This window comes from Vipera ursinii (assembly GCF_947247035.1).
Source record: "Vipera ursinii genome assembly, chromosome: 2".
NCBI classification, from domain to species: domain Eukaryota; kingdom Metazoa; phylum Chordata; class Lepidosauria; order Squamata; family Viperidae; genus Vipera; species Vipera ursinii.
In genome coordinates, this window is record NC_139513.1 from 188400644 (window position 1) to 188515850 (window position 115207).

The window sequence follows — 115207 nt, forward strand, 5'->3', positions numbered from 1 at the left end:
GGACATATACTCGCTTAGAGGAGTGGTGAGTCTTACACAGCTAATGGGGAGAAATTGGGTGGTATTGACTTGTTGAAAGTTTGGGGAGTCGCTACCAGACCAGCTTTCCAAATAGGTTTTTTAACAAGTCTAATCAAGCAGTGTCTAAAGTTTATTTGTAATTGAGCAATAAAGCTTCTGTGTCACTTAGATCAATGTTTCTCAATCTTGGCATGTTTTAAGATGTGTGCAGTTCAGCTTCAAGAATTCCCCAGTCACCTATCTTAAAGTCACCAAGGTTGAGAAACACTGAATAAGATCACATGCCTTAGTAACAACCTTAGAAATAACAATAGAGGAACACCGTTTTTTATTTGGAAAGAACCAGTTGATGGAGATGGATGGGATCAATGCAATTACTTGGAGTAGTTATGGGACAAGCTATGAATTTTTATCAAAGATGGTTGCTAGGAGTTAAGTCTAACCACATTCCACCTAATTAGTTAACATATGTAGATCTGTATTTGGGTGTCTACAGGAAACCTCATGGGAGCAGAACAAGTCACACAAAGGAGATGGGGCTTATAGCATAGGACCACAGCCTTTTTTAATGCATCAACCCATATAATCTAAGTGATGGCAACTCACCAGTTATGATATTGAGATCATGCTTTTTAAGCTATAGATGGAGTCCTTGAATTACAAAAGTTCATTTAGTGACCATTCAAAGTTACAACAGCACTTAAAAAAGGGACTTATAACTGTTTTTCACACTTATGACCATTGCAGCATCCCCATGGTCAATGATCAAAATTCAGATGCTTGGCAACTGACTCATATTTATGACAGTTGCAGTGTCCCAGGGTAACGTGGTCATCTTTTGCGATCATCTGATAAGCAAAGTCAATGAAAAAGCCAGGTTCGCTTAACAACTGTGTTACTAACCTAGCAACTTCAGTGATTCACTTAACAACTGTGGCAAAAAGATTGTAAAATGGGGCAAAACTCACTTAACAAACATCTTGCTTAGCAACAGAAAATTTTGGGTCAGTTGTAGTCATATGTTGAGGACTACCTGTAGTTACAAGCATTTATTACCAAAGTTGCTGAGCTCCACAGAATAGAGTACATTCTGTACAGATCAGAGACTGTTAATATGTGCAAAGTATCCTAAGGGGTATGACTTGACTTGAAATATTTTAAAGTACTTAGCATTGTTATCTGGCTAGAGTAACTGGCTAAATAATGGTTAACAAGTTGCAATGGATATGAACCTGAAAGGAACTGTGAGCAAGGCTGTCAATCAGGTTTTGAATGACCTAGGGAGAAAATGGGAGGAACTAAAATGAAACTTTAAGAATCTACTGGTACTTCTGGCGTTGCTGGGTGGTGCACACTAACTTTGCTCGACTGCTACTTAAGAGATTCCCAGTTCTACAGCAGAGGCCCAGCCTCTTCTAAGCATATCTATGACTCAGATAGACTCGTATTTCACAGTATCCTTTTGGGTTGCCTGTGTGGCTTGGGACTGCATGGAGCAATACTGCAGTGCTTTGGCACTGGTTTCTCCAAGGCCAGTCCCAATCAGTGTTTATAGAGAGCGAGAGGTCCAGCCCACGGCCATTCCCTTGTGGGATGCCATAGGGCTCAATACTCACTTCTTTTTAACATTTACATGAAACCACTGCGCAAGATTGTTTAACACCATTGGATGAATTATTATCAGTCTGCATTACATCTCCATCCCTGGTGATCCAAGTGATGCTGTGGCTGCCCATTCTCAGGCTCAGTGTCTGGAGGCTGTATTGATCTGGATATGGGACAACTGGACCCTGGCAACATAGAACGGCTGTGGGTGCAGGGCACCTCGTGAACTGTTTATCATCTTTAGTTTTGGATGGGGCTGCACTCCAGACTTGGTGTGCAGCCTGGGAGTCTCCCGGACTCACAACTCCTGTTCAAAAAGTAGGTGGCAGTTGTGGCTAGGAGGGTCTTTGTGCAACTTCATGTACACCAATTGCACCCTTATTTAGATCATGAGGCTCTGCACATGATTGCTCATGTTCTAGTCATCTCTCAGTTGGATTACTGCAATGTGCTCTACATGAGGCTACCCTTGAAGAGTATTCGAAAGCTATAGCTAGGGCAGAATGCAGCAGTGTGTGCAGTTCTGGGAAGGCCCTAGGATGGCACATATAATACCACTGCTGCATGATCTGTATTGATTATCAGTCTGCTTCTGGTCCAATTATTGTTGATTATTGTTAATACTTCTAAAGCCCTGTATGGCATGGGCCTAGGATATTTGAAGAGTTGTCTCCACCCAATGGACCTAGCCTGCCCCACTCATGCCAGCAGAAGAGGCCTGCTATGGACTCTATCTGCTAAGGAATTGCAGCAGGTGGGGTCACAGGGAAGAGCCTTTTCTGCTGTGGCCCCAACCATGTGGAACACTCTACGACCAGAGGTCAGAATTGCTCGCACCCTTTAGCCTTCCAGAAGGGCATTAAAACTTGGTTTTGCTGGTTGGCTTGGGGTCATGAGAGGAGTGCTCACCGCTGGAGGTTGTTGATAGGATAAGAAAACTTAACCCATTCCATCCATCTCCTTAGTCCTGATTTTCTGCATAGTTTTAAATTTTAAATATGCAACTTTAAATTTTTAATTGCTTTTCTATTTATCTTTTTCTGTTCTCTAAGCAGCCCAGAGTCACGTTATTGGGGAGATGGGTGGCATGTAAATTTAATAAATAAAAAGTCCAAATGTGGTTAGTTTGGTTTTGGCTTAGCATGTGAGAATGAGTCAGTGTGTTACAGCAGTTGAAGTGATAACCAATAAGACTCAGGTTCAAGTCTCTCCTCAATTTTAGAACTCACTCACTGAGGTGTTTTTATGGAGATAAAATGGAGATTCCAAGTAAGTTGAAGGAAAGACAGATATAAATCTTAATTATAACAATGGAGCTCCGGAATTATAAACCATGGTGTCTGGCTTAATATATTGTATGAAACTAAGCAAATTGGGTTTCTTTAGCAAATCATGGTTATCAGTTGCAGAAAGGCTACAACAATGTTTGACAAACATGTTATAAGTGACTGAAGGTAACAAAGCAAAGTGCTATGAGTAACTAAAGGTGCTGCAACAGCCCCTCCTAATCACTGGATTTTTTTTACTATGATATGTTATGTAGCCACCAACACCAGCAGAGATAAAAACCAATTGTTTTGCAAATAAAAATGCATCAGTATCTATTTCCTAAACGTCTGTCTAGGAATGTGGATCATTTTAGCTGGAAGCTATGATGTCCAGTTGAAAGAAAAGAGTGCAACTCTCTGATCTCACAGAGCTAAAATTAAATATCATACAATGGGTTTTGACAGTCTCAATTTTATATAAATTACAGGTGGGAACTCATTTGGTGTTCTCATGGCACGCTGACATTTCAGCACCTCTAAAATATCTGGAAGAGCAGTTACCACAAAGGAGAACAGAGCAACAGACACCCAACCTTGCATCTTCGTGATCTATGGGCTTTTCTACAGCCTTGACATGGTGACTGACTCAGTCATGAAATACTGTTTTATTTTTTAAAAAAGGGAACATGTATAAATTAACTCAGAAAAAAAAACCAAGGGATACGGTAGCAGGTCCTCAGATAAGAAGAAAAAAGGAATAATCAATAACCAGCAAGAAGGCGACTCAAGAAGAGTTAGTAAAGATACTGGAAGATCACTAGAAGAAAGAGACAAGTTAATATGTTTGTTTTAGAGAAGAATTTATCTGAAAGATAGAAGTTGCAAGCAGAGCAAACAAATGTTATAAATGAGAGAGATGGATATTTTGGGTAAACGCTATAAGAAACTTCCTACCAGCAAGGCGCTAGCGGAATACAGACTGTTAAATCAGATAAACCTAACTCAGAATCTGAGGAATTTCCTACAATGTCATCAATAGGACTACGGTATGTAGGTAATCTTCATTTAATTATCCATGGGGACATTCAGACCTGATAATTCTTTTCATCACTGGCTTTGTTTGAAAAGTCTCCAAACTAGTCTGAGCTTCCCTTAACACTGAAATAATTTTCTTCATTCGTATCTTGTGATCTTGTGATCTTCATATATTGCACCATTCTAGAAAAAATTGAAAGCTCTTTATTGATGAGCAGAATTCATATTGACACTATTGTCACAACCATGTGATTTTACTGATAACAGCATGGAGGGCGTTTGTCGGTCTTTGCTCAGGAGGTTTTCCATTTTCCCATTTTGGCTCATAGCCCCAATAGGCTCCCATCAACATACTAATGAGGCCCCACCAACCTTGCTCAGTTTGTGAGCTCAAGGGCAGCAAGCACTATCAACCAGCTGAGCTGCAATAAATGTTGTACAAGTGTTTGGAAACGTAATAATATAGAAAGAGCTCCATCAAGACATCTAAAGGTTTGATCAATGTTAAATATGCCTATTAAAGTAGTGTTTCTATGCAAAAACACTAGAAGCAATCTCACTTTTATGTAGAATTTTCAATGGTTCTCAAGTCATACATATTCCTCCTGCTATTTATTTTGAGGATAAATGTTATGTAGAGCCCAGAAAAGAGGAATAAAAACTAAATACGTGATATGGGGAAAAGAGAAGGAAGTATAACTGAAACCAACATATACTAACACTGTTTATCTCCATGCCTTTTCATCTTTGTAAATCATCCTAGCTCCCACCATATTCATCATTTGATACAATTTTTGCAGCTTCTCACCTTTTTCTTGCAGAGGATTCAACAACTCTTTCAGTTGTAATTTTTTCAATCTTCCTCTTGACCCTTATAATCTTCCTTCATACATTTGTTTTACAATTGATTCTCTCTATACCAGACATGTCAAACTTGCGACGTCATGTGACGTTGTGCGACGTATCAGAGCTTTTTCCCCATTGCTGGCAATGGGGTGGGCACGGTTTCTTGGTGACATGTCCGGCCCGCAGGCTGGCAGTTTGACACCCCTGCTCTATATCATCAATTCTCCATAAAATACTTCCCTTTTATAATCTTGCTTTGGAGTACTAATGTTGTAATGGTGTACTAATGGTGTAATACTAATAGAGCAATATACTAATAGCGTAATCTCAGGTTTCGGAAGGAATTGGCAGATGTGATCTCAGAAACCTGAACAAAATCCTTCAAAGCTTCTAGAGCACTGGGGAAATACCAGAGGACTGGAAAAGAGCTGATGGGTTTCCCATCTTCAAAAAGGGGGGAAAAGTGAATCCAGGAAACTACACACCTATCAGCCTGACATTAAGATCTCGGAAGATTCTGGAATCTTCAGTGCATTTGTTACTTCCGGTAAAAAGATGGCCGATTGATTACATCCCCAGGGAGGGATCCCTGAAAGGTTTTTCCCTGGAATGTAGCTTTTTCAACTATCAACAGAAGAAACCAGAATTCCTTTAGTTTATATGACTGTCCTGGGTTAGGGAAAATCCTAGAATTATCCCTCAAGATCCTCTGATACATCAAAGGTATGCAAGTAGCTTCAGGAACTGTGCTTCTAAGCAACTTGTGTGCCAAAAATTGGGAGGCAGGGCTGCAATCAGTTGGTTGTTGAAGAACCAGCCATTTTGGAGTTTATTTTTCAAACAGACAGTAAGTAATGCCTTTCATTTCTTAATCATTTTTAAGGACTATTAATCTTCATTAAGCTACAATCTATTAACTTTTTTTTGAAGATCTGTGCCATTTTGGGGATTTCTTCAGTATTACACAAGGAAGAAGGCTGCTAAGGCAAGCCAAACTAAGGAAGTGTGGAGTATCTTTTTTAATATAAATTTGATGGAGAAATATAAAGGGCAGAAAATTGTGGTTTTAGTTTATTACTTTTAATAATTTGTAGCTTGGTCTGCTTTGTTGTGGGTGGCTAAAACATTCTGGTTTTTATGATTCCTGATTGGCCAGCAATTCTTGACTTACAAAAAAGCTACTCTTTGAATAAAAGAGGGAGTTAAAGGAGATGAAGGAGCAAATTATTAGATGTATTTGAAAAATCTTTAAATAAAATCCATCGGGTTCATAGATCAGCTATACTCTAAGGATGTTTAAAAAAACTTCTCAAACTACCGTACTTCAGAGATTCAAATATGTGTAGAAAGTTACCAAACCTCTGAGGCAATTTCCACCAATTTTTCTTCTAATTTCTTTATAACTGTAGCCTTGTTCACTTAATAATACTATTTTACATCGCTTTCTGGGCGACCAGTCAACTCTTTGCACCATTACTTTAATTTCATTACGTTTTACAAGCTCACTAAATGAAATAAGAAAAAAAACACAACCAACTTCATAGCAATCACATAACACACTGACAAATGTCCTCCTCTCAGCTTCAATACATGACATCAGTAACTGAATTCTACTGTGATCTGATTGGCTCATTGTCAAAACAAGATGACACCTGATTGGCTCTCTAAACAGTCATGCTCATTGGCTACAATCAGATGAAGGAAAGCTACCTGATATCAACCTAAGCAAGTTGTGCTTCCTTTTTTTGGTTATTTGGCTATAACTTTTCGTAGAATACAGATAATTGAACAAACTTTGTTGCACTACATTCTTGATTAAATTATCTTTCCATTGATATATAATTTTAGGGTGCTACTCCAAAAAAGTGGTGTTATTAGCCATCAAACTCAAATGTACACTTTTCCCAAAATGTTTCCACAATTTTGGCCACCACTGTACATGGAGCGGAATATCTCAAGGTTCTATCAAGCTATTTAACATCTTCATAAATGATTTAGATAAGGAGACAGAAGGGGAACTCATCATATTTGCAAATGTCAGGCTGAGGGAAATAGCAAATACTTTAGAAGATTGTCTTAATATACCAAAGGATCTTGACAGACTTGAACACTGGACCTATCCAACAAAATGCAATTCAGAGCTGAGAAAAGTAAAGTCATAGATTTAAGCAAGAAAAATCAAATACACAGGTATAAATTAAGTGGTACCTGGCTTAATAATTAGTGATTGTGAGAGGGATCTAGGTGTCCTAATGGATAAACCCTTAAGTATGAGCTGGCAGTGTAGTGCAGCTGCCAAAAAAATCATTCAAGCAAGATGTGGAAATATGAACGATGAAAATATAGTTGGATTGTATAGTTTAGAAAACCAAAATGAAGCAAGAGATTGGCTTATCTATTTCTGTAACTAGCAACAGCAATAGCAATAGCATTTAGACTAATATACCACCCCATAATGCTTTATAGCATTCTCTTGGCTATTTACAATATAGAAGCATTATTTGCATAATGCCCCCAACATTTTGGGTCCTCATTTTACCAACCTCAGAAGGATAAAAAGCTGAATGAACCTTGAGCCCGTCTGGATTGAACTCCTGGCTGAAGGCAGTTTTCCCGCAATACTGCACTTTAACCACCACACCACCAGGGATCCAATGATTTCTTCATAGCTAACACTGTCTTCAAACAACCAAAATGATGCTTCTATAAATTAGCATACACTACTATCACATTCAGAAATCAAACCTTGAAGTCCATATTCATACAGAACATTCCAAAATTCAACCTTACTAATTTCATGTGTATGCTTTATTAAACAAAAATTTCTAAAGGTGCTAGGGACTGGTTCCATGGGGGGCAGTTTTTCCACTGACTGGGGAGGCTTGATTTTGGATGCTGCCTGGATCCCATGCACGTGCAGATGGGGCTTTGCTCAACTTGCGCGGCTCGGTTCCTGGAGGGCTATGGACTGATGCTGGGGGTTGGGAACCCCTGCAGTATAAGACTCTCACATCTCTGAAACATGCCATCACTCTGTGATGTAATTACACTCGGATTATACATTGTTGGTAATTAGAAAAACGTTTTGTTTACCCTCAATATTTCTTGGAGTGTAAAAAGATCCTACACAATTAGCAGAGTATAATGCTGTTTTATATGTAAAAATCTCCAGGTACATGAGCATGAATAAAAGTAAAGTACATTTGCTGCTATATCAAAAGAGGCCAAATATGTGACATAACATTCCATCTGAATATTTTTAATGTTTTTTTTTCTCATATGTCTTGTACAAATTAACAGTTGGTTTATCTTTATTAGCAAAATCACTCATTGCACTAGATCTTGTGGGTATCATTTTTCAAGAGGTCCCATGCATTTTGTTCCATGTTTCTTTTCCAGTTTATTTGCATGACTGAAGACCACTTTCAGGGAAATCTTTCCCCCTCATTTGCATTATTGTGTCTTTGGGGGCTTATAATGAGTTCTGCAGCGTTCATTAAATATCTAAAATAGCAAAACAGAAAGTTGATTGATACAAATGTGAATGGATCCAAGTATCTAAAAACTTAATTAGCTACTGTGCTGTAAAGCAGTAAAGGGAGCCAAATGTAGGTGCTCAGAAAAACAAAACAAGTGATATCTAATTGTCCAGGTTTGTAGCTTTCAGAATAAAAGGGTTGAAATAACTGGCTGAAATATTTCCACACATGGCGGGCAGAGGTTTTTATCACAGAACCATTCCAAAGTTCTGATGTTAGTAGCCCTGTCGTCACATTATTGCAGCCACATGATCTTTATGGCCAGTTGCAGTTCTGTGGTCATGTGACAGGATTTGCAACTTTTTTTTGGTTAGAAATCAACCTTTTCAGATGGTTCCTGGCAAGTAATGCCCGTAGGAATGCATTGACTTGCTTAATGAATGTGGTGTTCGCTTAACAATTGCAGTGTTCACTTAAGGACTGTTGCAAAAAGGGCTGTAAAATCAGGTTGGTCACATGGGGTCTTGAGTTATGATTTATGATGGAAGTTCTAGGCTCCATTACAGTTGAAGACTACTTGTATATTTTGTATAGCCACACTGAAGAGAGTATGTGTCTATGTAAGATATTTCTATCTGATTTTCATATTTGGATTTAACTTCTCTGTCTAGTCTTCTTCCCCCATCAATCAGAGCCTTAATATGGTATGACAAAAATTCACAAATTAGGACTGTTCCTTACCTTCCAGCTTCTGTCATTTACCACTTCTTCAACATTTAACTCTGACTGCATTAATTTCAACTATGAGAAAGAGAAAAGAAGAAAGGATTTAGAGACTTAGCATAACAGCTGGGACTGACCATGAGCAGACAGATTGTATTTTTTGGATAAAAATATTAAAAATATACTTACAACAGATTAAAATAAAATATTTAATCAGGTTTCCTCACCATTCAAGAAATAAATCTTCCTATGAAAAACTTGAATTTCATTGTAGAATATTGGGGAATTAAATATCAAAAGTGTAAGCATTTTCTAGATATTTAGAAGAGAACAAAGCTAAAGCTAAAATTCATACTGGTGAGAAATTAGAAAATCTTTTGTCTTTTCACCCCAGCTGAAAAATTGCAAAAACAGAGAATATACTTTTGAATGGGCTATTGTAATGCAGTGAAAATTTGATTTACCAAACTTTAATGCAACAGAGTTTATCTAATTTGGCCATGATCTGCAATATTTGCATGGTGATGTCATCAAGCAAATGATGCAAACTACATTATTTAAATCAATTTATTTCGGAGGCATAATGATGCAATGACACAAATAATTACATCACCTGGGTGATGATGTTATCATATAGATCAGGGGTGTCAAACTGCCGGCTTGTGGGCTGGATGCATCATGGCAAAACCACACCCACCCCATTGCCGGCAATGGAAAAAAAGTCACAATATGTTGCGACACGTCATGTAATGTTGAGAGTTTGACACCTCTGTTATAGATGATTTAAATCCCTACAATGACAAATTCTTTCTTCAACATATGTCCTTGAATATGTCCTAATTAGCTGTTAAAACAACCAAGACTTTTTTTAGTAATAATAGCAGTTAATTTTAATTTGATCTTGGTGAGTCAAGACAACAAAGTGCGTCCAATTACATGGACATAAATATAGCAATGTATTATTAAATCCCATCATTTCACATTTGCCTTATAAAAATTTGCAGATTCTGATGTCTGAAATTACCTTCATATGGCAAGGATCTAGACAGTAGAGCCTTATTTTTTATCCAGTGGACCCCTTTGCAACTCTTTAGGAAGAAACTGAGGGCTCCAGCTAACTGTTGGAGTTGCAGTGCTCAAAGTATGTTAGTCGCCTTGCTCTGTACTGCTCTCTTCTGGACAAAAAATAATTTCATAATTCGTTCTGTTTCAGGAAACCTTTTTTCTATTGTCAATACTCAGCATCTTTAATAATAAATACTATACCAAAGGTTTTGGAAGCCACCAGAGGGCAGCTGAAATGAATACAGTATATTTTAAGATCACAAAAATTGTAAAAAATTGATAGAGCATGGAAGTTTCCAGTCTTTACTATCATTATAGAAGAGACTGAACCATTTACATGTCTTTCTACATCTAAATGAGCATCACAAGGACTGCTCAGAAATGTAGATGCATGATTTATAGGTTAAATTTTATGTTTGCTTTCCTTTCAAACTGTGTTTGACTTCAGCTAGCAAACATTGTCTCTTGAGAAACCTATATGCGGGTCAAGAAGCAACAGTGAGAACTGGACACGGAACCACTGACTGGTTCAAAATTGGGAAAGGAGTCCGGCAAGGCTGTATACTGTCGCCCTGCCTATTCAACTTATATGCAGAGCACATCATGAGAAAGGCAGGGCTAGATGAATCAAAAGTTGGAATTAAAATTGCCGGGAGAAATATCAACAACCTAAGATATGCAGATAATACCACTCTAATGGCAGAAAGTGAAGAGGAACTAAAGAGCCTCTTGTTGCGGGTGAAGAAGGAGAGTGCAAAAGTTGGCTTGAAACTTAACATTAAGAAAACCAAGATCATGGCATCCGGCCCTCTCAATTCCTGGCAAATAGATGGGGAAGAAATGGAGGTAGTGACAGATTTTATTTTCCTGGGCTCCAAGATCACCACAGATGGGGACTGCAGCCAAGAAAATTAAAAGACGCTTGCTCCTGGGGAGGAAAGCCATGGCAAATCTACACAGCACACTAAAAAGCAGAGACATCACCCTGTCAACAAAAGTGCGTATAGTCAAGGCTATGGTCTTCCCAGTTGCAATGTATGGCAGTGAAAGTTGGACCATAAGAAAGGCTGAGTGCCAAAAAATTGAGGCCTTTGAACTATGGTGCTGGAGAAGACTCCTGCGAGTCCCTTGGATTGCAAGGCGATCAAACCGGTCAGTCCTAGAGGAGATCAACCCTGACTGCTCTTTAGAAGGCCAGATCCTGAAGCTAAAACTCAAATACTTTGGCCACCTAATGAGAAGGAAGGACTCACTGGAGAAGAGCCTAATGCTGGGAAAGATCGAGGGCAAGAGAAGAAGGGGACGACAGAGAATGAGGTGGCTGGATGGAGTCACTGAAGCAGTAGGCGTGAGCTTAAATGGACTCCAGAAGATGGTAGAGGACAGGAAGACCTGGACGAATGTTGTGCATGGGGTTGCGAGGGGTCGGACACGACTTCGCAGCTAACAACAACAAGCAAACATTAATAATAATTTAATTATTAATTTATATTACCAGAACATCTTTTGTAGACATTTTCACAAACAAGACTTAATTATGTATGTTTAACAAGACATATTTATATATGTAACACAATATCAAATTGTGTATATGTGTGTGCGTTTGTGTCTGTGCGTATATATATTTTGCTTAGTACATGAGAAAATTATAATAATGGTAGATTCCTAATTTTTTTTCTCTCTGTATGTGTATGTCTTCAAGACAGTTTTAACTCCTTCAACTAGTTGAATCAGTCCCTACATTTTTGGAAATAGTTTGCTGTAGCCTGTTTCCTATGGCTGAGAGAGGGCGATTGGCTTTGTACCTAAGATAGGGCTAGAACACAGGGTCAATTCCGCCCCCCCCGAGTAATACTGTTGTATTAACAAGCTGATCTTGGCTGAACAGGATCAGGCTTGATCAGTACTTAGAATGAATCCCCAGGGCTCAAAGCAAAACTCGGATGTTGAATTAACATCCTGGAATATGACAAGGCAAGTCCATATTGCGGCTGAGATAACTGCACCAATATGAAGACGCCAGGAGTCGAGCTTCAACTGAAAAAGATGTTGCCTTATCTAATAATACAATCTCTGCAACAGCCAGTTTGTCAATTCATGATTTCTATTTCTATGTGTTTTCTCCAGTGAAGCATGGGCATAGAGAAATATTTAATGACAGATACATCATTAAGAGAGAACTGGTCCTTTTCTAGCATTAGAATGATTATGTCAAACTACAGATATTATTTTTGTAATTTTAAATGTTTTATTTTCCTGTGACACTGCTGGAAATCAATTTTCAGTCATATTTTATACCATGTTTCCCTGAAAATAAGAACCAGTCTTATATTTTTGTCTCCGAAAGAGGCATCAGGTCTTATTTTTTTTGATGTCTCACCCGGTTACCTTAGGACCGCCGCAGCCAGGCCTCCCATACCCCAACTCCTGTCATGCCGTTGCTAGAGTTCTTCTGCAGCCACTTGCAGCCGCACACCATGTGGCGCATCGCACTGTTGCTGCCACTCTCAGGAGGCTGCATGGCTCGTCGTGCTGATGCCACCGTTCATGACAGGAGGCTGTGTGGCTCATCGTGTTAGTGCTGCGAACAGCTGCAGTGAAATTGGTGCGACAAGCCACATGGTCTCCTGCCACGAGTGGCAGCACCAGCGCGCCAAGCCGTGCAGCCTCCTGCAAGCGGCAACAGTGAAATGCGCCATGTGGCATGCGGCCGCAGAACTCAGGTAGCAGTGCAACAGGTGTCGGGGCATGGGAGGCCTGGCTGCAGCGGTCCTAAGGTAAGCAGGTGCGGGGCACATGGAGCAGCTCCACCCAAGCTTGATTTTTACTTGTGTGCCTCACCCCAAAACTAGGGCTTATTTTGGGCATAGAGTTTATATTAGGTGCACACGTAAATTTCAAGCTAGGGCTTATTTTCAGGGAAACGTCGTATGATAGAACTCAAAGTAACCAAATTCTGCTACTTACTTTTGTCTGCTCTTTCCTGAGTTGTTTTAGTAAAGTTATGTCATCCGGAGATTTCTTCCTCTCTTCCTGCAGACGTTTTACTACATTAGAAGTTTGAGCAATACAGCTTTTGATTATTCTCTCCCTACTTTCATGAGCTTCTTTCAACTAAATAGACAGTAAATAAAAACAAAGAAAACCAGATAAGCAAGCAGTCCAATAATGCATTAAATGTTAAAAGCAGAAATTAATGAGGTTTTTATCAAATTACCACTTTCCATGCACATGTAATGGACATGGCAGAAGAGCTTCTTATTATTCTTAGCGCTTTTTGTTCATAGCTCGCCCAGATACTGTAGCTATTAAATAAGTGGTTAGCAGCAATCCTTGTCATTTAAAAATACAGAAATTGGCAACCACTTACACTCACTTTCTTTAAAAAAGGGGGTGTGGCAAGGGTTCTAAAAGGAGTTTTAATTAAACTTTCCTTCAGTTGTATGCACATTCAATTGCAATGCTCTCTGTTCAAACTTTTCCCTATTTCGTAGTCTATGAAATAGATCGTATTTTTATTTATGTAGATCTACTTGAGAAATAACCAATGCTGTGTTTAGCTACCTTAAATAGGCAGGCATTCTGAAATCAAGAGGAAATCTCCATTCTCTTGGTCATCATTTTTCCTTCTTTTATCTACCAATGGAGATGATGAAACTGTCACTCTTATACAAGTAAATAAAATGCGACTCATGAATTTAAAGCAATTGAAAATTTGATGTTATCTTCCAAGCATTTTTCAATATAATGACAACCAATTATCTTCCATTTAGATTCCAGAAAAACAATTTCTGAATACTGCTATAACAATTTAATAGCAAGCTTACCAAATCTCACCAATCAATTAAGCAGGACAAAACAAAAATATTTTCCATGGAGTGTAACATACAATTGCAGTAAGAGTATACATCCCAGTTCCTCTGGAGTAAGAATATAGACATTTTGCTGGTTTACAATAATTACAAAAATTTCAAAGAGGAAACAGATATTTTGCTTTAAAAAATACTTTGAGATGAACAAAGGTTTAGTGCTGTCAAATTATTAGAATGTGATTGACTCTGGTATTGTGCCAGTCTCTCTTAAGGAAGCTTATACTGGCATACTGTACTTAAAGAAAGTCAACATGATGCCCATTGTCCTGATTAGCAGGATGGTGCCAACCTCTTAGTTGCTACCCAATCCAGGGAAAAGAAAGAGAGTTTTAAAGGGTTGAAGAAAGTTGCTAGGTTTGTACACTCATAACTTTTAAAGCACCTTTTTGTAACTAAATTAGAAACTACTGATTGTAGGCCTATTTACTGATAAATGTTGGTGTTAAAATATATTGTTTTCAATGTTTAATATTCAGCTGTAATCTGTACGGGCTGATGGCAGTCTACAACAATAAAACAATATAATAACAAAGCAATATACTAACCTCTTCATTCCCCCAAGTACTCCCTGGGAAAGCTACTTTTCCTGCTTACAGAGCGCTATTAGGATATGTGCCGATTTGATCTCAGGAACTATTCCGTAACATTGGGGTTGCAACAAAAAAACATCTTTGTGAGCCTGTGCCTCTTTTAATGTTTTCAGTAATGGAGAACTGTTAATAGGTTTTGTTGGGGAGCAAGCGCCATAATGCAGATTCCTCTTGGAGGCAGTGGCCCCAAAGATATACTTAGGAGCCAAGCCATCTAAGGTGTTAGACAGCACTTTGAATTGTATTCAGAATCGATGGGCAACTAATGCAGGGCTCACAGCACAGGCATTATGTGGATGTGATAACTGCGAGCTCCACATTTTGCACAAACTGCAGTTTCCGGTAGTCTTCAAAGCAGCCTTTTATATGACATTGTAGAGCAATATGTGCATGAATGGGCCTCTCTGGTCACGACCTCCACCTGCCTACCTAGATGTAGCGAGGTATCCAGGAGAAAAAAACCCGTCCCCATCGTATAATTGGTCCTTCAAGAAGTGGAACACCCCAATCTTTTTTTCCCTGCAAGAAGTTGGAAGGTCTGACTGAACTTTTTTTTAGTCCCATGAACTCTGTTTCAGCAGGAGAGAAATGCGCTAGAGTTGGAAAGCAGTGTTGAAATTTTTTGCTTTTGGGAGAGAAGTGGCAGGAAACGACTGCCATTTTGAGAATGGAGAAGGGAGATGCAGGGAGGCAAGCAAGTGCTCTGCTCTGCATCGCTGCACAGAGCTGCTCCGCTCCCTGTTCTCTGCAGTGGTGGCGATGGAGGGCTGGCGGACGGAGGCAGCAGGGGAGGCTTGTGCTGCCCAGTCCCAGCGCAAGCCATGTGAGTGTTGGCAGAGGAGGTGGCGGCTGCCGCCCAGCAGGTAATCTGTGGAGCGAAGTGTGAATAAAGCCCCTCCAGAGGCGAACAGTGGCAGCGGAGTCTTTTGCAGTTACTCCCTCCCCCCCCGACTCCAAAACAGCACAGGGGGACCAGGCCTACCCCACCCATCCATCCTCAGTATGGTAGCATGGCAGTCTGGCTTGGGAGGGGAGTGAAAGAGATCAAGGAATGGCCTGGCTGGGGTGGGGAGGGGGGCTAAAGGAAGCGGGTATGGGGCACATGGGGCAGCTCCAGCCCCCTCCCCCACCTGCCTCACCTTGTTGTGGCACCAGCAGTGCGATGTTCTGTGCAGCCTCCTGCCCCATTGCAGCAGCCAGGTGGGACAGTGGGCGGGGTCCTAATTAGGATTTATTTTTGGAGTAGGGCTTATATTAGGCCCACCCCAAAAAATCAGGGTAGGTTTTATTTTTGGGAAAACATGGTAGATGACAGCAAAGAACTATAGAAAAATTCTCAACCTTTGTTGTCATCTAGTGGTCACCTAGATGTTGGTACTCCCAGATTTACAGCACTATAAAATGCCAATAATTATATACACTTGGTGAAAGCAAAATCAGGTTTAAAACGAAAGAAGCTAAATGAAGAGGAAGGACAAATATATTTACCGAATGATGAAGTTCTTCACAAGTTTGCCTAGCATCAACTTTTCCTGCGAAAGAAGCTGTTGGAACTGTAGTGTTTAATTCATGGACTATTCTGTCATCAATTGTTCTTGTTACCCTGAGCATTTCCTGGGTGGGAGGGGGCAGGGGAGGAAAAACTTAGACTTAATGTTGCAAAATTTGAATTAAAAAAATAAACAGTATATTAGCAACCAGATCATTTTTGAACCATATATTTAAATTTCCTGGAAACCTGCAAAGTACTATACATGTTGGTTGTGCCAGATTCCTAAAATAGATCATAAGATTGAAAGGGAATCTAAAGTCTTTTAGTTCAAACTTTGCCCAGGGCAGGAATCCCCAGATCAAAGCCATGGTCAACAAAAATGATTTTGTTTGAAAATTTTGTGATGCTTTTTACTGGACAGGTCATTTGATTCATTCTATGAAAAGAATAGCAAAGCAAGTTGTGGGAGTATGCTTTAACGCCTACAATAACTTCGTATCTTAAATATATATTTGACCTGGAATTCAACAAGCTGGAATACATTTGTAGGCTACAACTTAATTCCTGAATTCATACTATATCAAACATTTGGTTTCTGCATGTGTAGAGTTCATATTTCAATTTTATGGGAAAATGTTATGGGATACCTAAACCAGAACAGATTCTTCATAGCATGGATGAAATATAGCCTATAATTGTACTTCATGATTTATACTCTGTTGACCATGGCTTTTGATATTCATTCTTAGCTTAAAGTTTAATACTGGTTTTTGGTTTTTCAAAGCAATTTTCAAAGTAAAATAGGCTATCTATAACTAATTAATTATATTTTGAAAAACCATAACTTCCAAGAATTTTTTTACAAAAATCTGTAAATTGAAATGTAAAGCTTCTACCCAACTGGCTCTTGTTCCACCCTTCTTCCATAATACAAGAAAGATGCTGAGGAATTGGAAAAAAAATCCATAAACAAGTGACAAATATTATGAGGGGCTTGTGGCTAAATTCTGTGAAGAATGGTTAAAGAAATTGAGCACATTTAGCTTAAAAGAGAAGTGGAGACACAATAGCAGTCTTACAACTGAAGGACCACCTCCTGAGGTTATGGGTGCTCCATCACCATTGGACAGCCATTTTTTTCTGGGATGGTCTGAGGATTCTTGTCCTGAGTTGGGACTTGCACTAGACCACGGGTCGGCAACCCGCGGCTCCGGAGCCGCATGCGGCTCTTTGAGCCCTCTCCTGCGGCTCCCAGCTGCCCGGTGCGCGCGCACCTCTTCGAACGGGCAGTGGTGCGCGCGCACCTCCCCAAACCTTTGGAGAGGTGCGCGCGCACCTCCGTGCGAACGGGCAGCGGCACCACTCTTTGAGAAAGCTGCCGCGGCACGTTTGCAGGCTGCCGAACGCGGCAGCTCTGCAGACGGGCCGCGGCAGCTTTCCCAAGAAGTGGCGCCGCTGCCCATTCCGAGAGGTGCGCACGCACCTCTCTGAACGACCGTAGGTGCGCGCGTACCTCCGTGCGAACCGGCAGCAGCGCCGCTCTTTGAGAAAGCTGCCGCGGCCCGTCTGCAAAGCTGCCGCTTTCGGCAGCCTGGAGACGGGCTGCGGCAGCTTTCTCAAAGAGCGGCGCCGCTGCCCATTCGCGCGGAGGTACGCGCGCACCTCTCCAAAGGTTTGGGGAGGTGCGTGCGCACCTACGGTCGTTCGGAGAGGTGCACGCGTACCTCCGCGCGAATGGGCAGCGGCGCCGCTCTTTGAGAAAGCTGCCGCGGCACGTTTCCAGGCTGCTGAAAGCGGCAGCTCTGCAGACGGGCCACGGCAGCTTTCCCAAGAAACGGCGCCGCTGCCCATTCTGAGAGGTGCGCACACACCTCTCTGAACGACCGTAGGTGCGCGCGTACCTCCGCGCGAACGGGTAGCAGCGCCGCTCTTTGAGAAAGCTGCCGTGGCCCGTCTGCAAAGCTGCCGCTTTCGGCAGCCTGCAGACGGGCTGCGGCAGCTTTCTCAAAGAGCGGCGCTGCTGCCCGTTCGCGCGGAGGTACGCGCGCACCTCTCCAAAGGTTTGGGGAGGTGCGCGCGCACCTACGGTCGTCTGGAGAGGTGCGCGTGTACCTCCGCGCGAACGGGCAGCGGCGCCGCTCTTTGAGAAAGCTGCCGCGGCACGTTTGCAGGCTGCCAAAAGCGGCAGCTTTGCAGACGGGCCGTCACCGTTGCGCAACCAGGAACCAGAGAAATGATTATTTTTGAATTGTGGCCTTCCTCCCTAGCAGCAGTTTCTTCCAGGGGAAACATTTTAGGAAGCATGAATCTGGTTGAAAAGGATCTAGATAATCGGCTTTCTCCAGGGTACTTTGAAGATGAATCAGCACCACCTAGTTGACATTTCCTAAAAAGGGAAGTTTGGAAAATGGGTGACAGTTCTCAAATAGTTGATTCCAAAGATGACCTCTTAAGGAAAGGCACATTACAACCCCTTTCATGCCCCAATCTTTTCTCCAAAGGAGCCAGAAGAGGCATGGATGAAGTGATAGGGACCATGCTACAAAATCTGACTTGCACTGGTCAAAAAGAGTCCTAGACAACTGTATTGGTCAATACTGTGAATTCTGCCTATATGGAGTGAAAATCTCACCAATTCCATTTTTCCAACACTAGCAGTGGAGGTGGCAGTGAGAGAGACACTGGAGTTCTGCCGCATCTCTGTGAGCCTCTGCCTCCCACGCAGAAACAAATTTCCATGACGGCCCCCATGGAAGCGGGCCTCAAGGGCCGGGCAATCGCTCCACCGGTGGCAGCTGCTGTTGGGGCGGCCCCCATGTGCTCCCTGAGGGACGCTGGAGGTGCTCCAGGCCCGGTGTGGTAGCCGCTGAGCTCACCGTCTTTGGCGGCTGTGGCAGCACCGCCTGCCTGCCAGGCGTAAGCAACAGGAAAGTGGTGGCAGCGGCAGCAGTGTTGCAGCAGCCTAGTGTGCTCACCGAGAGAAGCTGGAGGTGCCCCCTTTTCTCTGTTGCCTGGCCCGAAGGAAGAGGAGCAGAAGGCAGCAGCTCTGCCAGCCTCTACTGCCCCCTTCTCTCCTCTGCCTGGCCTGAATGAAGAGGAGGCAAAGGCAGCAGCTCTGCCAGCCTCCACCGCCCCGTTTTCTCCGCTGCCTGGCCCGAAGTGGCTTGGATTTGTTGCCAAGGTCAGCAGGCCTGGCAGGCACCGCGGGGTATCTGCCGCCTGCGGGACGGCCAAAAGGCAGGGGCCGACAGGGGAAGCGTCCGAGACCCCCAGCGGACCCCTAGGCTAGCAGAGGCAGCGGCAGAGCAGGGCGAGGGGAGACAGGCAGGGAAGGGGCAGGCCCAGGGCACCCCGAGACTGGCCGCCCCCACCCGCGCAGCTGGTAGAAAAAAGGCCCACTCACCTTTCCAGTCCTCCCGTCTCTTCCTCTGCTGCCACCACGTACAGTCCAAAGAAGCAAAGAGGTTGTGGGCAGTCCCACAAACCAAAGAAGTTCAACCAATCAATTCAAACTTCGCGAAGTTTTTTTTTGTGTGAGAAGTTTGAATTGATTGATTGAACTTTTTTAGTCCCACTTTTTTTTCTGGAACTGCACATGGCGGAGGAGGACTGGGAGCCGCAGGAGACGGCTTAAAGAGTCGCATGCGGCTCTGGAGCCGCGGGTTGGTGACCCGTGGTCTAGGGAATGGAGAGGTAAATTCCCCAACCCTCAAAGTGATTCCAACTCCAGCTGAGATACAAGATCAAGGAGACTGGAGAAGGATCCAACTAAACAGCAGGATCATCAGGAAGACACACAGCTTATCTTTTTAATACACTATAATGCTGTGCTTCCCAAGCTTTTTCCTTTATTACCCGAAACTATTTATCAGAAAGTCCTTTTTACCCCATATAGATAAAACACTTTAAATCATGGGTTTCAAACTACCGGCCCACAGGCCGGACGGGTCATGAGGAAACCACGCCCACCGCATTACCGGCAATGGGGAAAAAGCTCTGATATGTCACATGACGGACATGTCTGCTTTAAGTCAATCTAAATATCCCTGTTGTGATTAGGTTTATATGTCATTATCCAAAAAAACCCACTTTTATTCAACCTAAGTTTGGGATGCACTGGTGTAATATCTAGGCATTCCCATTCTATAAACACAGAAGTGAGTCTCTGGTTACAAATAAGATCAGTAACACCTCTCCTGGGTTCATGGAGGTTGCTTTTTTATGTGGCTGTATCCATATTTTTTTAAAAAATGTACTCTTTTAAAAATTGTAAGCTACATTTTAAGTCAGGTGCCTTGAAATTCAAGAAAAAAAATCTGGAAGGAAATTCCCCAGAAAGATGATAATACCTCATCCAGTCAATTTTGGTAATGCAAATCAGTAATAGAAAAAATAATTACAATGCAGCTATACAAATAGTACTCCTGAAGGGATACATTTCTTTGCTACTGCCACTAGACTGAGTGTTATCTCTCATGATGGGCTGTCCCTTGGTTGACTGCTGAAAACAACCAAAGACAAGAGGGTCTCAAAGCAACTCACAACTGGTTCTGGGATCAAGTCTGAATTTGTAATTAATGCAGTATTTTGCCATTACAGTAACTGTGGACCCAACTATGGCTTAACAGTTGTTGTTCTGCTATACTTCATACAATTAACTTTTAGACCACAAAATAAAGTAATAGAACCTTGTCATTCTGGTTTCAACAGTCATAATTCCCATTTTTGTCCTGACTAGCCCTTTTATCCATTACACTAAACAGATAGTTTAGTGACCATTGTTTAGTGACCATTCAGTTACAACAGTGATGAAAAAGTTTGCAATTGATCCTCACATTTACAACCTGTAAAGCTGAAATAAGATTGTAAGGACGTTCATAGTTTACTTATTGTTCACTTTTATTAACAACTTAGTTGCTGGTTCCATTTATGGTCACTAAACCAAGGATTGCCTGTATTTATTTCTAAGGACAATGGTTTCAATCCCATGCCTACTTTAATCTAAAGAGGCCAACATTCCAGGTCTTGTGCTAATATTTCTGGTTATTCTGTTACTCCAAGCAACAGCAGCTACCAGCAAAATGGAGGGAACATAATGGAACACCAGCAATGACATGTTCCTCTCCAGCAATGATGTCTGTGGTGCTGTGTTGAAGCAGCATCGGAATGCTATGAAGACTTCTTTATACTAAAGAAAAGGATGTCTGCTCCCTCGTGTTGTTATTATACCTCAAGACACCACTATTCCTGGTGAAGCCCAACCTTTTCATTCTGGGGAAGCTATTCTAACCCTAACCCTAACCTCCTATATTCAAGAGTAACAATCTGAGTCCTGTCTCTACTGGGCAAGTCTTCCATGTTCCACAACTATAATGAGAGGCTGCAGTTCCAACTGCAGAAGCCAAAATGTTTCTTCTGTACATTTTTTCTTCTTTTCAACATGATTAAAATAACAGAATGAAAGAATATGCCTTTGCAAACATTTTAAAATCATACTGAAGCTCCCGTAAGAATTATTACATAAATTAATATAACAGAAAAAATGTGTAGAACCAAAGAATATGCCTTTGCAAATATTTTAAAATCATATTGAAGCTCGCGTAAGAATTATTACATAAATTAATATAACAGAAAAAAATGTGTAAATTAACTTTTTTCCTCTTTGGTTTGTTCTATTTTGATTCAGAATTTTTCCATACTTTTATTTTGATGCTCACTGGACTCGATAATCTCTCAGCTCCCTCAGATAGCTCCTATTATCTGCCATTCGCCCCTTTTCTTTTCGCGAGACAAAGGAAGGCTCCGGTTTTGACATTCACCTTTCTATTACGGTAGGGATCCCCCCAAGGTCGTCCGGAGAGGCAAACCATTCACCCTCCTCTCATCTCTTCCTTCCTGCAATGCAGGACAGTAATACTGATCTACTGGAGAAAACTACAAGGAAGAGCGTTTCTAAAACCTCGAACACAATACACCCAGGCAGGCATCCCTCCACGCGCGTGCGTGGCTCTCGGGTGTGCTGGGCAACGGGAGCCTTTCTCAGCCTCCAGGAACGCAGGCGGGCTCTCCTTCAAGCAGCCCAGGTCCAGCCCCTCCGCCGCCCCCCAAACGAGCCTCCTCTGCTCCGCTTCACGGGTGGGAGAATCTCTCGCCGTCTGCTCCACGTTGTGCTGTTCCCGCCCGTCCCGCTCCCCCTCTACGGCGCGAGTAAAGGTACCCGTCCGGTTGCCCAGAGCGAGGCGGCGAATCAGTGCGTGCCAGCCGACCGCGGGGAGGGAGACGTCCCGCGCGCTTCTCCCCGCCGGCCGCCACCCAGCCTCGTGTTCATCTCCGTACCTGAAACTCAGCGAAGTCCTCGCAATTTAGAGCAGAGCCGGGCGCTGCCATGTTGGAAAGTCTCAAGGCAGCCAATGAGAAGGCGTGACGGGGGCAGGCCCGCCCCTCCTTGCTCCTTCGCCGCCCCAAGAGCCAGGCTTCCGCGGAATCCCGAGCCGGGCCGGAAGTCTTGGGCCGTCTGTTGCCAGTGGCCGCCGTGCTTTTTGGCTGCGCCTGGGTGCTGATGGCCAAGGGCGCCGGGATGCAGGTGGTTAGAGGTCTTGGAAGTCGTCACGTAGTTACTGAGACCGATTTTCAAAGCAACAGCAGCCGCGTTGGAGGTGAAAAGCAATACGTGCAGCCGGTTCTTTTCGTGGGGCAGTTTTCTTGGGATACAGAGTTATTTTGAAGCTTTAAGGCAGGGGTCTTCAAACTTGGCCCTTTTATGACTTGTGGACTTCAACTCCCAGAATTCCTCAGCCAGCCCTCAGGGCTGGCTGAGGAATTCTGGGAGTTGAAGTCCACAAGTCATAAAAGGGCCAAGTTTGAAGACCCCCTGCTTTAAGGTTCTCGTTCAAGGCAAGCCGTTTAGGAAAAAAAATGCTCATTTAGCACGCTCTTGAAGCCACGTGTGAACCAGGGCATGCCACAAAGGAGACTGAACAGAGGTCGAAATGCATTATTCCAAACGGCTATAGGAAATCGACTTTTAGGGATAATTTTTTTGTTTAAAAGAAACCTTGTCAGAAGTTAAGCTTCTTAAAAGCTGTTGTAAAATGGAATTATTTGGGCACTGGGTACAGCGGGGTACTCCCTTCCCCCTCCTCCCTCCCCGACTTCCCAGAGCTAAATACAAGGTATAAAAATAGAAACAATCATAATCTACCATATGCAAACAACAATAAACTATTAAATCTATCGCACTTTAACTCTTATAAAATGACTACAAGCTATATAAATATCACATCAATACTTATTCAAATGCTAAATGAAACTTTTTAGTCCCATATTTATTCTGGATGTAATCAATCCATTTTTTCCACTCCACAATATATCTCTGTTGCGAATGGTCTTTCAAATACGCTGAGATCTTTGCCATTTCCGCCAGGTTAGAAACTTTTAAAGTCCATTCTTCTATAGTCGGCAGTTCTTCCTTCTTCCAATATTGCCCTACTAAAAGTTTTGCTGCCGTAATTAAATTCAACATCAATTTAGTGTCCACAACAGTAGTGTCAGTAATAATACCCAGTAAAAACAATTGCGGACAAAACTTTATCCTTTTCTTAAATATCTTCTGCATATTCCACCTGATTTTAATCCAAAATGCTTTAACCTTCTTACAGGTCCACCATATATGAAAATACGTTGCATCTTCACCACCACACCTCCAACATTTAGGCTGGCAGTTCGGATACATACTTGCTAATTTTTTAGGATCTAAATGCCACCTATAAAACATTTTATAAAAGTTCTCTCTTAAATTTTGGGCTTGCGTAAATTTTACATTTCTCACCCAAATCTTTTCCCAAGTATCCATTGTAATGACCTTGAAAATTCTGAGCCCACTTTATCATACAATCTTTAACAAGTTCTGTCTCTGAATCAATTTCTATCAGTGCAAGATATATCCGTTTGATATGTGCTTAACCTTGATTTCTAATTTGCTTTACCAAATTTTCATCAGTCATTGAAAAACCAATTTTCTGATCTTCTTTCCACCTGGCCTGTAATTGCCCATACGGAAGATATCAATCATTCCTGTACACTCCTTATTCCCTCTTTCAGTACATCCTATCCCTATATATCGGGTGTCAAACTCGCAATGTAAATGTAGTTAATTGTTGAAAAAATTGTCACTAGTAAGAATATTTAGAATTTGGGGGGAGAAATAAGCTGAAATGAGCACTGTAACAGGATTTACGATAAGGCAACTAAAATGACAAATAGGATTATTGGAAAAACTACATACTTAATTGTTGTTAATCAAAATAATGAGAATTGTCTTAATCTAATGTTTTGCAGTAGAAAGATACTTTGGGGAAAGGGGAAATCTACTGAAATTAACATATGGAATATAGATTATAGAAATCAATTGTTAAAGATTGTCTTATAAATGTTACCCAGACAACATACTGTTTACAAATTACTGAATGATTTATGTTTTGTTAAAAATACCAGTAAAATCTATACAAAAAAATTAATAATAAAGTTGGAAGGGATCTTGGAGGTCATCTAATCCAACCCCCTGTTTAGGCAGGAAACCCTATACCAGTGATGGCAAACCTTTTAGAGACCGAGTGCCCAAACTGCAACCCAAAATCCACTTATTTATCGCAAAGTGCCAACACGGCAATTTAATATGAATACTGAGGTTTTAGTTTAGAAAAAACAACTCATACATTAACTTCTTTTGTCTTATCTTCTGGAGTATTGGTTTTTCCTGCCAACTTTATGTTGTCTGCAAATTTGATGAGTTCCACATCTATCCCCTCATCCAAATTGTTGATGAAGATGTTGAAGAGCATTGGACACAGAACAGAGCCCTGGAGCACCTCCACTACCCACTTCCCTCCATATAGATGCAGTTCCATTGAGGACCACATGCTGAGTACAGCCAGTCAGCCAGCTACGAATCCATCTGGTGGTAATGCCACATTTTTCTATCTATCAGGTTGTAGGTTTTGGTCTACTTTATCAAATGCCTTACTGAAGTCCAAGTAAATTATATCCACAGCATTCCTCTGGTCCTCTAATTTTGTCACCTGGTCAAAGAATGCAGTAAGATTTGTCTGGCATGATCTGTTTTTGACAAACCCATGTTGGCTTTTGATAATGACTTTGTTTGCCTCTAGGTGTTCGCTGATTCATTGCTTGATTATCTTTTCCAGAAGCTTCTCAGGTATTGAGATCAGGCTGATAGGTCTGTAGTTTCCTGGATCCATTTTTTCCCTTTCTTGAAGATGGGAACTATATCGGCTCTTTTCCAGTCCTCTGGTAGTCCCCCAGTGCTCCAGGATCTTTGAAAGATATAGCTCAATGATTCTGAGATTACATCTGCCAGTTCCTTCAGAATCTTGGGGTGGAATTCATCTGGTCCTGGTGATTTGAACTCATCTACAGTGGACAGGTGCTCATTTACCATTTTCTTGCCTATCTTAACTTGTGTTTCTAATCTGTTTTTATAGTACTGTTTTTGATAGGTTGGACTGTTTTTTCCTTTTGTGTAAATACGGATAGAAAAAACAAGTTGAGTAGTTCTGCTTTCTCCCTTTTGCTTGTCACCTTCCTGCCACTTTCTCCCACTAATGGACCAATCATTTCCTTAACTTTTTTCTTGTTTTTTACATGTTGAAAGAAGCTTTTTTGTGTTAGTTTTGACTTTTGTTGCAAGCCTTAGTTCATTTTGAGCCTTAGCTTTCCTCACCATCTATGCAGGCTTGGGCTATTTGCGTTGCACTGGGAAGTGCTGACTTCTTTAGGGTTACCTCTGCATACCACTTTGCAGTGCTCCAGCTCAGACACGGCATAAGATTGTAGCTAAGGTAAGATGTACAAACATATTTGGTGTTAAATGAGTAGGCCTGTCTCCACATTTAGTTCATTTACCTTGATTTTAGTCAATAGCTTTACACACATTAACGGAAACTCTGGCACTATCCATAAGTCATTCTTTCCCAAGAGGTATTGTCTGTGCGTCCCTCCATATGTCCAGATTTGAAGTTGTTGGTAGGGCACTACTGTATTGACTGGATCATAACAAGTGACCCTATCCCCCACTTTGCAAATGGAATACATAGTCTTGTTATAAACATAACTCCCTTTTGTTCCTTTAAGTATTGGACCCATGGTCTGAAGATGTGAGGGAAACAGCAGCAACAATGTAAAAAAATGTAGCAATACACAGTCTAGATACTACAAACCCAAGTTCCAGGGTAGTCCAGTCCATTGAAGTTTTCTTCTAGTTAGATGGAAACAGTTCAACAGGTGAGGCAGGTTGATGTTAGGCTGTCCAGCGGCTGAGCTTGCCACTAGAGAAGATAAGATGGATCTTATCCTGGACCCGCCTTGATTCCTTCCACTTTTCACTGCAGTTGAGGTGCTCAGGAGGACTTGACGGGGCTGGGACCACTTAAGGCTGGTATAGGTGACAGTTCTTTCACTTGAACCCACTCTCCAGGAACAAGGATTGGAGTCAGGTGGTAGGGCAGCCTGGGCCTGTAATGAGATACAAGACAAAACCTGTGCCAGATTATGCAAATACTGAGTAACATTCTTTTCTTCTTCATTGACGTTCTTGAACCTTCGTGCAACTCCCATACATCATTTCAAAGCAGGTTTTCCAGAGATGAGGCCTGTATTGAAATGGCCTCACCACTGGATGTCACAACCTGTCCAACCACTGTGTACTTCCCACAACATAAGCCAAAAACAAAACTCATTCTCTAACTCCTCCTTGCAGCTGCGTGCCATTCTCCTCAACTTCCCATGTGTCTATCAACTTTATTTGAGTAACTTTTTATTACTATTATTATTAATCAATCTTCTTTCTTTCCACTTTTTTCCAAAAGTATCCATCTCTTTTGACATTCTGGAACTATATTTTATATAGTATATATTTTTATATCTGTTGTTTTATATTATTTTTATCCAGTTGTGCACTGCCCAAAGAGTTGCTAATGGCGGAGTTGCTAATGGCGAGATGAGAAGCTATACAAATTTGATAAATAATAGATATATACATATCCCCCCCCCATTCCACTCACAATCAGGTGGAATTATGCATTAGTTTTCCCAGCCTTATTTTTCCTCTTAAGTGTACAGCCACCAATTATCCAACTGCAAGTCTTTCAAAAATGAAACCCTTACAGCTGGTGAAGAATAACTTCTAGGTATCAACTTCCAGAATCTTTTGATCTCTGTTTACAAAATAATGGAGAGAAGTCTCATAAGCCCATGGTTCCATTTCAGTTTTGCACTAAACAGGCAAAAGTTATAGGGCTGCAGCTGGGGTAGACCAGTGTCTTAGAGCTACTGAATCCAACTTTGTAAGGAAACAACAGTATTATGAGAACAAATGAAGTTGATCAGGACTCAGAGGAGAGGAGATATATCAGCTGAAATAACCAATAAATGCTGCTTGGTCCTGGTCACCTGACTTTCCTTCTGATGTAAAAGGGAGTGAAAGGTATCTTACACAAATAAACCTTATAGTTGTTGTTGGATCCCATTGGCTTGAAGGAGGGAGTGGTGACAAAGGACTTTTAAGCTTGTCTTGCTCATGGGGATGGGGAGAAGATGTTACCAGTGGTATTATTTTCATGGGTATGGCAGAAATAAGATGCTGCCAGGGCATATTTGTATTTTATTTAGGTGCAAATGAGGATGGGCTCTGTGATTCTCTATAATGGAAAAATGAGAAAAATGTTTACTTACAATGCAGGCATTTAAGGTATTCATCAGATTCTTATAGTAACATAGAGGGTGGGTAAGGGGACTTGTCCAATCTAGGAATGCTGTGTCATTATAAACTGTTAATTCTGGGTGATGACCAACTTGAATGGACTATTATGTTGAAAGAAAAATCTTCATCAGGGTCCAGTCCAAGCTGGGAATAAACAAAATGGAGACTGCTTTAGAAAGAAGGTTGTACTTTATTGAAGAGCAGAACCACAAAACATGTGGCTCTGGAGCAGCTGACCACATGTTGCTGGGAGTGGTGGGTTTTTATACTTTCTTGGGCTTTTGTGTTTGGAGTTGTTGCTGTGGCATGAACCAGCTCACTCGCTCACCCTTCACCTGAAAACACAATGCTCGTCAAACGGGCCGCTCACCAAATAGGCCGCTTGGTAACTCACCCTTCGCCCAAAAACAGGCCACTCACCAAACAGGCCGCTCGCCTGAAAACACATCGCTGCCAAACAGACCGTTCGCTGGCTCACCCTTTGCCTGAAACCATGGAGGGATGGCATTTGGGGATGGTTGGCAAAGCAAATCCTGAACACCTTGGATTTCTGTCTAGTAGGAGGAAAAATTATCCAGGATGTTGTATTGCCTGTCTTGTAGAAGTAGCTGCATGCGCACACACATGCACACACACACCCATTCAGAATCACACTGAGGCTATTCCCTTCACCTACCTCCATGTAAAGCTGCTTCTTGCTCTATACCACTAAGGCCTTTGCATGCATATTTTCCTGAAAATTCCAAGGGGGAGGGAACCAGGCCCCCTCAGATGATTTGCAATTCATATGCCTTCACTGAGGAGGTAGCAGGTAAGAGATCTCCAGACCCAAGCCCTGAATATGTTGCACTGGTGGATTCATAGTGGGAGTCTTAGGGCTCACTGTGTGCAATTTAAGAAATATTAATAGCCTGGCTTGCACACCGGTTAACCTTAACTGGACATCACAAACCTGGACGCACTAAACTAAGAGCTAAGGCAGGAAATAACCCTTGAAAATGGGCAGCCAGTAATTATGTACTGAGGCAAAACATGGCTGTGAAGAATTTTGGGAGGCATGTGCAAACCTGACTGGAAGCTCAAAGTGAGATCCAACATGTAAAAATAATTGTCACAGAATATTAGACACTATAAATTTCTTTTCCACCTAACAGAACTTTTGCCCTGACTTTTAGACCTTTTTGGGTTGAAAGGCTCCCCTTTTGGAAGCCACTGCAGGGATCTTTGTCTGCTGCCTCTATTAGTGTCTTCCCCTTTCTGCATTAACAGTTTAAAAACTTGTTTCCCCACATCCTGGAGCCCCAATAGAAACACCCATCAAGTCTCCGTGACAGCTCAAATTTTAACCATGTGCCAATAAAAGTGTGTCATCCACACTTATATGGCACAAAGGGGGGATTGTAGAAAGACAATCCCCACCCCCCTGAGAAATAAATATTTTGGGGAATAGTAAAAGGCAGAAACCTCTCACTCTCCCCCAGCCAGAAACTCAGGAAGTCAAGTCTGTAGAAATGTAGATTTGATAATCCTTTCAGAAAGACTGAAAGAACACTTCCAACATTTGGGAGATGCTGTTGTGTACATTTTTGCTAAGCGGGCTGGGGGAAGATGCCATCGGTAAAACATTTTAAATAAATTTTCTTTATACGATGAGGCCAGTGTTATCCTATTATTCCTATCCCAAATTGTTTGCCAAGTATCTAGGTCGATGTTATGTCCTAAATTGTTAGCCCAGATCAACATGGGGTCTTTCACTTGCTCTTCAAACAGCTTATATCCCAAAAGTAATTTATAAAAATTCCTTATTTGTTTAGAGTCCGGTCCCAATAATATTTTGTCCAATGCTGTTTCAGAGGTATATATCCCCCATTCATTTTTATCCTTCCTAAATCTCGATTGGATTTGTAAGTAGGCCCACCAATCGAGTTTTATACCTTGTAATTCTAGTTCATTCCTAAGTTTCAATTCCCCCTCCTCATTCAGAATATCCTTGTATGAGATTATGTTACCCAAATCAAACAGATTTGGGTAAACTATCGCTTCAAGGGTGGATAGCCAGACCGGTATTTTGGTGTAATTGTGAGATCTAATTTTTTTCCAAGTATTGAGTAGCGCTTGCCTGATCCGGTGTCTTTGAAAATGCGAGAAAAGACCTTGTTTCTCCGTCCATAGGAAGGCATGCCAGCCATATTGCAAATCGTGACCCTCTAAAGTTAATAGTCTTCTATTTCTCAAGATTACCCATTCTCTAATCCAGCTCAGGGCCGCGGCGTGGTAATATAATTCCCAGTCTGGCAATCCAAAACCCCCATTTTCCTTCGTGTCTTGTAAATATTTCAATTTAATTCTTGGTTTTTTCCCCTGCCAAATAAAATTTAGTGATAATTTATCCAAATTTCGAAAAAATTTAGAGTCGAGTTGAATTGGGATATTCTGAAACAGAAACAGGATTTTAGGCAGAATATTCATCTTAATGACAGCGATTCTTCCCAATAATGAGAGTTTTAGGTTTCCCCATCTTTCCAGGTCACCTTTTATTTGATTCACTACACTATCATAATTATCCTTTTTGAGTGAAGTGCATCTAGCCGTAATGTTAATCCCTAAATATTTTATTTTCTTGACTATTTCTATATCCGTGATTTCGGCCAGATTACCTTTTTGTTTATTGGTCATATTTTTAACAATCATCTTGGTCTTATTTCTATTTATTCGCAGTCCGGCAACCTCACCATATTTAGATAATTCTTCCAATAGCTTTGGTCCCGTCTGACATGGATCCTCCATAATAAAAACTAGATCGTCCGCGAAAGCTTGCAATTTAAAGGTTTCCTTTTTAATGGTTAATCCTTTTATCTTTGGGTCGTTTCTTATAGTTCTCGTTAATACTTCAAGAGTCAATATAAACAGCAACGGTGATAAGGGGCAGCCTTGCCGTGTTCCCTTTTGAATTTGAAACTTGCTAGATGCTTCCCCATTAATAATTATTTTTGCTTCCTGATTGTCATAAATTGCCCTAATTATATTTATAAATTTTTCTCCCATATTCATAAAGCTAAGCTGTTGGCACAAAAAAGACCATTTAACATTGTCAAATGCCTTTTGGGCGTCTAAGAAAAGTAATGCCATCTGTTGTTCGCTATGTAATTCATAGTACTCCAATGTATCTAATATTATTCTAATGTTGTGCTTAGTGTGTCTCTTAGCGAGAAAACCATTTTGATCTGCGTGTATGAAATCATTCAGAAATCGTTTCAATCGTTCCGCTATAATTGATGTAAATATCTTGTAGTCCGAGTTAAGAAGTGATATGGGTCTGTAATTTTGGATTAATGTATGGTCTGTGTTATCTTTCGGAATAAGGGTTATGTTTGCCTCTAGCCAGGATTTAGGCGTCCTTGCGCCTTCTAATACTGCGTTAAATACCTCCACTAGGGGTTGAGCTAGGATATTTTGTAATTCTTTATAAATCTCTGATGGAAGACCGTCGGGTCCCGATGCTTTATTATTCTTTTGTGCATTAATAGCTTTTATCACCTCAGATAGTCGAATTTCCTCGTTTAACATATTTCTGGTATCTTCTGTGACCTTAGGTAGTTTGGCTCTTTGAAAATATTCCTCCATTTTCTCCACACTTGCCTGGCTATCTTCTTTATATAAACGTTCATAAAATTCCTGGGCTATAATTTTTTTTTTTTCCTCCTGGTGGAATATTCTCCCTTCCTCATCTCGTAGTTCGTGAATCCAGTTTTTCCCCTTTTGTTTTCCCAATTTGTATGCGAGCCACCGGCCCGGTTTATTTGCATTTTCAAAAAAATTTTGTTTCGTGTTTCTCAATTGTTGTGCCAATTTCTCTTTGTCTAGAATGTTAAGTTTGTGTTTAATCAGATCCATAGATTGCTTGATATTCTCTTTTTGTGGATCTTGTTGGAGTGTAACTTCTAAGCTCTTATATTCCTCTTCTAATCTTTCCCGTTGTTGTCTTTTCCCCTTATTTTTATATACCATATATGCCCTCGCTACCCCTCTCATCACTGCCTTAGCTGTATCCCAATTGTTTTGTACTGAGGTGTCTATAGCTTTATTTTCCTTAAAGAAAAAACTTAGTTCTCTCTCCATCTTAGATTTGAATTCGTCTTCTTTTAAAATTGCTCTTTGAAGCGTCCATCTGGATATTTTTTTGGAACCTTTCCAGATAAGTTTAATAGGATTGTGATCTGCCCAAGTACCTGTCGCTATATGTACCTCATCTATTTCTGAACTAATTTCTTTCGTCATCCACACCATGTCTATTCTAGACCATGAGTTATGTCGGTTGGAGTAATATGTATATTGTCTAGCCTTACGATTTCTTTCCCTCCAGACATCTTGGATATTTAGTTCCTCAGCCAAGTTAAGAAAAGATCTCGGTAGAGTTCTTCTCTTCTTTTTCCTAAGCGTCTTTCCCATATAATCCAAATTTATATCTAGGATAGCATTAAAATCTCCTATTAAACAAATCTCCTCATAATCAATGCTACATATCTTATTGTGAAGTGTTTTGAAAAATTGTTCTTGGTTATGGTTTGGGGCATATATCTCTACCATCATGACCTTCCTGTGATTTATTATAACCTCGACTATCAGTATTCTACCCTCTTTATCGTTATAAATTTGTTTTGCAGTCAATTTTGGGTTTACATATAGTGCCACTCCTCTCTTTTTCTTGTGTCGGTCTAAGGAAACGAATAGGTTCCCTATTCTTGGTTGTACTAACAAATATTTTTGTTGTTCCTTTATATGGACTTCTTGTATTGCCACGATATCCAATTGTTGGTGAATAAGCCTATTAAAAAATTTCCGCCTTTTCACTGGCGAATTCAATCCATTAATATTCACAGACATAATACTACACTCACCTCCCTTCATCTTACTTATTTCTGGTTTTTGTGGATCTCGTGATTCGGGGCTCTCTCTCTTCCTTGTCTCTAGTTCCATGTTTCTCTGTTAACTCACCGGATTTGTTCCTTCTATCCTCTGTAGCTAAGATCTTCCCATCCATTGCCACACATATTGTATCTCTTTCTCTTACCTCCCTTCCATCTTGATCTTCTAAATCTACTTCCTCTTGGCTATGGAAGTGGCGTTTGTAAAAATCTTCTGCCTTCTCTATCGTGTCCAGTCTATGCCTTCTATCCTGCCACGTAACAAGAATACCCTCTGGAGTTAGCCATCTAAAGTTTACATTTTCTCTTATTAGTTTGGATGTTAAGAATTGATAGCCGCGTCTCAGATCCCTCATCCTTTTAGGTATCTGTTTAAGGATGGTGATTGGTTGGCCCCGAAATTCTAATGGTTCCTCTCTAGATCTATGCAGAAGCTCATCCCGAATTGATTTTTTAACTAACCTTACATGTACTTCTTTTGGGAGGTTGTGCCTTCTCGCATAATTAGTTTGGACCCTGTATGTTTCATCAATTTCCGCCAGCATTTCCTCCTTCCCTACACCGAGTGCCTTTGCCATCAGTTCTGCCATCATGACCAACAGATCTTCCCCTCTTTTTTCTTGAACATTCTGGAAGCGTAGATAATGAGCAGCCTTTTCTGCTTCCAGAAAAATGACTGTTGTTTCTAATTCCTTATTAGCCTGAAGGAGTGTTTCATTTAAATCATCTACTCTCTTTTCCTCTTTTTCCATTCTAGCTTCCATATCTTGAAGTCTTTGTTCATTTTTGACTAATTGCTGTTGAATCCCTTCAAATTTATCATCTATCGCTTGGATTTTCCCCTTTAATTCACCAGTGTCGTTTCTTATTTGGCCTATTTCTCTCTTCATCTCCTCGTGGTTTTTGGCCATTGCCTCGTGTAGGTTTTGCAAAAGGGCATGTAAATCTTTAAAGGAATTCGAGTTAGATCTTTCCCTTTGCAGCATATCCTCTATAGATTTCTGATTGGAGGGACTTGAGGCCATCCCCTGTCCCTGTGCTGCTGCCTTTTTGCCAGCGCTAGGCTTAGTTGCTCCCGAGATACTTGTCATGTTTCCCCAATTTTAACAGCGTTTTATCAATGTATAATACCCTGAGTCTTATATAAACCTTTTAACTCTATGACAAAAGATATATAAAACAGTTACCACCAGATACTTATTACCAACTAAGCAATTTATATAATAGAATTCTATAGTATGAATATAATCAAAGTCACGTTCTTCTTCTTTTTCCCCCCCCCCCCCCGTTTCCGGCGCAGAAATTGGCACCTTTTCCGTCTTCCTCTGCTGTCAAAGACCAGTAGGTGTCCCACTAAACAAACCTCCAGTTACTAAATTGCTATATCAAATGGCCGCCCGTGACAAGTAGAGTAGAATTTCAAAAGTTTCAAAAGTTCACAAATTCAAAATTTACCAGGATAGACCAGACTAGACCAAGCTGATCGCTTTCCACGCCCGACAATCCAGAGTTCAGTCTCTAAGGCTCCAAAGCTCAGACTTTGACTTGTTGTAGCTTTTCTCCAGCTAGAATACAGTCATATAGTCTTCGGCTTTCTTTCCCTTGCTGTTTTTGCCAAACGCCTCCCTCCAGACTTCTATCGCCGCTTATTCCCTCTCCGTGAGGCTCCCACTTCGAACCAGTACCTCTTTCACAAGCGCTTCCTATTTAATATTCGGATACACTCTCCGTCAGCTCCGCTCTACCGTTGTCCCGCTGCTTACGTGCTAGCTCCGTCCCTCTGTCAGATCTTCATGTCGGCCATTACTGGCCTCCTTCTCCCCGGTTCGCTCGCATCAGACTTTCTCCGGATCTTCAACACGAACTGCCGCTCATGAAGGTTCTCCGGGCTGCCTGCAACTTCGGATGTCCCTACAGGACCTCCTGAAGCTCCGAAAAGCCCCCGCGAACACTGGGTGAGAGGTTGTGCGAGGAGAGAGCTCCGTTCACACAGCCGCCCGCTCTGACAGTTGGCTCCGTTTATTTGTTCTGAAGAGATAGGCACATACTTCCACACGTGATGGTCTTGCAGTAAAACACAAAAATTTTGGAGAATGATTTGGATTTGGCTGAAAGAAATATTGAAACAAGATCTGGAGTTTAGTCCAGAACTTTTCTTGTTGGGAATCACGAAAGAGAAATATCCTAAAGATGTGCTATACTTAACGATCCATATTATCACAGCAGCTAGAATATCATTTGCGCAAAAATGGAAAAAGAATGAGATCCCAGGACAAAAAGAGGTTATTAGGAAAATTTGGGATTGCGCTGAAATGGACAAATTAACTTTGGAATTAAAGAATAAAGATCAATCAGACTATTATAGAATTTGGAACAAATTGTATCTTTGGATGGATAAAAAGAAAGGTCTCTATTAGGTTTTACAGACTAGCTCACTGTTTTAAATATTGTGGTATTTCACCGATTTGTAATCTAAGTGTATTTAAGTGTATTTTTGATGTACATATATACATGTATATATATATATTTAAACATTGTAGACAAAAAGGTTTGTCAGCTCGCTGGTACTGTGTCCAATGTTTTTAAATAATAAATTTAATAAAAAAAAAAAAAAAGAAAGACTGAAAGAAAGAAAGACTGGAGCCAGAAATCTTAAGAGCTGATGGGATTAGAAAGACAAAGATCCTTAGAACCAGCAACCCTCACCCATCCAACACAGGACATAGTCATTAGCCCCAGCCCCAGGGAAACAGGACATGACCTTGAGGATATAATAGGATTAACCCACCACCATCAGAATACCAAAAGGGCACACTGAACCTCAGGTCCAAAGTTCATGCCACAGGAACCACTCCAGACACAAACGCCCAAGAAGGTATAAAAAGCCACCACTCCCAGCAATATGTGGTCAGTTTCTCCAGAGCCACATGTTTTGTGGTTCTGCTCTTCAATAAACTACAACCTTCTTTCTAAAGCAGTCTCCATTTTGTTTATTCCTGGCTTGGACTGGATCCTGATGAAGATTTTCCTTTCAACAATTACAATCCCAGTTTTATTATTGGTCCCTTCTGTCCAGGCTAGATCCATCATTCTAGCCTCAGTAAAAGCAAGGCTATATTTTAGGGCCATTTTTCTCGCATTCCACTGTTATTCAGCATATAGTTTACCTTTTCCAGTGAAAGAACTAATGTAAACGTGTTGATATTTTTATCAGAACACATTGGCATATTAAGGAAAACTATGAATTAACCGTAGGAAAGCATCAGAAGGGCAATGAAAATTATTTCCACCCCTGCAATAGAACACATTTCATCACATTCAAGTTAAGATAAAAATAGTGTCTAGACTAGAGGCGAGCAGCAGAAATCCGTATTATTCTAAGAAGCAGTCATTCTCCCCGCACTCCGCTCTCGCTTTTATTTGCAGTTCGCGCTGGTCCCGCTAGTCGGCCTCAGCCAGCCAACCTCTCCCGCTCGGCAAGAGGCAAGCGAGGGCCATCGAGCCAGTGCGCGAAGAAGCTGGCTCGAAGGGCTGGACCAGGAGAGCGGAAGGGCCGGAAACGGAGAGTCGGGCCGCGGAAATCCAAGGGCGAAGCGTGATCATGTCGCTGGCTGTCGGTGGGTGCTTCTGCTGGCTGCCAGGCAGCTTTTAGGTTTTCTCGCCTTCCTAAACGGAGCGCCTTCTTTTCCGCTCGGTCTCGTGAACTGTCCCCGATCTGTCCGTTCTCTTTCCAGCTAGAGCAGGGGTCGGCAACCTCGGCTCTTTTATGACTCGTGGACTTCAACTCCCAGAATTCCTGAGCCAGCTATGCTGGCTCAGGAATTCTGGGAGTTGAAGTCCACGAGTCATAAAAGAGCCGAGGTTGCCGACCCCTGAAGCCAAGCGATGGGTTACTTATTGTTTTCTCGTTGTTAATTTAATAAGGCTGTTTCTTTTTCGTCCAGGCAAAATTGTCAGGAGGCTGGACAAACGCATTTTGTCGGTCGCACGTCCTGCTAAAACACCGTATCCGATAACCGGCAGACTGTATTGCAAAAGTGGGAAGGCCGATGGGAAAAATCCACATTTCAAAGAAGCAGGTAAAGTGGAGCCTTCATAATTTCTTGACGAATCCTTTGTATGCTTCGTTGGGAAGCAATCCACATGGTGTAGATTGATGCCCCAAAATGCAGTCGGGTGCTTTATTCAAAGAGTTGGAGAGTTTGATTTATTTGTGAGATCAATAGCCTGCGTTTCCAGGAACTCGGGCCCTCTATTTCTACTAAGAATCTGTGTTGTAATTAAATTTGGGTTCGATCAGGCTTTTAACTTGGAAGAAATGAGAAAATATTAAGGGCGTAAAGAGTATGAATGGAAGTTGACACATCTGTGGGTTCACGCAGTATGGTGAACCAAAATGTGATTGCTTGTTTTTCTTTCTTAGTACGTTATGTGAACTCAACCGCTGATAGCAAACCATGATTTTTAAAGCTTGATGGTCTGTCAATCCATATAACTGTGGTTTGTTCTGGTTAGATGGACCATGGATTATGTTTTTGGATGAACACAGCCAGTAGATGACTACCTTGTGTGCTCTATTCCCTCAGTTTCAAAGCTGTTAAATGCAGATAGAAAAACTCCAATTTAGGAAGTTGTATATATGTACCAAACTCCCACACCCAAACCATTCAGAGCAAATTTTTAATTTGCCCCCTAGGAAAAAAAAACATAGTTTGGTGTAGTGGTTAAGGTATCAGGCTAAAAACTTGGAGATCATGAGTTCTAGTCCCACATTGGAGACAAAGCCAGCTAAGTGCCCTTGAGCCAGTCCCTCTCTCAGTTGCAGGAAGCAGACAAGGGCAAGCCATTTCTGAAATCTTGGCCTTCTCCAGGAAGTCAGAGGGAGGTTTCAAAATTGACTTGGTCTTTTTGCTCCTTTTTTGTGTTACAAGGAATTCACGCTCAAGAAATATATGGAGCTAAGACTTAAATATTGTACAAATGTTGACATGGGGATGTCAAAACAAGATATTAAACATACTTAAAATTTACTAGAACAGAGTGGACCAATAATATACAGTCATCCCTGTATATAGATTCTGGGATGGCAGGGAAGGGTCTGGTGTCACTCTTTTTGGAAAAGAGGATATATTAAATTAGAAAAAAGGCACTTTCCTGTGTTGGATTTCTACATCATTCCCTTGACTGAAGCATTTGAGAATATCAAGGAAGAGTAAATATTCTATTAATAGCTGATAAGAAGGGGCCACTTAGGCATACAGTCCAACTCTTTACTCAGTGTGTGAATTCAAATTAAACATTCCAAATAGATAAATACGTCTCTGCTTGAACAATCCAGTAAGGGGAAACCACTATATCAATGGGTAATTGATTTCAATATTGAATTGTCTATTAGCAGATAGGAGGAGGAAGAATATTGGGCATGTGCGCTGGCCTGAGTTATTTATAAAAATAAAGACAGGCTATAAATATATAAATAAATAAAAGTTAGAAAGCAATCAGAATCTTCCTTTTGATAGCCTAAATCCATTAATTTGTCTCACTTGATCTAGTTCAATAAAGAACAGATGTAGCCTTCTCTATATTACATCATTTCAAGTATTTGAAAGATTCTTATGCAATTTTTTCTTCTGAAAATTAAAACTTTTCCAGTTTCTACCATCTTTTTGTAAATTTTTGTTTTTAGTCTCTCGTCATCCTTTTTACTCTTTGAATATCTGTCTTGAATGACTTTTGAATGACTGTTTTGTTTGAATTCTTTTTAAAGTGTAATATACAAAACTAAAAATAATAATCCAAATGAGATCAAACTAATAAGGAATAAATGAAAAATATTACTTTTTGCGTTTTGCAATCTGTACTTCTCCCAATGAAGTCTAAAATTTCACTTACTTTTTGGAAGTCACAAACCATTATTGACTCATGCTCAGTTTGTAATTAACACACTTCCAATAACTCCCTCACAAGATAATTCTTCATTATCTATAGTATCTGTGCATTTTTCCTTCCTGAATGCATAACTTTGCATTTAGTGGTCTATGTTTCATTCTGTTATCCTCAGGTTTGTTTCTCAAGAGGTTAATTATTTGAAATTTCTCTCACAATCCATCCACTTATGTGTCATTTGCAAGTTTGATAAGCATTCTTTTCAACTCTTCAGCCAGCTCATTAATAAAAATGTTGAATACAGTAGAGTGCTTAAAACTAAAGTCTGACAAGGAATCTTCAACAAGAAATTGAGTTATGGCTTTGGAGCCATACATATTTCTTTAATTGTCATGCCATTCCACCATTGTCTAATTAGTTGAATAATCAGAATGTCATGATGTACAATATTTCCACAACTTATTAAGGAAGTTACTCAATCAAAATATGAGATAAGGTTAATCTGACTTTTTGACAAATCCGAACTGACCTATGGATGATAATTGTTTCAAGTTGTTTTCATATTGATCACTTTATGTTTGATCTAGAATCTTATTCATTGATAGCAGATTGACAGGTGTGTAGTTACATACCACTTAGTTGGGATAGGTACCTGTTTTGATCATGATCAGTTTCTGGATACTATCATATTTAAGCAAGCCACAATTAGCATGTGAAGCTTCCTGAATCTAGACTCTCTGCTTTAAAAGGGGATAGCCACTGAGAACACTTGAGACATTGATTATTAAATGAACAATTAAAGCTTCTCAATTAAATTAATAACTGAGCTACTTGTAAAGGCTTAGAGTTGCATTGAGCTACCTGTGACACAGCAAAATCCAATTGAGTCCAGCCCTTTGTTTGCTTATACTTAACGGAGAAAAACTTTAACCCTCTATCCTACTAATTTCCTAAGAGATTCTAGGGTGTGACTACCCTGAACTTCTTCCTCCCTCCCTCATCCAGCTCAGGACTGTGCAGTTGTTTAATCTGAGCCTCTCTCTGAGAAAGCTCTCTATTCTCCCAATTGTTCCTGGAAACACACATTCTATTGCAGTTTATGAGTATACAGAAGCACGGAATTGCATACTTGGCCAGTAGTGGCACATTTGTCAGTTCCACTATTGTATCAAATGAAACTGCATAGGAATCATGTGCTATTTTTTGGTTCACAAGAATCAAAACAACAGACATGGCTGAATATTCAGATATAATGATGAGAGCAGTCATTCTCAACCTTGGCAAGTTTAAGCTTGGTGGGGAATTCTGGGAGTTGGCCCATATAGCTTAAAGTTACCAAGTTTGAGAAAGAGTGACTTGTTAGAGTTAGAGTGACTTGCAGAGTTTTTCCAAGGAATTATCCACTGCTGATGATAGAACAGTGCTGGCTGCATTCTCCTTCTGGGAGATCTGTCTGCTATTTTGAAAAACTACCTGCTTGTGATCGCAGTACTGAATACTGATTTTCCAGCATATACAAGTCATCCTTGACTTACAACCATTTGTTTAGCAATTGTTTGAAGTTACAATGGCAGTGAAAAAAGTGACTTGTAACTGCTCCCCACAGTTAAAACTATTGCAGTATTCCCACAGGAGCATAATCCAAATTTGGGCACTTGACAGCCAACATGTCTTTGCAAGGGTTGCAGCATCCCAGGGTCATGTGATCTCCATTTGTGACTTTCCTACCAGGCTTCTCACAAGCAAAGTCAATGCGGAAAGCTGGTTCAGTTAAGAACTGCAAGATTCACTTAACTGCAGTGATTCACTTAGTGACCATGGCAAAAAAAAAAAAGATTGTAAATGAGCTTAATTAGTGCCAAGCCATGATATTTCCTGTGACACTATATGGAAGTGAAAATTGGACTGAAGCAGGAGAGGCAGATTGTAGATGCTTTTGATCTTTGGTGTTGGTCGTGAGTACCATGGACAGCAAGAAAACTAGAAGTCAACCCAGAGTTCGCACTTGAAGCACAAATGATGAGTTCAAATTATCCTACTTCAGATATATTACATCCAGCTCTCTAGAAAAGGCTGCTATGAAAATATCCATTTGACCTGAATATCAGGAGAGAACAATGAAGGAAGGAATAAAGAGGAAATCTGGGGGTCACAGAAGTGAAATATCTGCTTCTGCTATCACATCGGAGTGGAGAATGAATGCTAACTGTACAGTTGCTTCTCTTCATGGTGGGCTAAAGCTGTCTTCATTGTTGAAACTGGACAGCCATTAGTGCAGAATAGTATGGGATCTTTGGCTTGAACGGGTTGGACTACAACAGGGGTGTCAAACTGCTGGCCCGCAGGCCGGATGCATCATGGCGAAACCGCGCCCACCCCATTGCTGGCCATGGAAAAAAGTCGATACATTGCAACATGTCACGTGATGTTGCGAGTTTAACACCTCTGGACTGCAAGATCTCTCAAGGTCTTTTCCAACCCTGTGTTCTGTACCAGCCTACTACCGGCCCTGCAGAAAAGGCAGGGACAACCCCTTTACAAAAAGGCAAGAGGCTGGAACTAAGCCTGCCAAATTTATTGACACAAAACAGAGCAAACAGAGCAAAACAAAACACGAACCATGAAACAGGAGCTATTCAAACGGTTGCCTTCAGCAAACCAGCCCTCCCACACGTTCCCCTTTTAAACAGTTCAAGGCGTGGCTTCTCTCTGCCTCCTTCTGAGGTGCCCCATTGCCTTCCTCTGTTTACTCCTGATTGACTGCCTCCTGCGTTGGGCGTCCTTGAACAGGGCCAGCTGTGGGTCATCTTCATCCACGCTGTCAGGCTCATACAGCTGGGTCTGCGTAGTGACCAGATGAGAGGGGCCTGGCTGAGGGCTCTGCAAAGCCTCAGGGCTGTCCTCTGCAGGCTCTCCAACACCCCCCTCCTCCTCTTCTGAATTGTCCGACCCAACTGCCAAACCCACAGGCTGACCCTGAATCACAACACCCTGTTATTCTGTACTCTATGTCTATAAAGTATGTTACCCTTAGGAAAACTGTTACCAAGGGACTCCTTGGCTGTGATGCTGGAGTTCAGTTCTGATGCTGCCTTTTGTCCTTGGTGTTTCAGGTGGGTGCATTTTCTCTTTTGTTTCTCCTGCAGCCCCCTCCTCTCCATTCAACCACAAAGTTTCTGAATGGGATAGGAAACTGTTGATGTGGTCAGGCCGCTTCAAGAAAGAAGACGACATACCTCAGCACATCTCGTATGTTCGGTTTTCTTTATCCATTAAAAATGATTGTTGCTGACACCAAGTAGATACCTATTTTTCATGTGTTGAAAAGGCAGATGGTCAGGGGCGGGTGGGGGAGTGATGGTATGTTAATGCAAGAGCAGCAATCTGAAGCCAACATGCTGCTTTCTTGGAAGCCCTGGTGCAGCTTTTAGTCTGAAGTTGACTTTGGAATTGCTGTCATTTGAGCCAATTTGCTCTGTCTATAATGTAGTTTGCAAAGTGCAAGGTCATCCCTTAAAAGTTGTACGAAATGCTTTATAGCAGGGAAGCCTTAAAATCTCACTTAAGATCATAAGTGATTAGGAATTAACCCAGTTACAGAAAGTTGCTTATGTTTCTTTCAATAAGCACATACTACAGAAGACTTTCAAAGTTTCTGCAATTGTGGACCACTAAGTAATGTTTGGAGAATGTGGAGACTGCTAATTCCTTCCTTTGAGGGGAATATCACTACTTTTTTAAAATGAAAACTCTGTTTTATGCTTTAATAATATGCAGTGTTTAGCATATTCAGTGTTAACTCTTATATGTATTTATGAAATGTACGAAACAATCCTCTTAAGACATGGATGTCACACTGCCTGCCCACGGGCCAGACACGTCATCCGGAAGCTGCGCCCATCCCATTGCCGGCAATGACAAAACTCTCCCGATACGTTGCACGATGTCACGTGATGTCACAAGTTTGACATGTCTGCTCCAAGAGTTCTACTCAGAAATAATAAGGTGTAAAGTATACCTATTAAAATCTGATGTACTGCCACTTTTCATTTCAGTAACTCTTCTCTAAGCACAGCTAAATGTAAACCCATCTGTTTAGTTCAAGGTAGAAGCTGATAAGATTACAGGTGCAGAATGCTTGCAAACAACATAAGAATATACCCAACACCAGCAAGAACAAGTAGTTTCCCAGTTGCTGAATCTTGTTAGCTAAGCAACAAAATTGTTTTCTTTGGGCAAAAATGATCTCACATGATCAGGTGTTAAGGATTTGCAGCATATATATTCAACAAATTAAACTTTAAATGATGAAAATATTTTGAATATCAAATATATGTACACCAGCCATTCCTGCACTGATGTTTTTCTGTTTAGTTAGGATTACAGCTTCCATAATTTGCATCCAGGTCCAATTTTAAAATTATAGAATATCTGTAATACAGATATCCAAATGAAAATATCTCCAAACAAATATTGATTAGTTGCTGCTTAAATGCGTCCATCAAGGGAAAATCCATTACCTCCACAGGCAATCCGTCTTAAATCTATTTATCATTAGATTTCCCCTAGCATTCAAACATAATCTGCTTTAAGATTATTTTTCTTTAAACTGCAGTCTGGATAGTAGATAATGATTTTGTCTACAAAATACTTCCATCAAGAACTAGAAGAATATTATCATATCCTCACAAAATTCTCAAGATTAAACCCGTTTCTCCAATCTCTCTTTCTAGGACCACTTTTCCTGTTCCAATTTGTTTGAATCTTGAAGTACTGTTTGTCCAAAGCTTGACACAGAACTCTAGGTATAGTCTGACAAATATAGAGTAGAACAGAATTGCTGCCTGTGATTTGGAAACTCACACCAAATACTTAAGTCATTTCTTTATGAGGAACTACCCAAAAAGTTTGTCTGTTTAGTTCAGATACAGAGGCTTATAAAACATAACAGACTTATAAATCATGACCTCTGGGATATCCAGTCAAGTGGATTGTCATCTGTTTCAGGCCAAATAAGGCTGAATACCTTTGTGAAATTATGATATTGAAAGTTAGTGGTAGACCACCGGCTTAAATAATGGTTTTTTTAAAAAGAAAAAATATAATTTTGTATATAAAATTTATAAATTTGATAAATAAAAAATTATTAGGGGACTGGAGGCCAATGTGAATGGTGAACAATTGCAAGAACTAGTCTAACAAAGTGGACTAGAGATGACATGATAGCAGTCTTCTAATATTTGAGAGGCTGTCACAGAGAAGAGGGGGTCAATAGAGTATAGGTATAATCTCCTGCTTGAGCAGGGGGTTGGAATAAAATTCCAAGCTCCTTTCCAGCTGTTATTCTATATTCTGTAAATTTGATGAGAATGTCTGTTGGCAGCTAAATGGAATGTCTTGTTCAGAGGACATATTTTGTCTGCAGAAAAGCTCTTGTAAAACTGTGGATGCTGAACTAAAGAGTAATTGTAGGTTTGATTCAGTAAGCTCTGTTAGCTTTTCTCAGGCTCCTCTCACTCCAGATGTTTAGTTTTCCTTAGTTCATATGAGCAATGGAAATTCTGGAATTTGAAGCTCATACATCTGAATCACATTGAGATTGGAGAAAGTTGTCCACTGTTCCTAACTTTCTTAGTACAAGCCTATCCCTTATGTTTCACTGTCATTGCTGTTGTCATGCAAATTTGCTATTTCATCTTTTCTCATAAGTCTGTATAGAAAATTGCAAACATCCTATTGTACTTAACAGGAAGTATGATTGCTTTTCAATCACTCATCTTTGTAGTCTCTTCAAATGTATTGTTTTAGCCAGCTATCAGTATGCAAAAAAGACAACTAGAATTGCAAGATATGATCCAGTAGATAGATATATTTTTTCTTGTTGAAAATTGGCAATGTGTAAGCATCTAGGTTCTTATCATTCTAATTTAAATGGCCATGCAGTTCATGAAAGCGACTCTGGGTAAAGCACAATAAAAACAGAGCAAATGTTTTAAACTATTAAACAAGTAAAAATTAAGTGTAAGCTAAAACCATGGGAGAGTTGCCTTCAAGATCTTACGTGCAATACAGCTATTTCCCTGGCTCCCTATTTCCATGAGATAACATTATGATTGCTTTTTAAAGGGCAAAGACAATGAGTGCATCAAGAAGCAAGCTTCGTGTGAAGGTAGCCTACTTCGGAATGGCTATCCTGCTTATTGGTTTTGTATCTGCAGTTTTGATAGGGAAACAGGTTAGTATAAAATTGTTACAGGGTTGAAAGTGGAAACAAAAGTATTAATGGATTGCCCATTATTCAATTATATTTCAAAGCTCATTGAAAATAGTGTGGAGAAGACCCTCTGTAGTGCTTGACACAAAAATGTGACTCCTAGCTCCTGCCAATCAATCTGCAACTGTCCTATAGGATTGCATTATTTTCTGACTTTTGTTTAAACATCTTCCATGCAGTAGGAAACACTTTGTGTGAGCCAATGAATCAAATCAGTCAGTCAATCATCTATCCTAAACAATACCCAATGAGCCCCTTGGGTGCCTTCTTCCTTATATATGTAACAGCTTGATTAATGTTATTGTATCCGTCATTTGTCCAAAGAACTCCAGACCACATACTTTACATCTCCACCCCTGGTGACCCAAGTGATGCTGCTGCTGCCCTCCAGTGGGGAGGGGCCCAGATGGGGATCAACAGTTTCAGCAGAACCCTGGCAAGACCAAATGACGTTGGGTGCATGGTAACACATTTAGTTCTGAATGGGGTTGCATTACCCCAGACCCAGTGCACAACTTGGGGGTTCTCCTGGACTCTCGAATTCTGCTCCAAGTCATGGCCAGGAGTGTCTTTGCCCAACTTCGCATTGTGCACCAGTTGCACCTCTTCCTGGATCTGGAGTCCCTGCACTCAGTGACTCAAGCCCTAGTGATCTCACACCTGGACTATTGCAATGCACTCTAATGGGGTTACCCTTGAAGAGTATTCAGAAGCTATAAGTGGTGCAGCATGTAACAGTGCAGGCAGTTCTTGGGAACCTCAGTTGGCCCATGTTATACTGCCACTCCACAAGCTTCATTGGTTGCTGGTTTGCTTCTGGCTGCAATTCAAGGTGTTGATTATTACTTTTAAAGCCCTGTATGGCTTGGGTCCCAGCTGAGGAACTGCCTCACCCCAATTAAATTGGCTCGCCCCAACCATGCCAGCAGAGGGCATACTATGGATCCTGTCATCCAAAGAATTCCAACAGGTGGGATCCTGAAGACACTGCTCTGTTGTGGACCCTTCCCTTTGGAACTTCATACCTCCCCCAAGGTGAGATCTGCACTGACCCTCCTGACCTTCCCAAGGGCCTGAAGACCTCGCTCTAGTAGCATGCCTGGGTCCTCAGCACAGGGGCACTGTGGAAGTGGTTAAAGACCAACTCCCCCCCCCCATAGTTATGCTTTCAACCCCCCCTTTAATCAATTTTTAGTATGATTGCTATTATACTATTGTTCTTAATGTTTCTGGTTTTAATGTTTGTAAGCTGCCCAGTCACCTCCAGAAGAGATACAAACTTGAACATGAAGGACTAACCCAGTAGAACATAGGATACTCTCCTCTCTTTTGTTGCAGATTTCAGGCTTGTAGAATTATAGACATGTATATCCTTAGAAAAGGACTTTTCAACCAGTGGTACGGGTACCACCTGTGGTATACTGACACCTGGCAGGTGGTACATAACCATCCTAGAAAAGTGGTAGGGGGGGAGGGGAATGAGCTGAACCGGTGGCAGCACTGCACAAGGCTGAGCGAGAGATGGCTGGAGCTGCAGGGCTGTCAGGGCTTAGTGGAAACGCCAAGATCAGCACCAGGCTCCACCTGGAGCTCAGCGCTGATTCTGGCGCTTCTGAGTCCAGAACAAGTGCCGATCAGCTGGAATGTTGCAGCATCTCCAGGGTCTTGTGATTTACATTCAGATGCTTGGCAACTGATTCATATTTATGATGGTCACAGCGTCCCAGGGTCATGTGAAGTGACCAAAACCTTCTGCAACCACCCAGCAGACGGGGGGAATAAAAATCAAACACCCCCACTGCCAATCCTCAACAGAAATGCTCACAACAATGAAAACCTTGGGACAGGAGGAAGAGCGCCGCTGGGCAGGCAGGCAGGTGTCTTGCTCAGCTGTGGCTCCGGGAGCACTTTTTTCAGTGCCATTGTAACTTCGAATAGTCACTAAGCGAACTGTTGTAAGTCGAGTACTACCTGTACTTCATCACTTTTTTTTTCTTTTGGTCATCAAGTTTTTGACACCTTGCTAGGCAACTGGTGGTACTCGGATGTTGTCCTATCCTAAAAGCGGTACAATGGGTGAAAAGGTTGAAAAGCCCTGTTTTAGGAAGCAGTTATTTTTTGCTCTTAATAGGAGATGGAAGGGACCTTGAAGGTCTTCTAGTCCAACCCCCTGCTCGAGCAGGAGAACCTATACCATTTCAGACAAGTCACTTCTTAAAAACGTTCAGTGATGGAGTGCCCACAATTTCTGAAGACAAGCTGTTCCACTGGTTAATTGTTCCCCGTGTTAGGAAGTTTCTCCTTAATTCCAGGTTGCTTCTCTCTTTGGTCAGTTTCCAACCATTGTTTCTTGTCTTGCCCTCTGGTGCTTTGGAGAATTCTGAAATGTTTGCTGATTTACTCTTGTTATCCAGTAATCTAACTATATATCCAGATCTATCTTCTGTCCACTCCAGTTTTAGAGATGTTTTAAGAATTACAGATAAGTGAACATTAAAGCATCTATTTGTCATGCTGTAGAAATAAGGGCAGAATTAACTGTCTCTTACTTTCCATGTTATGGTCATTCTGCAGGATGTTCAAAAATATAGATCACTACGGTATATGACCACGAGTGTTGAGCAGATAGAAGAGGCTGCTGAAAGTGCTTCTGCCAAGCCATGATCAAAAAGGTGGTTAGAACTGTCGGTGTGCAAAGCTGGTTTTCATCATGAATTGGAAGAGCAACTTGAGAAACATTTACTTCATTTTTCACATTTCAAAAAGAGAATTTATAGTTCAATACTTCTAAAATTTTCATCCTTTCTCATGAAGACTCCCATTTCCAACTAAAACAAAAGCACCTTTTGTTTTTGAAAGGCTGAATCTTGTATTAGAATGCTTCTTTAAATCCTGGATGCTGGATATGTATTAAAAATCTATGTAACCTGTGAAATACACCCTGCTCTAACAATAAAAGGATCTATCCAGGATACTGAATTCATCTGAACTGGGTAACATACGCATGAATGGTAAAATAATTCATAACGTATTCCCACTTATCTGATTTTAAATATAAATTTAAAGAAGCATTAAATGGTACTTACCTTGTTATTATATTCCCAAGTTGTGTCCCTTTAGTATGTCTTATTAATTGTGGCTGACTGATGTAGCAATTGTATCCAAAGTTCTTTCTACTCTTGGGCATTTTTTCCACTTCATGAAATAAGTGTGATGTATGATTTAATTTCAAACCAGAATACTGAACTGACATAAGCCTAAGAAATGAGGAATCATTTCCTGACATTTGAAGAAATGCATGGTATTTAATAAACAATAATCTAACAGCAGCTATCCAAAAGCTACCTAGAATATGAAAACCTTAAGAAATCGTACAGCACACTTTTACTTGCTTCCCAATATTGCTCATGCCAATATTTATTTCAAATGGGAACTCATTTTTCTTATTAAATGAACATTTGAAAAGATGCAAAAGGCTGGAATTTAAAAAAATAGATCCATTCCAAAAGTTGCTACTAAAGTTTGAGTTTTTCATCTAAGTATTAAATTGGATATTACTTTGGATATTACTGTGTATCTTACTTGGCTGGTAATAGCATTGAATCTTAACCTTGTAGTTACAGCATGTGCAGAGTTGGTGTTGAACCAGCTTTGCCCAATAGTTATGGAAGTATAGCTGACAGTATTAAAAGCAAAGCAGGTAGCATCAGTTGGAAAGGTCATATTTCTTTTTTTTTTTTGTAATGTAAGGTCAATGGATCGGGAGATGAACTATGGTAAGAACAGAGTTGAGAAAAGCCTGTTTTGAACATTGGTTTTAATATTAATCTTGACTGAGGAAAGTTGGTCATACCCAATACAGTTTCTAATACAGGTAGTCCTTGACTTACAACAATTGAGCCCAAATTTTCTGTTAAGTGAGACATTTAAATGAGTTTTGCCCTATTTTACGACCTTTCTTGCCACAGTTGTAAAGTAAATCGCTGCAGTTTATAAGTTAGTAACTCAGTTGTTAAATGAATCCGGCTTCCCCATTGACTTTGCTTGTGAGAAGGTTGCAAAAGGTGACCACGTGACCCTGGGGACAGTGCAATGGTCATAAATATGAACCAGTTGCCAAGCATCTGAATTTTGACAACATGATCATGAAGATGCCGCAAAAGGTTGTAACTTTGAAAAACATTTTTCAGTGGTGGTGGTGTAACTTTGAACAGTCATTAAATGAACTGCTGTAAGTTGAGGACTACCTGTACCATGGAATGTCTTGTGGAATAGTACAAAAAAAATCACACCCAAATGCCAAAGAATGAACACCCATGAAGATGAATTCCTATCTGAGATTCAGGACAAATACATTTCAGAATTATGCAGTAGCAGAACAAATGGGGGAGGAAGCATGTTGGAAGCATTCTCACAAAATGACTTCCATGATGGGTATGGCCAATCACAAAGGATAAAGTGGAAGGGCATGATATCATCCATTGTTTACTTCATCTTTTTTAAATGGACAATTGGGGATACACCCCAAAAAGCCCTCAATTGAAGCCACTTGCCTTTTTCCATTGCAAAAAGTGTCTATGGATCTTAGGTGGGCTGAAGCATGCCAATTTCAAAATTACTTAAATTAAGATTCTTTAAAAATGAAGTCAGATTGTCAGAGAACATGGCTGACAATCAGCTGTCTAATGATACCTTAATAGCAGGTTGCCTACCTTGCTGTTTCAGTGACATACAACTCAGATGGGATCCAAAGTACAATGCATAGAAGATATGTTTAAAAGTTTGAAAATTAAAGCATTAAATTTAAATTAAATGCAGGAAAAAAACTGAGAAAAGAAATATAAATTAAAAATAAGATGCAGCTCAACTTTTCATAAATGATCAAAGGAGAACTGGAGTCCTTTGTGCATTGTTAATGGAACCATACATTACTAAATGTACTAAATGTACATTACTAAAATCTCTTCTGTGCTTTATTCAGCACAGAATCTGTATCTGGGGCACAAAAAGGATTCTCTATAATAACCAGATCACTGTTGGATACTCTTGGCAACCTGTGCTCAAATTGTTACTGTATTGTGCTTAATAAGAATGGTACCATATTTTTCCATCTATAAGACGCACCCTTGTATAAGATGCTCTGGCATGCAAATTTCTCCACGCTAATCAGCTGTTCGGTGGAGCACCAAACAGTTGAGCTGGCAAATCCAGAAGTTCGGCCGGCCAACGATCTTGCCCCCTCCCATTAGTGGCAAGCCCACAGGGGCTTGACACCTACACCAGGCAGCATGGCAACCCACACAGGCATGCCCTGGGCTGCAGAGGTTACCATTATTTTTCTGTGTATAACATGCTGCACTTGTATAAGACGCACCTGATTTTTGAACAGGGTGTTTGCAGGAAAAAATAGCATCTTATACATGGAAAAATACGGTATAGAGATAATGCATTTCATAAGGCAACATCCAAAGTGCTAAACTGCAGGTTAGTAACTGTTTTCACTTAGGATTTAGTTCAGCAGTTACGTTAACCATAGTGCTGCCCATACATACTTAGCAATGACATTCTAGTAACTGGATAGCAACTTGAAATTCAAATTCTCATCATTTTACTTGACATTTCCCCCCAAAATATGACAAAGATAATCTCATCTGCCTTAATGCTAAATTAATCTGCTGTTGTATTTTGGGGATTTGTCAGTGATGTGTAATTTTTTCTTTAAAAATTTACACATTTTTCTTAAAAAGAAAACATTTTATGAAATTTAATTCCTCACTTGAATAATACTATGTTCTGTAGTATTGGCCAAGCTTACTTGCAGAACCAGATTCTTCTGTTGAAAATGTCTACTGCAATTCAGGTTCAAGCTACAGGTAGTCCTCTACTAAGGATCAGTTGTTTAACAACCAAAGTTACAACATTCTCAGAAAGGGTGCTTTATGATCTGTACAGCACTTCCGGCCATTGCAAAACATCACCCCGATGGTCACAAGACTGAATTTCCAGCAAAAAATACCTTTTCTGCACAATGGATTCAGACTTAAAACTATGATTCACTAAATGATTACTGTAAAAATGTTCTAAAAATTTGGCCCAGTGATGTGGTATCTTGACATATAACTGCAATTATTAAAATTCAGGTCCCAACTGTGGTTGTAAGTTGAGGACTGTAGAATAATAGAAGAAAAATAGCCTTAACTTTTGAAATTGGCCCTGAATTCATGAAGTGATGGCAAAGTACAGGCTATCATGGAAGGAAAAGAACAGTTCTGCCTTCCACACTCATCTTCCTTCACTCTTCTGACCTACCTTGGAACTATTAAGAGCAGGGGTCCCCAACTCTCAGGCCACAGCCCATTTGGAACTGGGCCACAAAAGTGACAGGCGAGCATGCGGAACTCCACTTGTGAGCAGTGGGCACTCGTGCAAGCAGTAGACACTTGTGTGAGCGCAAAAAGTTCCACTTGCACAAATGGAGCTGTGCATGAACATGCACCTGCCACTCTTACAGAACCATGCCATCTCCCCTCCCCCAGGCAGCCAAGCCAGAAAGGTATTAGAGGAATCTTTGTTACTGCCAAAAATCTTGTGACTACAACTGGATATGTAAATAAGATACTAAATCCAGTGTTGGCTTTCCCTGTTACCTACACAAAAGGTTTACAAGCAAGCACTTCAAAAAAAGATCTTTCCAAGCTCCCCCACCCATTTTCTGAATCACTTTAAGACAGACATGTCAAACACAAGGCCCGGGGGCTGGATGCGGCCCGCGAAGTGGTTTCATGCGGCCCGCGAAGCCATCCTGGAAACAGTGAGGGAACGGCCCCCACTGCCTTGACCCTGGCCCAGAGACCCTCCTTCTGCCAGAAACCCCCAGATCTGTCCCACTCCTGCCCAGGCCCCCATAGGCACCCTTGATGCGAATGATGTAGAGCTGGCCACGCCCACCCAGTAGGCCATACACACTCTAGCCATGCCCACCCAGTAGGCCACGCCCACCCAGGCCACACCCACCCAGCCCCCTTAGGGCAACCGCAATGCTGATGCGGCCCTCAATGAAATTGAGTTTGACACCCCTGCTTTAAGACAACATAATAATTACAGTCCTCTCGCATTCCATTCAATCCACCCAGTGCACACCTGAAACGTATTGACATTTGTTTCAGGAGTTTATCTCCTCACCTTGCTCCACATAAAAAACCCCCAAAGAACTACCTTCAACAGGTTACATAACTAGTAACATTTTGCAGCCTCGGCTATCTAAAATACTTCAATTATACAACTCTGGACTGTACAGTCTACTTCTACATTTCACCTATATTAAAAAATCTAATTAGCTCTTCTATAAACACATACACAGTCCATTCATTTGAATATATGATTTAATTCACCCTTTTAAAGAGAGAACTGTCATTATTTACTAGAAGAAACACCAATGCACCATTATTGTTCTAGGAGCTTCAGAGAAAAACTTCCACTGTGAAGTTTGTGTAAATATACATATATACATACACATTAGCAACTGTCCCAGAAGTGTATGTAGGTGCATGTACAAGCTAAATATGCACACACTTATTAGTACTGGTGTATGTGATATGTTTCAGTATCACATACACACTTCATCGAAGCTAATTTACAAAATATGTAGTTCCTCTCTCTAGAACAACTATGCAATAAAGTACATGATTTAAAGCATATTATATAGAAATGACATGTAGTCAGTAATTTACCCTTTAAAAACCTAGCCACAAAAAAAAATCCTTGTGGAAATGAAATGGCCTTTTCATCAGTGTTTCTACCATTCTTTAAGAAAAAATTATATAAAATTAAAAATATTGTTAAAGATTGCTCATTTAATTTTGAACTGCATATCAGGGGTCTTCAAACTTGGCGGACCTCAACTCCCAGAATTCCTCAGCCAGTCCTCCTGGCTGAGGAATTCTGGGAGTTGACGTCCACAAGTCATAAAAGGGCCAAGTTTGAAGACCCCTTCTGCATATTGTTTGCTTTCCTATGTGTAACAGATTATTTTACCCATCTGATTTCTGGTGTTAAAAATGGGGATCTCTTCCCAAACCAATCCTAGCCAATCAGGAAACATGATTGTCACATCATCTGGAGTCAAACATGTTACGTAGACAAAAATTAGCATGAGCCCATAATTTTTTTCTCTCACTTGGGGTCCAACAATCTGGACAATCAACAAAATGGACAATTAGTTTATTGCAAAATGTACCATCCTAGCCATCTTAGCTCTATTTTTAAAATCCTAAGATCAAACAATATGGAAATTCAACTGGCATTGTAACCCATGGTGCACCTTCAGCATAAGAGAATACAGTAATTTGGATTGAGGTGGCTACTGAACAGATATCAATAGAAGCTATGTGGGATACAGGTTACGGATCAGACTTTGACATAGTATGTTGTAGGTGGTGCTACTTTTCTTTTGTGAATTGTAAACAAAGGTATGTTTGGAAAAGTTAAACTGAATGAAAATGCCACTTAATTCATTCATAGGACAACACCCCTGAAATAATTATATTATGCTATCAAGATCAGTGGACATGAATGTAGAAGATCAAAGCAACTGGTATTCATTTCCAAGGCCTTAAATCCAAGCTTATTAGAGACCCCATCATCATCTTACCCAAAGGGTATTCTTCAAGAAATGGAATCTCTTAGCTGCTGCAGAGGCTGAAGTACAACTTTTTCATTGGAGACAGTTGTGTTGAAAATTAGATGAAAGGTGCGAGAGTGTTAAAACAGCTGAAGTGCTTATAGTTTAATGTGAAACATTATTATTTGGGTGTGCTGGCATCTATTATACAGAGCAGATTGTTTCTGCTATTTGTAACGAAACTACTAATAACCAATCTGTCTGATTTGATTTAGAAACTGCAGTTTGTGAAAGCAGATGCAAATCAGGGATCAAGTATCCTACCATAGCATCAATAATTTAGAATATTAACCACTTAGATACAGCCTTGTGTGATGGAGCTGTACAAAAAATTAAGTTGGAAGTTTTCATTATTGTGCTAGTGAGGATGTGTAAGTATGCTTTAGGAGACAGCGCTAATTTAGACTGGTAGATTTTCTCTATCAATGGCACAATTTAGGACATGTCAAAGAAAGTGCTATATTTTTAATAGAAGGATGAGCTGATTCTGTCTGCATTGAAGAAAGTGAGCAACTCCAAATCCTATGCAGTCAAAATGGGAGCAATGAAATCAGCTTGCTGACAATTAACAATATTCCTAGAACCTGGAGAAAAGTATTCATAGGTTGCAGGGAATAGGATAATTCTAACCATATATGCTTATAAATTAACAGGAATCCAGGCTGTCGCACAGAAGAATGCCACTCAAATTCTGAGTGTGCATTAAATATTTCTCTTAAATTCATTGAACAAGGCAGGCACCTAAAGGAATGCATGGGAAGGAAGAGTCTCTCAAAAGTCTCAGTAGACTGTGAAGAATGCTCCACATGGAAACGCTGTCCTTGTTTGAGATTCTAGGGTTACCTTTTCAGTGTATTAGGAAAATAGGAAAAATCAGGAAAAACGGTATCTTTACAGAAGTGCGCCAGTTCTGAACGATGGGCTCAGTATTTAAGATAAGCCCTTACCAAAGTGGCATCCTACAACTAAGAGGCAAATATTTTTCCAGTTGTGTTTAAGGTAGTGTATGTGCAAAGCAAGCAAATCAGCTCACACATTTATAGTAAATGAGACCACTCAGAGCTCTACATTAATGGCAGACAGGAGCACTTCAGAGCTGGAAACCTTCCATGGGAGCCTCACACTGCTGGAAGATGTATTGTTGCTGGCCAATATCTACTTGTGGGGCAATGTTGCTGTCTTCTTCTTCTGTCCCAAAGTAGTGCTCAATCAGGTCAAAGGCCTTTTGATATATTTCTTGGTTCTCGTGGCTTTGCAGGAATTCAATCTTATCCAGGCCTGCAAAAAAATACAAGAACTTCCATCAAATTTTGAACTGGAAGATACAGTTGCTCTGCTTTAGCCTTTTCCTAAACCTAGAAACTGAACTAACAGACAGCCTGAACTCACTTATTCTTATGCAAATTGTAAAGAAGACTAGCTCTGTGCTATTCAAGATGCTATAGGTCCCTTTGGCACTAAAGTTGGTTGAGGCTTATTAATTAATGTTCTCTTTACTATCTTAGAACCTGCAGATGCCAGTTAGACAAATAATTAAATATTCTCCAAATCTCTTAATGTTACAGTTCAAACAAATATGATTTGTTTTACCCAATGTAGCCAAGTACATCTTAAAGTCAAGATACGGCTCTCACAACCTTTTGTTGGGTTATACAATAGAATAGAGTTTTCAAATCTTGTTTTTATTTTGAGAATAAAAGGCGCATTTACATTTGTACTAAACCTTTTCTATGGCAATACACAAATGTTATTTGAAATGGAATATAGGAGGCAAGAAAAAGGAAGAATATAGCAAAGATGAAGGCAAAGAAGTTTATAATAACTGCTTTAGATAAGGACTGAAAGAATAGGCACACTGTAATAAAATTCAGATTAAAATAAACAATGGGAAGTAAGTGAAGTCTAATCTACTGGATAGTATTATATTTTCATCCCACCTATTTTAATTTTAATTTAATTTAATTTAATAATATTTCTATACCGCCCTTCTCCCTGAGGACTCAGGGCGGTTCACAGGGCAAAAGTGAAATACAAAATAAAAACATTAAAAAGAAATTAAATGATTGCCCAAGTTAAAACAATTAATATACAATTATAAAACCCCAAAGATAAAATTAAGAATGCAAAAAATAAAAAACCCCACCAATCCCCATCAGGCTAGGCCAGCTTGTACAAACAAAAACGTCTTGAGATCGCGACGAAAGGAGCGAAGATCGGGCGCCATCCGGAGCTCTATTTTAATGCATGTCTGTATGTCAACTCAAGGCAGCAAGCATAAATAGTCCTGCCAATGTTCCCCATAGGAACCCTATGAGGCAGGCTGAGCTGAGAGAGAGGGGCTGATCCAACTAGCTTTCATGCCAAGGAAGGCTTAGAGCAAAGTCCATCTCCTGGTTTCTAGCCATCATCCTTACCATAGGCTTCCTCGATGAGCGCACAGTATGGATTAATGCCAGTGCCACTTCTTCTTGCTTCTTGCTCACCCAACCTCAGGATGTTTTCCAGTCCATTAAGTGCTACCTGCACAATTTTTGAATCCATCACGGTAAGGAGATCACAGAGTGGTTTGATGCAACCAAGTTCTACTAGATATCTGCAAACCATACCAATTGGAAGTTACTCAGAAGTTTTTGTTGGTCAAGATGCACATCACGGTTACATCACTTAAAAGCACAGATAACTTTGTAATGTAAAATTAATATGGCTCAAATGTTCTAAATACGCTGTACATAAGGAAGACTATTACTGAAAAATTAATCAATTTTCTCTGGGAAAGTATTTAGTCAGTAGCAAAATAATGAATTGGAAAAATGCTAAAAAGTATTAAAAGGCCAACCTAAAGCATTAATGAAGATATATCAAATAAAATTATCAAATAAAGATGGAATAAAATTAACTAATAAAATTAGCAAAATTTTGGTTGCAGGCAAGACAAAATAAAACATGGAATCAGCTCCTACCACAATTCCTCTATTTTAAAGTATCTTTGGGAGCAAATACAAAACAGACAGGCAATAGCTGTGCAATGGAGATAGGGATGGGTTGATGCTCAGTTTTGGAGGGGAAGGGGGTCTGTTTCTCAAAGAATAGAAGAAAGTTGGCAGCGATGTCATTGGAAGATGGAACCAAAATTGGTTATTTTCATTTTTTGAAAAATCTGGGAGATTTAAAATGTAAAATAATGCATTAAGCACTATAGAAGCTTATTATTTTCCTTCTGCACTTTTAATCACAATAATATAAATATATGCATTGCCAAAAATTGCACTTTGATGAATTTCAACAAGATTTTTGGGGGTGTTTTAAGGGCATCACTGCAGCTCCTGGATCATCATCCTTAATGTTTTGTAATGGTTTTCATCAATCAGCTATGAGCAATTCACTACTACTTACTTAATTTGTTCAGCAGAGCCACCTGATGTTGCATTAGTGATTGCCCAAGCAGCTTCTTTTCTTGTCCGAAACTCAGCAGTTTGCAAAATACTTATTAGAGCTGGAAAAATACTGGCATCTATGACAGTCTGAAAGAGAGGATTAAATAACAAATAAAATTGTAGACAAACCCCCCTTTTCCTAGAGTTAATTTGGTGACACTCACGGCAATATGCATTTCTCTCTATTTATGTCTACACTATATTATTTGGCACCAGTTAATTGGTAGTCCTTGTTTAGCGACTGCCTTGTCCAGAAACCATTCAGTTACAGTGGTGAAGAAACTACCTTTGCAACTAACCTCACTTTTATAAGCTTTGTGGGTCTGTAAAGCAAATGAAGCTGAAGTAAAGATTATAACCCCAATTGTGGTTTCACTTAATGACTGCTTCACTTAACAGCCAAGTTGCCAGTCCCAACTGTGGTTGCTGAATGAGGACTACCTATATTTCCAAACTGTCAATATAGCTGGAATTCACTTCTCTTAAGTTTCTGCTTAGAAATACAATATAACATTTCTTGGATTATCAGGAGAAAGATAAGTCCTTTTCAAAAGCTTTATAAAAATGTCTCACTTTGTCCTTGCAAATATGTCTTTTTCTCTCCCCCGCCCCCAGCAAATGATTAATTACTTGAATCTGTGCTCTGTTTCCGGCTGTAATGTTTGATATTGTCCAACATGCCTCCTTTTTGATTGATTCTTTAGGACTACTTAGCAAGTGTAATAAACTTTGCAGGGCTGCACAGTTCAGTATTACCTAGAAAGAGGGAGAATAGATTTTAGACTATACTCGGACGATGTAATAAGAACAATTAACCGAAGCACAAAGACAACAACCTCAGAAATAATGGTCCTAAAACTTCAACAAATAATTAAAAAAGAACTTTAAGAAAAGCTTGCAGAGAGAAGCATGACAGCAGATGGCTTATCCAGTGAGATAGGACTGGAGGGATGGTCAGTGGAAACAACATGAGTAATTATTACCAAAGGCTGAAGGGTAAAGGCAAACTCTCCCTTGAGTGGAGCTCATGGCAAAAATATGGGCCATTCCCAAGTTCTGGGATGCTTTTTCAACTATAGCCCTGGGATCCTCTTACAGTCCCCCAATTCAAGTACTAACTAGGTCCATCCCTAACTAGGCTTTTGAGATTAACCAAGAATGACTGAGGGCTATTATTCTGTGGCATCAGAAGCAACACTCTATGCTGATGTGGCTTTTTTTCCTTTTTGCTGTTTAATAGGTTTTTTGGGGGAGGGATTTTTAAGTGAAGATTTTGAAATGTGAATTTCAAAACAAGAACTAGAATAATAAAAGAGTATTAAAGGGAGATACTAGCCAAGCTGCATGGATTCCATGTAGTTCCCTGGTTTTCCTGGATCCTGGATGGAGATCTCATGTAGTTCACTTTGAGGGACCCATCTGCATTCACACATGGCTAGTGGGGAGCATTCACATATGGCTATGCAACAGTCCCTGACCAAGGCAGGTCTGAAATTATACACTTGCTTTGTAGCCCACCAGGCACGTGCATCACGGAGCCAACACGCTGGCAGCAGACCAGAGCCTAGACTGAAAAAGCCTGTTCTACTCATAGCATCATGAAGCAACTCTGTGGATGTACATGCCTGTGACTTTCTGCCTTAGAGAAAAGCTACTGCTATTTAAAAAAAAGATTTTTAAGTATAAAAATATATTTTTTTTTGCTGAGCAATTGAGTGTTGTAAGCACATAGCTGCTCATTTTATGCTGCTCTGTTTATGCTAAACAGAAAGGTTTAGGAGGCAAAAAGCTCTGCAGACAGGATTTCTACACCCAGGCAGAACTTTCTGGGTTTTTTTTAATGGAGCTTGGGCAGGGGCAGCAATCTTGCCTTTTTTAAAAAAAAATCCAGCTTTTGCCAGTGTGTATGTAACGATAAAAATATTGGGTTAGGATTATAGAGGCATTTGGGGATGTAACTTGCACAGAAGCTCACTAGGTTATTTTGAATCTCTCAGATCAATCAATCTCAGATGTTTTGTTGTGAAGATAAAATTAAAGCTGAGTATGCCACGTAAGCCATTCTGAGCTCCTGGAGAAAAAAAAATCTAACCAATATATTTTTTTAAAAATTCTCATGGAAGTATAACATAAGCAGCAGTTGAATACAGAGTTTTATTTTCTAACAGACAGACAGCCACCACCAGGCTACCAACAATTCTCTCAACATGCTGGATCTCCTGTTTGAACTTGAACTGCAGATCAATGGCAGGTTATGCTGACTGGCATCTGCCACACAAGTTATATTACAATAGAGGGCTGTGGACTAGGATTTTGAGCTTAACTGATTTTTAGGTAGCTTACAAATTTTTTAAAAAAATGTTTGTATATATAGTTTTGAATGGCACTCATATTCCTAAGGGAATGGAAGCACATATACCGGTACTTGCAGATAGGTAGTCTTTGCTACATCTGCCTAAATAATAACAGAATAGGAAAGAATCTGAAAGCAAAATCATTCGGTAAAACCAATTTACATATCAGACACGATAGGAGAGCCACACATTTGACTGGCTATCTGACAGCTGTACTGAGCTATACAGAACTTTTTTATCTTGCCCTGACTCTAACACGAATTAAGGGATTACAGGGTCATAAAAACAGAGTAGCCATATTTTTAAAAGGACTTTGACAAGGTCTGGGAAACTGAAGAGCCCTTAGCTTAAACTCCTTCCAGGCAAAGAAAAGAAAATGCATTTATGGATACAGATCGCTACATTACTTGATACTCAACCACTCATCTTTTTAAACACCACTAAGATCAAATTATTTAGATTTGTAGATTTATTTTGAGGAAGGAGAACATGTTCAGAACATAACTGGGTTCATTTCAACAGTTCTGTCCAATAACTTTCTATTATTTCAGCAAGTTTTTGAAGTCAGAACCCAGTTACTGGGTGGGGTGTGATTTCTTTATTCTATCTTTCTGCGGGTTCTGCCTTACTCCTGGGGGAGGGGGAAGCAATAGGCACTACAATGTATCCTCTCTGCTTTGCTATGGCCACTACAATGTATCCTCTCAGCTTTCCTCTATCTGCCTGCTCTTTGGTCTATTCCCCTTATTGCTAGCCTGGGGTGAGAATGGAATGTGTCTCTGGCCATCTGCCTTATCTCTAGCTGCAGAAGAACAAGCGCAAAGACCTAACAGCCTAACAACGTTGGGAATGGTGTCTTATCAACCCCGTTTCCACAGCAGGTTCACACCTGGAGATTGGCTCGTTTGAACTGACTGGATGGACTATTGGGGTGGGGTTTGTCAGTTGCTCCTTAAACCTATTTGCACGGGAAACTCTCAGATCCTGCCTTTTATGCCTGCTGTCAACTTCTCCTAATAAAAGTTCCTTTTGGAATGAAGCTGTTCCACGAGTTCTGCTTTCTTGGGAAGAGGGATTGAGTCAGGTCCTTACAGTTAGGAGCTTATTCCAATATTTTCATTTATGTTTAAATATTTCTGCACCATTTATAATATATGATGAATCTCCAGGCATTGCAGAAAATTCAAACATATATAGATCTGGTTAAAACATCTGCTCAACCACTCAGCAAGCTTATTAATATACTAAGCAACAATACAGTTGCAAGAAAAAGTATGTGAACCCTTTGGGATTACGTGGAGTTTTGCATGAATTGGCCATAAAATGCGCTCTAAACGTCATGTAAGTCACAACAATAGAAAAACATAGTCTGCTTAAAATAATACTACACAAACATTAGCTGTTGTCATGTTTTAATTGAAGATAAGATGGAAACATTCACAGTGCAGGGTGGAAAAAGTATGTGAACCTTTGGACTTAATAACTGGTTGACCCTCCTTTGGCAGCAATAACCTCAACCAAACGTTTCCTGTAGTTGCAGATCAGACCTGCACAACGATCTGGAGTAATTTTGGACCACTCCTCTTCACAAAACTGTTTCAGTATAGCAATATTCTTGGGATGTCTGGTGTGAATCACTCTCTTAAGGTCATGCCACAGCATTTCAATCGGGTTGAGGTCAGGACTCTGACTGGGCCACTCCAAAAGGCGTATTCTGTTCTGTTGAAGTCATTGTTTTGTTGAATTACTTGTATGCTTTGGGTCATTGTCCTGTTGCATCACCCATCCTCTGCGGAGCTTCAGTTGGCGGACAGATGGTCGTACATTTTCCTGCAAAATGTCCTGATAAACTCTGGAATTCATTTTCCCATCAATGACAACAATCCGTCCAGGCCCTGAGGCAGCAAAGCAGCCCCAAACCATGATGCTCCCTCTGCCATGTTTTACAGTGGGGATGAGGTTTTGATGTTGGTGTGCTGTGCTTTTCTCCACATATAGTGTTGTGTGTTTTTCCCAAACAACTCAATTTTGGTTTCATCTGTCCACAGTATATTTTGCCAGTAGTGCTGTGGAACATCCAGGTGCTCTTTTGCAAACTTCAAACGTGCTGCAATATTTTTTTTGGACAGCAATGGCTTCCTCCGTGGTGTCCTCCCATGTACTCCATTCTTGTTTAATGTTTTCCTTATTGTAGATGTGTCAACAAAAATGTTAACATGTGCCAGAGATTTCTGTAGGTCTTTAGCTGACACTCTAGGATTCTTCTTTACCTCATTAAGCATTATGTGCTGTGCTCTTGCAGTCATTTTTACAGGACGACCACGCCTAGGAAGAGTAGTAACAGTGGTAAACTTTCTCCATTTGTAGACAGTCTGTCTTACCGTGGACACATGAACATCAAGGCTTTTGGAGATACTTTTGTAACCCTTTCCAGCTTCATGCAAGTCAACAATTCTTGATCGTAGGTCTTCTGACAGCTCTTTTCTGCGAGGCACGGTTCACATCAGACAGTGCTTCTTGAGACCAGTAAACCCAAAACAGGTGTGTGTTTTTAAAGGGCAGGACAGCTGTCAGCAACACATCCAATATCATCACACTGATTGGAGTCAAGGTTGGCTCACTCCTGGCTCCAATTAGCTCTTGGAGAAGTCATTAGGCTAGGGGTTCACATACTTTTTCCACCCTGCACTGTGAATGTTTCCATCTTATGTTTAATTAAAACATGACAACAGCTAATGTTTGTGTAGTATTATTTTAAGCAGACTGTGTTTTTCTATTGTTGTGACTTACATGACGTTTAGAGCGCATTTTATGGCCAATTCATGCAAAACTTCACGTAATCCCAAAGGGTTCACATACTTTTTCTTGCAACTGTATGTATGCCCTTCACAAAAAGAAAAGTGTGAGGAAGGAGCACGACCCTCCCTCCACCATTTCACATTTTATACCAGTTTTTATTCAAATTCTATGTAAAAATAACATTCATTCATTCATTCATTTAATGGGACTTATATGCCGCCCTATCTCCCAAAGGACTCAGGGCGGCTAACAACAATAAAATACAAAAAATACAAATATTAAAATTAAAATTAAACTATCAGTAGCCCCAATCCTATAAAACCTTAAAATCCAGATTAAAACCCCATCATCATCAGTCCAGGTCAGCCTGTTGGAAAAGAAATGTCTTAAGGTCACGACGAAAGGACCGCAGGTCTGGGGTCATCCGGAGCTCCAGGGGAAGCTGATTCCACAGGGCAGGTGCCCCCACAGAGAAGGCCCTCCCCCTGGGGGTTGCCAGCCGACATTGTTCAGGGTTAAGTACTAATTCAATAATTTTGTATTTTGTGTTACCAAGAGTTGAACAATAAGAATGAAAAGGTAATGTATATTTACAGATGAATCCTATTTCTAAATCTTTAAGGAATGTAGGAGATCATGTGAAATTATTTATGATCTAAAGATTTAACTGCACTTCAAATAAATAAAATTAATAGGCAGAGACATACCTATTCAGCAAGCTATATGTCTCAGACCCTGTAAAATAACTGAAGTAACTTTCATTGAACCTCCAAGCACTAAAATCTAAAACACAGTAAGGAAACCATGTTGTCTTTCACAAAAAAACCTTGTGTTTTTATGATGTTCCTCAGATGGGCAAATTTACTTCTGTCCAATGACTTGATTGAAATGCATACATTAAGTTCCAATATAAAAAATTAATACCTGGGTCTGGATATCATCTCCTGTAACAATATTCCCAACTGCTCGCAAGGCAGGTGATATTACTTTGTAGTCATTGTGCCTAAAACAAGAGAAGGATGCAGTTTAACAGATATAATGCTCTCTTATAATCAAGCACAGTAACACTCCAAAAAAATCCAAATCTGATTAAAAAAATACCACACAGGAAATTATTACTAAACTGTAAAATATAGACAAATATTTATTCAAATGTAGATATTTTGTGATGATTACTATGTGGTGTCATTCTTTTTATACTACCTTTTTCAATGAATACTCATGAACATATGACACTGTAACATTTCTGGGTATGTTTTGCTTTGGGGTTGAATATAATAATAATACTAAATATTGTTTATTATAATATTGCTGTACAATTGTTGTCAAAGGCTGAAACCAAATTTGTCACATTCCTTGAAAATGAGTCATGAATGGTTAAACAAAAACTGCATATCAAAAGTAGACAGAGCTACATCACAGTCTGAGAAGAGACTGTGTGAATCCATATATGAAAACTATGCACAGATTTAAATTGTCAATAATTAAAAAATACAAAATGGAGAATGAATAAGGATCTATCTTCTACTGTCAAATGGGTAAACCATGTATAAAAGAAGTAACATCTCTGAATTCAGTACTTTTTTTAAAAAATAACTATTTTGTATTTTGGGGGGGAAAAAATCATTGAATGAAAGAAAAATTTTACCCTAAGGGGAGTCCAGAGTAAACTGAATAAAAATGTTAATAAACAAATTCCTGTTCTTTGAATCGGATTTTCACTACTTAGAAATTATAGCGAATTATTAAAAATATAAACACTGTTCTATACTTTCCTAATTTACCAGTTTATTGCGGGCAAAGTAGGATTTTCCTGTAATGTATAAAAATATTCAACTCAGTATCTTTGTACACCTCCTGCAATGCAAGTATAGTTTATACTTGTTTAGTATTGCATTGCAGAATGTTAAGGTATGTGATCCAGCATTAATTACACATTATGAATATAATATCCGTAATTGTTCATATTACATTTTGTAATTTTGAGAGACCAGAGGAAGCAATCGGATGAGGGGAGGGAAACCATATATGTAGACAATCCATATGAAGCTGTAATTTATTGCTTCCATTCCTCCTTGGCCAGTTGGTGGGTATCTGCTGTTTGTGTGTGGGAGTGAAAGGTGTGCAGATATGAACCAGCTTAAGCAAAATGTGACTACCGGTATATTGTCCTCATTAAAGCTACAGGGTTAACAAAGGATTCTTTCCATGCTATTCTGTCATTTAGTGTAGATAACCCAGTAGTCATCTGTAATCCCTCAGAGTTTATTATCTCAGTGAGATGTGTGCAGTTCCCCACAAAAGCCTCCAACTGTTAATCTTGGTTACATGTCCAGCAATGTCAAGATGTCATTTCCCAGTTGTTCATGAACTCTGAAGCATAGAAGGAAGAGTTGGTAGGCCTAAATGAGTGGCAAAAGGAAGACTGGGCAACTACAAGAGATATTGCATATCGGCAAATTTTACTTTCAAATAAAGACCTTACTTAATCTTCCATCAAGATCATAGCTAGTTATTTTGTAGTATTCTAAGAAAACAGATATTGGAAAGATGTGCTGTAAAGCCAAGATGACTGCTTGTTTAAATGCTATTCTAAAAGGAGGCACTGGAACCAGATGAATCAGTCAATGAATGTGAAACAAACATTGATTCAATCTTACACTGATACTGGAAAAAATTATTTAATAATTTAATTTATTTATAAATTATTTAGATCATTTATTTGATCTAAAATCCTTACATCAACAGTTCTACGAGTCTCCTACACACTCCAGCATCAATCACAGCCTGAATTTTATCATTGGGTCCATCAGACAGGTAGGAGAGAGCCCAACATGCATCTGCTAGAACATCTGTGTCATTAACAAACAGCAGCCATGAGAGTACACTCAGACAGGGTGACACCTGCAAAGGAAGAAAAAGGGAAATAATTAATCAAATGGTTTCTATTAAAATGACACATGAACTGCTTCTTACTTTGAAGGTTGCCAAAACTGAATTCTTATGTATAAAAAGAACGCTTCACTATACATCAAGTGAAGACTGTAAACCTGAACCAGTCCAACAATAAATAATTGGAGTGAAAAAATGTAATAACAATTGGACTATCACTGTTCATTTTAATATTTTGAAATTAAGAAGAATTTCACATAGTTTCCACTGAAAACCAAAATATAGAAACCAATTCTCCTTTCAGATTTTATCCAAATGAAATATGTATTGCTAATGACAAATTGCTGGTCTTTTAAATGCCTCTCCATTTGCGTTTTGTGTTTGATTTTGCACAACACTTGGAATCTTAGAGAGATAAAGAAACATTTATAGAGAAAGGACTCCTGCTTTCAATGCACATAGTAATTACTGACTTACTAACCTAATTCCTAAAGTACAACTGTGGCTTTAAAACAAGTCACAGATATAATTACCAGTACATGTTGTTGAAAAAGAAAAAAATAGTTATCAAGATTTTCTATTTTTGAGTCTCTTGGGGAACATTTTTTAAACAGTGAGAATGGTGGCGATTTGAATGCTTACTCTGGAGTAAGCCATCAGAAAACAAGCAGGAGAAAATGGGACATTCTGACTCTCACACTACAACAGCAATACAGCTTCTAAACCAGGGGTGTCAAACTGACGGCCTACCAGCTGGATGTCTCACATGCAGACCATACCCAACCCAGCTCCGCAAAGGCAAAAAAGTCATGATACATCTAAATTCTTTTTGACACTGTATAAATACACTATTTTTAAAAATAATGCAACTATTCAGACAGTTCCTCTTATCCCTTGACCATTAGGTTTATTCAAAAAATTTGATGAATAATTCTGTCAAATAATTTTTGAAAATCCAAACGTACAATGTTGCTGAGGCCATCTCCAGCCACGTTCCTCTTGACGCTCTCAAATGATTTGCTGATGAAATCAAGATATATTACATTTACAGTATTCCCACAATGGGTTTTCCCCTTCCCCAGTGCTATATAGCAGCTTATTGTAATATTTTATCTATAATATTTTCCTCAGGTAGACAAGTTACTATATGTTCTGTACCCAACACGAACTCATCCTGTCATCAAATCATCTGCAACTGAAAGCCTTCAACTCTATGGGGGAGTACTCTTGGTATGAAAGAATATGCAATCAACATCCCAGGATTAGGAATCTTCTTTGGGAATATTTCAGTCTTCTATGAAATTATTGTCCTGCTCCAGCTCACATGCTCACACACCTCAGAGAATTCAAGGGATTTATTGATGCTTTCCAAGCCCTTCCAAGAATCTTCCCCAGAAAATCCCCAATCAAGCAACAGGGCAACCCCCCAACATGTTCACAGCTCAGTTCCGGAATGACTCCATCCATGAAGCTGGAGAACTCCACAAGGCAAGACAAAATAGAAGCCAGGCAAGGTATAAATACTGGGTCTGGAGATAGTTTGGGTTCAAGGCAAAGGCAGATCAAAGAGGCAGATCAAAGAGTCAAGACACAAATCCAGGATCTAAAATCCACGGTCATGGTCAGGAAGCTCAACTAAGAAGCTGGCAAATGCTAGGCATCAAAACAGATGCATTGTTCCCAGTGTCATTTCCCTGCTCCCATTGGGCTAAATTGCTGGCACCTAATGCAGCCTATCCAGAGGAACAAGGCTGCCGCTTCACAAGTAGCTGGGGTGACCTCCTGTCCCTTCTTCATCCTGTGTGCTCTTGGACTGGTGGAGGAGGCAGTTCCTCCTTCTCCTTGCTGTCCAGCTGCAGCTGCACTCTCTCCACCTGAAGGCTCAGGGCAGTCCTGCTTCATCTGTGGTTCAACTGACCCATGCTCAGCTGGCTGCTCATCTGATTGCTCTCCCCATGATTGCTCCACTGTGCTTGGTCTCATTGCTCCCTGCTCAGAGCCACCAGCAACCTCCAGACATGTTGTCACCTCTGCCCATCACATGGCTGGGACCAGCTCAACCTCCTTTGAGCTAGCGTCCGAAGAGGTGTCCAGGGAAGTGTCTGAGGAGGCCATCACAATTATGTCCTTCCCCAAGTTCCTTATTCTTCTTGACAGCAAGGGAGTTATTTTTTTGAAGACTGAAATAAAGTTAATACATCCCAAATTATCTCCCCTCTCCATCTCTCTAGCTCAACTATCTCGTGTTCAAGAAAACAAACTTATTCCCTGAGCACAGGAGATCAGTGCACCAAGCACAAGCCTATGTTTTAGGCAAATGATCACGAAAACTGACATCCTGTGCAATATACCAAAAATAAAGTAAGTGTTGTTGGCAAGTCTGGCTTACTGTTTCTTTAGAAATTTTTTATTTAACCATAGGAGCTATGTTTTACCTCCTATGATATATTTCTATAGAGTTTAGACCCCTGTCTTCTTCCATGTAGATCTCTTTGTTTTTCACTCTGAAAAAAAATCAATGGTTTTCAATAAGTTTGCAAAAAGGGAAAGAAACTTCCCTTTGTTTCTCAATTACTGTACTTGAGGTACTTTGTCCCCTCTATTATTAATAATGAGAAATTAGCCACTTCTTCTCTGTGCAGGAGTTGATTGCTATTCCAAAGAAATATTCCAGAAAGATTACAGCTTACAGAAAAATTGCAATAATTGATACAGCTGAGAATGAGAAAGTAATTGCGAACAAGGCATTCTGAGAAAATAAACCTAGTGTGAACAACTTTTAGAAAAAGTAACAGGAAAAACCAGAACTGAAGAAGCTTCTTGGATGAGAAGTGAAATGTTTTCACAGAACCCCCCCCCCCCCCAAGAAAATCCAGTTGCCTTTTGGAGAAAACACCTTTGGGACATTAACTCCTCTTGAATTTTATTCTGTACCTTAACAAAATCTGGAGGAGGGTTCTTCCCTCTGCAAAGATTAGATAGTGCCCATACTGCATTCCGAGTCATGGTAAGACGATTCTGTTTGGAAAGCAATCTGAAAATAGAAATAGAGGTTTGCAATGTCATCTTCTTGCATAGTGGATTGACAATACATTTATTATTATATTTATATTTATTATTCAGGCTTATGAGATGCTCTCCCTATGAACCAACTGTAAGGATGTTTTTATTTTTAATGAGAAATTACCAATTGTGAAACACTTTCTTATTTTATCTACACTTTTATGTTTCACCTTCATCAAGGAAATGAAGGTGGTATAAGTCAGTTTCCCCTACGGTATTCCATCCAAGCACATTTTTTAGTTGTAGGATGGCCTGTCAGTTCATAAACTGGAATTCATTATTTTGCTGCACTTTGCTGGTAAATATTTGCTTTTCACAAAGATTATAGCACCCTTGCTAATAAACCTGAGTATCATTTGCATCACTTACTGTAATAGAGGGGGCAAGATGTTGCAGTCGAGGACATAGTCTCTACACATGGTACTATCACCTGCAATATTACCTAGAGCCCAAACAGCCTGAGAAAGAAAGAAAAGAGTCAGAATTAAATATGTTCAGTATAATCTTCAGTGTCCTGTATTCCACTATGAAGACTTTTCTAGTATTACATTATGCATCTAAGAAGATTTAAAGACTATACCTCCAGGCTAACTATTCAGTAAAATAATAATACAATTTAAACAGTAATAAATCATAAAGTCACAGTAAAACAAGACACAAAATAGCAATCAAGTAAGATAAAGTAACACTATAAAGACAGTTTTCAATTTTGGAGAAATCCATTCTACTTAATTTCTTTTTTCCCCATTTTATTTTCTGAGAATCTAACCTGTTCCTGAACATCTTCAAATTCTGAGCTGAGTAGTTCTATGAAGATAGGAACAGCTCCAGCTTGGATCACAATCCGAGTTTGAAGGGAATTTCCAGAGGCAATGTTAGTCAGAACCCAGGCAGCTTCAAACTGCATTGGAAGATAGAAAAAGCTTCAGCCATTGATTTTTAAATAATAATATTCAATTCCATTTTAGTTGTATTTACAGGGTCACATATAAATTACCAATAACAACAAGAAACACATGGATGTGTTTAGTATCTGAGTATCTAGTATCTAAGCATCTATGGTTTCTCTAGTGATCTAACTTAGAAGTCAGACCAAGCTAGATCTAAAAAAAGGATATAGAAGGTAAACAGAAATTACTGCTTTCATTCACAATATAATTACGAATAACCATATTTTAGTGTCTAAACCAGCCTATTTATATCATGTCAGTTCTCAAATTTAGGAGAGCTTTATCTTCAGCTTCATTTAATATCCTCCCTAGCTTACTGGAAGGGAAATATAAAAAAAACTCCACGCAAAACTCAATACCACCCTTATGATATGGGTGCTATACAAACCACAGTCCCATGTTCTTCTGTATTGCCAGTTCTATAGGGACGTTGAGCACCAGTTCATGGCCTCCCTTTTCTTTAAATTTCCTGGGTACTCTGATGGCTTTTAATTTATTTATTTATTTATTTATTTATTTATTTATTTATTTATTTATTTATTTATTTATTTATTTATTATTTATTTATTTATTTTTGGGACTTATATGCCGTCCTATCTCCTGAAGGACTCAGGGCGCCTAACAACAATAAAAACAACAATACAAAAGTTAAAAGAAATTAAATAAACAGCCCCAATAAATAAGTTAAACTAAACAATTAAAGATTAAAAAACATTATAAAAAACCCTGCCGTCAGTCCAGGTCAGCCTGATGAAAAAGGAAAGTTTTAAGGCCGCGGCGAAAGGACCGGAGATCCGGGGCCATCCGGAGCTCAAGGGGGAGTTGGTTCCACAGGGCTGGCACTCCCACAGAGAAGGCCCTCCCCCTGGGGGTCGTCAGCCGACATTGTCTAGCCGACGGCACCCTGAGGAGGCCCTCTCTGTGCGAGCGCACTGGGCGATGGGAAGTCGTTCCCGGCAGCAGACGGTCCTGCAAATATCCCGGGCCTAGGCCATGTAGGGCTTTAAAGGTAAGTATCAGCACCTTAAGTTGTATCATCTATTAAATAATCAAGAGAAATTTCTCTAAAAGTAGCAAAATTTTGCTAATTATGTGTAAGCCTCGCCCACAAATAGTTGCTAGTAGTTCACAATTGAGAAGTCCTTGCTTATTGACCATTCATTCAACAACCAAAGTTACTGAAGCAATGAACAAATGATAGTTACACTTGATCCCCAAAGTTACAGCTGCAAAGCCCCAGCCATCACTGCTGCCCTGCAACACACAGCTGACCTTCATCATCTTCTTTTCATTGCTAACAAGGTGCACTGCCCAACCTGGTCCTCTGTGGCTGTTGGTTATGCCAGGCCTTCTTCCCAAGGCTGCTTGCGCCCTTCTCCAAATAGCACGCTCCATTTTCATAATGCTTCTAAAACCTTCTGAGGCCTTCCAAAGCACTGCAAGATGGTTGTGCACACCAGTCTCCAAATTGTGCATGCCATTCTCACAATGCTTCTGAGGCCTTCCGATGCATTACAAGAACAGCATGTGCAAATTGAAAAATGGTAGGCACAGTCTTCTTATGAGGTTTCAGATTTCAGAAGCCATTCAAAGCATTGATAGAACAGTGCACGTTATTTGCACAATGGTGCACGCTATTTGGATCATTTGCCTTAAGTACTGTTAAAGTCACATTTTTATAAACAAGCCATAGTGTAAATCGTCGTTTAAGGCACATGTACAAAGTGATTAACATGGGGAAAACAAATAAAAAGGAAGAGAAAGAAAAAGGTTTGGCTGCTTAAAGCCCACCCTTTTAAAATGAGCATCTTGGGGTGTAATTAGAAAGGGGGAGAGAATGCCACTAAAATCTCCAGAATTACCTGCCTTTATTTTCATATCTCCAATTATAGATATGAAAATATTTGAGTCCAGGCTTGTATTCTTTTAGAGCAGGGGTGTCAAACTGCTGGCCCATAGGCCAGTTGCATCATGCAGAGGCTGCGCCCACCCCAGCTCCAGCAATGCGGGGAAAAATCACGCTACATCGTGACATGTCACGACATGGTGAGTTTGACACCCGTGCTTTAGAAAGACACAGAAAGAAATTGATAACAGGGAAAGCTTCAGGGAAGGGAAAAAGCAGCCCTTAGTCTTCAATCTACTACCTGAACAACATTACAAGGCTCATGGACCAAACTGTTTGAACTAATACTGATCCTTTGTACAGATTTGTGTAAAGAACTCTACCAAACAACACAATGTAAATCGTGACAAACAAACATATTCCACTTCTGTAGCCTTATGTTACCGTATTTTCCGGCGTATAAGACGACTTTTTAACCCATGAAAATCTTCTCAAAAGTCGGGGGTCATCTTATACGCCCAGTCATCTTATACGCCGGAAAATACAGTAGTCTTATACAGCGAGTATAGCCCAAACCCTATACCCGTATTTTTCGGACTATAAGACGCACTTTTTTCCCCCAAAAGGGGGGGGAAAACGAGGGTGCGTCTTATGGTCCAAAGCTGATCCGTATGGCCAGCCCCAACCTCCGCAAGTGGAAAGCAAGGGAGATTGCCAGGAGCACGAATCGGCATGTGCTGAGAAACGCCGATCTCACGCTCCTGCAATCTCCTTCGCTCGCTTTCAGCTTCCCTTACTACAAGAGAAAGCAGGCTGAAACGGAGTGAGGGAGATTGCCAGGAATTCGAATCGGCTGATCTCGCACTGCTGCAATCTCCCTCGTTTCAGCCTGCTTTCTCTTGTAGCAAGGGAAGCTGAAACCGAGTGAGGGAGATTTCAGGAACACGAGATCAGCCGATTCGCGTTCCTGGCAATCTCCCTTGCTCCGTTTCAGCTTGCTTTCTGCAAGAGAAAGCCGGGCTGCAGGGCCGCCTCTGCAGGTACTGCTCTAACGTGGAGAGGGAAGGACAAAGAGGGAAGGAAGGAAGGAAGGAAAGAAGGAAGGGACAATGGGAGTGGGAGGGAGAGAGAGAAATAGAGAGGGGGGGGAGAGAGAAGGAGAAATAGGGAGGGAAAGAAAGGGAGAGAGAGAGAAGGAGAAAGAAAGGGAGAGAAATAGAGGGAGAGAGAAAGAGGGAGAGGGAAAGAGAGAGGGAAAGAAAGGGAGAGAGATAGAGGGAGAGAGAAGGAGAAAGAAAGAAATAGAGGGAGAGAGAAAGAGGGAGAAATAGAGGGAAGGAGAAAAAGAGGGAGAGGGAGAGAAAGGGAGAGAGAGAGAGAAAGGAGAGGAGAGAGAAAGAAAGAGGGAGGGGGAGAGAAGGAGAGAAAGAGAAGGAGAGAAATTAAATTAGTAACATGATTGTTAAGTGAATCTGGTTTCCCCACTAACTTTGCTTGTCAGAAGGTTGCAAAAGGTGATCACATGACCCTGGAACAATGTGACCATCATAAATATGAATCGATTGTCAAGCATCCGAATGTAAATCACATGACCCTGGGGATGCTGCAATGGTCATAAGTGTGAAAAATGGTCATAAGTCACTTTTTTCAGTGCTGTCGTAACTTTGAACGGTCACTAAGTGAATCATTGTAAGCCGAGGACTACCTGTACTTTATCATTTTTTTCCTTTTTTGGGGGGGGTCAAGTTTTTGACACCTTGCTGGGCGACTGGTGGTACTCGGACACTGCCTTGTCCTAAAAGTGGTACAATGGATGAAAAGGTTGAAAAGCCCTGTTTTAGTATACCAGTACTATTTGCTTCAGAATATTTTTTTTTCTTGTTTTCCTGCTCTAAAAACTGGGTGCATCTTATGGTCAGGTGCATCTTATGGTCCGAAAAATACGGTAATTTAACAGGAAAAGTAGGGGGTCATCTTATACGCCCAGTCGTCTTATACACCGGAAAATACGGTAGGTAACTTTATGCAACAGTTGTTGCTGACAACTGTTAGATGTATTTCCTGGTATGTATACCAACATAACTGGTTAAGAAATAGCATGATTTATCAGAGATAGCTAAATTGACTGGTTTGATCAAAGAAAAAAAACACAATTATTTTTGTTTCTACTTGGAAACTATTAAAGTTGCATTTACATGTATATTTATGCATCCATTTTGGGGTTAAACAATTTATAAGCAAAGAAATAGGAAATAAAAACTAACATTCACTCCTCCCAACTGAGTGGAAAAAAACTAAAATGAGACAAATGTTCTTGGTACCAATAAAAATTTTAAAGCTGAACTATTAAGTTCTTCATGATAAAAGATTTCGAGCTGTCATATACTACTTTGACTTCAGTGAGTTTAGATTTTTTAAAATTATGTATGAATATGCATTTATTTTATTTATTTTTATTTATTTTTTTACAAATAACGAATACACACAAACATCACACCTGTAATGTGCAGTTTTCCTTCCGCTTCAGGAACTCCACAAACCTGGCAACAACTCCTGGTGTGCTGATAACTTCATCTATAGGTGGATTTGGTTCTGTTTGAGATGATACAAAATAAAAATATATTAAAATAACACTGTTATCTTTTAAATATGAAGCAATTTAAAGTTTGGGCGGGTACCTATAGTATGGTCTGTATCATAAATGCAAAACCATTATTTTAAGATACGATCTGAATCACATTTTGAACTAGGTGCTGTTTTGCCAAAAAGGGAAAAATAATAATTAAGGCAATTGATTGATAAATTAAATGATAACCATATAGTGTTACTCACCTCCATCTTTTAACTGATTTTAATTATAAAATATATGATAGAATTTAGTATAAAGTGCATAAATAGGTTCACGTTAAAGGTTTTAAACAATTTGTGCACTCATGTATCATCCCAACTATTTCTCTGGCACAGACCACTTTGTAGAATTTAACTTTTCACCAACCGGCTTTCTGCACCTATAAACCAAACGACTCTAGAGAAACACATACAGACACGGACTCTGTCCTTTATTTCCATCCCTTTCTAAAAGACTTATTTTATTTGCCTCTAAAGAACATGCCTCTAGTTAGGTAGCCTGAAATTCTCCCTTCCCTCTCAGTTCCGTTTTCTTTCTCCTTCAGCTCTGGCCTGTTCTCACTTGATAGGCTTTTTCTCCATAATGGGAGAAAAGTACATTATAGACTGCAAACTGTAAAAAGACTTGAATAACCCAGCCATTTTATCATTATGTTATTTCCTTAATAAACCTTATATTTGAGTTTCTTTCATGCAAGTGCCTACCCCAAGACTAGAAATTTGAAAGTGGAGCCACTGCAAAGGAGAATGGAAAACTAGTCTTCACCACAGTTTTCAATGTCCCAGTCCCTCCTCCCATCTAATGATGACAACAAATATGCAAACAAGTGTGTGGAACCAGGAATGGAACCTGAATAATCTCAAACTTATTTATTTAATTTAGCTGTAGCTGAATGGATCTGGAAAAAGAGTGTTTGCTGAAGGATTCTCTGTCTTCCACAGTGACAGAGGAGGAAGAAAAGGACTTTTTTTTTTAAAAAAAAAGCAGCATGTGGGAATGATACAACAGGTGACTCTAGGAGAAATACACATCCCCAATTTCTACTTCAATAAGAGAAAGCAACAAAAAGGAGTATTTGTTATATACTGCAAATACAGAGACAGAAGGCATGCAGCTGAAATTCAGCATTTCTATTTGGGATGTATATATTTCATTCTACAAGGCATTTTCCTGTTTATAAGTTTTCTTCAATTTAATGTTATTGAATTTCATTGCACTTAATTTTAACTACCAACAATCCATCTTTTTTATGCAAAATATCTGCATATTTATTTCAATCTGCAGCTTTTCTCAGGAATGTGACTTTCTTCTCTAAAACAGAAAAGTAAGGTGGCAAGACACATCTTTTTATGTGAAATTCTGAAATGTTTTCAATGTTTATTATGTTGAATTTTAAACCTAACTTTTCCTTGTGCTAATTTTATTTCATTTCTGTGCAATTTATCTTGAGTCTTTGGAAACAGAAAGGAAAAATATTAAATATGTCAGGGAGATAAATCAAAACCTCCCTATCAGAGGGCAATGAACCGTGGTTCATTTGATGCATGATGAACATCAGGTAAAAATAAAGAAACCCCAAAACATATATTCTACTATAACAAAACTTTAATCAGAAAAAGGAAAGAAATACTCTTAACTGACTACATGCTCTCTCACAAGACAGCACAAAGAGAAAAAAAGAGAAAGTAAACTTTGTGGCTGGACGTGCGCACATCATAGTAGTTCTAGACATGAAACCAAAACATGGCTGGACATGTGACAATCACCTTGGTTACAATGATAAGATTACAATGCAGCTGGCAGAAAAACAGAGTGAGACGTGCTGAGCTGACAAAACAGAAAAAACGCAGTGACAAAATAAATCAATAGTGAATACTCTACATCTAATCAGAAATTCAACTGAATAAATCTAGTAATAGTATAGAGAACATCTGGATTAAAACAAGTGGGGTAACAGTTACTACGCACAGTTACTCATGCGCTTGTGACCTCCCGTTTGGACTACTGTAACGCTCTCTACATGGGGCTGCCCTTGAAGACCACTCGGAGGCTTCAACTGGTGCAGAATGCAGCCGCGCAAGTTGTAATGGGGGTCTCCCGATACTCCCATGTAACACCTCTACTCCGCGAGCTGCATTGGCTTCCGGTTGCCCTCCGGGTGAAATTCAAGGTGCTGGTTATCACCTATAAAGCCCTACATGGCCTGGGTCCGGGGTATTTGAGGGAACACCTGCTGCCGGCATCAAACGCCCTTCGCCCAGTGCGCTCCCACAGGGAGGGTCTGCTCAGGGTCCCGCCGGTAAGAGATTGCCGGCGGGTGACACCCAGGGATAGGGCCTTCTCAGTGGGGGCGCCTGCCCTCTGGAACCAGCTGCCGGTGGAGCTGAGGACTGCTCCCGACCTCCGATCATTCCGCCGGGGCCTGAAGACCTGGCTCTTTGAGCTCTCAGGCCCAGGCTGAGGAGACATTCATTTTAATTGGGGTTTTTAATAGTACAGGGTTGATTTAATATTTTTTAAATTGGGTTTTAACTTTTGTATGGTTGATTTTAACTCCCTGTAAACCGCCCTGAGTCCTCAGGGAAAGGGCAGTATATAAATGCAATAAAATAAAATAAATAAATAAATAAATAAATAAAAACTACTATTTTTGGTGTCAATTACTGTTTGCCCACATATGGAAAAGATGCTGCAAGTGTATCTAAAACCAAATTACAAATGTTTTAAAAAGGGAAGGGGATGAGTTTAATCATTCAAATCAACCATTGAAAAAAATTCTGCCAAGTATAGTTCTAACGAAATTTTTGACTTGTGTCAAATTTACCCTCCTTCAGAGGGTGAAGGAAGGTCAGCTATTCTTAGCATTTCTAATAAAAACATTAAGATTCAATTAAATTTGACTATAGTCAAAAACATACTTTAAACCTCAAAAAGTGGATCCTGTGGCAGAACACTCTTACGGGAAAAGGAGCTTAAGATACATGAGTGTTTCTTTAAAAGATACTAAAACACTATCAGAAACAATTCCAGTGAATAAAAAAATGAGAGGGCATAAAAAGAAACCCATGTGACAATTAAAAGGTTTAGTGTTATTGAAAGCTAAAGTTCAGTTTGTTAAAGATGCTGAGCATAAAGATGGATGCACTGAGCATAGAATTATAAGAATCAGTATTAGGGCCTAGTACCTTTTTAAAAAAAAACCAATTACTTGATTTAGGAGGTGGCAGTAATGCTTATTCAATTTGTAGATGGCTTAAAATTAGATGGGATACTTAATATCCTTAATAGAAAGAGAAATTACGATGATCTAGCTGCAAAAATGGCAAATATAAATTAACTCTTGATCAACAGAATTATAATTTCTAAATAATTCTGCATTGGTCTAGCTATCCCAAATACTGTGTTTCATTGTGGGCCCTATATTTCAAGGATTCAGGACAACTGGAACTGTTCATGGAAAAGTGAGGAAGATGATCAAGGGACCAAAATCTAAGTTCTTGTGAAGAGAGTTGAAGGAATTATGCAAAATCAAGTCTTAAGGACAGAATAATTAGAATAGGAAAGCCCTGTTCAAATATCTCATGCAGAAGGTGTTCCCCGCTGTTGCAGAATCCAAATAGAACCATGGATTTAAGTTGCAGGAAAGCAAAGTTCAATTAAGTTATAAAAGTGTTTTAGGTAAAGGTAAAAGGTAAAGGTTCCCCCGCACATGCGTGCTAGTCGTTTCCGACTCTAGGGGCCGGTGCTCATCTCCGTTTCAAAGCCGAAGAGCCAGCGCTTGTCCGAGGACGTCTCCGTGGTCATGTGGCCGGCATGACTGGATGCCAAAGGCGCACGGAACGCTGTTACCTTCCCACCGTAGTGGTCCCTATTTTTCTACTTGCATTTTTACATGCTTTCGAACTGCTAGGTTGGCAGAAGCTGGGACGAGTAGCAGGCGCTCACTCTGCTACGCGGCACTCGGGATTCGACCCGCCAAACTGCCGACCTTCTGATCGACAAGCTCAGCGTCTTAACCCACTGAGCCACCGCGTCCCTATAAAAGTGTTTTAACTAACAGTAATTCAACAGGTAGGAAAATGGAGTTTTGTCAAATTGCGGACATAATTTTAAAAAGAAACTTATGATAAACTATGCAGTAACAACTGGTTATATTCAATATGCTAGTGATCAGATATTAAACATTGCCTTTAAGTATTAATAAAGACCAGGAGTAGCATTTGGATCTTCATTTTGTGTTGCAGAATTAAGAAAATGATTACATAAATATTTTAGAGAAGAAGGGTATGTGATGAGAAAGGATACAGGAAAACTACAAAAAAATATTGTGAGTGTTAAGTGATTTATAAAAGAAGAACCCAACAGCAATGATGCTATGGGAAATCTACTTGAAGCAAACAAATCCTTGCAATTACCATGAAGATCCTTTTCCTTCAGTGGATAGAGGGAAATCCTCTTCTGGGTTGCTCCTCCCATTCAGTCTGATAGACATGACTAAAGGTTTTGTGTGCTTCCACTGTGGAAGGAAGCAGCCCCTCCCCTTCAGTATTTGAGATAAACTCCTTCAGAATATAGAAGGATGAAAAACAAAAGATAAAAGAGGAACAGGTGTTTTCTCTTCCTCTGCTGGGTGAGCATTCACTTGAAAGGGATGGATGCAGTCTAGGCCCATCAAGATGGCAAATTTTCTCTCCCTCAAGATACTGGTTACAGAGAGGAGGTCCCCTGTGAGGTAGTGTAGTCTCCTTTGCCCTTGGGGGAGATGGGTCGTGAGGGTTGTATGGGGAGAGGTCTGCCAAGGTTACCTGGTGCATCCAATGGCAGAAGTCCAGATGAAACGCCGATCACTTGGTCGTGGGAGGTGGGAGATTGGCTGCTCGTTGTCTCTAGGCTTAGTCCCTTCCTACCCCATGGTCTCTCAGCTCTTCATGGGGATTGAGGGAGTTCTGTTCACCTGCAGAGGTGGCACAAGTGGAATCTATTGACTCAGCTGTTGAGCCAAGAACTGCTCCTGGGATCGTCTGTGGAAGGGAGGCTGCCGCCGAGGGGTAGGGGAAAGACTTTAAGAGAAAGACTGGTGCCTCTTCAAATCAGAGATACACTGTATGTTTTGATCCTCCTCTTAGGGCAAGTGGAGACGAGCAACCCAGATAAGGAAAATTTCCTCCACTGTGGAACACTGGATCCCTGAATGCACGCTCTTTTACAAAACTGAATGAACTATAGGTCTATATAAAGTCTAATCATGTAGAGAAAGAGCAGAACAAAGCAGACTTCATCTACAGAGTAAACTACATATGTAACCTCTAATGGACAGTGCACTAGTTCATTCTCTATTTTTTGACTTTGCGTTTTCTATGACCTCACATCCAAAAGTACATTGTAGTATGAGGAGTATACATGTATATGAATGAATGATGAATGTAATAGGAAATTAAAACATATTATTTAGAATTATAAGCTCATTTCATCCACCTGCTCCTCCTATACATAAATATTTCTCCATAAACTTTATATAAAATATGAATTATTTTTCATTGTGTTCTAAATTTCTTTCCTCTTTTAAACCTGATATCATGAAAATAGGTCTACAACCTCTTTGGGGTGGTGGGTATTATCTGGTATTCTGAAAACCCATTATGAGTTCAGCTGCAAAATGATTACAGAGCGGGCATACACCCGGACTGGAATAAACAGTTGCTAGAGCAATGCAGTGATTAGGACCTGAAGGGCAAAATATTTTGGGATGTACACAGAACACCTGTTAGGATTTCCTAACTAAATGTAGCTTTTCCTAAGACTCTATTCTTACTGTGCCAGCCCCAAGACAAACAAACAAACAAAATGCAGCTGCTTTAAATTATTTGAGCCAGGTGCAATGCACATATCTAAGAATGCTCTGGATTACATTTTGCCTTCTGAATTCACATCACTGTATAGCTCTACCAGTTTCAAGGCATCAATTTACCAGAATGACCCTCCACTAAGACATGACCTACGACCTCTATTTACCTTTGTCTATTTGCTGGATGTGAAACAAAAATACAGGGAAGCAGCCATTCACCATGCATTTTTCTAGGAGAATTTAGGGATCACAGGCATTCTCAGAAATAATGAAATAGTTGCACATTTGCTCTACATTTGCAAGATGCCATCCATCCAATATTTTAAATCATTTTTTGAAGGTAGGAAGTTGAATGGAAATGAGCCTGATGAGCATCCAGGGAGGTTTCTTTGGGCACTGCTATTCCTGGGCTCCTTACCTGGCATCCTGTTAATGTGTAGTAAGTGCTAATAATAGGATAACTTCGATGGAAACCCACAATACATGCCTAGGAGCAGCAACTCTCTTGCACTTACCTTTTGAAAGAAGTTTTCGGAACTTTTGGGTAGCTGAGAGCTGCTGTTCTGGACTATTGGAAAAGATCATCTCGGTCATGTCAGAGGTGATCACTGCATTCTACAATTCCAAATGGGGAAAAAATACTTAAAAACACTGCTTCAAAATTCAAAAAAATTAAATTGAAATTCTTAAATTTAACATCATTTAAGTAATTAAATTGGACTCGAAGAGGCATTGTTCTCATTCATGAGGTTTTTTGTAAACTAAGTAGTTTCAAAAAGACAACTGAATTCAACAAAAACAATTGCAAGGGCAAATGAAAAAATTACAATCTTAAAATATATTTCGTTATTAAATAAAAATTCCAAAAGCAACACTGGGAGCTATGATTTGGATAACTGCAAAGATTAATATTTTTTCCTTCCATCTCTATATTCAATTTAAGGAATATATTCACATAACAGAAACAGAATTCATATGAACAGGGCTAAATTCTTGAAAGAAACATATAAGTGTTATATATTATCATTATTGCTTTATTAATATTTATACTGACATACAATGTGTAAGAAATGTATAAAGAAAAGGAAGAATACTGAAGTTTAGTGAAGTATTAAGAACTACACAGTGAGTGCATTTAAATATTATTTAGCACATATAGAACTGTCTCCATTAGAACCTGGAGTCAATTAAAAAGAATTTATCTATTTATTTATTTTAGAATTCATCTATTTATTTTAAAGGTTTAATCAATTTAAGAATATGATCAAAACAACTGTTCTGGGAAAAATATTTTTAGATAATTGTGATAGGTGCATGAATTGTTTCCTCTACAAAAAAGGGAAAGGTGAGTCACTTTGCTGTGAAAATTCTCTCTGGTTGGACGCAAAGGAGACATCCTAGGAAGCTAAGAAAGCCACACGAGTAAAGGGTGCTGTTATACTAGTTCTGGCAAAGTCCTCATTTCAGGTTTTAATCTTGACCAACTAAAAGGCTGTCAAAGAACCCCTACTGAGATAACTGATGCAGGAGTGGAAAAAAAATCTTCCCATTCCTTAGATGGGGTTACTTAAAACACCAAGGAAAGTCACTGCAAGTGAAATATGACCTAATACAGGTAGTCCTCAACTTACAACAGTTAATTTAGTAACTGTTCAAAGTTACAACGGCATTGAAAAAAGTGAGTTATTTTTCACATTACTGTTGCAGCATACCCATGGTCACATAATCAAAATTCAGATGCTTGGCAAGTGACTCATATTTATGACGGTTGCAGCGTTCTGGATCATATGATCACCTTTTGCGACCTTCTGACAAGCAAAGTCAATGGGGAAGCCAGATTCACTTAATAACCATGTTACTAACTTAACAAATGTAATGATTCACTTAACAATTGTGGCGCAAAAAATCATAAAATGGGGCAAAACTCACTTAACAAATGTTTCACTTAGCAACATAAATTTTGGGCTCAGTTGTAGTCATAAATCAAGGACTACCTCTACCTCATTCACACCAAACTATAAAGGATCTTCAGAATAGTTGAATAATGTTCTCTTTCCCCCTTTGTTGTTTGAAGACTTCCAAACATGGAACACAAACTATTTCTTATAGAATGGAAACAATCTACCGAACCTATGAAACAAATAGTACCAGTAGTAAACCTTAACATTCAAAAGCTTCTTCTGCAAAGCCACACTTTAATTTTGTAAATTATTGAATTTGAAAGGGTTATATTAAATGGCAGCACTGTCTCCAGTGCAGAAACATGAACAGAGAATACTAAAAAGACAGCTGTGACCCTAAAGAATGGGAACTGTAGTGAGAGGGTTCTGGAAATATCTCACTATAAATAGCTAAATAGGTTAGGCTGTAACCATTAGGCCAGGTGAAAAGATGCAGCCAGTCAAAAAGAATAGGTACTTTTAATAATACAGATTTTGAATGATGTAAATCCAATTGCATCAAGAGTGATGGGTGGGAGAATGACCTCTCGAGACCTGTGAAAGATCTAGTTCCAACTGACAAAGTCCCCTCTAAGGCAGCAGTCCCCAACCCCTGGTCCATGGACTGGCACCGGGCCACGGCATACCAGGAACTGGGCCGTGCACAAGTGAAGCCCCATCCACTGGCTGCAGGCAGCACATGAAACCATGGCCCCACTGGTCCGTGGAAAAAATCTTTCTCCACAGAAACAGTCACTGGTGCCCAAAAGGCTGGGGGCCTCTGCGATAGGGACAGAGATTTTTTTGGAGATTGAGAGGGCTGTCGGCTTTGTGCTGAAGACCTTTAGGGACTAAAGCCTGAGAGAAAACCGACCTCAGGTTGAAGTAATTTGGCAGTGAGGCTTTGAGAACATGTAGGTTCTACAAAAGGAATCTAGGCATTGCAGGTGTTAGAAATATTGCCTTTTTGAGGAAGTTTCTACTGATAAGAACAGATCTCAAACAAAGTTTGCCTATAAAAGGAAGGAGGTGTAAGGTTTGCTGTTTCCAGCCTCTGAACACTAAGAGTCCATAACTTGTTGCTCATGTGTTGATGGAGATTCAGCATAGACTTATTAGGTAAAGGTTCCCCCGCACATGCATGCTAGTCGTTTCCGACTCTAGGGGCCGGTGCTCATCTCCATTTCAAAGCCAAAGAGCCAGCTCTTGTCCGAGGACGTATCTGTGGTCATGTGGCCGGCATGACTAGACGCCAAAGGCGCACGGAACGCTGTTACCTTCCCACTGTAGTGGTCCCTATTTTTCTACTTGCATTTTTATGTGCTTTCGAACTGCTAGGCTGGCAGAAGCTGGGATGAGTAACAGGTGCTCACTCTGTTACGCAACACTCGGGATTCGACCCGCCAAACTGCCGACCTTCTGATTGACAAGCTCAGCGTCCTAACCCACTAAGGCACCGCATCCCTTATTACTAATTAATCATTAAAATACCCTTCAGAGGGAAACTAAAATGGTAACTAGTATTGGTATGGATTATTACAGAATGCTTACTAGGCATTTACTTCCAAATCAACACATTGTTTCTCCTAAATTAGGTCTCTGGCTATTTTATATTTATTTCTTATATCAATTTATATGACCAGCCATCTCATAATTGCAACTCTCTGTTGTACACATAGGATTAAAAGCAGACAATATCAAAAAAACTTAGCTAGGAAAGAATGGCAGCCAAAGAAAACCCCCACTCAAATAAGAAATTGCTTAAGTTCCAGAGAGCACCAGTTTGGGTGTAATGATACGGTTACAAATCCAGAGACCATGTGTTCTAATTTACAGCTTAGGCACAAAGCCAGCACTCGGGCCCTAGGAAGCAGGTAAGGGCAAATCACTTCTAAAAATCTTGCCAAAAAAACTGCAGGGACCTGTCCAGAATCAGGCACAACTGAATGGAAGAAAAAATTCCAAGCAAAGATACAATGGAAAATCAATTTATTTCATTTTCAGTTTGAATCAGGTGTAAAAAAACCCATTTGCCACTGATTTTGTTAGAAGCAATATGAGATTGAAAAAAGATATGGGACAAAAGCTAGCAAGTAGTTCAAGTCTCCCTTTAAATAATCAGGTATAGCTTTGAAAATGATGTTAGACTAGGGTCCCCCCTCCCCCAGCATTGTGAATATCCTGCAGAAATAATGTAGCTTGGAGGTTTCCAGATTGGTTCTCCTATATAGAACAGAATGACTTACGTACCTTGTAAAATTTTCAAAAGTACATGAAGCCACTCTCTGCTTCCTTTTCTTCTTTACATTTTAAACTTTTTAAAAAGCAAAGAAAGAATCTACCGTATTTTCCGGCATATAAGACGACTTTTTAACCCATGAAAATCACCTCAAAAGTTGGGGGGTCGTCTTATACGGCCAGTCGTCTTATACGCCGGAAAATCAGTGGGTGGCGTCTGGCGGGAGCCAGGGCAGTCCTGCGCACGCGCGCACTCCCCGGCTGCTCCTTAGCAGCTGGGGAGTGCGCGCGTGTGCAGGACTGCCCTGCCGGCTCCCGCCCGACGCTCTTCCCTCTTGAGGCAGCATCACTCCCCGGCTCCTAAGGAGTCCTCGGGGATGCTGCCTCAAGAGGGAAGAGCGTAGGACGGGAGCCGGCAGGGAAGTCCTGCATACGCGCGCGCACGCAGGACTTCCCTGCCGGCTCCCGTCCGACGCTCTTCCCTCTTGAGGCAGCTGCTGCCTCAAGAGGGAAGAGCCGGCTCCCGTTCGACGCTCTTCCCTCTTGAGGCAGCAGCTGCCTCAAGAGGGAAGAGCGTCGGACGGGAGCCGGCAGGGAAGTCCTGCTCCTGTCCGACGCTGCGCTTCCGCCGGGCAGTGCTGGCCGAGACGAGCCAGCAGGCAGCCGCCGTGAGCGCGGCGCTGAGGGGCAGAGGCAGGACGGCCCAGCGCCTGCAGGACGGCCAGCAGCCCCATGCGCAGCAGCAGCTGCTGGCTCAGCAACAGGTCCGAGCGCAGGAGCCGCACCGCCAGGCTGCCCAGGAAAAGCAGCCACACCGAGAGGCTGCACGCCCAGTCCAGCTCCATGAGGGGCAGGGTGGGAAGCCGGCCGGGAAGAGGGACCGGGAGCCCGGGCCGAGCGCGCCTCGGCCGATGGTGAGAGGGAAGCGGCACATGAAAAAGAGGCTGCGGGCAGAGGTGCCCCGCCCTGCGCCGAATGGGAGAAGTTCAAGGCCTGGCGGGGGGAAGCAGGAGGGGCGCCGGCCGTGGCAGCTGCCCTCCGGCGCTGCCTGCCACCCGGGAAACGCTGCGCCTCGGGGGCCGGAAGAAGCGCGGGAGCAGCAGGAGGGCCGGCGGGGCCAGTCGGGCCTTCGCCTCCTCTGCGACGGACAGGGAGGGCAGGGCATGTAAGTATTTTCCGGCGTATAAGACAAAAAACCTTGAAAAACTTCTTAAAAGTAGGGGGTCGTCTTATACGCCGGAAAATACGGTACTGAAAGAGAAATCATCCTCTCTTCAATTACATCCTGTAAACCTTATCAAAACCAAACAGTCCAAATATCTGTTCATTTAACTGCAAGATTAAATTAAAAAAAATATTTTTAAAAAAGCTCTAAGAATTTACTTTTTCAACTGTTTAAAATTGTTCATCTGCCAGTGGCTCGAAACTACTGAAAATAGAGCTTATAAATACTATAACATATAGTGCATAGCCCAATTGTTGTTTATCTGCTTTTTTCTCCAAGGCAAAAATGCAGCATACTTAATTTGAGAATGCTCATGCAATTAAAATATCTTGAGAATTGCATTTTGGTTTACAGCTTTAGAAATTATCATTAATGAAATTATTAAAATGGTTGGTCGCACAATCAGCCAGATGTTCAGAATGGATTTGGAATTTCATTATGGACTTACAGATGTCATTTCCATGTTATTCATTTGAGTTTCATGGAAACCACCATCTGACATGACTTCCTCCTCTGTCTCTTCATCAGCTGTGGCAACATTTCTACGTTTAAATAACTAGAAAAGAAATGCAATGATATTAAAATTAAAAGCATGTAATTTAGAGAATAAAACAATTCACAATTTATCAAACAATCATAGGGTCCTAGACTCTATAACCTCTTCAGTAATGTTTGAAAAAAAATGCTGGGAGGGACATGAAATAATATAACTGTTGGAGAAAATGAAGACTATACAATCAACTATATACAATGGATGTAGAAAGTCAACACATCCCTGTTAAAGTGCCAGGTTTTTGAGATGTAAAGAAATCAGACCAAGATAAACCACTTCAGATTTTTTTTCAGCTTTAACATAATATGTAAGTTGTAATATTCAACTGAAAAACATTTGAAATCTTTTAGGTGGAAAAATAAAAAATGCACAGTAACCATGGTCACATAAAAATGCACAACCTTAAATTAATACCTTGTTGAAGCACTTTTGATTTTATGATGGCACTCATGTCTTCTGGGGTAGGAGCCTGGCACATCTTGGACATTTAGAATCTTTGCCCATTCTTCCTTGCAAAAGTGCTCCAAATCTGTCAAGATTCCAAGGGCATCACTTGTGCACAGAGCTTTTCAGGTCATCCCACAGATTTTTAATTGGATTCCAGTTTGGATCCTGGGTGAGTCATTTCAAAATTTTGATCTTCTGGTGAAGTCATTCTTTTGTTGACTTCGAGGTATGCTTTGGATTGTTGTCATGTTGAAAAGTGAAATTCCTCTTCATCAGCATCAGAGGTCTTGTGCCAAAACTGAGTGACATTTGCAACTGTTCCTAATTCCCTCCACCTTGACTAAAGCCTCAGTTCCAGTTGAAGAAAAACAGCCCCAAAATATAATACTGCCACTATCATGCTTCACTGTGAATACGGTGTACTTTGATGATGTTCAGTGTTGTTTTTGTGCCAAACGTACTTTTTGGAATTATGGTTAGAAAGTTCAAGCTTGGTCTCATCAAACCATAACACATTTTCCCACATGCTTTTCTCAGACTTGACATAGGCTTTTCAACAAGTTTTTCTTTGTAAGAAAAGCTTCCATCCTGCCACCCTACTCCACAGCCCAGACATATGAACAATACAGTAGTTATCACATGAAGTACACAAACAGTACTCGCCAGAACTTCATATGGTTCCTTTAATGTTGTTGTAGGCCTCTTAGCAGCCTCTTGGACCAGTTTTGTTTTATTATCAATTTTGGAGGAACGTCCAGTTCTTGATAATGTCACTGTTGTGGTCTATTTTCTCCACCTGATGCTGACTGTCTTCGCTATGTTCCATGATATATCTAATGCCTTGGAAATTTTTTGGACCCTTTCTGACTGGTACTTTCCAACAATAAGATCCTTTTGTTGGTCTGTATGTTCTTTGCAGGCCATGGCTTTTGCTGTAAGGGGCAACTGAGTAAATGTCAGAAAAACTCTACTACAACAGCTGAACTTTATACGTCTTTGATCAGTCACTTTAATTGATGGCAGGTATGTACTGACTACTATTTAACATCAGTATGCATGTGATTGGTTAATTCTGAACATAGCCACATCCTCACTTATGAGGGTGTGCACACTTATGCAACAATGTTATTGTAAATTTTCATTGTTACTTTTACCCCTAAAAATTCTGGTTTGTTTTTCAACTGAATTATATAGCTTATATGTTATATTAAAAGTGGAAAAAGTTCTGATATGATTTATCTTGGTCTAGGTTTTTTTACATATCAAAAATTTTAACAGGGATGTTTAGACTTTTTATATCCATTGTATACTATGGAAAAGTGTGTAAATTTAGGCAAAATACAAAAAAAATGTGCAATATACTTGAAAAAGCCCTCTCTCTCTCTCTCTCTCTCTCTCTCTCTCTCCTCCCCCCCCCCGACACACACTTTCAACTGTGATGTCTATCTTTATCTAGCTAGAAGACTGTGGATATGCTGCTGGTACATCCATAACATAATGACTAAAGGCTAATAATATCCTTCAACATAAAGTAATGGTCTCTGAATTTCAGTTTTGTTAGCCTGTTTTAAGCAGGACTTAAGAGTAGTGGAGCAGGATCATCCAGTTCTCTTGACAGCAGTTTTAAAATATGAAATACTAGCCCTTCCAGAAGATTATCAACTAGATCAAAAGTTTCCAAACTTTCTTAGTTGCTGGTTTCCTTAGTTTATTTAGAGGTCCCAGAGCTAGATACTGAAAGGGGCTCACAGCTCCTAATTAAACCTGTTTAATTCACATATTTAAAAATAATCAGTGACATATTTTCTGTAAATTGGTGAGTACGTAATAAGCATAATCTGATATCCTACTAATTTTTGTGGCCTTGGGGTGGAACAACAGAAATTGTCCAAATTTCAATGGTTTCCAGTAGCAGAATACTCAACATATTTTGCATTATTTCATATAGAATATAAAGTAAATTATTTAAATTACTGCAGCACAACAATCTTAGAAAGCTCATATAAAACATTATGAATGGAATTCTTTTATCCAGCACTTGAAACCAAAGAACACCAAAAGCATGTCCAAAAGCTCATGTTTTCTTCTTTTGTATTATTTCACAAGAATATAATTACACATTTAAGAAATTTAATTTTCTAAGTAATAGGGAAGAAAAAATATTTATTATGTTCAATGAACAGTATATAATAAAATGTATTCCAATCTAAAACATGTTATATGTAAACGGGAAAGGAAACATTTTGCATAATACATAGCATTTAGAATAACAGAACCATGTCCTTTTGAAAGAAAAAATTATAAACAGAACCAGTAAGAATGATCAGTTTTCTTTAAATGTGGTGTTATCAACTATGAATGTGTGCCAGCTTAAAAGAGGCACTGAAATAAAAGTATTTTATAGTTTTGTTAGCCCTTTCATCACATGAGCAAAGCCTTAGTCAAAGACCGCTGAAGGATGGCCACTGAATTGAGCTAGGGAGAATGCCTTCTTATACTAAAGGGTTGTGATTTGGTTAAATATTTGGCAGGATGAAGAGGCTAATCAAAAATACATCCTTGGGAAGAGTTCCTAGGTTTAATTGGCTAGAAATAGTCTCAATTCAATGTCTCAAAGTTGCTGCTCCATTCTTATGTTTGAACACACAGGGCTGATTTAAGGAAATTCCAGGATAAATCAAAAATTATGAATAAGAATTCAGGGTGCCAGACATAAGGTGGTAGTATGAAAAAAATTGGCTTGGTATGTAAAAATATGTAAACAAGTATTGGTTTCAATTATACTGCCAGCCTCACAGAAAAGATCTGCATTTGAGACACAGCAAGGAATGTTCCTTAGAAATTTAATCTGAATGTTTTCTAAAAGAACAAGGAATTGTACAAACTTAGTTGGGGACAAAATACAGCTGAGCTCTAACACTTGGAGTATTCAAGTAATAAATATTGCCTCTTTAATATATAAGAGTGATCGCAATGCTGCAGTAACTTGGCTTTTATTATTTTACTTGCTACCTGTGTTATATACTCTCTATGCATTTTCTGTGAGATCATGGCATGAAAGACTATGCCTATGCCTTGAAATTGAAATCAAGTGAGTCTTAACAGTATGTTCTTGGGAAATCCATGCTAACTTCAAGTAATCACTGAATTTTTTTTTCAAATGTTTACAGATCCTTCACTATGAACTGCACTAGCATCTTCCCTAGGTATCAAAGTCAAACTGATTTGGCTTTTAGTTTCTGGAAGATTCTCTTATTTTTGATGATAAAGTCAACATTTGGCTTCTTTTACTTAACTGACACATCATCCAGGAAATTCAAAGATATAGCCACTGCCAATAAATTCTTTCAATATAGTACTTTTGGTAAATAATTACATCATTTTACTGTTTAAAATTCAAAAATTTCTAAAATGTTATCACACACAAATATATACAATAAATGCTTTTATTACCTGCCAGAAAGTATGTCTTTCTTAAAATCAATTCAGAATTCCATTAAACCAATTAAATTTTTGGGAAATCCTTTGGCTTAAAAAAATTAAAATGCAGGAACTTTATTAACAGTTTTTTCTTAATTATCTTTGAACATATGATTTTCTGGAATATTTTTGTTCCATTTCCCCTTTTCATTTGCTCCTTGATAATTGATTTTTTACTAAATGTTTTACATATATATGTATTCATGGATGTACGTATGTACCTGCTCCTCTCGTTTTTGTTTCCGCAACTGAAGGCCCTCTTCCTCCCGACGGCGACGCATTTCATCAGGGTTCAGAGACTTGTTTTTATAACTCTTGAGTCGAAAATTCTCTTTTCCTGAAGATGTCATGGTTTCTAAGCAATGGAAGTAATCAGAAAGAAAATCTGTTTCAATTGACATATAACTTCATGTTTTTATTTCAAGTGTATTATTTAAAATCAACAGTGAAAAGGGGTTGGAGGAATTATCTTGTTTGAGAAGAAAAACATAGTTTGATAAGCTATTTTTATCCTTCTCCTAATATTGGCCTCATTTCCTCTAATTATTACCAGAGATATTTCTGAATAACTGTCTTGCCGTAATAAGAAAAACAAGCAAATTAAACATAATCTCAAAAATAAGAGAGGAAAAAAACACAAGCAAACTGGAACAAGCCAGATCTGAAAATACGTGCAACTTGATTACAATCAGAATACATTTACCTGGAAAAATGAGCCAACAATTATTGTGATTTCTTTCTCTTTCTTTAATAAATGGACTAAAGTTAGTTTATATCTTTCAAGTTATTACAACTTCCCTTCTCCTTTGAAACTCACATAATTTACTGCCAGTACAAACACAATGTTAGAGACACATTGCTATTTTCCCCTTTTTATTGCTCATTCTTCAATCTTTTGACCATTTAGGTAATTTTCCTAAATCCAACAAAGCTAAAACTATAGCAAAAAATATATATAAAATCCTACACAGATAAATTCTTATTGTAAGTAACCTAAAAGTAATGTATTCTTCAACTGAAGCATGACTTGAATGATTTCACGGTCATATCTATATATGTAAATCTCAAATACTGATCAGTCTTATTTTACAATTCCAGATAAGATTGGCACAAAACTTTCACCATATACATAGCACAAAACTTTCACCATATACATAGGAGTTTCCTACTGGGATATGGCTCTTTCAAACCAACCTTCCTCAGCAACTCAACTGTACAGTAGATTGCTTACAAATACTGCATATAGTTCTAGGCAATGCTTTTTGAGAAAAACCTGACAAACAGGAACATATCCAAAGGAAAGCAAGCAAGGAGATTAGGGTTCAGGAATCTATCAAATATACTAAACAGCAGTGCTTTTTTTGTAAAAGTAAAAGGTGGCGGAACTCAGACATGTCATACAATCCGCCTTGCCTACCCTACAAGGTTCCATCTAAAAAAGGTGCCAGAACTCCGTTCTGAGCGTTCTATGACAAAAAAAGCCCTGCTTAACAGAATAATAGTTGGAAGGAACCATAACACATATTCTAGTCCAACCCCTGCTCAAGCAAGAGAACCTATACCAGTGGTGGCGAACCTATGGCACGCGTACTTGAGGCGGCACTCAGAGCTCTCTGTGTGGGCATGACCGCTATTGCCCCAGCAGTGTTCGCCAGAGTAGTGTGCACGTGGCGTTTGGAAGTGACAGGGCAGGAAGTGAGCAAGCGGCGATGGGCCCCCGGGGATGCCCCAGAGATGGCAAGGGACTGTTCCCCGCTGCCCTGGCCCCACCCAACCCAGTGGCCCCCAAGGCATGCACACAGGAGGCGGTGAGTGCAAGGGGACTGACAGCATCTGGCAGCAGAGGCTGCATAGGCCGCTGTGAATATTGGGCCTGGCCTCCGGCAGCAGTCTAGAGAGTACGTGATTTTTTAGGGGGTTAGGGAGGCGGGAGGGTTCTTTTGGTTGTTTGGATAAGGGGGGCTATCCAACTACCGCTGTTCTGGCTAGGGCCGATGTAGATCGCAGAGGGGAGGAGCGGGGGTCGGTCACCTCCGGGGCTCCAGGGCTGGTCGTGGGGCTACCTATTCCCACGACATCAGGGAATGGCAGCAGATGTAGGAGCAGAGGGCCGTATCGATCTCAGGGAAGGCCTCTCCGCTGCTTACAAGCGGTGGGGCACTCCGACCCTCTGGCTCTACCCCAAGGTCCCGGGAGTGAGGGTGTGCAGCCCCCTGAGCTCCGGCTGGTGTATTTGAACGCCAGGTCCGTCTCTAATAAGGCTCCTCTCGTTCGTGATCTGGTCGAGGGTGAGCAGGCGGACCTGGCTTGCATCACGGAGACTTGGTTGGGCCCAGAGGGCGGGATTCCTCTGGTTGACCTTTGCCCACCAGGTTTCCGGGTGCTGCACCGGCCTCGGGCTCAGGGTAGGGGTGGGGGTGTGGCTGTTGTTATGAGGGAGACCTTGTGTCCGCGGGAGGCCACTGTTCCTCAGATAGTCGGGTGTGAGTCTCTCTTTCTGAGATGCGGCCCTGGTGCGCAGTTGGGCTTGCTGCTGGTGTACCTTTCACCTAGTCACGCAGCAGCAGCCCTGCCTGAGCTGCTCGATGTCCTCTCTGGGCTGGTGGTTGAGTTCCCGAAACTTATAGTTTTGGGGGACTTCAATCTACCATCGCTGGGAGGATCATCTGAGTTGGCTCGGGAGTTCATGGCTTCCATGACGGCCATGGACCTGACGCAAGTAATTTCGGGACCGACTCATGAGGGAGGCCACACCCTTGACCTAGTTTTCTTATCTGGACGGTGGTTAGATGATCTTGGTGGGGGCTCTCCAATTATTATGCCCCTGTCATGGACCGATCATCTCCTGCGGCTGGTCTTCCGTTTTGCCACCCCCCGCCGTGGGTGTTTGGAACCAATTAAATGGTACCGCCCCAGACGCTTAATGGATCCCCAGAGGTTCCAGGCAGCGCTGGGGTCCCCACCTGCCTCCCTTGCTCACAGCTCGGCAGACGCCTTAGTGGAAGCCTGGGAAAGGACGGCCACTGAGGCTCTTGACCGAGTTGTACCCCTGCGGCCCCTGACCTGGTGCAGATCCCGTCGAGCTCCATGGTTCTCTGCGGAGCTCCGGGAGATGAAGCGTCGGAGACGGAGCCTAGAGAGCGGTTGGAGGTCCAGCCGATCCGAATCCGACCGATTGCGACTAAGAGCCTACATTAGGTCTTATCTCGCTGCGATAAGGGAGGCGAGGTCTAACCACTTCGCCACCCTTATCGCGTCCGCGGATAATCGCCCGGCCGCCCTGTTTAGGGTGACTCGCTCCCTCCTAAATCAGGAGGTGAGGGAGGATCCCTTGCAGGGTCGTGCCGAGGAGTTTAACCAACATCTGTCGGACAAAATCGCTCGGATTCGGACCGGTCTGGACTCTGACTGGGCAGAGTCTGGCGATCAGGACACGGGCGGTCTTGTCGATATCATCTGGGAGGAGTTTGATTCGGTGACTCCGGAGGAAGTGGACAGGATCATGGGGAGGCTGAGCACCACCACATGTTTATTGGACCCGTGCCCTTCCTGGCTGGTCTATGCAGCCCGGGAAAGGACACGCAGCTGGTTCCAGGCAGTTATATCGGCTTCTCTGAGTGAGGGTAGCTTCCCCGCCGTCTTGAAAGAGGCGGTGGTGAGGCCTCTCCTCAAGAAGCCTGCCTTGGACCCAGCTGTATTGAACAACTTTCGTCCTGTCTCCAACGTTCGCTTTCTTGCGAAGGTTGTTGAGAGTGTGGTGGCGCATCAGCTCCCTCTGGTCCTGGATGAAGCGGATTATCTAGACCCGTACCAATCGGGTTTCAGGCCCAGGCACAGCACGGAGACGGCATTGGTCGCGCTGGTGAATGATCTCTGGAGGGCTCGGGACAGGGGACATTCCTCTGTTCTAGTCCTATTAGATCTCTCGGCGGCTTTCGATACCATCGACCATGGTATCTTGCTGCGGCGTCTGAGGGGACTGGGAGTGGGAGGCACAGTCTTACAGTGGTTCTCCTCCTATCTCCTGGGACGTTCGCAGTCGGTGTTGGCAGGAGGGCAGAGGTCGACCGCGAGGTCTCTCATTTGTGGAGTTCCTCAGGGGTCGGTCCTCTCGCCTCTCCTGTTCAACATCTACATGAAACCGCTGGGTGAGATCATTCGTGGCTTTGGAGTTGGGTATCATCAGTATGCTGATGATACCCAACTTTTCCTTTCGACCCCAAACCACCCCAGTGATGCCCTCAACGTGATGTCCCGGTGCCTGGAGGCGGTTCGGGTCTGGATGGGGAGGAACAGACTTCAACTCAACCCCGACAAGACTGAGTGGCTTTGCATACCTTCATCCCGGGTTTATTCGGATATTCCACCTATGGCTATGGGGGGTGAACTATTACCCCCCGTAGATAGGGCTCGCAACTTGGGAGTCCTCCTAGATTCACGGCTCACCTTGGAAGACCATGTAGGAGCTGTGACTAGGGGGGCTTTCGCCCAGGTTCGCCTGGTGCGCCAGTTGCGGCCCTATCTTAGCCGGGATGATTTGTGCACGGTCACTCATGCGCTCGTGTCCTCTCGTCTGGACTACTGCAACGCTCTCTACATGGGGCTGCCCTTGAGGACCACCCGGAAGCTCCAACTGGTACAGAATGCAGCTGCGAGAGTTGTGTTGGGAGTCTCCCGATACTCCCACGTTACACCTCTGCTCCGTGAGCTGCATTGGTTGCCAGTTGTCTTCCGGGTGAGATTCAAGGTACTGGTAACGGTGTTCAAAGCCCTTCATGGCATGGGGCCGGAGTACCTTAGGGAACATCTGCTGCCGGCATCAAGCTCCCTGCGCCCTGTGCGTTCCCACAGAGAGGGCCTCCTCAGGGTGCCACCGATCAGAGAATGTCGATTGGTGGCCCCCAGGGGGAGATCCTTCTCTGTGGGCGCTCCGGAGCTGTGGAATCAGCTGCCGGTTGAGCTCCGGATGGCGCCCGATCTTCGCTCCTTTTGTCGCGATCTCAAGACGTTTCTGTTTGTACAAGCCGGCCTAGCCTGATGGGGATTGGTGGGGTTTTTTATTTTTGGTGTCTTAATTTTAACTTGGTGTTTTAGAATTCTATTCCAATTGTTTTAACATGGGCAATCATTTAATCTCTTTTTAACGTTTGTATTTAGTATTTTATTCTGCCCTGTGAACCGCCCTGAGTCCTCAGGGAGAAGGGCGGTATATAAATATTATTAAATTAAATTAAATTAAATTAAATGTGGACTGCTGGACACGCTTACTCCGTCCCATCTCTTTTTGGTTGGAGAGATGGTCGCCACTGGTCATTTCCTCAGTCCCCTCAAGGGTCTTGCCTTTGGCCCGCAGGTGGAACGCATTCCCCTGGTGCACCTCGGTACCTACCACGGCCGCCAGCCTCTTGCGCAGTTCCATTAGGCTGCTGGCCAGAGCTGCAGGCCTGCCCAGCACGAAGGAGGCGAAGCGGTCAGCTAGGAAGCCCCATGTAAAGGTGGTAGAGCACGCCCAGGGCCAGCAGCCAAAAGGCCATCCCAAGCAGGGAAAGCCGGATCCCCATCACTGTCATGGCCGCCCAGGCCCAGCAGAGATGGGGGGAAGGCACACAATCCTAGCTGGGACTGGGGGGGCATGGCGCTGATGGGGATCCAGCTTTCCCCACTTGGGATGGCCTTCGGTTTGCTGGGCATGGGCGTGCTCTACCACCTCTACTCAAGCTTGCTAGATGGTTGTTTTGCCTTCATTTGTGCTGGGCGGGCCAGGTGCTCCGGGCAGTGGTGGCGGTGCCAGCCCAAGGTGTATTGGGTGCACGGGGGGAACAGGCCCCACACACGGGCCAAGGGCAAGATCTATAAGCAGGCCAAGATGACCAGCAGCAACCTGCTCTCCAACCGCAAGCAAAAAACAGATGGGATGGAGTAGGCACATCCGGCGGTCTGCATCATATGCCTTCCCCTCCCCTACTCCACCTGATGCTGGAGGGCTTCTCTGGTATTGGCAGCGTGCTGTGGAGCTGCAGAGTACGCTGGCTGAGGGGCCAGCAGGCTGTGGCTACTGACGGACACCATCAGCCCCCATGCACTCACTGGCTGCTGTGTGCGGGGGCCAATGGTGTCAGGCGGCAGCTGCCCCTGCCTTGCCTCACGGCAATGGTACCCCGCCTTGCCTCGCATCACCCCACAGGACGAGCCTCCGCCAGACACCCCCTGGATTTCTCCAACCCTGCCTGGCCCCAACAAGCAACATCGGGGTGGCCACACCCACCCCGCCCATGCCCACCCAGTCTGCCGTGATCACCACAGCCACGCCCATTCAGTGTGCCACACCCACCCAGTGGGCCATGCCCCTCGCTCCCCCGAGAGCACCACAATGCTGATGCGGCCCTGGCACTTTGCAATAAATAAGTGGGTTTTGGGTTGCAGTTTGGGCACTTGATTCACCATTTCTGTGCTATAAGATAGAATAATTATTATGGCAATCTCAAGCAATGCAGTTGTGAATTAGTTTTTTTTTCACTTCTGTTCTAAGTCTCAGATTAAAATTATTTTAATGTTTATCCTGATCTTCCAGTTATTAGAAAAGCAGCACAGGGTTAAAAAAAATATCCTGGAGAGATGTCAGGTGAAATGTCCCTGGATTAGATAGTGGCAGTAAAAACTATATTAAACTACTACCCCAAAGAGAATATGAGACCAAGGTATGAACACTTGTGGGGTTTCTGGAAAAGCTTCCCCCCTGTGGGTTTTAGGGTTTTTTAGAAGTATAATCACTCAACAGATAACTTTGGGTCTAGGGCCATAAATAACACTAGGAGTAAAACAAATGGCAAAACAATTTCCATTGGTAAACTATTTATATAAGTGAATAGTGCCATCAGGACTGGTATCCACCACTCTGTATTATTTTTAATAGTTCAACAGAAATGTAGTCAGCTCCTAGGGCCTTCCCAAAGGTAGGGCAACAGGGATTCTCCAACTGGAGAGCCTGGAGTAGGTAATGGAGGTAATGCTGATTATACCTCAGTTTATACAGAACCTTGGCCATCAAGGTAGGGGACAGTATGAAGGCTAGTTTCTCTTATTCTCAAAAGACTTGCTCCTCTTTTTTAATTCTTAAGATCTCTGGTCAACAGAAGATGTTTTATCTTCATTCTTAAACATGATTTATTATCCGTCAAGGAAAAGCAGAGCCCAAGGCCATCAGTACTGAGACAACCAACATTAGACAGTTTAGGCATATTTGTTCTTAACATGGCATGGGTTTTAACCCAAACAAGGAGATTACAACTTAAATATCAGGGTCAAGAGAAATGTAATTGCTATAGGAAATGAGATGGTCACCTCTGTGACCATACACTCAGGAAGGGGAAAAAAATTGCCTCCTAAAATTTTAGCTAGAGATATGTTCAGTCCAGATACAAGACCAATTTATATGAAGTAAAGACACTATAGTCAAGAAGTGATTGCTGTTCCCAGAAAATAATGGAGAAATTGGATGTTAATATAGTTAAAAACACAGCTCCCTATAAACAAAAAACAGCAAAGCACTTAATAAAAACTTTCCTATCCCCTTCCCCCCAAAGCCTCCAAAATTTAAACATTTAAAAATCTTTAGGTAGATTAATAGAGCACAAGTTTTCTATTTAAACTGATTTTAGGGTATGAGGAAAGAATTTGAGTTAATCGACCTTCACTGCAGTGATACTGTCTGAGACAGGGCTTTTCAACCAGTGGTACAGGTACCACCTGTGGTACATTGGCACCTGGCAGATGGTACACGACCATCTTAGAAAAGTGGTAGCGGGGGAGGGGAATGAGCTGAACCGGTGGCAGCACCGCACAAGCCTGAGCGAAAGATGGCTGGAGCTGCAGGGCTGTCAGGGCTTAGCGGAAACGCCAAGATCAGCACCAGGCTCCAGCTGGAGCTCAGTGCTGATCCTGGTGCTTCTGCTGAGCCCAGATCAGCTGGAATGCTGCAGCATCTCCAAGGTCTTGTGATGCATTCAGATGCTTGGTAACTGATTCATATGACAGTCACAGTGTCCCAGGGTCATGTTAAGTGACCAAAACCTGCTGCAACCACCCAGCAGACGGGGGGGGGGGAATAAAAACCAAACACCCCCCCCCACCCCCACTGCCAATCCTCAACAGAAATGCTCACAACAATGAAAACCTCAGACAGGAGGAAGAGCGCCGCTGGGTGGGCAGGCAGGCATCTTGCTCAGCTGTGGCTTAGAGGGCACTTTTTCAGTGCCATTGTAACTTCAAACAGTCACTAAGCGAATTGTTGTAAGTTGAGGACTACCTGTACTTCATCACCTTTTTCTTTTTTTTTTTTTTGGTCAAGTTTTTGACACCTTGCTAGGTGACTGGTGGTACTTGGATGTGGCCATATCCTATAAGTATTACAATGGGTGAAAAAGTTGAAAAGTCCTGGTCTATGGTTTTGGCTGGAAAATAAATCAAATAAATCAAACTCAAATAAATCAAACTCAACACTCAATTCTGGCTTGAAATACGGACAGTGGACTACAAGTAATCCTTAATTTCAAATGAAACTGAGCCCAGAATTATGGTCGTAACTAGTTTTGGTTTGTAGTCAAGGCATCACATGGCCTGGCTGAGGAATTCTTGGAGTCCACAAGTCATAAAAGGGCCAAATTTGAAGACCCCTGATCGAGATAGTTGGTGGCAATGTGCTGACTCTGTAAACTGCTTAAAGAGCTGTAAAGCACTATTAAGTGGTATATAAATCTAGGTGCTATTGCTAATCTCCTCCATAAACCTGCATTTTCGTGCCTGACGTCATCTAATTCCATAAACATTAATTAATTAGGTGCTTCAGTTCTCCTCTTTTATTATTCCTCTGCCACTTATTGCTTTTCCATAGAGAGAGGTGACTCCTATCCAAGTTAAAATATATATATTTGTGTGTCTGCAAATTTCTCTTAAAAGTCAAAACTGACTCAATAAAGCAAGGTGGGGTTTATTTGTGGAGGAGATCACAATCTCTTAAGAAAACAATTCCATATGCTGTGGAGAATAAGGGCAATATGTTACTGGAATGGGCATGGTCAGTTCTGGGGGCATTTTGTATTTTAATAAACATACTGTAATCAAACTGCTGTAAACAAAATCAAAGACTACTGACATATATAAATCCAGACACCAAGATGAAAATGGACAACAACCCTTTGTGATGAACTAACAATAAGACATGAGGCAGGCAGAAAGAAGTTGGGATCAACTTAAATCTGGAGAGATAGTAACACAAAGTACTCATCCTAACGGATTACTTATAACTTCTCAGATTTATAACAATGTAGTATAAGAAAAAACAATTCAGGAAAGCAACAAATATAACAGAAAAATGTGTTACATTTTACGGTCCTTTCGTCGCAGCCTTAAAACATTTCTTTCCCATCAGGCTGACCTGGACTGACAATAGGGATTTTTAAAAATGTTTTTAATATTTTATCATTGGGGCTTTATTTTTTTTTAACATTTGTATTATTGTCTTTTATTGTTGTTAGCCGCCCTGAGTCCTTCGGGAGATAGTGCGGCATATAAGTCCCAAAAATAAATAAATACATATATTACTGCAAATAATTAAAGGAGAAAACTCCTGGAAAATTGTGTCAAAAACAGAAAAATTCCAAAAGTGTGTGTCAACTTGCTTGAAAATTCTTATTCATCCTTTTGTCCAGAAGAGAAAAAAATGTAAAAAAACAATTTCCAACATTGATAAACCACGCCTTTCAACAATCCTAGTGTATATGTATCTTTCTATTATTGTATTCATTGTTTTGACTACTTTCCCTCTGCAACTCCACAATTCTTAGTGCTTTGATAAATTCCAAATTTATAAAACACAGCCAAGGATGCATATGCATCCTTGATAAGCAAGATAATTTACTTATTTACTAAATTTACGGTATATCCTACCTTTCTCCATGGGCCTGAGCTAGCTTACTTGAGAATCTCTCCTTATTTTACTCTTTACAACAGTCCTCCTATGAAGTAATTTTGGTTGCAGGAAACTGTGAGTTTCCATGAGAGTGTACCCTTGAATTCTCTATGATGCTAAATCACTATGGCACACAGGCTTTCTATTAATAATCATATAAATAATATTGTGGAAAATAGTCCAAAATATGGCAATCACAGGATAAGCTGAAGCCATGTGAATTAATCTTCTAACTACAGAAGTGCATTGCCAAATTAGGTAATTATAATCAAACTCTGTTAAACATTATTTGAGATGTCCTATAAATACAAATGAAGTTTTCTATTCTCTTTATTTTGAAATAAACTATATCAATCAAATTAGCAATAATTTCAGCCTATGCAGCATTCATTGAGCTGTCCATAAAACCTCAGGCAGGTACAATTAGGAGAGATGTTGCTGGGGCTTACGGCATCAATTTCACTCCAAGCTCCCCAAAACGGATCTATTCTGCCTACTTATGGAGTTCAACCCTATGATTCAAAGCCTGAAGCAATCCTCAAGCTGACAAAAGCTGGACACCACCAGAACAGGGTATTTTGAGTACTTATATAGTAATATCATAAGACAAAATGGATAATTAAGAACTTCAGAAATTTAACAAATCTTCTAAAAAGAGTTTAGAAGCATCCCAAAAAACCATTTGCAATTTACTTACTAGGAAATTCCACTTAGATACTCTTATATAAACATGGACAGAACGGCAGTGTGTTTTGGACTAATCCCATTGGGGGTGGGGAGACATAGAGGCTACCATTTCAGAATCAAAGTACTTAATAGAATGACAAAGAACAGTAAAGAAAATAGAAACAACATCTCCTGAGCTACCATTCCAGAAACATAAACCATGTCGATTGAGGGAAAATATATGGTACCTACATGCAATGAGCTCAGAAAAAGTCCTTAATTAAGATAACATCTATTTAGTCAATTACAATAGATTTCATTGTGAATTAGGCAGATTGATATATAGGATTGAAAACAGCAATCTGAAGAATTCCTTCATGTCTTCTTGGCAATGCTCCTAAAATAAATAGTATAAGCATTCTGACAAATATTTCAGTTTTATATATACACAATGCTTGTACAATATTGAAATGGAAATTGATTCCAATATAAATATTTGAAATATTTTTCAGAACTACATGACTGGTTACTGCATTTATTGTAGGAACATGAACACCAAGTAGTTTCTTATCTTTTCCATTCCTAGGGAATACTTTGGGTAAGATATTCTATCTCTTTATCTATTCCTTACCCCCAAGTAGCATTTTATAGACATATCTATCTATGTTGCACATAAGGGCAGGGATCAGTAAATGCTATTATCATTATTATTAAAGAAAATGTAAGAACCATAGGTTCAAAATAAAATATTCCATTTTTCTCTGAGCTTGAAATATTGTAGCATGCATTTAATAAATAAGTTATCTTTACGTTTTTTTATCTACTAACTGGGTCAAAGTTGTTCTCATACACTTAATATAAATAAGCAAGCACAGTAAATTATCATTGGTTCCAACTTTATTTGGAAAAACAACTCATCTGCAATCTTGTCTGGCTCAAGGGCCACATTTGGTTACTGAGGAACATGCAGGGACATGTGGCCAGAGAAAGATAAGCAGATACAAAGATACAATCAATGTATGCTAGGTATATGTGTCAGCTTACACATATAAACATATCACAACTTAACATAATTTTAAAATCCATGTTTTTAAAAAAATCTGATTCCCCATTCTATATTTTTAAAACGAAGCAATAAAACATTCTAGAAGTGCTAAAAGTTGTTAGAATGACTGGAAAAATGTATGGTACGAAAGTACCACAACAAACATTATAAGTGATCCTCTTGGGGAAAACATTCCTTAAATGAAGCAATACCAGGGAACAGAGAACTTCTGATCTGTCAGGATAAGAAGCTCAGAGTACCAAAAGAGCGGTACCTCTTGCAGCTTGAATGTAAACTGTTTAGGATTTTGTAAATACAAGTATCTTGAATTTCACTTGGAAAAAGTAGAGGTTTAGTAGAGGGATCAAACTATATCAATCATTCTCGTAGCGATTTAACTGTTCTCCTTTGAATAGGAGAATGGCTAAACTACATATCTGATCTTTTATGGAAGTGAAATTCACTTTGTAACAGAATGGACGCAACTGGACAAAACACTAATCTATAATGATTATAATCCATCTTTAATATCAATACACCTCTTCATATCTAACATTTCTCTATCCAGAACATCAATTCTTTTTAACTGATTGGCTAAGTGATCATACAGTTCTGACTCTGGAAGAATCCAAAACCAGCATCTAGAAAGAAGAAAACTAGGTATCAGGAAGAAAGACGGATGTCAAAGGAGGATACGGTATTTCAGTGACTGACCCCTGAACCTCACAAGAATGTACCTCGGAAATCCCTTAAGTTGTATGCAAGTCGACAGGATTTACTACTTACAAAACTGTTATTTCCCAGAAAAACGTTTCGGTTAATTGTCTCGTCTGGAACAACTATACTCTGGGTCTAATGATAACAGCTAACCGAAAAATAAAGATCTGTACATTCTTAACTATTTGTTTGTACAAGGAGGGGGAGGAGCAATTTACAGGGATTGTGTTTTTTCCCCCACTGGAAATAAGACCGGTGTGAAAATTCTGTACAGTATTAAAAAAAAGGGCCAAGCTTCCTATAATGTGAAAAGGGTACCCAAGTCTTCCACAGGTGCCAAACTATCCCAGGTAGGAAATGTCAAGGCGAACTTTTGTTCTAAATCCTGGAAGGCCACTGGCAGCCGAAAAGAGGCCGTATCCAGCAGCTACTTCACGCCTTCCGAGTAACCCCCTACCTTCCAGCGCCGCAAGTCACCACCCTCAACGCCCCGCGACTAAGAAGCAGCAGCCCTGCCAAGCTCTCGAGGGGCCTCGCCCTCGCCTCTCCGGTCCGCCTCGGGGACGCCAGGTTCAGCCTGCGGGCGCCCCCAATCCAAAGGCCGCGCACGCTCCCAGCCCTCCTTTTGCCTACTCTCCGGCCTGCTCCCAGCCCTGGGCGAAACGCAGCCCAGCGGCCGCGCTCTCTCAGGCGAGGCCGGCCCCTCGAATCAGGCGCGCATAGCCGACCTACCACCAGCCCCAGTACCTGCTGCTGCGGCCGGCTAAAGAGCCGGCCTACACGCTACCAAAATCCTTCTTGGGCCCAAGGCGCGCACAGGCGCCTCTCCCTCTACGCAAGGCGAAGCCGGGTGCGAAAAGCGACAGCGCGCAGGCGCCGTTGAGCCAGCCATTTGGCGCAGCTTCCGGTCCGCCTGTACGTAAGTCAGTCTAGGGACAGAGCCGGGCCGTAGAGTTATGTTTCCGATGCGATCCGGAGGGGTTTGTACGGCTGACCTGCTGCAGGGGGCCAAGAAAGATCCCACGTAAGACGCGCGAGAGGCGTAACGGTCGTACGAACGAGCCGTCTCTTTACCTGCTTCTAGTGCGGAAAGTATAACCGGGCGAGATCCATCGGTTTGCTCAGCGAGCCACTGAGGTTGCTGCTCCTTTCTTGGTGTATGCGCGTTTCGACAGGGCAACTAAAGCCAGCGGGGTTGCCCACAAAGAAGAATTCACAAGAAAAAAAAAAGGCGGCAGATGGGCCATTAGCATTCCTAATAATCCAAAAAGCGGATTTTTGGGGGGATACCTTTGGTGCAACTCAGAATATTGAACACGCGCGTTTCCTAAAATGATCCCTCTGCAACTTTATCCAATATATCTTGAAAAGAGGTAGCAGCTGACTTAATTGGGAAGTCCACATCCTTTGTCGGAAACGAGTAAAACTTATCTCCAGGAGATCTGACACAGAAATTCATTTCATGTGATTTTTTTTCTTTGCAGGTTCCATGGGAAGGGATGGATTGTATCTTTGCACAGAAAGAATCCTGTTCTGTTCACTCTGTTACAAAAACATTTTATGTAGGCTCCAGAATAGATTTCCTACTTGGGATTTTTATGGGACTTTACCATACAAACAGATGAAAGTGACTGCCCTTTGAGCACCAAATTAAAAGTTGATTTGTACTGAGTGGCTCAAATCATTTGTTTATTGAGCACATAAGGGATCAATTGTATATCTAGGAAAGGATAGTGCCTACTATATTTTTAGTTAATTTCCCAGTTCTGACTGTGGTTGATAGGCTGCCTTTATTGCTAGGATTTTTTTCTGAGTCCTCCACCTGATTTCCATCTTCTCTCAAATACTGCAACAGACTGTTATAGGTAGGATTGGCTGTCTTCCATTGATCTTACTAGGTGAAGATGCTATGACTATATTGAGAGGCATCTGTGTTTTTCTATATTGAATCATTTATTTAGTCTGTAGCCACATTAAAAGTCTTTCCCCTCTTCTGCAGCCAAGGGAACCCTCCCCACCCATCATGTCACCTGCATTGAGTAACATGCTTTCCCACTAAAAAAAAAGCTTCCTACAGACTTAATTTATTGTACTTTAAATCCCTCTTTAATGCACACAAAAAGTGTCAGAATTCCCAATTTATCCTAAATGATAATATCTCTGCATCATCACCATGCATCAGCCAAAACACATTTCCCTGTTCATTATAAGAGTGGGCAATGAACAAGATGGAATTCTGTGGGACATTAGAAGACAAGAACTGAGATGCCAGAGAATCTCACAGCACTATCTTCTGGACATGGTACAATAGGAAAGATTATAGCTACTATAGCCTACCAGGCAGTCGAGTGTTGACATCCTATGGTCTCATAGTACTAATATGGCTGCACTTCTCCCATTCAGCTCCTGGCTGAAAAACTATTTATTTGAAACATTTATATAGCTTCCCATTTTATAACAAACTTCAGCAGCTTTCAATTTAAAATTAAAACACAAAAACCATATTAAAATGATAACCTAACACATTAAAGAAAAACCTGGTGCCAGGTCAAGCTTCTGATAATGCAGTTGCCTCATCTTACCCTAGCAGTTCTGGGAAAAGCTCAGGTTTTCAGTGCTTTGCAAGGACAAGGAGAGTAGAGGTCTGTTAAACTTCAGGAGGAAGGGCAGGGGCTGCCACAATTGTTGGCAAGCCACTAACACATCTAGTAAGTTGATGCCATGCTGAAAGATCTGAATGGATAAGCTGTTCCATATGAGTTATCTCCAGCCTTCTTTCTGCAATGAACTCTAAAACTGTCTTGAAGTCTCAAAATCCTGTAGATCTACGGTAGTTAATAAAGTTATATTAAATAACATAATTTATTATAAAATTTATTTGCCACCCATTTCACAGTTCGAAGTGACTGAGTGGCTTACAGCATGATAAAATATACAAATATCCAGTAAGTATAAAATTACAAAAAAAGTAAAACTGACTAAAAAACCATGGGGTAGGACAAGTGGGTGTGCTTTCTGTCTTAATGCACCAATCACTTCCAGCCCAACAGCTTCTTCTTCAGAACTTCATGCCAGCTGGCATAGCCAAGCTTTAAGATTCTTCCTGAAGGCTAAAAAAAAAAGGGGGGGGAATCTAACCTCCTGCAGCAAAATATTCCAAAGGCTCTTCTGGATCTCACCAGCTAAAATTCCTTGGCTGATGGGATCCACAGTGGGCCCCTTCTGCCAGCACAGTGGGGTGGGCCAATCCCATTGAGGAAAGACAGTTCTGCAAATATCCTGGGCCCATGCCATAGACCCATTAAATTTGAATTTGAATTCTGTTTGTGCTTGTTACCTTATTTTTGACTACATAAAGTTTTCCCAATAAACTCATTTTAATATCTAGAAAATTGGTCTCTGATTTAAAAATCAAATGTTACAGTCAAACTATAGTTACATGCAAGGCAGCACAGAACTGTCCTTGAATTTCAAGAGAGACACCAAGTTCCTTATGATTGTTAATTCCTGAGCTTTGGGCAGGAGATCTTAAAACACTTTTTTCCCTATTTGTTTTAATATTGGACTAAATGCTAACTATAGTTTGTCATGAGCTTTAGTTTTAGTAGCAACAAACCTTCATAATTATATAATTACTCTTGGAAAAGGGTGGACTGCTAGATTTAAATTTCTCCCAGTCTGTAAGTCATTCCCGAAAGTGAGTGGAGTAAAATAATAGGCTGTTAGGTTGCAAAAGTCAAAAATAGGAAATCTCATTTCAAAGCCATTTCTAAAATACTATTAATGGAAGAATAATTCTGCATCTCAAATTTGGGCATTCGAGTTTGTATTGGAATCTAACATTTACCACATATTACTTACAAAAAAAATAAAATGGAAACAAGAATGGAAAGGTACCCCCATTTCCCTTTTTGCTTGTGATGTTGGAGTGCTGTTGCAGGTTTTTTTAAAATACTTTCTGTTGCCACTTTTACCTATGAAAGTATACAGGTAGTTCTTGACGTATGACCTCAATTCAGTTCAAAATTTATGTTACTAAGTCAGTTGTTAAGTGAGTTTTGGCCCATTTTACTTCCTTTCTTGCCACAGTTGTTAAGTAAATCACTGCAGTTGTTAAGTAAATCTTAAAGAGTTGCAAAAGGTGATATGATCTCAGGACACAGCAACCATCATAAATATGATCCAGTTGCCAAGCAATAAAAACGATCCATGTAACTACAGGCCCATTAGTCTACTGAGTGTTATTAGCATGTTGTATGCTAACCACCTAAACCACAAACTTCAAGATTAGATAATCTCAGAGGGCATAATTAAAGATGAACAAGCTGGATTCAGGGAAGGGAGATCAATAAGTATGCCAGGGATGTATCTTGGCCCCTTCCCTTTTCAGTCTATATATTAACTGCTGATTGACCTTCTGCATAACCCAGACTTCCATCCTCCCAACTTAGCACAACGCAAAATAGTGATACTTTTTTATGTTGCCACTATTATTTCATAAATTCTTGGACTCAACATTAAAGTACTGTAGACAAAATAATCTGATCCTCAATTTCGATAAATCAAAAATCCTAGTTTTTGCTAAAAGAGCTATTCAATACTCTTGGAGGGTAGAAAGGCAAAATTTAGAACATCAATATATTCAAGTACCTTGAGGTGGTTTTCCATACAAAAAGTATTTGGAAGGCACATCTGGACCTTAGGTCCTATCAAACACTTTTTAAAAAACATACGGTAAGTGGAGTATGATTAGTCCCTGCAGCCTTAAAACTCTTTGAGACTAAAACACTGATGCAAATTCTCTACAGGGCACAGGGGTTTTTTTTGAACAAAGAGTATATACAAACCATACAAACAAAATTTCTTCCATCCGTTTTAGCTGCATCTAGCAGGACATCAGACACCCAATTGAGAATTGAGACAGCAATGCCTCAAATCCAGTTAAGATCCTGGAAGACGATGATAATTTACTGGTTGAAAATTCAGTTCTTCCCAGAGGACTTGACTCCTTTAGTCCTGATAGACAACTTCCTCTCCCTCGAAACAGGCAATAGAGCATAAATTGGCCTTCTGTGGACTTTCCCCATGTGTTTAATATCCCTAGGCTATGATCAAGCCAAGGAAGTGGTTGGACAGACATAGAGTTCCAGCTAGAACTTAAGAGGAGATCTCTCCACAGCAGAAATCAGATTAAGTGAGGTGTGTGGGAACCAGCAAGGTATCTGAAAGACCTGACTTTTCCTAAAAGTAGAATAGCATTTTTTAGAGCCAGACCTACCGTAATATCTTCCACTCAACACTTCTGCAGGGCAGGCATGATAAAATCCCAATAGCTGAGCAAATGTGCACATGTGGCAATGGGGAAGTTGAAGATATCTCACATGTCCGCAGGTTCTACAGGAACATCAGATCTATGAACATTCTCCCTCTTATTAGAGAGATTTCTAGGGACATCAGATAATTTCTACGTGTACCATCTCCTTCAGGATTCAAAACCAGCCACCACTCATGCAGTAGCAAAATTTTGTGCTGATGCAATGATAAGGAAAAAAATACCTAAAGAATTAAATATCTTTATGCATATTATTAGTTTGCTTAGTTATTTTTCAATATATTTTAGAGAATATATTTATTTTAATGTTTAATTTTTGTGCTGGTCTGTGACTATAATAAAAATTGATTCTGATTCTGCCAAACATCTGAATTTTGTTCATGTGACTTTGGGCATGCTGCCATGGTCAAAAGTGTGAAAAGTGGTCACATTTTTCAATGCCATTGTAACTTCGAACACTCACTAAATGAACTGTTGTAAGTCAACAACTACAGTTACTATACAGCTAGAAAGATACACAGAATAGTGTTGAGATGGGAAAACAATTAACAATGGAATGGCAAGTTAAATCACAATCTGCTACTGACCAATTTATAGACTTAAACAAAGTCTATGCACGTGTCATTATTTTCTCATATTATGTGCTACATTTTAACAAAACTTGGAAGTTTATAATGCTATCCAAAAGCAAACTGGCTGTAATGGGAACACTTGCAGTTTTAGACATGATATATCTGTAGTGATCATGTGTTCTGTATTATAAAGGGTAGTCTTTTCTTTCAGAAAGTCATTCTTTAGATTATCAATTTTTTAAAAACTCACGTTTAACTTTTAATCTACAAATAATACCATTTAATGCAGTCTTTCACATGTAAAAATATGGGAAATGTTTTTGTAAATAAATATACATGCACTGCTCGATTTTAGATATTTTTCTTAGAATATACAGTTTTGTAGTTTTTCTTTGTTTTGCTCTTTAAATGTTGTTTTGTAAAGCCAAGTTATAAACATAGTGTGGGAAGAATCCGGAGAAAGAAATATTTTGGGAAATATTAAAAAGACAGAATATATTTCCCCAGAGGATTTTAAAGGCAGAAACCAACCCCCCCCAGGTCTTTCTGCCCCAAACAGAAACCAGGTCTGCAGAAATGCAGATGTGATAATCTTGTCAGAAAATTGGAGCCAGGAAGCTTGGATTAGAAAAAAAGGTTCCTAGAATCAACAATCCCTCACACCAAAAAATCCAACAGTCATCAGCTACAGCCCCAGGGAAGCAGGATATGACCTTTGGGACATAATAGGATTAACACACCACCATCAGAATACCAGAAAGGTACATTCAGACTCGGGTCAAAGTTCATGCCACAGGAACAACTCCAAACAAAAGTTCAAGAAGGTATAAAAACCCACCACTCCCTACTACATTGTAGTCAGTGTCAATGCTGCTAACATTGGCTGTTATTGCTTTGACAACAGATGCAAATGCAGTCATTTTTCTCTTTCACTTTTAGAGCTAGTTGATGCTGAGAGGGGGGGTTGGATGAAAATCTAGTTAGTCATAACAATAATAACTCAGTCGTGGGAATCAAAGGTTACTGAGCCCAGAGTTGATAACAATTTGGCAGGCTGGAGAGCTGTGGAGAAAGCCCACATTTCAAGCTAATTGGGGAATGTGATTTATGACTGTTAATTGGAGGAGGGAATTGTGCTTTGCTACTTTGAGCCCAGGGGAGGGGAATTCAGTTTTTGGCTTCAACCACGTAGTGCTTATATTTTGCTTCTTGAATAAAAGATTCTTTAAGGTAAACAATGCCTCGAACTTCTTTTGAAGAGTTTCATCTGTCGGAACCATGACAGTCAGTTTTTCCAGAGCCATCTTTCTGTCTGGCTCTCATCTTCAATAAACTACAACCTTCTTTCTAAAGCAATCTTCATGTTTATTCCCGGCTTGGATTGGACTCTGATGAAAATTTTTCTTTCGACAATAGCAATTAAATATTGTTATCCTTATGAACCTCTTTTAGATTTGCCCCTTTTTCTGGTTTGTCCTTTATTTTTCTCAAGAAAATGTGGTTACTGTAGCTATGCCTCAAAATTAAGTTAAAAAGAAGTTTGCAAGGTGTAAGATACTAGGATCCATGCATTAGTCAAAATTCAGGCCTAATATATAAAACCCAGAGTGAAACTCATTAGTAAATGGAATGAAAAGCTGCTGCTAAGATGCAAGCAAGGGACAACCATCCAAACCGCGATTTGGACTTTGCTTTGTAATAAACTTAACTTTTAATGTCAGTAAGATTCATAAAGATAGTTTGAACTTTATATTTTGAGACAAGAAAGCTAATATTTTGTACTAAATAAAGATTTGTGATCTGGCTGCTATGTATGGAAAATGCTAAGGAAAAATATTTTTAGTGAAAAATAAAAGAAGGGATGCAAAATTTTCTCTATAATACAGCAAAGCGAATACCATTGGCCTTTACTGGTAATATTGTCCTTTATTAAGATATGAATTACGTGTTCAACAGCAACTGTGTTAAATATTACTCTAGCAGTAGCAAAGAGTAAATACCATGAAAGGACAGTGTTCCATAAAGTGAATCATGCTGCCTAGTGCATCACTTTTATTTTTAACAGTCCATGTCACGTGGATCCATTTCAGTTTTTCCCCCCTGCCTCCTCAGATTTCTTTGTGCGTGCTTTGCTCCAAGCATTCTCCGGCCATTTCAGCTGAGCTGGATAAATCCAAGAGAACTTTATGTACATGAAAAGAGATTGTACATTTAACGGTAAGGCTTTTTTAAAAACAAAAACCCTTTCAAACAGAAGCTGAAAGATAACGCTATATTGTTATGTCAAAATCACCATCGAAAAGAATAACTTTCAGTTAATTTGCAAATTGTTTTGTCCAAATATTTAGACTATTTTGAAGCTTGAAGGATTGATTAAAGTTTGGACTGCAGGCTTACATACTGTACTTTCACTAGAAAATAAGGAATATATATCAAGTTAATAAATTAAAGAGAGAGATTAAGCATTTGAGCTAACTGTTTCAGATACCTCCCTCCCTAAAGCCCATCAGCACTTGCACAGTTTACATGTAGTCTTAAAGCTTACTTATCTTGGTTACTTTCTTTTCTATTGTGTATTTATTCTACTTCCATGAACAGATGATAGTCAGCCTAAGGCATGATGTCATCTTTAGAATCTGTTTTCAGTGCCAGGGCTCCGTCCCTTAAGACATTAAATCAAAAGAAGGCCAGGAGTGCTCTTACTTCTTTTCTGATCAGCTTAGAGCCAGAGTGGACAGAATGATAATGTAATGACATCACACAGTTGTTGGAACTGGAATGTCAGTGGTTGTGCATTATTTTTAAAGTTCGTTAAGCCTAATTGTGATTTATATACCATTCTTGTTTTGTGACAAATACCAGGGGGAAACTGTATATATTTTTCAGGAAGTTGTCACCATTCACTCAAGATGAAATTTCTGGGAGGAAGGAGGTTGGGGACATTTTAAAAAAGAGATTTTATAGTTGCATATAGCCCTTAACCTGTCTATCTTTGTATCAAATAATAATAAGGAATCTTAGTAAATGAAAAAACTTTAGATTTTGATTTAGATTTTATTAGATTTATATACCACCCTTTCCCGAAGGACTCAGGGCGGTTTACAGGGCATTTTAAAATCATACCAATACAAAATACAAAGTTAAAAGACAAATAAAAGATTAAATTATCCCTGAAAATAAAACCCCAGTTTAAATTCTCAGCCTGGGCCAGAGAGCTCAAAGAGTCAAGTCTTCAGGTCTCGGTGGAATGAACGTAGGTTAGGGGTAGTCCTGAGCTCCACGGGCAGCTGGTTCCAGAGGGCAGGCGCACCCACAGAAAAGGCCCTCCCCCTGGGTGTTATCCACCGGCAATCTTTTACCGGCGGCACCCTGAGAAGACCCTCCCTCTGTGAGCGCACTGGACGAAGGGAACTTGATGCTGAAAATATTAAGAATTATATCTGCCTAATGCTGATAAAGGAGCATATTATTAGAAGAAGGGAAGATCAAGGAAACAAACTATTAATATATTGATTATAGAATTACATAAATTATTGTTTTTTAAATATATGAACCCAGACAACACGCTGTTTACTAAGCACTAAAGATTGTCATTGTAAAAAAATCAATAAAATATATATTTTTAAAAAAACTGAAAATGGAGAGATAACTGTCCTTAACAATATTCCCTTGTAACTGGTAGTTGGAGACATGCTTCCCCCATGTCTGAGGTAACATTCAGTGTTAACAGGTCTAGTCTCCTTGAATTTATTCAATCCTCCTTTAAAGCTATTCAAGTCAGTGGCTATATGCCAAGCAAAGAACCTTCTTTTATTTTTTTAATTGCAACTTGCTGCACTGAATGACCCCTAATTCTAAAGTCTGAAGGGAAGAACCTTCTCTCTGGCCATCTTCCTCACACCATACATGATTTTACCAGTTGCTTTTTACGTAAATGAAACAGATCCATTCAGAGAGGTGTTCTAATCATTCTAGCAGTTTTTTCTACATTTTTCCAATTCTATCACTTCTTGTTTCAAATGTGGCTACCACATCCACTTCAGTACACCTAATTTCAAATTTTAATGTCCCACAAAGGTATCAAAGGGCATTACAGTATGGTCAGGTTTATTTTCAATCTCTTTCCAAATGATCCCTAACACAAAATTGCCTTTTTCATAGCTGTTGCACATTGAGTTACATCCTTAATGAGCTACTAGTAATGATGATTTATAATAACTGAAGGGGGCACAATGGCTCAGCAGTTAAAGACATTGAGCTTGTCCGCTGGAAAGCTGACAGCCTGGGTTTGAGACCCAAGCACTGCGTGTCGGGGTGAGCTCCCATTACTTGCCCCAGCTCCTGCCCGCCTGGCTGTTCAAAACCATGCAAATGCAAGTAGATAGGTAGGTACCACTTTGGTGGGAAAGTAACAATGTTCTGTGTGCTGGCTCCTTTGGCTAAGAACGGGAGATGAGCATCGCCCTCTAGTGTTTGGAAACCCTTTGTCTTTATAATAAACGAAAAAAATCCTTACTAAGTAGTTAGGACAATCATTGATTGTGATTATAAGAAAGAGCCTTTGAAATTCCAGGATAGAATTATCAGACCTTTGTGGTTTTTCAGTGGTGAGAATGGCTCCATTAGGAAACTTCACCTCATGGAATTAGGGCACCACCAACAGCTTCTTCTGAAATTATCACAAATCAGTAGGTGCCAAAAAGGTGTTTGGAAGACTACTGAACATGCGCATATAAGGAACCCACATACCGTAATGCAAAGTGTGGAGTAGGCATTACATTAGCAGTTGTCACTGTAGAAATCAGGAGTCCAGTTTCTCTTGCAGCCCAAATCAAAGTGGCAATGGAAGCATTTCCTAAGAATTGGAGAAGAGGGCGTTATGCCTCAACTGGACATAGGAGCCTAGCAAATGCAAGCCCCTGACCATATCCTCAATGTGATTGTGAGCTGAGGCATGGTCATCATTCAAATGCCAAGACTTCCTTCAAAGAAGACTTTAAAACTTGAACAGCTATTACAAAGTTAGGTTACCTCCACAATAGGGGATGATACAAATACTAAATCAGGAGAACGTGTTTTCTAAAAATGTTTAGTGGGGCATTTCCAAGTGATGCTTACTGAATTGTGAGAAAACTCCTATAGCTCAGCATGTATAAACCCTCAACCTAGCTATAATAATCACAGATAAGCTGAGATTTACAGTATATCCAGCCCAAGTCAAAATACTGGCATATAGTCTTAATATATCTGAAGGCCACTAATTGTAGTAGGGAGCTTGAATGAGTTGGGAAGTTTCAAAACTGTGTGTTTTCTGGGATCCTTGGTGAGGGAAAAACATGAGAATAAAATAAAACATATAGATGCCTATACATTAAGGCTCAAAGTATGAGGAACAAGCAGGGCGAATTTGAAGTCCTAGTTAGTACATGGGAGTAGGTATAACATTGTTGCCATTACTGAAACCTGGTGGGATGAAACCCATGACTGGAACATACCACTAAAAAGATTTAAATTGTTCAAAAAACAAATCTAACAAAAGAGGAGGTAGAATACATAAGAAGTAACTACACCTCTATAGAAATGCAAAAAAAAGGAAAAAAACCTTCTTGTATGCATTTGGGTTAATGTAAAAGGAAAAATGTATGAAATTGCCATAGATGTATACTACAAACAACCCAACCAAGCAGAGAAAATAGATGAACTTTTTATTAATCAATTAGCTAAGGTGTGTAGAAAACATGCTACAGTAGTGGTGGGGGACTTTAATTATCCTTACATCAACTGAAAGACAGACTCTGCACCAAGATAAAACAGGTTCTAGACAACCTTGTTATCCAAAAGGTAAAGGAGGGAGCCAGAGGGTCAGCTATATTGAACTTAATGCTTACTAATAGGGATGAAGTGATAGAAGGGATTGAAGTTGTGAGAATTTTGGGGGAAGAGTGACCATGTCGTATTTGAATTTAACACAATGCAGGCACAAGTAATTGAACAAGATCAACTACTCATTTTAAGAGAGCTGACTTCAACAAACTTAGAGCTTATGAAGGATTCCATGGATGGAAATTTTAAAAGGGAAAATAGCTCAAAATGCTTGGAAAACTCTGAAAAATGAGATTATAAAAACCCAGTCTAACACAATACTATTGAGAAAAAAAGAGACTCCAGATGAAACAAGTACATTTGCATACATAATTCTTTGATGAACTGAGAGACAAGTCAGGAAAGCTATGGCTCAGAATGAACTAAGATTTGCAATAAATGCCAAAAATAATTTTAAAAGTTTATTTCAACATGTAAAAAAACAAAAACAAAAAGTCAAGGAAACAATCAGTCCACTAATGGAAGAAAATGGCAAGGAGATGATGGGTAGTATGGAGAAAGTGGAACTGCTTAATTCATTCCTTCCATCTGTTTTTACACAAAGTTAAAAAATATTAGTCCAATCTATCAAAAACAGTACTGCAGAAGATAATAAAAATACAAGTCAAAGTAGACAAGAAAATGGCAAGAGAACACCTATCCAGTCTAGCTGAATACAAATCACCAGGACCAGTTGAACTGTACCCAAGGTTTTGAAGGAAGATGTGATCTCGGAAACCTGAATCAAATCTTTAAATGCTCCTGGACCACCGGGAATTTACCAGAGGACTGGAAAAGTATTAATGTGGTTCCCATCTTCAAAAAGGGGGAAAAAAGGATCCAGGAAACTACAGACCAATCAGCCCTATATCAAAACTTGAGAAAATCCTGGCTTCCAGTTTGTGATTGTAGTGCCAGCGGATGTTTAGGGAGAGCGCTCTCTCCGCCACTTGGTTTTCCTTCATTGGGGGACCCTGAAAAGGGTCGAAAGTCACCCTGGAGGGGCGACAACCATGAGGAGGACCCTCGATAGATCGTGAAAGGGCAGAAGCCCTTCTGTTTGATCTGAGGCAGCTCCTTTGGACCAACAGAGAAAAGATCGGTCATCAACATGGCCGATCACTAAACCGTACCAGCCAAAATCCAAAATCACCATCAAGCACAACGAAGCACCACGGAGGAATTAGGTGAGATCTTACCTTACCTTTCTTGTATCCCAACTATCTTCCTGTGAAGGCTTTTTGAAATTTCTTTTCCCCATTTAACATGGTGGCGTCTGCCTACCTTGGGAAAATAAAGCCTTGAAAAGAACAACTAAACTAAACAACTAAATAATTGGACTTGCACCTTTTGGATATTTGGGGTCCCAAAAAATTCCTATTTCTTTGGAGACCCATTATCTTATCTACCTGTTAAGTTGGGGGATTTTTTTAACTGGATAAAGGCCTAACTTGAGTTTGGAAAAAGACTTTACAAGCTATCGGGGATATCTTGTGGTAAAGCCTGGTATAGCAAGTGAATTTCTTTGACTGTGAGACCAGCTTACAGCCTAGATTTGTCCTTGGCACTATCTAAAAAAAGATAAGAATTTGAAACAGCTGGGCGGTGAAAACAACTTCTAGGAATAGTGGAGGTGGACATTTACTGACTTTTATCAAAAATAGCCTCCACTAAAGGACTATCTGTAAACATCATAGAAATGGAGGAATATTACCCACAACTTAACTATAAACTTATACTTGAAAAAATCCTTGAAGCTACTGAGCTAATGAATTCCAGACTGAAAGACAAAGGTGCCAGCTTAAATTTACAAA

At 40.4% G+C, this 115207-nt stretch overlaps 3 protein-coding genes across 7 annotated transcripts; 1 reads left to right on the forward strand and 2 right to left on the reverse strand.

Annotated features, from left to right (window-relative positions):
• Nucleotides 1–7479: 7479 nt before the first annotated feature.
• On the reverse strand, nucleotides 7480–22405 carry MIX23 (mitochondrial matrix import factor 23). Its single transcript, XM_083357298.1, has 5 exons — nucleotides 22333–22405; nucleotides 15993–16118; nucleotides 13010–13156; nucleotides 8996–9055; nucleotides 7480–8279 (listed from the first exon to the last, which is right to left on the reverse strand). The coding sequence occupies exons 1-5, from the start codon at nucleotides 22381–22383 to the stop codon at nucleotides 8229–8231; spliced, it is 435 nt and encodes a 144-aa protein (XP_083213424.1). The 5' UTR covers nucleotides 22384–22405; the 3' UTR covers nucleotides 7480–8228.
• A 143-nt stretch (nucleotides 22406–22548) lies between these two features.
• FAM162A (family with sequence similarity 162 member A) lies at nucleotides 22549–50896 on the forward strand. 5 transcript variants are annotated; one of them, XM_083351884.1, is made up of 6 exons: nucleotides 22549–22652; nucleotides 36124–36314; nucleotides 36642–36776; nucleotides 41697–41832; nucleotides 44710–44818; nucleotides 47432–50896. In XM_083351884.1, the coding sequence occupies exons 2-6, from the start codon at nucleotides 36299–36301 to the stop codon at nucleotides 47519–47521; spliced, it is 486 nt and encodes a 161-aa protein (XP_083208010.1). In that variant the 5' UTR covers nucleotides 22549–22652; nucleotides 36124–36298; the 3' UTR covers nucleotides 47522–50896. The 5 variants fall into 5 exon arrangements, with proteins under 5 accessions (XP_083208010.1, XP_083208009.1, XP_083208008.1 ...); XM_083351886.1 differs by having other exon boundaries at nucleotides 22563–22652; nucleotides 41730–41832; nucleotides 47432–50096; XM_083351883.1 differs by lacking the exon at nucleotides 36124–36314 and having other exon boundaries at nucleotides 22555–22652; nucleotides 41730–41832; nucleotides 47432–50893.
• Nucleotides 50897–54561: 3665 nt separating this feature from the next.
• On the reverse strand, nucleotides 54562–102506 carry KPNA1 (karyopherin subunit alpha 1). Its single transcript, XM_083351878.1, has 14 exons — nucleotides 102375–102506; nucleotides 89454–89587; nucleotides 85201–85308; nucleotides 79865–79964; nucleotides 73373–73467; nucleotides 68849–68980; nucleotides 68449–68537; nucleotides 67951–68050; nucleotides 64865–65028; nucleotides 63049–63127; nucleotides 57602–57727; nucleotides 56931–57058; nucleotides 55952–56130; nucleotides 54562–54815 (listed from the first exon to the last, which is right to left on the reverse strand). The coding sequence occupies exons 2-14, from the start codon at nucleotides 89580–89582 to the stop codon at nucleotides 54628–54630; spliced, it is 1617 nt and encodes a 538-aa protein (XP_083208004.1). The 5' UTR covers nucleotides 89583–89587; nucleotides 102375–102506; the 3' UTR covers nucleotides 54562–54627.
• Nucleotides 102507–115207: the final 12701 nt, after the last annotated feature.

What these genes read in the sequence shown, in the direction of transcription:
- KPNA1 (XM_083351878.1), bottom strand. Translation starts at nt 89,582, where the DNA reads ATGACATCTTCAGGAAAAGAGAATTTTCGACTCAAGAGTTATAAAAAC. An exon ending in ATAACATGGAAATGACATCT is followed by an intron (nt 79,965 to 85,200) that starts GTAAGTCCATAA and finishes TTGGAATTGTAG; the next exon opens with AATGCAGTGATCACCTCTGA. An exon ending in CCGAAAACTTCTTTCAAAAG is followed by an intron (nt 73,468 to 79,864) that starts GTAAGTGCAAGA and finishes CATCTCAAACAG; the next exon opens with AACCAAATCCACCTATAGAT.
- FAM162A (XM_083351882.1), top strand. Translation starts at nt 22,556, where the DNA reads ATGGCCAAGGGCGCCGGGATGCAGGTGGTTAGAGGTCTTGGAAGTCGT. An exon ending in CAACAGCAGCCGCGTTGGAG is followed by an intron (nt 22,653 to 36,641) that starts GTGAAAAGCAAT and finishes TTTTTCGTCCAG; the next exon opens with GCAAAATTGTCAGGAGGCTG. An exon ending in GACATACCTCAGCACATCTC is followed by an intron (nt 41,833 to 44,709) that starts GTATGTTCGGTT and finishes TGCTTTTTAAAG; the next exon opens with GGCAAAGACAATGAGTGCAT.
- MIX23 (XM_083357298.1), bottom strand. Translation starts at nt 22,383, where the DNA reads ATGGCAGCGCCCGGCTCTGCTCTAAATTGCGAGGACTTCGCTGAGTTT. An exon ending in AGGACTTCGCTGAGTTTCAG is followed by an intron (nt 16,119 to 22,332) that starts GTACGGAGATGA and finishes CCTCCCACCCAG; the next exon opens with GAAATGCTCAGGGTAACAAG. An exon ending in TCAGGAAAGAGCAGACAAAA is followed by an intron (nt 9,056 to 13,009) that starts GTAAGTAGCAGA and finishes TCTTTCTCATAG; the next exon opens with TTGAAATTAATGCAGTCAGA.